A 141852-nucleotide genomic window follows, 5' to 3' on the forward strand; every position below is an offset into this window, starting at 1 on the left:
GTGACAACGGGCATCCTTACAAAGGACTGGGATTCCTCCCAGGGGCCTGCACTCTCCCACCTAGGAGGGGTTGCCCCTCCATCAACCCCTGCAAGGCGGTGGGCCACGCTGCATCTCTGCCCTCCTGCACACGGCTGCTTCCCCAGATGTCGGTGGTCCTTTGGACGCCTCTTCCTGGGAAACTCTGGCGGCTGCTTGATCACAGGGACTCCGCACTCAGCCTGAACAGCTTGCTCCTGCCATCCTGAATTCTGAATCATTTTCACACAGGGGTCCGCGTTCTGATTTCCCACAGTGGTCCTGAGACCACTCAACGAGGGGCCTGGTGACGAGGCCAGTATTCCGTGTGCAGAGAAGTTTCTTCACGAGGCCCTGCCCTCAGGAACAGAGCCCCAGGGAGAGGGGCGAGGAGCAGCAACGTCCACGGCCCAAAATGAACTTGAGAACATTGATTGCCAACTGCTTCCTGGAGAAGCGAGGCCTGAGCTGGGCCATCCACGTCTGCAAGTGTCTGGGAACGCAGGCCGGGCCGTCAGAGGTGGAGGAAGCACTTTCTCCCCTGAGCCCAGACGCCCGGTCCCTTAGTGAGACGTGCTGTTCCTCTTTCCGCAAGCTGATCCTTGCAGTCCTGCAGACCGAGGGCTTCTGGTCACATTTCCAACAGCTCTTCTATCCCAGGAACTGTGCTGAGCCCTTTCCTTTCCACCTATTCCCTCTTTTAATCCTAAGGCACATGAGGTCTGCCTCACCACCCTCCTCTTACAAGTGGGGAGACTGCCTGGGTAACATGGCCCAGTTGCCTGCGGAGACCCCAGGAGCACAGCAGACAGACACCCAGCAGCCCCAAGGAACCCAAGGCTCGTGTGTTCAGGGGTCTCGTTATGCATTAAATGGCCTCCCCACAAACCTGTATGTCTTTGTCTAACCTCCAGTACCTCGGAACATGATCTTATTGGAAAATAAGCAGTTTTTTGTTTTTCTCTCTTTTTTTTTTTTTTTTGGCTCACCAGCATGCAGGGTCATAGTCCCCCAACCTGGGATCGAACGCATGCCCCCTGCAATGAAAGCACAAAGTCCCAACCACTAGACCATCTGGGAACTTCCCAGGAGATAAGTGGCTCTGATGACGTAACTCTGTGATGAGGTCATGTTGGAGCAGGGCGGCCCTTCACCTGAGATGATTGGCATCCTTATAAACAGGGGGAAGGTGGGCCCCGACAGGCCCAGAGGGAGAAGGCCACCGAGACCAGGCATCCTGCTGCTCCCAGCCCAGCCCTGCCACACCGTGATCTTGGACCCTCGGCCTCCAGACGGTACGACAGTGCATCTCTGCTGCTTTTGGCGCCCCTGCGGCGGTCCTGCGTTAGCACAGCCCCGGGAAATGGATGCAGGTCTCCCCAGCTGTCTTCTGGGTTTCACTGTGTCATCACAAGACCCCAGAGAGTTGGGGACCTCATCATACCCACCCCCAGGGCCACCAGCGGCCCAGGGATGGGTGATGCTCGTGGGACCACAGAGCACAGCCGAGCACGGCAGGGACCAGCACTCTGGTGCAGCGGCTGCATCTGGGGGTCTTTTTGCCATCACCCAAGTCTTCTATGGGAAAATGCAGTTGGTGGTAGAAACACTTCAAAGGCTTCATTGCCTTAAAGTGATAGCAGCATGCAGAGCAGCATGGACTCCAGATTGGGCGGCCAGTGTGCGTGCTTTGAATGTAGACTGGACCATCCACACATTACTCATAATTTCACCTTCCCATTGAAAAACTAAACACACAACCTGACGGCCGTCAGACCGAACGTGACAGCCTGCCCCAGACCCACAGCCTGCAGCATGTGATATAAAATTCATATCTTATGGCAAGACAAGAACAATCTAAACATAAACATTCTTCTCTGCCCTTCGACCTCTTCCCTCCCCCCACCACCCAACTGCTGTGCACATGCATAAGCATTACGTATGGATCAAACCTCTCCCATTGGCAGAAACATGCTCAGCCTAAAAGAGCAACCCTGGGACTGCCCTGGTGGTCCAGTGGCTAAGACTCCGCACTCTTAATGCAGGGGCCTGGGTTCCATCCCTGAGCAGAAAACTCGATCCCACACGCCACAGGTGAAAAGATCCTGGGCACCGCAACTAAGACCTCATACAGCCAAAGCAACAACAATAACAAAAGCCCAGGACAAAAAGAGCAACATTCTCCCAGCATCAGCAAGACAACTCCTTAAAGGTAGCATTCCTCCTTGATCCTGTAAGGGATTCCCTGGTGGCTCAGATGGTAAAGAGTCTGCCCACAAAGTGGGAGACCCAAGTTCGACCCCTGGGTTGGGAAGATCCCCTGGGAAGGAAATGGCAACCCACTCCAGTATTCTTGCCTGGGAAATCCCATGGATGGAGGTGCCTGGTGGGCTACAGTCCATAGGATCGCAAAGAGTTAGACACAACTGAGAGACTTCATTTTCACATTTTTGATCTTGTAAAGTGCCCACATGACCCACCCTGATGGTGCTCAAGTCTGGATTATGTAAACTGTCAATAATACATCATTTCAGGTACATCCCTCTATCTCAAAAAACTGTGTCTTGACTTCTAAAGAGTGGAACAGTTCTCAGAGCTTTCTGAGATGTACTTCCCAGGTTATAATCTTCAAATATGGCTTGAATAAAATGTTCCAACTCTTCCTTAGATCAACGGATTCACTTTTCATCACGTGTTAGCCCAGGAGGCCAAACCTCAGGGGCAGCTTGTGGCTGTGTGGTTTAGACGCTAAGTCATGTCTGACTCTTCAACCCTGTGGACTGTAGCCCACCAGGCTCCTCTGTCCGTGGGATTTCCCAGGCAAGAATACTGGAGTGGGTTGCCATTTCCTTCTCCAGGGGATCTTCTCGGCCCAGAAATCAAACCCAGGTCTCCTGCGTTGCAGGCAGATTCTTTACCATCTGAGCCCCCTGGGAAGCTCAGCAACCCAGTCGATGGCTAGGACTCCATCAATAACAGCTTCTCTGATCTCTTCCCTCACTCCCAACTTAGGACCAACTGCGGAAAGCCTGATACACTCCCCTAACAAGTCACATAGGAAGTCAGCTGCCCCAGGTCCCCCGCACTCACAGCCTCCACCCCAGAGCCCCCTTCCCCACAACAGAGCTGCCCCACCAAGCACACAGAACGGTGGTGACCCCCAAGCTCCCACAGCTCTGAGTAATCAGCCTCTTACTTACTTGGGTCTTCATTTATTTCCACATAACAAAGTTTTGTCTTCTGTACTACCAATTATTTTTCCCCAAACTAAAAGGAAAGCAGTTTCCATCTTTATTTTTCCTTTTACTTTTTCCAGAAGTAAAACTACATTCTCACAAAGAAAAACAGCCAGAGCGCAGGGCTGGGGTACAATCAGAGACACACCCTCACCCCCCCACCCCTCCCCCGTCATATAACAGGAAGCGCCTATGTAATGGAGAACTGATCACGCTCTCCAAAGTCCTGAACCAAGAAAACATCCACAAGTAAATGACCTTTAGAAACTCCTTGCACTAACCACAAATGCGATGCCCACTACAACTGTTAAATTGAAAAAAAAAAAAGATTATTATCCTCTTTAAGAATATCCACCTCTCCCCACCCAAAAAAAAGAATATTCTCCAAAGCACACAACTGTGACTCGAGATTAAAATAAGGAAAATGGGACTCCCCTGGTGGTCCAGCAGTTAAGAATCCGCCCGCCAATGCAGGGAACATGGATTCGATCCCGGTCCGGGAACGAAGATCCCACGTGCCTTGGGGAAACTAAGCCCCACAGCTACTGGAGCCTGCACACCCTGGAGCCCACGCTCCCCCAAAAAAGAAGCACCCCAGTGAGAAGCCCCGGCAGTGCAGCTAGAGAGTCGCCCCTTCTCTGGGCAACTAGAGAAAGCCCATAAGCAGCAAGGAAGACCCAGGAGCCAAAAGTCAATTAAAATTTTTAAATAAACAAAAAATAAAACTGGTGATTCCTCATACGAGAGCAAAAGACGAGTGAGCACAGCATCACATCGCTCATATTTTTAATCATACTCTTAAAAGGAGTTTGTTTCCCTAAAAACCAGAAACTGATGTCACAGTGAGCACCATATTGTCGGTCCCCAGCATGTTAGCATGGCAGGAACCACTAACATCTCTAGGTCCTCTCCCTCCAGGAGTTTTGCTCATATTTGAAAGCAAATGCCAATAAATAGAAATCATGTCCTCACAGGAAAACCGCACAAACGCAGCCTGAAGCGGGTAACACCCTGAACATGTGCGTCCTCTCAGATAAGAGCATGAGAAATGAAAACCCACAGGAAGGAATGCCAAACAGCCCATTCTGTGAGTTACAGTCTTTCTGCAAAATACCCTCTGTGACTTCCATTTTCCTTAATTTTTTAAATCACCAATGACCATCAGAAGCACAATTTTCATTTCTCTTCAGTTCATAGTAAAAAAAAAAAAAAAAAACATAATGATTCCAAAGTAAAAAAAAAATCCTTTTCAGAAACCTCAATTTCTCTCACCAAGTCTACCAAGAGCAAGATGAGAGATGGCTCTCCATGGACAACGCCCTCTGAACACAGCTCTCCCCAGGGGATCCCAGTAGGAGGGCTCCCCTGACTCTGTCCTCTGGACAAGTGGTGCTCAGAGGCGTTCCTATTTCAGGGATAGACACTGAACAGGACGCAGCAAACAGTATCCTGCTTAGAAGGACACCATGCATCCCAGCATGTTAAATGCTCTCATCTGGGTCGGGAAGACCCCCTGGAGAAGGGAACAGCTACCCACTCCAGTATTCTGGCCTGGAGAATCCCATGGACTGTATAGTCCATGGGGTCACAAAGAGTCGGACATGACTGAGCGACTTTCACGCTTCTGTTGAGTAAAAACGCATGCTTGGGTTTTTTGGGTTTTGCTTTGTCTGCGCTGGGTCTTTGCTGCTGCACACGGGCTTTCTCTGGTTGCTGCAAGCGGGCGCGACTCTTCATGGTGGTGTATGGGCTTCTCACTGCAGTGGCCTCTCTTGCTGCAGAGCACAGCCTGGTGGTCGTGGTCTACTGGCTTAGTTTCCCCGCGGCATGTGGGATCTTCCCAGACCAGGGATCGAACCCACGGCCCCTGCACTGGCCAGCATGTTCTTAACCACTGGACCATGAGGGAAGTCCAAAATATGCTTTCTAGAAAGAAAGAAGGAAGGAAAGAAAAGAAAAAAGGAACATGCCTTCTCTAACACAATGATTCCTAAATATACTTGAGCTTGGAACTTGGTTTTCATCTCTCTGTTATAACAAGCACCTCCAGAAGCCACAGGTCACTTATGAAAAGTCCTGAGTAGCTTCTGTTGGTCTCCACGGGGTCTCTGGTTCGAGTCCTGTGCAATCCAGTAAGGCCGATGCTGTGCGGTGGACGCAGGCAGGAATTTTGATCACATCTATCTCTTCTCATCCTGTGTTAACAAGAGGATCTGTGGTGAGGAGGGTGGGGAGAGATGAGCTGGGTGGTCTACAGGTCTACAGTAAGGCTGATGCTGTGCGGTGGACGCAGGCAGGAATTTTGATCACATCTATCTCTTCTCATCCTGTGTTAACAAGAGGATCTTGTGGTGAGGAGGGTGGGGAGAGATGAGCTGGTTGGTCTACAGGTCTACAGTAAGGCCGATGCTGTGCGGTGGACGCAGGCAGGAATTTTGATCACATCTATCTCTTCTCATCCTGTGTTAACAAGAGGATCTTGTGGTGAGGAGGGTGGGGAGAGATGAGCTGGTTGGTCTACAGGTCTGTCACTCTGTCATCCCCACAAATCCATCTCTGATGCTGGGGACAGAACTCCAAGTCCACTGACCATTCTATTCATGCTGGCAACAAGCCTTCCCCGGGTAAGGAACTGAATAGGTATAATTCCAGTACGTACAGCCCAAAGCTTCCTACAGCAATGCACTGGAGTGGTAGAGCTTAAGATTTAAGAAAAAATACATATGCTCAAAAATGTACATCTCTTTGTGTGAGTGTGTCAATGATATTTTTGTTGGAGTATAATTGCTTTACAATGCTGTGTTCTTTTCTGCTGTACGATGACGCGAATCAGCCATATGCATACACGTGTATTCCCTCCCTCTGGGACCTCCCTCCCACCCACCACCCATCCAACACCTCGAGATCATCTCAGACCACCAAGCTGAGCTCCCTGTGCTTTATAGCAGCTTCCCACTCAGTTCAGTAGCTCAGTCGTGTCCGACTCTTTGCGACCCCATGGATTGCAGCACGCCAGGCTTCCCTGTCCATCACCAACTCCCAAAGCTTACTCAAACTCATGTCCATCGAGTTGGTGATGCCATCCAACCATCTCATCCTCTGTCATCCCCTTCTCCCACCAGCTATCTATAAACAAAACTCTGAAAAACTATCCCAGGGTGTGGTTATTAAGTCGTATGGACATCATGATTCCATTTACATGTAGATAACCTCCTAACGTGACACTGTGAAACAGGGCACCTACTTTCCTATGTCATGAATGTAACAACCTCTCAGGGCACTGATACAACTAACTTAGTAGATGTGTTACTATCGGAGGCTTAGGAATCACTGCCCAATCACAGAGGACACTCCCTCTTGGAAAGGTCACTGCTTATAACAGCTCAGCACAAGGGCCGTCAGCTCTTTAAAAGTTACTCAACTGTAAATCAACCCAGACGTGAAGGGCGTGTTCCCAGAAACCTCATAATACCATTCATCTTTGCAGCAGGGACATTTAGGTTACATATACTATTGCAATAGCATTCTTAAACGGTAATTCAGAGCTCTGTAATGATATCAGGCAATAATGTTCTGATTACCTATAAAGTTTAATTTATCATAGACATGAGAGCTAATGGATAAATGTTAAAACATACTGATTCAGCTCAAGAAAATGACTGCACAATCAAAATGCAAGTTCAGTACACTATCCTTATTAAGAGGAGACGTGTCAGTGGAAAACACCAGTCGTTTGTACCTTTATAGCTCACAAACTTACTTCTCTTGATAGTTTATGTTTGATGACTAGTTAGAGCACCTAATCTATACTGTGTTGTATCATAAATCCTTCTGTAAGAGCTCTCAAATACCACTGACTGTGGACAAATCATAGAAGCTCTTTTTCTGCAAAAGAAAGAAAGCACAGGGCTAAGAAGAGTGAAGAACACCTTAATTTTTTTTTTAATTGGAGGATAATTGCTCTACAATGCCGTGTTAGTTTCTGCTGTAGGACAACGTGAATCAGCTGTAGGAGTACACATATCCCCTCCCTCCTTGAGCCTCCCTCCACGCCCTCATCCCACCCTGGAGGTCCCCCCAGAGCGTGGAGCTGACTGTGCTGGACTGCAGCTTCCTGCTGTTTTCCACATGGTAGTCTGTACGCGTCAATGCTGCTCTCTCAATCCATCCTCCCCGCCCCCTCGAGGTCCACACATCTGTTCTCTACGTCTGTGTCTCTATCGCTGCCTTGGAAATAGGTTCATCTGCACCATTTTTCTATTAATAGAATAGAAAATACATCCCATATACGTGCGTTAATATACAATACCTGTGAAAAACATCTACCACGTTTTAATTCAGCAGAACATTTTTAAACGTTTTTAATTTTAAGTGTAAATTTTAAATTTTCAGTTTTAAAACTGAAAACTGGGCTTCCCCGGTGGCTAAGCGGCAAGGAATCGGCCTGCCAATGCAGGAGACGCGGGTTTGATCCCTGACCCGGGAAGATCCCACATGCTGCGGAGCAATTAAGCCCGCATGCCACAACCACTGAGCCTGAGCTACAGAGCCCAGGAGCTGCAACTGCTGGAGCCCAAGCGCCCTGGAGTCCATGCTCTGCAACAAGAGAAGCCACCGCAGTGAGAGGCCCCTGCACCTCGACTAGAGAGGAGACCCTGCTCTCCACTAGAGAAAAGCCTGCACAGCAATGAGGACCCTGCACGGCCAGAATAAAGAAATAGATAAGTATCTTTTAAAAGACTGAAAACTAACTGCATCCTCACAGCCGTGCGGCCTACTTCCCTAGATCACAAAGAGTCTGTCCCCCACCCTCATCTGACAGCTCTGATCCCCTCCACCCGCTGGTCTACAGGGTGGGGCACGAACATCCTGCAGCTCTTCGCAGGCGGCCTCTGACAGACTCTGGTCTCATGAGTCAGCTTTCCCAAGAGAAGACTCCTGAGCAGTCCTCAGGTCTGGCTGACCCCCTCTTTTCTTCCTCATCTGCTCAGTCTCCAGAGAAAAGCTACAGGCCTCGGCTAAAACTTCCAGGCATGCCTGGCCAATCTGATCACTGGGTCTTCTGTTTACAGTCTTGTGACGTGTAAACAGAGGGGTTTGTTCTGGAGAGAAAGACCAAACTCCTGCACCCAGCCCCACTTTGAGTGCCCTTACTCCATCCACACCAGGTTTGTATGCCTTGAAAGTGAAAACCGCTCAGTCATATCCAACTCTTTGTGACGCCATGGGCTATTCTCCAGGCCACAATACTGGAGTGGGTAGCCTTTCCCTTCTCCAGGGTATCTCCCCAACCCAGGGATCAAACCCTGGTCTCCCGCATTGCAGGCAGATTCTTTGTCAGCTGAGCCACCAGGGAAGCCCAAGAATACTGGAGTGGAAGATGGCGGAGGAATAGGACGGGGAGACCATTTTCTCTCCCACAAATTCATCAAAAGAACATTTAAACGCTGAGTAAATTCCACAAAACAACTTCTGAATGCCAGCAGAGGACATCAGGCACCCAGAAAAGCAGCCCATTGTCTTCGAAAGGAGGTAGGAAGAAACATAAAAGACAAAAAAGGAGACAAAAGAGGGAGGGATGGAGCTCCATCCAGGGAAGGGAGTCTTAAAAAGAGAGTTTCCAAATACCAGGAAACACTCTCACTGCTGAGTCTGTGCCGAGCCTTGGAAGCACAGAGGGCAACATAACAGGGAGGAAAAATAAATAAACAATTAAAACCCACAGATTACAAGCCCAACAGTAACTCCCCCAGCGGAGAAGCAGCACAGACGCCTGCACCCGCCACTAGCAAGCGGGGGCTGGGCAGGGAGGCGCGGCGCGGGCTGCGTCACTTAGAGCAAGGATCTGGCCTGAATGCCCCGAGCACTATCTGAGCGAAATAACTTGGGCTAGCAAACCAGACTGTGGGATAACTACCACGCGAAAAGCCAGCCCTAACCTAAGACACCGCCAGGCCCGCGCACGGAACAAAGGACTGAACAGAGACAGCCAGCTGCAGACCACCCCCCTCCGGTGACAGGCAGCCAGAGCCAGAAGGGGGCAATCGCAGCCCCAGAGAGACATTATCTATAAAACTGTAAGCAGGCTTCTTTGCTAACTAAGACTTCTTGGGGTTCTGGACAGTCAAAATCCGCCTGAGAAGGTGCGCCAGTTGTACACCCAGAAAACCGAGCAGCGGGGAGGTGATAAGTCGCAGCAACCGAGCTCGCCAAACACCTCATCACCTGAGAGGCTCGGACCTGGGAAGGGCACAAAACGCAGGCCCAACCGAGTCTGCGCCTCTGAGGACTACCCGAGTGCCTGAACCTGAGCGGCTTGGACCTGGGAGGTGCAGGCAGCCCAGGGCCGCCCTCAGATGGTTCACGGTGGAGCAACCTAGAGCCTGAGCAGTGTGGGCAGGGAGGGTACACGCGCAGTGAGCGGGGGCAGGCCCAGTGTGGCTGAGGCACTGCGAGCACACGCCAGTGTTATTTGTTTGCAGCGTCCCTCCCTCCCCACAGCGCGACTGAACAGGTGAGCCCCCCCCCCCAAAAAAAAAGTGTCCACCACCGCCCCCTTTGTGTCAGGGCGGAAATCAGACACTGAAGAGACCAGCAAACAGAAGAAGCTAAAACAGAGGGAACCGCCTTGGAAGCGACAGGTGCAATAGATTAAAACCCTGTCGTTAGTACCAACTACATAGGAAGGGGCCTATAGATCTTGAGAAATATAAGCCGGACCAAGGAACTAGCTGGAAATAAATTGACCCCACAATACCCACAACACCAGAGAAAGTCCTAGATATATTTTTACTATTTTTACGATCATTCTTTTTTTTTTTTTTTTAAATTTTAAGTCCTCTATTACTCCTTTAATTTTCACTTTTATAACCTACTATTACTTTGCAAAAAAAAAAAAAACCCTATTTTTTTAAAAGCAAACTTCATATATATTTTTTTAATAATTTTTGTGACTTTGTTTTTTTTTTCTTTTTTTTTCCTTCTTTTCTTTAACATTGTATTTCTGAAATTCCAAACTCTACTCTAGATTTTTAATTTTTGCTTTTTGGTATTTGTTATCAATTTTGTGCCTATATTTTCTTTATAATTTTTGTGACTTTGTTTTTCTTTTCTCTTTCTTTTTCTTCTTCTTTTCTTTAACATTGTATTCTTGAAATTCCAAACTCCACTCTAGATTTTTAATTTTTGCTTTTTGGTATTTGTTATCAATTTTGTACCTTTAAGAACCCAATCTTCAGTACCCACTTTTACTTGGGAGTGAGATTACTGGCTTGACTGCTCTCTCCCCCTTAGACTCTCCTTTTTCTCCACCAGGTCGCCTGTGTCTCCTCCCTAACCCCTCTCTGCTCTACCCAACTCTGTGAATTTTTGTGTGTTCCAGATGGTGGAGAACACTTAGGGAACTGATTATTGGCTGGATCTGTCTCTCTCCTTTTCATTCCCCCCTTTTATCCTCCTGGCCACCTCTGTCCCCTTCCTCCCTCTTCTTTTCTCTGTATAACTCCATGAACACCTCTGAGCAGTCCAGTTGTGGAGTGCACATAAGGAAGCGATTACTGGCTAGCCTGCTCTCTCCTCTATTGATTCCACCTCATCTCATTCGGGTCACCTCTACTCTCTTCTCCCTCTTCTCTTCTCCATGTAACTCTATGAACCTCTCTGGGTGTCACTCACTGTGGAGAAACTTTTCGTCTTTAACCTAGATGTTTTATCAATGGTGCTGTATAGAAGGAGAAGTTTTGAGACTACTGTAAAAATAAGACTGAAAACCAGAAGCAGGAGGCTTAAGTCCAAACCCTGATTCCAGGGAACTCCTGACTTCAGGGAACATTAATTGACAAGAGGTCACCAAATGCCTCCATTCCTACACTGAAACCAAGCACCACACAAGGGCCAACAAGTTCCAGAGCAAGGCATACCACACAAATTCTCCAGCAACACAGGAACACAGCCCTGAGCTCCAATATACAGGCTTCCCAAAGTTACTACAAAACCATAGACATCTCATAACTCATTACTGGACACTTCATTGCACCCCAGAGAGAAGAAATCCAGCTCCACCCACCAGAACACCGACACAAGCTTCCCTAATCAAGAAGCCTTGACAGCCACCTGTACAAACCCATACACAGTGAGGAAACTCCACAATAAAGAGAACTCCACAAACTACCAGAATACAGAAAGGACATCCCAAACTCAGCTATATAAACAAGATGAAGAGACAGAGGAATACCCAGCAGGTAAAGGAACAGGATAAATGCCCACCAAACCAAACAAAAGAGGAAGAGATAGGGAATCTACCTGATAAAGAATTCCGAATAATGATAGTGAAAATCATCCAAAATCTTGAAAGCAAAATAGAATCACAGATAAATAGCCTGGAGACAAGGATTGAGAAGATGCAAGAAAGGTTTAACAAGGACCTAGAAGAAATAAAAAAGAGTCAATATATAATGAATAATGCAATAAATAAGATCAAAAACACTCTGGAGGCAACAAATAGTAGAATAACAGAGGCAGAAGATAGGATTAATGAATTAGAAGATAGAATGGTAGAAATAAATGAATCAGAGAGGAAAAAAGAAAAACGAATTAAAAGAAATGAGGACAATCTCAGAGACCTCCAGGACAATATTAAATGCAGCAACACTCTAGTCATAGGAGTCCCAGAAGAAGAAGACAAAAAGAAAGACCGTGAGAAAATACTTGAGGAGGTAATAGTTGAAAACTTCCCTAAAATGGAGAAGGAAATAATCACCCAAGTCCAAGAAACCCAGAGAGTCCCAAACAGGATAAACCCAAGGCAAAACACCCCAAGACACATATTAATCAAATTAACAAAGATCAAACACAAAGAACAAATATTAAAAGCAGCAAGGGAAAAACAACAAATAACACACAAGGGAATTCCCATAAGGATAACAGCTGATCTTTCAATAGAAACTCTTCAAGCCAGGAGGGAATGGCAAGACATACTTAAAGTGATGAAAAAAAAAATGACCTACAGCCCAGATTACTGTACCCAGCAAGGATCTCATTCAAATATGAAGGAGAAATCAAAAGCTTTACAGACAAGCAAAAGCTGAGAGAATTCAGCACCACCAAACCAGCTCTCCAACAAATACTAAAGGATCTTCTCTAGACAGGAAACACAAAAAGGGTGTATAAACTCAAACCCAAAACAATAAAGTAAATGGCAACAGGATCATACTTATCAATAATTACCTTAAACGTAAATGGGTTGAATGCCCCAACCAAAAGACAAAGACTGGCTGAATGGATACAAAAACAAGACCCTATATATGTTGTCTACAAGAGACCCACCTCAAAACAGGGGACACATACAGACTGAAAGTGAAGGGCTGGAAAAAGATTTTCCATGCAAATAGAGACCAAAAGAAAGCAGGAGTAGCAATACTCATATCAGATAAAATAGACTTTAAAACAAAGGCTGTGAAAAGAGACAAAGAAAGTCACTACATAATGATCAAAGGATCAATCCAAGAAGAAGATATAACAATTATAAATATATATGCACCCAACATAGGAGCACCGCAATATGTAAGACAAATGCTAACAAGTATGAAAGGGGAAGTTAACAATAACACAATAATAGTGGGAGATTTTAATACCCCACTCACACCTATGGATAGATCAACTAAACAGAAAATTAACAAGGAAACACAAACTTTAAATGATACAATAGACCAGTTAGACCTAATTGATATCTATAGGACATTTCACCCCAAAACAATAAATTTCACTTTTTTCTCAAGTGCACATGGAACCTTCTCCAGGATAGATCACATCCTGGGCCATAAATCTAGCCTTGGTAAATTCAAAAAAATTGAAATCATTCCAAGCATCTTTTCTAACCACAATGCAGTAAGATTAGATCTCACTTACAGGAGAAAAACTATTAAAAATTCCAACATATAGAGGCTGAACAACATGCTGCTGAATAACCAACAAATCACAGAAGAAATCAAAAAATAAATCAAAATTTGCATAGAAACAAATGACAATGAAAACACAACAACCCAAAACCTGTGGGACACTATAAAAGCAGTCCTAAGGGGAAAGTTCATAGCAATACAGACATACCTCAAGAAACAAGAAAAAAGTCAAATAAATAACCTAACTCTACACCTAAAGCAACTAGAAAAGGAAGAAATGAAGAACCCCAGGGTTAGTAGAAGGAAAGAAATCTTAAAAAATAGGGCAGAAATAAATGCAAAAGAAACAAAAGAGACCATAGCAAAAATCAACAAAGCCAAAAGCTGGTTCTTTGAAAGGATAAATAAAATTGACCAACCATTAGCCAGACTCATCAAGAAACAAAGGGAGAAAAACCAAATCAATAAAATTAGAAATGAAAATGGAGAGATCACAACAGACAACACAGAAATACAAAGGATTATAAGAGACTACTATCAGCAATTATATGCCAATAAAATGGACAACGTGGAAGAAATGGACAAATTCTTAGAAAAGTACAACTTTCCAAAACTGGACCAGGAAGAAATAGAAAATCTTAACAGACCAATCACAAGCACGGAAATTGAAACTGTAATCAGAAATCTTCCAGCAAACAAAAGCCCAGGTCCAGACGGCTTCACAGCTGAATTCTACCAAAAATTTAGAGAAGAGCTAACATCTATCCTACTCAAACTCTTCCAGAAAATTGCAGAGGAAGGTAAACTTTCAAACTCATTCTATGAGGCCACCATCACCCTAATACCAAAACCTGACAAAGATGCCACAAAAAAAGAAAACTACAGGCCAATATCACTGATGAACATAGATGCAAAAATCCTGAACAAAATTCTAGCAATCAGAACCCAACAACACATTAAAAAGATCATACACCATGACCAAGTGGACTTTATCCCAGGGATGCAAGGATTCTTCAATATCCGCAAATCAATCAATGTAATACACCACATTAACAAATTGAAAAATAAAAACCATATGGTTATCTCAATAGATGCAGAGAAAGCCTTTGACAAAATTCAATATCCATTTATGATAAAAACTCTCCAGAAAGCAGGACTAGAAGGAACATACCTCAACATAATAAAAGCTATATATGACAAACCCACAGCAAACATTATCCTCAATGGTGAAAAATTGAAAGCATTTCCCCTAAAGTCAGGAACAAGTCAAGGGTGCCCACTCTCACCACTACTATTCAACATAGTTTTGGAAGTTTTGGCCACAGCAATCAGAGCAGAACAAGAAATAAAAGGAATCCAAATTGGAAAAGAAGAAGTAAAACTCTCACTGTTTGCAGATGACATGATCCTCTACATAGAAAATCCTAAAGACTCCACCAAAAAATTACTAGAAGTAATCAATGAATACAGTAAAGTTGCAGGATATAAAATCAACACACAGAAATCCCTTGCATTCCTATACACTAATAATGAGAAAACAGAAAGAGAAATTAAGGACACAATTCCATTCACCATTGCAACAAAAAGAATAAAATACTTAGGAATATATCTACCTAAAGAAACTAAAGACCTATATATAGAAAACTATAAAACACTGGTGAAAGAAATCAAAAAGGACACTAATAGATGGAGAAATATACCATGTTCATGGGTTGGAAGAATCAATATAATGAAAATGAGTATACTACCCAAAGCAATTTATAGATTCAATGCAATCCCTATCAAGCTACCAACAGAACTTTTCACAGAGCTAGAACAAAAAATTTCACAATTGTATGGAAATACAAAAAACCTCAAATAGCCAAAGCAATCTTGAGAAAGAAGAATGGAACTGGAGGAATCAACCTGCCTGACTTCAGGCTCTACTACAAAGCCACAGTCATCAAGACAGTATGGTACTGGCACAAAGACAGAAATATAGATCAATGGAACAAAATAGAAAGCCCAGAGATAAACCCATGCACCTATGGACACCTTATCTTTGACAAATCCATGCAATGGATTAAAGACAATCTCTTTAACAAGTGGTGCCGGGAAAACTGGTCAACTACTTGTAAAAGAATGAAACTAGAACACTTTCTAACACCATACACAAAAATAAACTCAAAATGGATTAAAGATCTAAACATAAGACCAGAAACTATAAAACTCCTAGAGGAGAACATAGGCAAAACACTCTCCGACATACATCACAGCAGGATCCTCTATGACCCACCTCCCAGAATATTGGAAATAAAAGCAAAAATAAACAAATGGGACCTAATTAAACTTAAAAGCTTCTGCACAACAAAGGAAACTATAAGCAAGGTGAAAAGACAGCCTTCAGAATGGGAGAAAATAATAGCAAATGAAGCAACTGACAAACAACTAATCTCAAAAATATACAAGCAACTCCTAAGCTCAATTCCAGAAAAATAAACGACCTAATCAAAAAATGGGCCAAAGAACTGAACAGACATTTCTCCAAAGAAGACATACAGATGGCTAACAAACACATGAAAAGATGTTCAACATCACTCATTATCAGAGAAATGCAAATCAAAACCACTATGAGGTACCATTTCATGCCAGTCAGAATGGCTGCGATCCAAAAGTCTACAAGCAGTAAATGCTGGAGAGGGTGTGGAGAAAAGGGAACCCTCTTACACTGTTGGTGGGAATGCAAACTAGTACAGCCACTATGGAGAACAGTGTGGAGATTCCTTAAAAAACTGGAAATAGAACTGCCTTATGACCCAGCAATCCCACTGCTGGGCGTACACACTGAGGAAACCAGAATTGAAAGAGACACGTGTACCCCAATGTTCATCACAGCACTGTTTATAATAGCCAGGACATGTAAGCAACCTAGATGTCCATCAGCAGATGAATGGATAAGAAAGCAGTGGTACATATACACAATGGAGTATTACTCAGCCATTAAAAAGAATACATTTGAATCAGTTCTAAAGAGGTGGATGAAACTGGAGCCTATTATACAGAGTGAAGTAAGCCAGAAAGAAAAACACCAATACAGTATACTAACGCATATATATGGAATTTAGAAAGATGGTAACAATAACCCTGTATGCGAGACAGCAAAAGAGACACTGATGTATAGAACAGTCTTGTGGACTCTGTGGGAGAGGGAGAGGGTGGGATGATTTGGGAGAATGGCATTGAAACATGTATAATATCATACATGAAATGAGTCACCAGTCTAGGTTCGATGCACGATACTGGATGCTTGGGGCTGGTGCACTGGGACGACTCAGAGGGATGGTACGGGGAGGGAGGAGGGAGGAGGGTTCAGGATGGGGAACACGTGTATACCTGTGGCGGACTCATGTTGATATATGGCAAAACCAATACAACATTGTAAAGTTAAAAAATAAAATTAAAAAAAAAATAGAATACTGGAGTGGGTAGCCTATCCCTTCTCCAGCAGATCTTACCAACCCAGGAATCGAACCAGGGTCTCCTGCATTGCAGGCGGATTCTTTACCAACTGAGCTATCATGGAAGCCTAGCTCATGGGCACTTAGCAAATGTAAGATGACAGAATGGGGGCTTAGCACAGTACCCAGAACCCAGCAAGCATGCAACAAACAATGGCTTTTCCTGGTTTAAAAAAAAAAAACAAAAACCTGAGGCAACCGCACAATCTGAGAGGTGCACGGAGAGCTGGACCACAGCCTGCTGTTGTTTCCTTGACAACGTCATCTCATTTTTCCAGAAACTCTCATCACTGGAGTCGTCCAGTGGGATCCTGGAGTCATTGACCCCTCTGGCCCACATCATCACTTCTCAGAAGGTGAGGAGGAGACAGAAATGAACTGATGTTAACAAGGACCAGCAGCAAGCCAACAGCGATGCCAGAGTCGAGAGTCAGGATTTCAGGCGGCCAGTTCTCTGCTCCGTCCCCACGTTCAGCCACACTGTCCTAAACAGGAACACCAAGAGCCTTCCCTCAGATCCCCTTCTCATCTGATCACTACGGCCAGATAAGCTAGAAGCACGAAGAAAGGCTACTCGAGGTCAAAGTGTGTCTGATGGGAAGCCATTAAAAATTTATCTGCAGTAAGTGCTAGTGTAGCCATGACTGAATTAAATGGAGATCTGATCAATTACTGCAGCTGATCTGACCCCTTAATATTGAAAATATAACCAATGGCATATCATTTAAATTTTATTGGACACCATAAACTCTTGGGTTGGTGATTATTGATTTGTTATAATTTATAACTGTATTTCCCTTTTATCAATTAAAATTTTTTGGAATTCTTTATGGTAAATACTATTAACATACACACACACACACATAATTGTTGTTGTTCAGTGGCCCAGTCGTGTCTGACTCTTTGTGACTCAGTGTCTGACTGCAGCACCCCAGGCCTCCCTGTCCCTCACCAGGAGGAATATATATATATGACTGGGTGTGTGTGTGCATGCGCATGTGTGTGTATGTGTGCTCGGTTGCTCAGTTGTGTCCGACTCTTTGGGACCCCATGGACTACCAGGCTCCTCTGTCCATGGGATTTTCCAGGCAAGAATACTGGAGTGGGCAGCCATTTCCTCCTCCAAAGGGTCTTCCAGACCCAGGGCTGCGTCTCCTGAGTTGGCAGGTGAATTCTTTACCAGTAGTGCCACCTGCATAGACCCTCATAAGCAGAAATAATCTGTAGCATCCCAGACTAAAAACAATGACTAGGCCTTCCCCCGTGGCTCAGCGGTAAAGAACGTATGGATGTGAGAGCTCGAGGGCTGAGCACCGAAGAATTGATGCTTTTGAACTGTGGTGTTGGAGAAGACTCTTGAGAGTCCCTTGGACTGCAAGGAGATCCAACCAGTCCATCCTAAAGGAGATCAGTCCTGAATGTTCATTGGAGGGACTGATGCTTAAGCTGAAGCTCCAATACTTTGGCCACCTGATGTGAAGAACTGACTCATTGGAAAAGACCCTGATGCTGGGAAAGATTGATGGTGGAAGGAGAAGGGGACGACAGAGGAGGAGATGGTTGGATGGCATCACCGACTCGATGGACATGAGTTTGAGCAAGCTCTGGGAGTGGTGATGGACGGGGGGCCTGGCGTGCTACAACCCATGGGATCGCAAAGAGTCAGACATGACTGAGCAACTGAACTGAACTGACTGAACTGAACAAATGCAGGAGACACAGGTTCGATCCCTGATCCAGGAAGATCCCACGTGCCTCAAAGCAACTAAACCTGTGAACCACAACCACTACATATGCTCTGGAGCCCGGAAGCCAAAACTACTGAAGCCCACGCACCCTTGAGCCCATGCTCCGCAACGAGAGAGACCCACACTCTGCAACCAGAGAGTAGCCCCTGCTCTCCACTAGAGAAAAGCCTCAGAAGCACAGCCAAAATAATTTTTTTTAATGGATAAAACCTGAGAAATCAATCTTCAAAGAATGAACAGCTGCTTACTTTTGAGACATAATACAGGGTAGAAGGAATTCATATTTTAACATTAAAAAAAAATCCTTCCATGATACCAATAGCAAACTACAGGACTTTTCCTCTTTTTAATTAACGAGATTTATTTCCCTCCAACCAAGTGAAATTGATGTAATTGCCAATCAGAACCCCACACAATTATTTTGCCATTTAAGAATCCTGACAGTTAGTTTTAAAAGAAACACATGAAATATATTTCAACTAAGTAAAGAATTATTTAACAGATAAATATTCTTAATGAGGCTCTCTTGTGGTTTTAAATAAGCGACACGCTCAATTAACCTCACAAGCTTGTTTGGCACAACGGTGCTTTTTACAAATGAGATACAATGGAGGGATCATAAACAATGAAATCACAAAACTCTGGGTGCATCCATCAGAGACGAGCTCGTGATTCATAGTAGTTACCTTGGAGAATGAACTGGTTATCACTTCCATAAAATCTGCTTATGTTTTCAAGATTCCTGGGGGGTCATTTCTTCTTCTGGGCTTGCTCACTGACCACACTGCAGACAGTGACACAGCGGAAAGAGGTCCACTCACACACGTGTTCCACAGCGCTGAACACCTACCTCTCAGGTTTACAGAACATTTACTGGAGTTACACTTTAAGAGCTGGATTTTTTTTTTCTGTTTTTTAACAGCTTTACTGAAATATAATTCCCATGCTATAGAATTCACCCACTTAACGCATATATTAATAATTCAACAGCTTTTAGTGTATTCACAGTTGTGGATCAATTTTGGACACTTTGTGTGCGTTTAGTCACTCAGTCATGTCCAGCTCTTTGCAACCCCACAGACTGGAGCCTGTCAGGCTCCTCCGTCCATGGGATTCTCCAGGCAAGAATACTGAAGTGGGCTGCCATCTCTAGGGAATCTTCCCAACCCAGGTATCATACCCGAGTCTCTTGTGTCTCCTGCATTGGCGGGCAGATTCTTTACCACTGAGCCACCTGGGAAGCTCCCTTGGAGAGTTTACTCACCCCAGAAAAAAACCCCGTTCCTACTGGTAGTTACATTTCCTCCCAACCTTCCCTACCCCTGCCCACAATCCTCTCCCAAGCAATCACTGATCTATTTGATAGAAGAGCTAGATTGGGTGGATGGAGTTATAGTAGACAATCTTATTTTCTCTTTAAAAAAAAAATTTATTGGAGTATAGTTGATTTATTCATACAACATCCAGTTAGTTTCAAGTATACAACAAAGTGAATCAGTTATACATATATCCACCCTTTTTTAGATTCTTTTCTCACACAGGCCATTGCAGACTTGCCTTGTGGCTCAGCTGGTAAAGAATCCGCCTGCAATGTGGGAGATCTGAGTTCGATCCCTGAGTTGGGAAGATCCCCTGGAGAAGGGAAAGGCTACCCACTCCAGTATTCTGGCCTGGAGAATTCCACGGACTGTACAGTCCATGGGATCGTAGAGTCTGACACACTGAGCGATTTTCACTTCGCATAGGTCATTGCAGAGCACTGAGCAGAGCTCCCTATGCTGTGCTTCCTAATTATCTGCACTGGTCCTTCTGTGCTGGTTATCTGCATTATACACAGTGGTGTGTACATGTCTTGTCAGTCCCAACCTCCCAACTTACCCCTCCCCCTTACCCCCTAGTAACCGGAATTCTGTTTTCTACATCAGTCACTCGAGCTCTGTGTTGTCAATAGGTTCATTTGTACCACTGCTTCAGATTCCACATGTAAAGGATGTCATAGAGTATTTGTCTCTGCTTTACCTCACTGAGTATGACAGTCTCTAGGTCCATCCATATTGCCGCAAATAGCAATACTCCATTCTTTTTTATGGCTGAGTAATATTTCATTGTACATGGACCACATCTCCTTTATCCATGCACAAGCTATATTTTATATTGTTAAAAAATCTTAAAATACCAATGGGAAACATCCCACACCTCCAAAACCCCTCTTTCATCTAAGGTTACCCAAACACACAATGCTTCTCACACCCAGCCTGGAAAATGGGATGGAGTCTTCACTTGAAAAGAACCTTCATTCAATATTTACTGGGTACCCACCATGTGCCAGACATAGCGAGGGTCCTGGCGGCACAAACATCAGTCCTGTTTTCAGGAACCTCAGTCCAGTGAGGGACAGCAGGCACAACTGGTGTCTGGGTAACTCGAGACTGACTCGGTGGGGAAGGTCCGAGAAGACTTCCCACACAGGTGATGCTGCAGCTGAGGGCAAGGGTACTCAGAAAGAAGCCGCTTCTGGGCGGACCCCTTCAGGATGCTGTGCACCAACCTGCTGCTGAAACCACGCCGTTAACACCAAAGAGTAACTGTCAAATCCAGGCACGATCAACTGAAGCATGTCTATGGTGCACATACAGCCAACACTGAGCATCCTCACGGTGTCAGAGAGAGACAGCTCCCAACACTGAGCATCCTCAGGGTGTCAGAGAGAGACAGCTCCCAGAACCAGGGGAGGAACAGCCGCTGTGAAGGAACAGGATAGCTTTATCACATGGATGATGAGAATGATTCAGCTATATCAGCATTGTGATTAAAAGAAAGTACCCTGTGATGTTTAGATTCTACAACTATATACCTTTTCTAAAAAAAATGACTTTTTAAAAAATACTTGGCTGTGTTGGATCTCACTTGCTGCACGCTGGCTTCCTTCTAATTGTGGCATGTGGCTCAGCAGTTGCACCAAGCAGGCTTATTAGCTGGTCTGAGGCATGTGGAGTTTTAGTTCTCTGACCAGGAATCGAATCCGTGTTTCCTGCATTGCAAGCTGGATTCTTAACCACTGGACCACCAGGGAAGTCCTGTAATATCTTTTTAAAAAGTACCTTCTTATTGAAAGTCCTTAAGGCCATTTAGTTCATGATCCTAAAATTTTATTTTCCCCTACTCAAACAATTTTATTACAATTTAAAATTTTTAATACAATTTTATTACAATTATGATGCAAAATGCAGAGACATCACTTTGCCCGCAAAGGTCCATACAGTCAAAGCTATGGTTTTTCCAGTAGTCATGTGTGGATGTGAGAGGTGGACCATAAAGAAGGTTCAGTGCCAAAGAACTGATGCTTTCAAATTGTGATGCTGGAGAAGACTCTTGAGAGTATCTTGGACAGCAAGGAGATCAAATTAGTCAATCCTAAAGGAAATCAACTCTGAATATTGACTGGAAGGACTGAAGCTGAAGCTTCAATACTTTGGTCACCTGATGTGAAGAACTGACTCATTGGAAAAGACCCTGATGCTGGGAGAGGCTGAAGCAAAAGGAGACAGGGGCAGAGGATAGATGGTTAGATAGCATCACTGACTCAATGGACACGAATTTGAGCAAACCTCAGGAGACAGTGGAGGACAGAGGAGCCTGGTGTGCTGCAGTCCATGGGGTTGAAAACAGACACGACTCAGCGACGGAACAACAATATGATGTCTCAAGACACAATAATTGCTTTATAACAGAATAACAAAGGCTAAAATTTACTGAACACTTATCATGGTCCCATTATTGCTCTCTTTTATCTTATTTGCCTTATACAATCCAGTCAATGCACACGACAAAACATACATTCACAAAGCCTTATGAACGAAAATGAAAATAATTTAACATCTAAGCATCCTCGATCAGCAGCTCCCTAGCACACATTACATACCAAGGGATTTGGATTAGAGGGGGAATGCTCACACATCAGTTACCAAATTTTAAGTAAAGCATCCCAATAATACGCTTATCATCGTAAAGTTGAGATTATGTCTACATCTGTCAAATAGGGTACCATGATTTCTTATGCTATCTAAAAGCTTAATAGTTGTTTTTAAAAAAAGAACTATTGACATTTTAGAATATGTTCTGTGAAAGTGTAAGTTCATTGAAATTTTTTTAATAGAAAACTGTTCATTGAGAGCTACAAGGCATTTTCATCATAGAAGGCTGATTTTACCCATCAACCAGTAATACCTAACTCACGATATTATGATCTTGTATTAATTCAATCTGAAAACTACCACCATAACTCTAAGCATTTACCCTCCTTATAGAATGACCAATGCACATTGCAGGTGGCTCACCTGGTAAAGAATCCACCTGCAATGCAGGAGACCTGAGTGATCCCTGGGTTGGGAACATCCCCTGGAGGAGGGAATGGCTACCCACTCCAGTATTCTGACCCGGAGAATTCCATGGACTGTATATAGTCCATGGGGTCACAAAGATTTGGACACGACTGAGCGACTTTCACTTTCACTTTGACATATGGCATCTGGCAGGTTGATTGAAGAAACAAAAAATGATAACTCCAATCTACTTGGCGCCTGGCCAAGTCAAGGCAAGGTGGGAATGAAGGAGGGAGGAGACATGGTGTGTTCACGGTGAGAAGCGCAGAGACCGGGAGGCTGGGGAGGCAAAGGGCCCACATGTGAAGACGCCAACTGATATGGAGATGGGACAGCAGAGGGGCCCCTGGGTCCAGTGGTTTCTGAGCAGAAGCAGAAGTGGTGTCAGGGCAGGTGATCCTGCCAGTATGCTGTTTGGTACACGGTGGGAGGGCTGCTGAAGGAGACACACCCACCTGGACTTGTGACAAAGTGGTGGCTGGAAGATTCAAACAGCAGCCCTGGGACTCTGAGCAGAGCCAACCCCAGAGAAAGTGGAGAAACTGTCTGGACAAAGGAAGAACCAGGTGGCCTGAGACCCTCCGCTGAAGGGCCTGGGTCACTGACCATCGGGAACAAGTGGCAGGGGCCACCTACAGCCCAGGAAACCCAGATTTTACCATACTGAGCACAAAGATTCCTTTATTATCCCCAATGTCATCTTAACCTTAAATAATAAAACCAAATGTTTCTTTACAAATTCAGATCTTTAGAGAAAAAACAAAACATACTTCGTGACCTAGAAGAAACGCCATAAAATAGCAGCTTAAACAGGAACATAAGTATTATATGAAGAATGGGCTAAAACTAAATCCCTTAATTTAGCAAATTACCTTTTAAGCCAGCAATCTACTCAGCAGATGTCAGAGTAGTTGCTCCAGTCTTAAAGCCATGAATTCTGAATTCCTGGGACGGGATGGTGGAAACCACCAGGATCACCCAAGCCCCAACACTCGCACAAGTTCATCCAGCACCATCCACACCACTTTGAATGACGGAGTGGTCCCTGCATCACAGGCATCCCACACCGTTTCAGGAAACTTCCTCCCCAAACTTCTGTTATCATCAAAGCCTCCGCGGATGTGAAACAAATTTCGATACTCTTTGAAAAAACCACAGGCACCAAGGTGAAAACCCAAAGACCACCACAGCACCACAGTAAATCTTTATAAAGAGTTTAAGTGCTTTTATTACAATAGTGCAAGGTAGTATTTCATCCAACGCTCACCAACAGCACACTGGCATCTTCTATAAAAGTTCCAGAAAGTTCACACAGGAAAAGGAAAAGATACATTGTCTGTTATGATTCTCATACAATACTGCTTAGTGGTTAAACTTCATGTCGCTCAATCAAGTGTAGTCGTTATCTAGCAAACATGTGGCAAAAACGTTTTGCTCTGCTTTATTTTGCTCGCCTACAAACACGTCAGAACATGCCTCATGATTAGAAACGCTTTATGACGACACTCCATGACACCGACATCTACGCGTGCTCGCGGTCAAGCCAGTTGTACCAAAGAACCATAAAATACAAAATGATAGGAAATATAAACATCAATTTTGTATTTCAAGTTTATAACATTTTATTTACAAAAATAGTCTGGGAGGAAGAGGCTTTACAGTCCCATACTCTGTCCTGGGCAGGGGGGGTGGGGGGGAGCTATTGTCACATTCTAGGGTTTTCCCTACCTATGACTCAAGAGTCGCAGCTGAACTCCAGAACCCAACTGTGGACTAGAAGCTTGGGTGGAGAGGAGGGCGAGGGGGCGGGCCGAGGGGCTGGTCGGGGGTGGGGCAGAGCTGTGTGAGAGGCGGGGCGGAGGCGAGGGCAGAGTGGAGCGGAGCAATGGGTGGGGGGAGCTAGGGGCGGAGTGAGGGGCGGGGAGCAAGGGCGGGACGGGGGCGAGAATGGGGCGGGGCGAGGGGCAGAGCTCTGTGAGGGGCGGGGGTGGGGGCAGGGAGCACGGGCAGGGGTAGGGGGCGCAGGGGCAAGGATGGGGCAGGGTGAGGGGCGAGGGCGGAGTGAAGTGAGGGGCAGGGTGGAGAGATGGGCGGGGGCAGGGCGAGGTGAGAGGCGGGGTGAGGGGCGGGGCGAGAGCATAGAGCCGGGTGGGGGCATAGAGGAGCGGGGCAGGGAGATTGGCAAGGTGAGAGGTGGGGCGGGGGTTGGAAATGGGGCGGGGTGAGGGGTGGGGCGAATCAGGTGGGCAGGGTGAGGGCGGTGAGATGGATGGGGTGAGGGCGGAGACATGGGCGGGGTGGGGATGAGTGGGCGGAGTGGGGCGGGGCAAGGCGAGGTAGGGTGAGGGTTAGGAATGGGGCAGGGCGAGTGAGGGGCGGGGCGGGGCGGGGCGGGGCGGGGCGGGGCGAGAGCAAGGGCGAGGGGCGGGACGGGCGCGCAGATGGCTTTTCGAGCTGTCCGGCGGGCGGCGCCGCATGCAATGGGACACCACGCTCGCGCTCTATGTACAGGGCCCGTCATCTCCGGGTCTGAAGGACACTTGCGCTCCGACACCACTGCGGGGGCGGTGCCCAAGCCGCCACTAAGACATGACCCCGAAGACAGGGTTGTGACGGCAGATGCTCGGGCCGCACTCCTCGTAGTCCTTCTTGGTGTGACAGACCTGCAAGAACTCCGGCTGCGAGAGGAGCACGCACACGCGCCGGCAAGGGAACAGCATCAGACAGACGACCAAGCAGAGCAGACAATCCCCCATCCGAACCGCCACCCTCTCCCCCACCTCGGCCGCGGACTGTGTGAGCCTGAACTGCCAAACGGGAGTTTTATTTCGTTTTTTAAAAAAGTTGCCCGCGTGCTCAGGCGCTCAATCGCATCTGCCTCTTGGCAACCCCATGGACTGTCGTCCGCCAGGCTCCTTTGTCCATGGGATTTTTCAGGCAAGAAAACTTATTTAGCTTCTATTTAGGAGCAACTATGTGCTTGCTCGCCCTAAGTTAGCAATTCGTTAGCTAGTCACAAATTTGAGGAGAAAAAGCAGTAATTACTCAGAAAATTTCTAGAATTAATGATTAATGCGACATTGTAGGTTATTTTCAGATTCACTTATCTACAATATCTGTAACCCCTAATTTGCAAGGGTATTTATGAATTAGTGGTACTAATTTGCACCACTAATGGTCATTAAAGTCTTTTTTCTATCTCAATTAAATGTGGGGCTGTTTAGAGCCACACACAATTAGAGCACACACCATTTCATCTCCGGTAAGAGAGAATTAATTCAAACTCAACAGAGAACAGAGATGAAAAGAGCACAATCCAGGAAAGGACTCACAGTTGAGGCCAGCATGGAGCCTCCGAACCACACGGCGTAGCGCTGCATGTGGTGCGTTATCACCTGGACCTCCACGGGCTTGGGCTGCAAGGGAAGTGGTGTGAGCTGACTGTCCTGTGCACAGGGCACCCTGACACCTTCCCACCTGGGACCCTCCTCCCACCCCGCTGGCCCCACCTTCAGGCTCAACACCTCCACCCTGAAAGGAAGGTGCTCAGCCCTCCCACTGCCAAGTCCACGGCCCCAGCCCCAATCCCAGCCCAGGTGGTGCAGAGAACAAAGTATACAACACAAGGGCAGGTTACCTCAATTTAAAGGCATTTTTAAGAAATAAACACTCCATGCAACTAACCCAGCTTATTTTTTTGAACTAAGCAAATTAGATGTTTTCACATCTAGAGATAATTCTAAGAAACACTTAAGAAAGATAGGGCTAAATGGTGTCCGACTCTTACAACCCCATGGACTGTTGCCCGCCAAGCTCCTCTGTCCATGGGATTCCCCAGGCAAGAATACTGGAGTGGGTTGCCATTTCCTTCTCCAGGACATCTTCCCAACCCAGGGATTGAACCAGGTCTCCAACATTGCACACAGATTCTTTACCAACTGAGCTACATGAGAAGCCCAAAGTCACTTAGTCATGTCCGACTCTTTGCGACCCCATGAACTATAGAATTCTCTAGGAATTCTCTAGGCCAGAACACTGGAGTGGATAGCCTTTCCCTTCTCCAGGGGATCTTCCCAACCCAGGAATGAAACCAGGGTCTCTGCATTGCAGGTGGACTCTTTACCAACTGAGCTATCAGGAAAACCGTGGGGCAGTAACACTTAGGTGTCCCAACAATACTCCAAGAAATGATACCACCTTGGGGTGATCCCAGGAGGTGAGGACACGGGGTTTGCTCCCATGGGCCCCACACCAAACCCAACACTGTAAATCCACCAGCTGGTTAAGGGTTATGATCTTGAGGAACACAGTGGAGTGCCATGCTCATTCCAGTGATGAGAGCTTAATCAGAACGTTCCAAAGGACATTAGAGTTCCTCACTGAAAAGTGATCCACTTCCTTGGGGTACTGGTCATCACAGGACATGCCTGATCTCTGACAAGAGGGAAGAAACTGCTGGCAGGCGTAGAGGGCGGGGGGAGGAGGGGGGGTGCTGGGGAAGAGTTGCGTTGGTGCATTGGGAGGTCCGCACCTGTCCTGACTGCACAGCTGGAGGGAGTCCGGACAACAGACCTCTGACTGTGACTTCACAGTGTGGCTAAGAAAGTGGCTCCAACTCGTGTTTACCCCTCATGGCCCAGACCAGCGCAGCGTCCAGCCCCGCCTGGCTGCCCAGAGGCCTCACCTTTATCCTGCCACCGCTGAGCTCCTCGCTGAGCTTCAGCCTGGCATCCACCACCCTCTTTAAGTCTCTCTGCAGACGACGTCCGAAATCCCTGAACATTGTCGAGCCTCCCGAAAGAACGACATTCTAAAAGACACAAAACAGAGGTTTCCTCACGTGAAATCACCTGCCCACAACACATTCCCCACTCACCCTTCAGTCATCTGAGTAATACACTTCAAGCTTTATGAGAAGCTAATCACTGAGGCAACGTCAGTGCTATCAAGGAAGAAGTATAAATTGGGGCTTCCCTGGTGGTCCAGTGGTTAAGAATCCACCTTGCAATGCAAGGGACACTGGTTCAATCCCTGGTGGGGGAAGGAAGAGCCCTCGTGCCTTGGGGCAACTAAGTCCGTGCCGCAACTAGTGAGTCGGTGGGCCAGAACCAAAGATCCCACGGGCTTGCAACGAAGACCCCACGTGTTGCAACTAAGACCCAACGCAGCCAAATAAATGCATAAATATATTTTTTTAAAGTACAAACTGAGCTTTTCTCCTGCGTCACAAATTGTCTCTTGGTGCTTTTCCTCCACCATAACCAAGTAAAATCACGCTGCCCGTTCTACCTCTCAAGGGGGCAACTTCTACCACACCCCTCCCCACACAGGCCTCCGTCTTCTCTTGACAAATCACAAATCTGCATCTTTCTAACAACATCCTGCCCCAACATCAATGTCACCGATAATCACTGCCGCACCCTGTCATCTGTGGCAAAATCACTCAGAAACAACAGGAGGGGGCTTGGTTCCCGCCAAGAGTCAGGGGGCCACCCACCAACGCTGCACCCAGCATTGCCTGCTGCCCCTGCCAGGTGCCCCCCCTCAACACGGCTAGGAGCTGAGAACACCAGGACCAAGTCTAGGACGGGTCAGACAGCAACCTTAATAGAGTAAAACAAGGGTCTTCTGAGCCTCATCTTTTTTTTTTAATTGGAAGATAATTGCTCTGCAATGTTGTGTTGGTTGCTGCTGTACGACACTGTGTATCACCTGTAAGTATACATATACTCCCTCCCTTGTGAGCTTCCCTCCCCATCCCACCCCACCGGGGCGTTGCAGAGCACCACGACCCTCATCTTCTTGAAGAGACTCCTGCTAACACCTTCACACAAAATGCGTACCTGTGAGCTACTAAGAATCACAGTTTAAAAGCATTCTTGGTTATTTTGGGCATTGGCTTGTAGAAGAAGACTCACAGTACAATTCTCAACCTCATAAATTTACACTAATACAATAACTTTCACCTATTACTGTTACTGCAATTCTGTCACCTGTTCTATTAGCACTTCCTAGCATTTTTAACTCCAGTCCAGGATACAGTCATGGGCCAGTTACTGCAATTACCGGTCATATCTCTGTAATGGATTTTTTTAATTTACAAATTAATTCATTAGAGTATGAAAAAACGAATGTTCATTATATTTCAGAAGCATTGCAAGATCTTCAGTTCAGTTCAATTCAGTCTCTCAGCCGTGTCCGACTGTTTGCGACCCCATGAATTGCAGCACGCCAGGCCTCCCTGTCCATTACCAACTCCCGGAGTTCACTTAAACTCATGTCCATCGAGTCGGTGATGCCATCCAGCCGTCTCATCCTCTGTCCTCCCCTTCTCCTCCTGCCCCAATCCCTCCGAGCATCAGGGTCTTTTCCAATGAGTCAACTCTTCGCAGAAGGTGGCCAAAGTACTGGAGTTTCAGCTTCAGCATCATTCCTTCCAAAGAAATCCCAGGGCTGATCTCTTTCAGAATGGACTGGTTGGATCTCCTTGCAGTCCAAGGGACTCTCAAGAGTCTTCTCCAACACCACAGTTCAAAAGCATCAATTCTTCGGTGCTCAGCTTTCTTCACAGTCCAACTCTCACATCCATACATGACTACTGGAAAAACCATAGCCTTGACTAGATGGACCTTTGTTAGCAAAGTAATATCTCTGCTTTTTAATACACCATCTAGGTTGGTCATAACTTTCCAAGGAGTAAGTGTCTTTTAATTTCATGCCTTAGGTCACCATCTGCAGTGATTTTGGAGCCCAAAAAAATAAAGTCTGACACTGTTTCCACTGTTTCCCCATCTATTTCCCATGAAGTGATGGGACCGGATGCCATGATCTTCTTTTTCTGAATGTTGAGCTTTAAGCCAACTTTTTCACTCTCCTCTTTCACTTTCATCAAGAGGCTTTTTAGTTCCTCTTCACTTTCTGCCGTAAGGGTGGTGTCATCTGCATATCTGAGGTTACTGATATTTCTCCCAGCAATCTTGATTCCAGCGTGTGCTTCTTCCAGCCCAGCGTTTCTCATGATGTACTCTGGAGTCACTTGCAAAGGCATAACGTGTAAGATTCATTCATCCATTTATACAAAACAGTGCTGTGTACACATGGTTAAATGATTTTGGACAAAGTTGCCAAGATGCTTCAATAGGAAAAGAATAGTCTTTTTCAACAAATGATGGTGAACGATTAATATCCATGCAGGGGAAATGAACATTTACTAACTATCTTACTTTACACACACAACTGAACTCAATATGGATCATAGATTTAAGGGCTAAAATGTACAGAATTTCTAGAAGAAAATATTTCCTTAAAGTCTTCGTAACTATGACATAGGCAGAGGAGATGACACACTCTGCTGTCCATGTTCTCAGCATACCTTCTCCAGCAGTAATTGGCTGGCTTCATGAAAATAAGGCTGGTTCGCTAACTAGTGTTTTATGAGCATCAGAATGTTACACAAACTTATTATTTTCAACCCAAGTGGCTATTCAGAGTTATCCTGAGAGTTTAAACTTAGCTAATAGGCAGTGTTGGCTTTGGTCTATTATCACCTATGCTTGTTCCACTTTCAGAATGGTGGGAAAAAAACAAAAATAGAGAAATAAGTGAAATTACCAATACATGAATTCTGTCCATCTCATTTCAAGGGAAGCAACAGTGCTTCTCTTAATGATTTTGCACCTTAGAAATAGGAACATTTAGCCTCACAGGATTCTTAACCAATTTCCACACAGAAAAGTACGCAAATATTCTTCTAAGGGAAGTCTTTCAATATGATATCACAAATAGTAAAACTTTAATACTGTAATTTAAGCCCCCCACTTACAGGAAGGAAACAGCCTCCTAAGCAGACACCACAAGACATGTACAGAGAGCTCTCAGCAGAAACCCCAGCTCAGAGAAAGCGTTTCTAATGCCCTCCTTAACTAATACCATCTTTGAAGTCATGAGAGAACACTGTAAGCCCCCCACCTTACTTCACTGTTTGTACAGCACAGGCCAACACAATCTCTTAAAATAAGATTTTTTAACTCAGCATTTAACAGCTGAGCAAATATGTACTGAGGCTCCCTTTGGAAATCCTCATTTCACTAAGGTTCTCGTCTTATGCTCTAATCCATACACACGCCCTTCGCATCTCACCCCAGCCCACGTTCCCACCTCCTCCCTGGTCTCGCCGGGTTCTTTCAGGCCCTGCTCTCCCCACGGGACGTCACTGTGTCTCAAAGGTCCTGCGCCCCGCCCTCCGATCTAAGGGCCCGTCCTTCCCTGAGTGTGAGCAGTCAAGGGTCAGGGACTCACGAGGCACTCCACACGCTCATCCATTCACGTGGCCCCACACAGCCTGAGAGCCGGCTGGTGCAGGCAAAGAACCTGACCTATCGCAAGAGGGGAGGTGCAGCTGTACGTCCAAATGAACGAGGGACAGTCGGCTCTCTCGGGCCAAGAGCTGAAGCCCTGCCATTAGCCCCTATGGCCCCAGGCTGCTGCACGGGCTGCTCGCAGCACAACTCCAGGCCTGCCAAGCACTCAAGTCAGGGGATGGCACCTCCCTCCAGGCACCAATCTGTGCCACTGACTCCTCTAGTACAACCTGGGGGATGAGGTAGGATTGGCCTTTCCATTTCTGAAAGGTTTTGGGGTGGTAGGGATATCAATGGAATTTACTGCACACTGAATAAATGAGTGGGTTTGCTAGACATCGCCATGCCCACTCAGATGCCATGCTTACCCTGCCCGTGTCTACTCACAGGTCTTCTTGGCCTCAGCCACCCTGTCCTCCACCCATGGAGGTGGCTCACCCGTCCACCTCTATCTGGACCTTCTGGCAATCAACTTCAGCTGAGGGGGACCCTCTCTCCTGTATTGCCATCATGCAGAGTCTTTATGAAGCTCTAATAAGAAGTAAAATCTCAAAATGCACTCACCTGCTGAAAGTCTTAGCAAGTCTGATTATTGATTTACCAAATTACAGAATTCCTCCCTTTTCCTTAACTGAGTCAATTCAAATAATAAAAAATGCATATTTCAACAACTACTTTATCGGAATAAAATGTTTTTAAAATGTAGCATTTTCTGAACTAAACCAAAACTCAGCAGTGGCCACAGGACTGGAAAAGATCAGTTTTCATTCCAATCCCAAAGAAAGGCAATGCCAAAGAATGTTCAAACTACCACACAATTGCACTCATTTCACATGAGAGCAAAGTAATGCACAAAATTTTCCAAGCCAGGCTTCAACAGTACGTGAACTTCCAGATGTTCAAGCTGGACTTAGAAAAGGCAGAGGAATCAGAGATCAAATTGCCAACATCCGTTGGATCATTGAAAAAGCAAGAGAATTCCAGGAAAACATCCACTTCTGCTTCACTGACTACGCCAAAGCCTTTGACTGTATGGATCACAACAAACTGTGGAAAATTCTCAAAGAGATGGGAATACCAGACCACCTGACCTGCCTCTTGAGAAACCTGTATGCAGGTCAAGAAGCAACAGTTAGAACTGGACATGGAACAACAGACTGGTTCCAAACTGGGAAAGGAGTAGGTCGAGGCTGTATATTGTCACCGTGGCTATTTAACTTACATGCAGAGTACATCATATGAAATGCCAGGCTGGACGAAGCACAAGCTGGAATCAAGACTGCCGGGAGAAATATCAATAACCTCAGATATGCAGATGACACCACCCTTATGGCAGAAAGCAACGAGGAACTAAAGAGCCTCTTAATGAAAGTGAAAGAGAAGAGTGAGAAAGCTGGCATAAAACTCAACATTCAAAAACTAAGATCATGGCATCCGGTCCCAACATCTCATGGCAAATAGATGGGGAAACAATGGAAACAGTGAGAGACTTCATTTTCTTGGGCTCCAAAATCACTGCAGATGGTGACTGCAGCCATGAAATTAAAAGATGCTTGCTCCTTGGAAGAAAAGCTATGACCCACCTAAACAGCATATTAAAAAGCCAAAACATTACTTTGCCAACAAAGATCCGTCTAGTCAAAGCTTTGGTTTTTAAAGTAGTCATGTATGGATGTGAGAGTTGGACGATAAAGTTGGGTGCCAAAGAATGAAAGCTTTTGAACTCTGGTATTGGAAAAGACTCTTGAGAGTCCCTTGGATTGCAAGGAGATCCAACCAGTTCATCCTAAAGGAAATCAGTCCTGAATATTTACTGCAAGGATTGATACTGAAGCTGAAGCTCCAATCCTTTGGCCACTTGATGCGAAAAACTGACTCACTGGAAAAAGACCCTGAGGCTGGGAAGGATTGAAGGCAGGAGAAGGGGACAACAGAGGATGAGATGGCTGGATAGCATCACCTACTTGACACACATAAGTTTGAGCAAGCTCTGGGAGATGGTGATGGACAGGGAAGTCTGGCCTACTGCAGTCCCTGGGGTCGCAAAGAGTTGGACACGACTGAGCGACTGATCTTAACTGAAGTAAAAACTCAAAATGCACTAACCTGCTGGAAGTCTTAGCAAGACTGATCACTGATTTACTAAATCAAAGAATTCCTGCCTTCCCTTAACTGAGTCAAATAACAAAACTGCATATTTCAACCCTTTATCGGGATAAAATTTTTTAAAATACCACAGCATTTTCTCTGAACTAAACCAGAACATTATGGTGTCATTTCAAATTCCTGGCCTATGAACAGTCCTAACGGTGACCACATGCTTATTTAGCAAGGTGCCGGGTGATGGTCGCTGTCCCACGTAAGTAAGCCTCACATGGCGTTATAAAACAGGCATTGCCACACCATTTCACAGATAAAAGAGCAGGGCCGGCAGTCAAATCACAGTCTGGAGCCACACAGCGAGTAAGCTGTAGGCCTGACCGCACAGCCCGAGCTTGTGGCCATGAGGTTTAGAGACGCTAATAAAATGGCAGTAGTTAACATTCACACAGTACTTGCTACATCCAGGCTCAAGCTCTACCCTGCGCATGCGTTCTCTAACCGAATCATCGCGAGAGTTCTGAGGGACCATTACGCTGATCGTACCCACCATGCTCCAGGGCAGGAAGAGGCTCAGAGAGCGCCAACCATCACTGCACTGAAGTGACGCCGCCTGACGCCTCAGGCAGCATGAAGAAACCCCGTGGTCTGGCTCCGGAGCCTACACTCTTACATGTTACGATACAAAAAATGACACTCCTCGAGAAACTTTCAACAAAAGCCGAAGTTCAATGTGATTCATTCTAAAGAAAATTTAAAAGACCAGGTGATCCTTTATCACACGGAACAAGAGTGGTGGGTAAGTTTCCAAGGTACGAGTTTCTAGCAGTCCGCCCTCCTCAGGAAAGACGTTCCCCCAACACCCAGTTACCCCCTCCCGCCAGCTCCTGTGGGATCCTGCCTGGAGATCCTGACGAGCTCAGAGCCCGCTGACCCACGCGAGCATCTCAGCATTTTGGAAGGCGTCCGCTCCATCAAGTCAGCAAACCTCAGACCGGAACCTGCCCATCAAGAAGCATCACTAGTCAACACACCACCAAGTGTGTCCTGGGAGAGAAGGAAAGCTTGACCTGAGCTAGAAAAATATCCAAAACTTAACACGCAGGAAAACCAGTTGGATACCGAAGCAGATGAAGTGTGGAGCATTAGATACCATAAAAAAATGCTTCTGAAAAACGTTAATTCCTTAAGACAATGTTCACAACACAATGCTAGGTTAATATACAAGATACAAAATGTAAATACAGCATGATATATTTACCTACCTACCTATATTTCAAGAAAAGGAGAAAGACAAAGTGATAACTGATAAGCAGTGGTTACTGTTTTATTAAAGATTTTGAGTGAGTGAAAGTCACTCAGTCGTGTTGGACTCTTTGCGACCCCATGGACTATACAGTCCCTGGAATTCTCCAGGCTAGAATACTGGAGTGGATAGCCTTTCCCTTCTCCAGGGGATCTTCCCAACCCAGAGATCGAACCCAGGTCTCTCACATTGCAGGCGGATTCTTTACCAGCTGAGCTGTCAGGCCAGGGCTACTTCTCAAATTTTCTAAATGCATTTTAATCTGGAAATAGTCATCTCTGCTCATCCGCAGAGTCTACGTTTTCCTGTGTTTTCATAGTGCTGTCCGCTGACTTGCTCAAAGGCCACGGACCCCAATCTGCACAACACACCTTTCACTCATCTGCTTGTTGAAACCCCTGTAGTGGACTGGCCTTTTCAACAGGTCCTTACTTTGCTACATAAATGTCTATTCCATGATGTTAAATAAAAAGTCTCAGTCATAATTATCTCTATAGGACAGGCCCTGTCTTTATGCCAGTAAGAAACATCCTGGCCAACATCATCATATACACTAGCCAGAGCCTGTCACCTTTTTAAGTAGAAACACAAAGTCTGTATTAATAGTAAAGTCCACTGAATATCTTATATGGGATTAAAAATAACAAAAGTTCCACTCCTGTAACATGAAGTGTATTTTGTGCTAGAGGCTCTATCCTTATTCTTCATCCAGCTTGACAGATTCACAGCGCCCCCTGCCCACCATCCTGTGTACCTTAGCCAGCTTCCTCTCTAAACTGTAGGCACAAAATAGCTGCATGTTTTGCTGGGATTGCAGTATTTGGGTTCCGCTCTTGGCTCAGCTGGTAAAGAATCCGCCTGCAATGCAGGAGATATGGGTTCGATCCCTGGGTTGGGAAGATCCCCTGGAGAAGGGAAAGGCTACCCACTCCAGTATTCTGGCCTGGAGAAGTCCATGGACTGTATAGTCCGTGGGGTCGCAGAGTCGGACATGACTGAGTGACTTTCACTTCACTTCTTCACTTGTCCCTGAAGAGATCTCCATGCCAACAGCTCCCTACAGGTTGAGAAAACCTCAGAGTGACTAGCTGCTAACAATGGTTCTCAGTTCAGCTGCACATCAAAATCTGGGAAGCTTTTAAAATCCAGATGCCCAGAAAATTATATCAGAATCTCAGGGTGAGACCCAGACATCTATGTACTTTACTGCTCCTGGGATGAAGCCCACAGACAGCCAGGGCCAAAAACATCTTGTTTCCAGCAGCATCTGCTGCCTGGAATGACTTGGCCTCGTGGGGAAGTCACAGGCCAAGAGTCAGCTCTCACATGCTAGTCCTCTCCAGACCCAACTTCCATCACACTTAGAGACTAAACAGAAAAAGGCGGCGTGTGAATACCCCTTTTAAAAAATTAATTTTTAAATTTTTCTTCTTTGCACAGGCTTTCTCTGGTTGCAGCCAGCAGAGGCTAGTCTTCATTGCAGTGTGTGGGCTTCTCACCGCGGTGGCTTCCCTTGCTGTGGAGCAAGGATTCAGTAGTTGAGGCTCGCAGGCTCAGTAGTTGTGGTGCATGGGCTTAGTTGCTCTGTGGCACGTGGAATCTTCTTGGACCAGGGATTGAACCCATGTCCCTTGCATTGGCAGGCAGATTCTTACCCACTGGACCATCAGGAAAGTACCATGAATAACCTTCTTATCTTCAGGCCAGACAAAAAAAAATTAAGATTACGACTCCTCCTTTTGTATAAAACAATTGTTTGGCTTTTTTTAAGATTCTCAGTTTTCAAAGGTACATCGTATTTTCCACCAACTTCTTTTTCTTGCCTACTAGCCTGAGGAACATGTTAACTCAAGGCTCGAGGAGGTCTCGGGTGTTTTCAGTAGGGCCTACAATAAGCCTTCTGCTCACTTCACCATAATACACTCCACCTAGTTTCTGCGACTGGGCCTGGGAAACACAAGAAATCCTGACCCTCCTGGTCCAGGCGGTGCCTTGAAGCAGATGAGGCAAAGGGGAGACACCCTGCTCTGAAGCTAAGGGCAGGCCTCAGGGCCCCAGGGAGCTGCCTCAGAGCCTTCCCTGCAGGTTCCCCTATAACCCTCTCTGCCACCAGAACTGCCCATCTCAGCTTGTGGGGACTGGAGGGACCAGGCACGAAAGCAGAAGTCAGGAGCCCAGCCTCCTGCAGGGCCTCGTGCCTGAGTGGGTAACCCATCAGGGCTCAGCAGACAGCAGTCATGAGCTTGTGTGGGTGTGAACCTGCTTCCTACTTCCTGGGTGGTTTACTGAGCATTTTGGAAGCCCCATGGCAGGTGCCTGAGACACTGACAAGAGTGGGCCCAGCAAGCAGGAAGAAGCATCAGAAACAAACAAGAGAATGACAGTAAGACTGGAGAGGAAAGACATGATCCCAAAGACATGCCCACTCAGCTCTCTAGAGCATGATATCCGTGTGTTCTGCAGAAGCACTTGTATGTAGCATGTCTCTAACCAGAAGAGGGCTTTAGAGTTACTCGTAAAATCCCACCAACCGTACATCCTTGCATTTCATGAACACAGACGTCATGGTTGAAGGTTCTGGCCACAGCATGCTCATGTCCACGCTCACAAGGAGGAGCTGACGACAGGAAGCGGGACCACAAGTACAGAGTGAATCCGAAGAACAAGGCTGCCTACCCGAGAGCCTGTAACCTGGGGTGACAGCCTCCAGAGGTGACGGGCAGAGCAGTGGCCAGTGGGGGCCATAGGTCTCAGGGATAGAGAAGCCTGACAACCGTACTAACTCAAAAGATACAAGCACACCTATGTTCATGGCAACTTTATTTACAATTGCCAAGACGTGGAAGCAATCTAAGTGTCCATCAACAGATGAATGGATAAAGATGTGGTACATATATACAATGAAATGTTACCGAGCCATAAAATGAATGAAATAATGCCATTTGCAGCAACATGGATGGACTTGGAGGGCAATAGGCTAGAGGGATAAGGCAGAAAAAAACAATACTGTATGAAATCACATAGATGGAATATAAAAAACTAATGAACATAACAAGAAATAAGACACAGTTATAGAAACAATCTGCTTCCCTGGTGGCTAAACTGATAAAAAATCTGCCTGCAATGCGGGACACCTGGGTTCAACCCCTGGGTTGGGAAGATCCCCTGGAGAAGGGAAAGGCTACCCACTCCAGTATTCGGCCTGGAGAAGTCCATGGACTGTGTAGTGCATGGGGTCCCAAAGAGTCGGACACAACTAAGCAACTTCCACTTTCACTCTTCATAGAGAACAATCAGTGGTTACCAGTTGGATCGGGAAGAGGCAAGACAGGGGCAGGGGATTGAGAGATACAAACTATTCTGCATAAAATAAATAAGCTACAAGACATGCTGTGCAACTCAGGAAATACAGCCAGGATTTTATAACTACAAGTCCAAGACCAATTTGCTCCATTTAACCTGGGTCCGTCTATTCTGGGGCCCAGGGCAGTCCTCTATTAAGTAAGGAAGGAGCTCAGGCTACCAGGCCATCTCTACTTCCTGTAATTTCACTGAAAGTGAACTCAACGGTCTAAAGAAAAAAATCTCACCCCATCCTGAACCTTCGTAGCCACTGGCACAAGTTTCATCTCCATTACAATGAAACGAAGACTGAAGAGAGCACACCTGTTCCGTGCTTTCATGGACATGAAGATACAGCCAATGTCAGCTGAGATTTAAGAAGTAAAGAGAACAAGGCATGAATTTTACTAAGCTTTAATACTCTCCTCTGTCTCTAGTTTCCCTTTCTTGCACATTTTATTGGAGGAGAGAGATGTTTAATTAAGCACATGTAACAGTAAAAATCAAATCCCACTGGCCTCTAAAGTCAAATTCCCTGGGGTTCTCAGTCCCTTTGCCAGATCTCCAGGTTGGAAAATCTTTTGTAGGTCTGAGACTTTCTTTGGTGTAATTGTTCTGCCTCCTGAGAAATCTGTATGCAGGTCAAGAAGCAACAGTTAGAACTAGACATGGAACAGTGGACTGGTTCCAAGTTGGGAAAGGAGTATGTCAAGACGGTATATTGTCACCTTGTACATCATGTGGAATGCTGGGCTGGATGAAGCACAAGCTGAAATCAAGATTGCCGGGAGAAATATCAATAACCTCAGATACGCGGATGACATCACCCTTATGGCAGAAAGTGAAGAGGAACTAAAGAGCCTCTTAATGAAAGTGAAAGAGGAGAGTGAAAAAGCTGGCGTAAAGCTCAACATTCAAAAAATGAACATCATGGTATCCGGTCCCATCACTTCATGGCAAATAGATGGGGAAACAATGGAAACAGTGAGAGACTTTGTTTTCTTGCAGACTTTATTTTCTTGCAAAATTACTGTAGATGGTGACTGCAGTCATGAAATTAAAAGATGCTTGCTCCTCGGAAGAAAAGCTATGACCAACCTAGATAGCATATTAAAAAGCAGAGATACTATCTTGCTGACAAAGGTCCATCTAGTCAAAGCTATGGTTTTTCCAATAGTCATGCATGGATGTGAGTTGGACCATAAAGAAAGCTGACCACTGAAGTATTGATGCTTTTGAACTGTGGTGTTGGAGAAGACTCTTGACAGTCCCTTAGACTGCAAGATCAAACCAGTCAATCCTAAAGGAAATCAGTCCTGAATATTCATTGGAAGGACTGATGCTGAAGCTGAAGCTCCAGTACTCTGGCCACCTGATGCGAAGAAATGACTCATTGGAAAAGACCCTAATGCTGGGAAAGACTGAAGGCAGGAGGAGAAGGGGACAACAGAGGATGAGATGGTTGGATGGTATCACCAACTCAATGGACATGAGTTTGAGCAAGCTCTGGGAGTTGGTGATGGACAGGGAAGCCTGGTATGCTGCAGTCCATGGGGTCAAAAACAGACATGCCTGAGCAACTGAACTGAACAATAAAAATAAAATTATAATTTGTTTTCACCCATAAAAAGCTGTCTACATAGGAGAATGTTCCTACATAGGAAATAATAAAAATAATATTTAACTATAAAATTTCAAACAATTTTAAAACACAAAAAGTAGAAAGTAAAAGTTATCCATCTCCCAACCCCAAAGATATTTTAAGTCTGGCATATATCATTCAAAACATTTTCAAATATATATGTATGTATGTATGTATATTGAATGGTTTGCCTTGGAAACGAACAGAGATCATTCTGTCATTTTTGAGATTGCATCCAAGTACTGCATTTCGGACTCTTTTGTTGACCATGGTGACCACTCCATTTCTTCTGAGGGATTCCTGCCCGCAGTAGTAGATATAATGGTCATCTGAGTTAAATTCACTCATTCCAGTCCATTTCAGTTCGCTGATTCCTAGAATGTTGACATTCACTCTTGCCATCTCTTGTTTAACCACTTCCAATTTGCCTTGATTCATGGACCTGACATTCCAGGTTCCTATGCAATATTGCTCTTTACAGCATCGGACCTTGCTTCTATCACCAGTCACATCCACAGCTTGGTATTGTTTTTGCTTTGGCTCCATCTCTTCATTCTTTCTGGAGTTATTTCTCCACTGATCTCCAGTAGCATACTGGGAAAGTGGAGAGTGAAAAAGTTGGCTTAAAGCTCAACATTCAGAAAAAGAAGATCATGGCATCTGGTCCCATCACTTCATGGGAAATAGATGGGGAAACAGTGGAAACAGTGTCAGACTTTATTTTTCTGGGCTCCAAAATCACTACAGATGGTGACTGCAGCCATGAAATTAAAAGATGCTTACTCCTTGGAAGGAAAGTTATGACCAACCTAGATAGCATATTCAAAAGCAGAGACATTACTTGGCCAACAAAGGTTCGTCTAGTCAAGGCTATGGTTTTTCCTGTGGTCATGTATAGATGTGAGAGTTGGACTGTGAAGAAGGCTGAGTGCTGAAGAATTGATGCTTTTGAACTATGGTGTTGGAGAAGACTCTTGAGAGTCCCTTGGACTGCAAGGAGATCCAACCAGTCCATTCTGAAGGAGATCAGTCCTGGGTGTTCATTGAAAGGACTGATGCTGAAGCTGAAAATCCAGTACTTTGGCCACCTCATGCGAAGAGTTGACTCATTGGAAAAGACTCTGATGCTGGGAGGGATTGGGGGCAGGAGGAGAAGGGGAGGACAGAGGATGAGATGGCTGGATGGCATCACTGACTCGATAGATGTGAGTCTGAGTGAACTCCGGGAGTTGGTGATGGACAGGGAGGCCTGGCGTGCTGCGATTCATGGGGTCGCAAAGAGTCGGACACGACTGAGTGACTCTGATCTGATCTGATCTGATGTATGTATATATACATACACAAACTACATTTTAAATTAAATAATAGTATATATAAATTTTACGATTTCCCTTTTCACTTAACATATACTATAACGTCTTTTCATCTGAATTTACACTGATTCACCTCATTCTTTTTGAAGACTACACAGTACTCTGCTGTGTACGCCCTCACTCCCGGGCCTGATGGTCTCCTCTAAGCTCAGCCCCCCGAGCTGAGAAGGTAAGACTCGGCAGAGGCTGCGGGCCTAGAGCATGAGGCAGAGGGCAACCACAGGTGAAGGAAGGCCAGCTGACCGCCACTTCCTGCTCTCAATATCCAGCTGTCAGCAACATCTCCTTTTATCCAGTAATTACACAGACTAGTCTTTTCTCATCTCAGGTTTCAAAGCTCCCTGGTCACACAGAATTCTGGAAAACATTATCACATGGGCATTCCCACCCGACGCTTCAGTTAGGATCTAACTTCTTTCTGGCAACAGCACATGTGGGACAAACCTAAACATGCGTGAAGCAAGACCAGCGAATTCAGGGAGAGCAGGCGGGGAAGTTATATAGTTATATAGTTATAGTTATATAAGGCTATCGGTCACTATGCAGGGTTAAAATTGTCCAATTTAAAATACAGCTGGCCAGATAAGAATAAAGATACAAGAAGACTTAAAAACTTCCGGTTAACTGAGTCCTATTTCCAAACATTTATGTCATCGCCACTCCAAGAAAAACATTTCACCAGTATGCTGGCCTTTAACAAATCCTACAAGACCACGGTGAGACAGGAACGTCTGCACACTGATGTTAAGAACCTGTTCTTCTAAGAATGCTGGGCCTTAGGCTGTGGGATGAAACCCGAGCACCTCCCCAGGCGGCTGATACCTTATACAGCGGACGACGAACGTCGATGGGGCAGTTCTGTATGACTTCATCAACAACCTCCGAGATGGACTCCATGAAATCTGGGTTGGCAAACTGAATTTTGTACAAACATAAAAGAAACATTACATACTTCTCTCAATAACTTTTTTTTAAAGTGACTGTAATAAATACAGTATGTACTGTAACTTTTAAAACCATCAGGCTAGAATGACCACGTCAAATATTGGTATGTCAAACGAACCCAAGTGAGTGTGCATGGGGTGACTGATGGTGACACGTCCCGGCGACACGTGTGGGCTCAGTGAGGGGAAAACATCACATAGGAGCCAAGAGCACGCAGGTGTCTCCTGCGTCAGGAGACACCAGGAGTCCTTCAGTCCAAGACTGTAAGTCACATGTGTGTGATGTTATGGAAACACCGTGAGTAAGAACAAGTGTATCACTTATGAGTATTAATGTCATGTAAAAATTAGCCCAGGATACAAGAGAAAACACAGCCAATGAACAATCACACTGGAAACCTGAGCCAGAAGCCTGGCGGAGGTGCAAGGGGGACGGCTGGAAGGGGTGGCTTTCCAATGAAACAATATGGTAACGGTCACGTCACTGAGTAAACAGTCTTCGATTCAGTTCTGTAAGTCAAATAAGGTAAAGTGTAAAAGAATTCAATTTTAAACATTTGAACTATGCTTTAAAAATCAAGGACACCTTTAATGAACTCAAGAAAGTAACATCCAGGTGCTCACCAGCTGTTCACTGGTCATGGTCAGTTTTGTGTCTGTTTTAAATCTATGATATCAAAGGGCACGAATGAGTGTTAAGACTGTGGTGAGGTGACACTGTGAGCCATCTGCCTGCACGAAAGGTGACACACAGTGGAAACAGGTGGCAGCGTGTAACCTACCTACCAAAAGCAAACTGAATTAGAAAAACAAACCAAAATACGAATACAACCCATTTTATTAAATCTTAAAATGTCGTCTCTTCATTACTGTATCTGTAAGAGTTAATAATAACTCTTTGTGACTATAGTTAACACAATGAGGCCTGTAATTCTTAAAGCCTGTCTGACGGAAAGGCTGCTGCTCAGACAGGAGCTCTAACTAATTTTAATTTGCAGCAGGAAACACGGGGTTCAAAACTGGAGTTGGGACAGACCGTCACAAAGAATGGAAAGGTCACGTGCCCTCCTACGCCCACACTGATGGTCTGCGGGGGTTAACTAGTTTTCTCGTTACTATGAGAGCAACACCATTCCATTATCTTCTGTTGCTCTTAAAGCATCTTCCTAATCACTTGTTACCTGTTTTTTCAACAGAGAGCCAGGTCTAAAAAGGGCAACAGTCAAGCAGGTGCTATAACACACGGCGCTGTAACAGCTGCAGAGGGTACAGCAGGCGCCCGGCGGTCCTTACGGGAAGGCGGCCCGAGGACTGCTGCCTACATACACCAGGGGGCAGCATCGCTCCACCACACACGACGGACTTTGCTCTCAGAAAGCCCGCCTCTTTACCTCCGGGTGAAAGAAAATCTCAGGGCCCAGGAACCTTTCGTAGCCAACATCTATGACGAACTTCTTCTGGTTGATGGCATTGATCCCCGTGTACTGTTTGATCCACTTCCGAGGATCCACGTCGTACTTGGCGAACTCCTTGACTATATCAGGGCAGATGTAGCAGTATTTCTCCTGCAGACACACACACACAGCGAAGTCACCAGAGTCTGCCTCTGACCGAGACCCAGTGACCCCCAGCCCTGGACACCCCGAAACCAGTCCTGCCCGCTCATCACAACTCCAGTGCGGACGCGGTCCGGCCTCACAGACTTTTCATGACTCTGCTCCAGACTATGAGTGAACCTGCTTGCTTTGCAGCTCGGCTATTCATCTCAGCCCTCCCCTGTCATATTCTGCTGCTTATCAGCTGAAGTACTGACAGCATGTACTAGGTATCTTGTCTCCATCTCCCGTCTCCTTATTCCTCGTGGGGCCCCACGCGGCGCCTGCCCAGGCACTCACAGCCGTCCACCCAGGCCAGCAGACCTGCACTGCAGCCCCACACTGAACACGGCCGACTTCACCCTGATACCGAACACGGCTGATCACGGGTCGTGAACCTGCTGTGCAGTCTGACACGGCACAGCCACCAGCTCTACAACGTGGACACACAGGACTCACAAGAAAACACACACCCCTGCCCGCTGGAGCACACACTCCAGCACGGAGTCAGGAGAGGAAGCAACGACGTGACGAAGAAGCAGACGACACGGCACGCTACAAGGTGCCAGGCGCCACGGACAAGAGGCCAATGGGCAGGACAGAGTGGCCACGCACCGCAGCCTGAGAACCTGCTCCTGGTTTTCACCCAGGCACCAGCACCAGCCTGAGACGTGCCCAGTGTCTCCTTGGCGTCTGGTGATGCTCCCCTGGGGATCTCTGGTCAACCACCTGTCCTGAGAGCTGACCTCAGCAGAGAAGCAGGTGGCTCTTGGTTACCAGATCCTGAAATAAGCTTCCTGTGGGCAACGTAGGCTGTGTTCAACACCAGGCACAGAACTCATGCTCACCGCACATCTTAGGGCCTCAGGAGTTGGTGATAGACAGGGAGGCCTGGCGTGCTGCAGTCCATGGAGTCGCAAAGAGTCAGACACGACTGAGAGACTGAACTGAACTGAAGGTGGTTTCACGATAATAAGTTTGAAGTGTCCTAGAATCCCTGAAACAGATCCTATTGCCATCCTTGATATACTCTGTCAAATTATAAGCTCCACAACACTGTGCTCGTTAACATCAGAGTGAGTCCATACGACTGCAAGTCTGCAGACTGCAGACAGAAGTGTGCCGCTGCCCTGGAGGCCTGCTGAGTTCTTAGGGCATCTCAACTGGTCTAAGTGACGGCATGAACACCTCAGTGACGCTGGATGGGGCGCAGCCGTGTCTGCACTAAGCTCTGAACCCCCGCTGCCAGGACCGTGAGTGCCAGGCCCACCAGCCTCAGGCCTGCGGAGACCACCCCTGTGGGGTGCAGGGGCTCCACCACCTTTCCAGGACGCCCCCGCCCCGGTCTCAGGAAGGAGTGAGTGGAGGACTAACCACAGGCCAGGCAGCTGGCTAGAGGGACAGGGGTCTCTCTCAGCCCCACTTCACAGCTGAGCCACACGCTGTGCGTCCTGAACGCACCAGATCCAGGGTCAGGGTCAGCACCGGGCCCCAGAGGGCCCGCGACAAGGAAAGGCCACCACGGGGACCCGGAAAGCAGCCCCCCAGTCACCGCTCAGGGCTCCGCTCCCCCACGTCCACCCCGAGGGCTGGTCACGTGCATGACAGAGGGGGCGGGGAAGGGACAAGAAGAAAGGCGAAGGGAGGGCAGATGGGGGAGGTTTCAGTCTAAAGGACGCTTCCGTGACCTTCCCAGGAGAGAGGGTGGATCTGGGGTCGGGCCGGGGCTGCAATTTCGGCTCTGAGGCGCCTCCTCCCTGGAAGCTCCTGTCCTGGACACCCAGGGTAGCGGGGGCCCCTCCTCGCAGAAGCCCCGGCCCCAGAACACCTGTGCTCACCGAGGGCGGGGGGAAAAAAGGGAGTGCCCCCTTGCTCCCTTCAAGCCCCTTACTGGGTGCTTAGTTGGGGACAGGCAGGGGAGGTTAAACTCCCTGAGGTTCAGATGCTGTGTGCTCTATGAGAAGGGGAGACGCCCAAGGCCCCGTGTCACCCCCACACTTAAATGCTTCTCCATAAACAAAACCCTTGCTCTTCATCTGTATAATAATCACCCTTGTATTATGAAGACTCTCTTGCATTTTGGCTCTAATAAAAAACGGTAATTTGTCCTGATTTCTAGTGATTTGTCCTGATTTTCAGTTATTTGTCCTGATTTTCAACCTGGAAAGAAAGCTTCTTTAAAAAGGGTCTGTCAGCTGCTAGATACAGAGAAACACAAAGACCAGACTGATGGGCCTGGTCAAGCAGGCACTTTTAGAAAGGCCCGGTAGGACGTTTTTCTTCTCATCTTACTGATTTGATCTTAAAGCCCCTGAAACCTTTCCAGCATGGTCATTACAGTCTAGAAACGACAGAGGGCGGGGTGGGGGGCGCCGATCAATGACCCCACCCTGGAACAGCATTACTCTGAGCTGTAATTCACAGGGCTCAGAACCACACTCTACAGGTGCTGGAAATGCGTCTGAACGCTGGCTGACTTCACCAGACCCCTGACATCACTGCTGCTGCTCCCTAAGCTAGAGATGAACTTGGAGGGAGGGGAGGCAGACACGCTCAGCTAACTGAAGTTCTAACCTAATTAGGCTTCTTGAAATGATGCTGGCCTGGGTCCGGTGCTCAACCCTGGCCACCAAGCTGCCCTCATTAACAGCAGGAACCCCCGCAAGCATAAACGGATAGAGACCCACGTTCTCTTGGGGAGGGAGGAGGAAGGAAGATGAAGCGGGGGGCGGGGGGGATGGCAGCAAGGGAACCCTCCAAACACCATTTCTCTCCGGGCAGACCAGCCTGCCCCCGCCTGTCTCTACCTTGATGGCTTTGGCGGTCTCCAGAGACTGCTCAGGGGGGATCCCCGCCTCCCGCTCCCGCAGCAGCTGCTGGATGAAATAGGTGATGTCCCGCCCTGCAATCGGGATGTGCTTGATGCAGCTTCCAATCACGTAGCCTTCTGCCTAGGGAAGGAGGGAAAAGACCAGGGGAGGCCTGTGAGCAAGTCCAGGAGGCACGGGCTCCCGGGCTGAGTCGGCCCTGCCCGCGCAGCACCACGGGGTTTCCCTCAGCCACACTGTCTGCGGAGGGCTCACTCAGGCCTGGAGCCAAGTACGGTTCCATCAGTAGAACCTGATGTTTTCAAGAATGTGAAGAGAAAACCCTGTAAGACAGTTCATTTCCAAAAAGTATGGCTGCCAGTCAGAACAACGGATGAATCCTCCTTTTGTTCCTCTAACGAAAAGGAAAAAGTTTTATTTATAAGTGTTACAGCAACGAGAAGTGGACCTGTCGTGAAAATTCAGCAATCTGGTTAGCAGGCAGGACGCAGATGCCAGCAACCTGGACTCGGTCTGGTTCCACAGGCATGGGCTGAGGGGCCGCGGACGCTGGTGACACGTTTCAGCCTCGGTGCCCTCATCCATAACGTGGGGCACATGGGGCGGATGTTGGTGACACAGCCTTCATGGGTAAGTCCAGCACCCAGCCAGTCCCGGGCAGGTAGTAAGCGCCCAGGAAGTGGTGCCCTCCACCATGCAGTGAGTGGCACTGCTCAGGGATGACTGGTCAGCCCCCCTGAGCGCTCCGCCGCGGGGGACCATGCTGGGAGGGGCTGGGCCGTCCTCCGCCGGTGCCAGCAAGGAGCTGCAGCCTGGCGCCCCCGCCCACTGCCCTGCGGGCACAGCCACCACAGAAGCCAGGCTGGGCGCCTCTAGCTCGCTCCAGGGAGCTGACGGTCAGCGAGGCCAGCTTCCTCGAGTGCAGAAGGGACCCTCAGTCTCCCGTGAAGCCCTGTCTCCTGGGCCACGAGCCCCTGGGACACAGCGGACAGAGGCGGCTCCGTGTCACAGCGTGTCAGTCCTAACAGCTGTAAGCACAGACGCCATCACCAGTTAAGTTGCAGGAACAAGTCCCTGAGTTCCTCTTGAGGTTTCTTCTGACGTAACTCCATCTAGCAGAGAAGCTGTGGCCTTCCCAAAGAGTCCAAGCCATTTATTAAATATTTTAAGATCGAGATAAAAGATATGAACAAATTATTAAAATAATAAAGAGAAACATAAACACTCATAAGAATATGAGCTCTCTCTGACACAAACCACTCACAATTTTTATATTCTATGTCTTGTGTTAGTCACTCCGTCTTTGTAACCCACCAGGCTCCTCTGTCCACAGAATTCTCCAGGCAAGAATACTGGAGTGGGTTGCCATTCCCTTCTCCAAGGGATCTTCCTGACACAGGGATCAAACCCAGGTCTCCCACACTGCAGGCAGATTCTTTACCATCTATGCTTTATATATAACACTTTCTAAAATGAATTCAACCAGTGTTCAATCAGCTTCATTGCAGCATTAAATATATTAAAACGGCCCACAAAACCAACAACAGGAAAATAAATGAGTGATGCTATACCCAGAGGATGGGCTATTATGTAGTAACTATTTTTTACACAGAATATTTAACCATACACTAGGGATAAACCAATATGCAAAATATAAATTTAGGATTACACTGTACAGTCAGAATACAAAATCAGACACAGAATATTCTAATTCTGCTTAAAATATATGCACGTGTGTTTAAGAGCTTAGAAAGATACATAACCAAAAGCATAATGCAGTCCTCTGAGTGGGTACTACAGGTCTTTTTTTTTTTTTCCCTTCTCTATCTGTCCAAATTTTGTTCAACAAATGTAATTTTTATAATCAGGAAAATACTGGAAATAAGAAACAGATAAAAAGCTGAACAACAGCTTTCTCTGTGGGCCTGAACACCATGTAGAAGTTTTCTTTTCTTCTCCTCAACCAGATGCCAGAGGGAGGCAAAAAGCAGGGCACCGTCCAGACCCAGGTCTGCCCTGTCTCTGAGGGCATGACCTCAACGCGGAGGCCAGCCCTCAGCAGTAACCTCGAGGGTCTCCAACACTGGTCATGGCCCTCAAGAGTGGGGAGGGCTCAGGGCCCAGCGGAGGGTGCTCTGCCAGCACGGAGAAGGCTCTGCCCCGTCTCTCCTCACCCCCCCGGGGCTCAGGGCACACTGGCAGGGGGGCAGGCGGGAGGAATGTGGCTGTATCCTCCTGACTGTGGACTGTGGACACAGGAACCTTGCCCTGCAGTGAACGCTGGCCTTCCAGGAATTAAAGCTTTAGCATATTAGTATATCACTTCTCAAATGCCTGAAATGAAATGGTGACTATTTTTTCAATTAAAGTAAATGAATTGCTTTTAAAAAAAAACCACCAGTTTGCACTTTTAAAAGACACACACACGCACCCATGTATGCAAAAAACACACTTGCAGTATCCATTGATAACTAGTAACAGGGTTGAATCTGAGTCTGCAGGAGGAAGATGAGGAATCAGAGCGGGTCTGACTGTCCATTGTGCGCCCCCTGCAGGCAGCTTCAATTCATCTTTAAAAGAGCAAACCAAATAATGTGCTTCCCTGGTGGCTGAGCTGGTAAAGAATCCACCTGCAATGCGGGAGACCTGGGCTCAATCCCTGGGTTGGGAAGATCCCCCTTGGAGAAGGGAACAGATAGCCACTCCAGTATTCTGGCCTAGAGAATCCTATGGACTGTGTAGTCCACGGGGTCAACAGTTGGACACGACTGAGTGACTTTCACTTTCAAATAATTAATTTAAATAATCCACTGGACTGAAAGAAAAAACAGATAGTGTTCTCTTGAAGCCTGAATTAAGAAATCACTTCTCTAACACTTTGAAATTTAAAACCAAAAACTGACATTGCAGAGTATTCTGCAGGCCAAAATAAACAATCATCCCTTGAAAGTGAAAATCAGTCATGTCCAACTCTGCAACTCTATGGACTATAGCTCCTCTGTCTGTGGGATTCTCCAAGCAAGAATACTGGAGCGTGGTGCCATTCTATTCTCCAGGGAATCTTTCCAACCTAGGGATCAAACCTCGGTCTCCTGCATTGCAGGCAGATTCTTTACCATCTGAGCCACCAGGGCATCTCCCTTTCTTGGCTCTTAAATAAGAAGCAAGACGTGATTCCTCTAAAGCAGGAGCTGGGTCAAGCTACCCACCTCTTGTGACACACCAAAGAGGTCATCCTGAGCTACTGATACCCAAGCGGACAGCTCAGAACGTGAGCCAGGAAAACCCCCTGGTGATGTACCGTGGGATCACGCGGAACCCAGGAGACCCCAAACCACTGCTGATACTCTGACTGCAGGAACCTCCCACTGCAGATCCCAAACTGCCAGCACCATGGACACGGGCCACTGTCTTCTTTCTCACACTCCTGGGTGTGAAACTCCTGCTACCTTGGCTGAGTACAGCCATGTCCTCTAAAGTGGTGTCTTAACTCCAGAAGGGTGTTTTCCCTTCGTCTCTTCCCTCACCTCTGATCAGGTGAGGCCCACAGAGTGAGGCCCTGAAGATGCCGCTTACCACTGGGATGGCGTGGGTGACCCCGTCCCCGCTGTCGATGACGATCCCCGTTAACGTGCGTTCGCCCACCTGGCGCGATGTCCACGAGGCGGCCAGAGCCAGCACTGCCTGCACGGGAGACACGGAGACCATGAGCCTTCGGGGAGACTCTTCCCAAGGCCTTCACCTGAGGGTTCTCAGGTTCAGTCAAGCCTTCTCTTACTCAACAAGTCTGAGTAACTTCTTCCCTTCCCCACCCTCCATCTTCCCCCAAGAATTCAAATCCCAGTCCCATGGGGGACTAACATGCAAATTCTGTAAGCTTCACCTAAGAAGTCAAGCTTTCCGCAAAATAAACCAGAGTCTTGCAAAGAAAAGCTGGTAAGAACCACCAGAGGTCATGGCATTTGCTATCTCCCAGATTAATTTTCTATGTAACTCCTCCTCCTCCTTTTTCTTAGAAGTGAAGGACCAGAGTATGCAGAAAATATTTTGGGAGATACTTTTTAAAAATTTATCCCCAAAAATCTCAGTTCCTTTATATAGAGTAGCAGATAAATAACAACAACCAAAACCAACAAAAACCCCACATTCAGAACAATTAGCTTCTACAAGCTCATGGAGCCCAAATCCCAAAGGGATTTTTGTTCTCTAGAGAGTTTTGTTCTGTTTTTCAACAGATTCTATAGCATCTTTTCTTTTTTATGATCAGAAGGGAAAGAAGCCAAAAAAGAACCATTGTCTCAAGCCTGTCACCCAAATACCTTAGATGCTCATGTATGTGAAAAGACAAAAGCTGGACAGCTCCATACCAGCAGTAAAAACACAGATCACAGAACATGTTCAGACAGCATTTGAGTTCAAACCCAAATAGAGTGTGTGTGTGTGTGTGTGTGTGGAGGGTGCAGAAAAGGAAGAACACACAGCAGTCTCACAACAGGAGCCTTTAGGATCACCTTCCACTATGAGACAGCCAAGGATATTTAAGAATCATAAAAATCACTCTGCTTTTACCTGAACTGCAATGTAGAGTCCTGGGACATTAAATGATTCAAACATAATTTCTGCGAGATACTCTCGATTTTCTGGTGTATTCAGTGGCGGTTCTGTCTGTAAGAAAACATTCACTGTATGTAGCGTTCACTCAAATTTCATGTCACTACAACAGAATCATAAAAGAGTTACCCTAAAAGCATGATAACTAGGCTGCTGTACCATTTCTTAATTTCACAGGTAGGGCACACTCAGGGAGTACTCTAAAGAAATCAGTACTTTAAGAAATGGTCTAAAAAAAAAAAAAAAAGAAAGAAATGGTCTTACAGCTCCTAATGTCTTAGGAGCTTTGACACAGTAGAGCAAGGACCTCTCTAAACACTTCTGCTCTTACTAGCCACCCCCAAAACAAGAACCAGACACAGAAAAGGAAACTCTACCTTCGATAATGCAACACCCACACACCCTGAAGCTGAGGAGACCTGCGGCGAGCTGCCAAGGGCAGTAACACCCCCCCGTCCCCCGGGACAAGAGAGGACACCAAGAAGGGGAAGGACCAGTGACTCCAGATGGCAGGCCAGCCACGCGGGTCTCCGAGAAGAGCTGAAGCAGGGCGCCCCGGCGTGGAACAAGACCAGTCTGAGCAGAGAAGAGCTGAGAAGCCTCCCTCCCCAAGCCCCAGCTGCTGTGAGAGCACAGGCCACAAGGTCAGATGAGGCAACTTTGCCATCAGCTGTGAGGCAGAAAGACCCACGCAGAAGCAGCTTCGCCCAGACCCTCTTCACCCGCGCCCGGCCCAAACTCACACGCAGAGCTGTCCAGAAGAACTCCCTTCATTCCAAGATGAGGAAAGAACTCAAAGAAACCAGCCAAAGGCCATATAAAAACACCGCACGAGAAAGGGAGGGAAGGCAGAAAAGTAACAGGAAAAACAAACGGCAGACCAAAAAACATTCACCCAGAAAAACAGAAAAAAACGAATCAGGTGAAAATCATGGTAAAGACATTTCAGAAAATTCAAATATCTGTTTTAAAATAACTACCATTATCAAAGAGGAGGAAGTAAACAGGATTACAGAAAAAGAATAAATAAACCTGCTTTTTGTCATTCAGCAGTATGTTGTGAACACTTTTCCATGTCAATAAATATGGATATACATCATATATTTAAGCTGCAAAAAAAAAGAAAGAAAAAATAAATAAATAAAAATTCTCTGGGCCTTTAGGCAAAAAATTCCACATTACCCTTTGTTATAGACTGAGCTGTGTCTCCCAGAATTCCTACATTGAAGCCCCAACCCTTGTGTGAAGCATCTGGAGAGGAAGCCTCTAGGGAGGGGAGAGGGGTACATGTGGTCATGGGGGAGCCCTTATTCCACAGGATTAATGTCTTTGCAAGAAAAGGAAGGCAGACCGGACAGCTCTCTTTCACACCCGCACAGAGGGAAGACTGTGGAGGACACGGAGAGGTCAGGAAGGACAGTCTCACCAGACACCAGCCCTGATGGCACCTGACTAGAGACCTGAAGCCTCCAGAACTCTGAGAGAACACTGTGGGATTTTAGCACGCTTAGTCTGAGCAGCCCCTTCATGGATCACACATCTGTCATGGCGAAGGGGCTTGCATAACTCAGTGAAGTGATGAGCCATGCCCGGCAGGGCAACCCAAGATGGATGGGTCATGGTGGAGAGTTCTGACAAAACGTGGTTCATTGGATAAGAAAATGGCAACCTACTCCAGTATTCCTGCCAGGAGAATCTCATGAATAGTACAAAAAGGCAAAAAGATATGGCATCAGAAGATGGACCCCCCCCCCAGGTCGAAAGGTGTCCAATATGCTACTGGAGAAGAGCGGAGAAATAGCTCCAGATACCTTGGCCACATGATGAGAAAAGCTGACTCGGTGGAAAAGACCCTGATGCTGGGAAAGCTTGAGGGCAAGAGGAGAAGGGGAAGACAGAGGATGAGATGGTTAGATGGCATCACCAACTCTGTGGACATGAGTTTAAGCAAACTCCAGGAGATAGTAAAGGACAGGGAAGCCTGGCGAGCTGCAATCCATGGGGTCGCAAAGAGTCAGACACGACTTAGCAACTGAACAACAGAAAATGTTCGAGCACACAGAACAACCCTTAAAGCACAGAAAGTACAGCCGGTCTCAGCCATCAACACTACACAGGTGTGTACCACTGGGTCACTTACAGGGTCCTCAGGGCAGGAGGGTGTGGCCACATTGCTAACCAGTTGTGTTGTAAAAACAAATCTTCCCTGGTGGCTCAGTTGGTAAAGAATCTGCCTGCAATGCGGGAGACCTGGGTTCGATCCCTGGGTTGGGAAGATCCCCTGGGGCAGGGAAAGGTTCCAATATTCTGGCCTGGAGAGTTACTGTATAGTCCACGGGGTCGCAAAGAGTCGGACACAACTGAGTGACTTTCCCTTTTCACTTTTAAACATATAAGAACCTGGGAGAATCTCATTCCTATGAAGCTTTCCTGAATTAACTATTAGGAGATAAGTTTTAGCCAGACAATCAAAATGCAGAAAGTACAACCAATGACTCACAGTGAGCAATTAATCCATATAAGATGTAGAAATAAAGATTTTTCTTTTCTGAGAATTATAGCCATAGAACAGAATGTAAACACCGTAAATTAAATCATCAGAACCAGTATTAAGTTGAGAGGTATACATGGAAAGGAGGAAAGAATAAAAAGACATTGATAACCTTGTATCATGGAATCAAAAAATAATTGTTTTATTGACAGAGTATCACATATATTAGTATACATAACGTTATAGATGTAAATATTAGAATGTTTAGTGAAAGTGTTAGTCGTGTCCAACTCTTTGCAACCCCATGGACTACAGCCAGGCTCCTCCATCTGTGGAATTCTCGAGGCAGCAATACTGGAGTGGGTAACCAATCCCTTCTCCAGGAGATCTTCCTGACCCAAGGATCGAACCCGGGTCTCCTGTACTGCAGGCAATTCTTTACCCTCTGAGCCACCAGGGAAGCCCAGTGTTTAGTAACAATCAGTCCAAAGCAGGTGACAGAGGAAAGGAAGAGAAGGTGAGAAAAAGTGGAAGTGTAACAACTTAGTCACTAAGCACAGGAGGAAAGAGTCACCCCTACAAATGCAAGTAAATACACAAACGTACAGCTACATTAAAAAAAAATTTTAAATACTGAGTCTTGGGACCAAAAAAGGGAAATACCAGAAAAATTCAAATCTGGATTGTGGATGAGTTAGCAGCATCACATCAATGTTGATTTTCTAGTTTTGATAATTACATTGCGGTTACGAAAGATGTTAACAGAGGGAGCTGGAGAAAGAGTATATGGAAGTAATCTGTAAAGATTTTTTTAAACTTTCAAGTCTAACATTCTTTCAAAATATTTTAAACTGTACAAATAAAAGTAACTAAAACAATTTTTAAAAATTACTGAATTCTCAGGAAGAACTCACCCAATAAAAATCAAAGAGAAAAATCAAACCTGAGTTTTCAAACATGAACACACAAACAAAACACATAAAAACCAGACACCATAGCGGGCAGCAAAACAGCTGAGCCGAGCCCACACCAGCCCGCCCAGGAGGAGAGCTCTGTGGTTCACGCCCCGCCTTCGATTTTCCTAAGTTTGGAAACTGACTTCCTCTCTCTGCACAATTAGTGCTGACCTCACAGGAGCCTAAACCCAGGCAGCACCTGGCATGTGGTGAGTTATTGTTACCAAAAGCATCAGCAAGGAGCAGTGAGAGACACGCCTACTAGCGACAGTCTCTCGGCTAAGACCAGGAAACAAAATCGCATCACCCTATCCCCGCAAAAAAACCAAAGTGCCTCAGAGAGGCGCTGTTTCTAAGATGGGAAAAAACCCAAATGCCCGTCTCTAAGAACTGATGCAACAAACGACCCCACATCCATAAACACAACCTTCTGCAGCGATTAAAAAGCATGGGCTCTATGGGTGCTGACACGGGACACTCCCTCGAACAAGCTGTCACATGAACACGCCTTCATGTTCTTCTGTGTCAACAACTTCAAAAAAACAAAACAAGGTGTGCAGTGGAGAGGAATGGGAGCTGCTTCAAGGGCAGAGTGTCAGATAATGAGATGGGAACGTTCCAGAGACCTGTCACAGCACAGGGTGAACACAGGCAGCACGCTGGACTAAACACGAACATACGGATAAAGGGGTACATTTCACACAACGCTTTTCATCACGATTGAGTCTAAAATAAAATGTAAACCCGAGATGTACAGCAGTGTGTGTATCTCGTCACCACGGCACACACAAGCTCGTGTGCAGTGCCCGTGCCTGCACACTAAGCCCTCTGCTTGAGACCCAGGAAAGGCGGGTCCTCTCAGGACGCACACCGGGCGGCAGCGCAGAGCCGAGAGGAGGCCCCGAGGACTGGAAGTCCTCTGCACCTTCTGACTCTGTGCTGTGCGCTGTCTCTTCAAACAAGTCAGCGGGCTGTCGACGGGGGGCTTTGGTTCAGACTCCTGTCTAGCAACTAAGGCAAAGCTCAAACACAGTGCCCCAAGCAAGTTGTAATTACTGTAATTAGAATCAATATATTCCCCGGATGGGAGAGAGAACGCAATCTTAAGGAAGAAATAATAGAGGCATCAAAAGCAGACTGTAAATAAGGGATCTAAAAGTCACCCAACATGTAACTTATTTTAACGTGCCAGCCTCAAGGTGTTGCGATTAAACCTGTTACTTCCTTAAAAAGAAACAAACCCACTGCGTGGTCAGCACAGCCTCATGCTGCTATCTAGACCTCTTTCATCTAAAGCACGTGAGTAACAGCTGCAGGTTTCAACAGTGCTGGCTACCAAGTATCTCCTTAAAGTGCTTCCTATCAACCTGAAACGGAGAAGGCAATGGCACCCCACTCCAGTACTCTTGCTTGGAAAATCCCATGGATGGAGGAGCTTGTTAGGCTGCAATCCATGGGGTCGCTAAGAGTCGGACACGACTGAGCGACTTCACTTTCACTTTTCACTTTCATGCATTGGAGAAGGAAATGGCAACCCACTCCAGTGTTCTTGCCTGGAGAATCCCCGGGACGGAGGAGCCTGGTGGGCTGCCGTCTGTGGGGTCGCACAGAGTCGGACACGACTGAAGTGACTTAGCATAGCATAGCATATCAACCTGAAAAACAAAGGCTGTTGGTGGGGTTAAATAACTGGGTAAATACATGCAAACGCTGAGTGGGGGAGGGGCAGGGCACACAGCAGGTGCTGGGCAAATGTCAGCTATACTGTCGATAACCTAACTCATGCCAGAAGAAATTATATAGATTAACCACAGAGAGCTACAAAATCTTTTCTCACCTTGAAGAGGAATGCAAGCACCTTAATAAGTACACTTGATAAACAAAGCATTTAAACTAAGTAGAGGGGAAAAAAGGATCAGGAGAAGACAAAAACAGCATGGAAAGTGTGCGTGCTAACAGGGAGTGTTTCTCGTCTCCCAGCCAAGAGCTGCCTGTTTGGTGTGAAGCAAAAACTGAGCCTACGGAAGACGTTCCCAGCAAGAAAACAGATGAAGCCAGGCTCCTGGATTCTTCCTGGGTTTGAGCTCAGTGTCAACTGGTGCTCCAAATAAATCCCAGACGGATGAAAATTATGTGTCAACATCAAAGCAAAATAGGCTTACTACATAAAAATTCACAGGTATATTAGCTCAAAACATAATGTGCAAAGGGCGGAAAATGATAAAAACAAGTATGTGCTCTTGACAAAAGGTTGCTACCTATTATACGTAAGAGTTCACAGTATAAACAAAATATGGTACATACCTACAACAAGAATATTTATTGGCCCTAAAAAGATGGAAATTGTGATACGCTACAATGTGGCTGAACCTTGAAGACATTATACTAAGTGAAGCATGCCAGTCACAAAAGGGCAAATACTGTTCAAGTCTGCTTGTATGAGGGCCTGGAAGAGCTGCAGTCACAGACATACAAAGGAGGATGGGGGAGCCGGGGGAGGGGAAAGGGGGGAGTTATTCTTTAACAGGGTCAGAGTGCCAGGCTGGAAGATAAACCAGTCCTGGAGGTGGATGGTGGTAACAGCTGCACAACAATGGGAATGTATTCCATTCACCAAACCGGACGTTCAAAAATGGTTAAAATGGTAAATTTTACGGTATGTACGTTTTACCACAAAAGAAACTTTTGTTGTTCAGTCTATCAGTCATATCCGAATCTTTGCGACTCCATGAACTGCAAGTCAGGCTTCCCTATCCTTCACTATCTCCTGGAGTTTGCTCAACCTCATGTCCACTGAGTCAGTGATGCCATCAACCATCTCATCCTCTGTCGTCCCCTTCTCCTCTTGCCTTCAAGCTTTCCCAGCATCAGTCTTTTCCAATGAGTTGCATCATGTGGCCAAAGTATTAGAGCTTCAGCTTCAGCATCAGTCCTTCCAATGAATAATCAGAGTTGATTTCCTTTAGGATGGACTGGTTGGATCTCCTTGCACTTCAAGAGACTCTCAAGAGTCTTCTCCAACACCACAGTTCAGAAGCATCAGTTCTTCAGTGTTCAGCCTTATGTCCACCCCCCCTCACATCTGTACATGACTACTGGAAAACCAGAGCTTTGATTACACGGACCTTTGTCAGCAAAATATGCTCTCTAGGTTTATCATAGCTTTTCTTCCAAGGAGCAAGCATCTTTTAATTTCATGGCTGCAGTCACCATCCACAGTGATTGTGGAACTCAAGAAATAAAATCTGTTACTGTTTCCACTTTTTCCCCATTTATTATTCGTCATGAAGTAATAGACCAGATGCCAAAATCTTTCTTCCCTGGTGGCTCAGACAGTAAAGAATCACCTGCAGTGCAGGAGACCCGGGTTCAATTCCTGGGTTGGGCAGATCCCCGAAGAAGGGAATGGCTACCCACTCCGGTACTCTCTTGCCTGGAGAATCGCACGGACGGAGGAGCCTGGTGGGTTGGTACAAGGGGATCACAAAGAGTTGGACGCGAGTGGGTGACTAACACATTAAAAAAATCTTCTAGGTTAAAAAAAAAGTTCATAGAAATCACAGCTATAGGAAAAGCAATATAACACTGATATGTAAAAACACAGCACAGGACATGAACAGGCAATTCACAAAACAGGACAGACAACTAACATACGAAAAAGGTTTAAGGTCCAAGTTATTAAAAATGCGAATTAATGTCAGATAATCAAAAATATTAATCCAATTCCGACAAGAGTTCAAATAATGTGGTCTCTTGTACACTGAAGATTTTAGTATGAAATAGTACACTAAAGATTCAAACTTATTAATACTTCTGGACCCCAAAATCATATTAATACATAACTTTTATATCTTTAACATAACAAGTATTCTAAATATAGACAAAACTATGCAAAGATTACTTCATATTACTTCTTATAAAACCAAGAAATTGGAAGTGAAAGTAAACATCTAAAAATAGTGGAAGTGCTAAACAGACAGGCAGTATTCACTGGATAGAGGATTATATAGCCACTAAAATGAGGATTATGAAAACCTCTCCCCTCATGGGGGGAGAGGGATGGAAAACATAATATTGATGCAAAAACATATAAAAACACAGTGAAAAGATTAAGTGAAGATATGCTAAATATTAAAATGTATGTTAATGGCACAGGGGTGTGAAAAGTCCCACAGATATCTTCCAAATTTTCTAATTCACACTTACAGTCCTATACTAAAAAATCTTTACAAATGTTGTGAAATCTGGGGTTACAGCTTGTGTGCAAAGTTCCACAGAATTGCCCAGTACAGCTGTCTGATGTATCTATCCAGACGGAGAGACTCACAGAGGCAGGGCGGCGAGCAGAGCTGGGGAAGTGGCCTGCTGGCTCCTAGCACAGGCGACCTCGCCACACCCGGCCAGAGTGTTAAGACGCTGAATGGGATCTTGTCTTGCCACTGTCTTCATGCCCACAGTCACGTCATTACGGCAGGCAATGCGAGCTCCCTACCCAGCACCCAGCCTCCCTTCTGCTTTAATGACCACTGATCTACCATGGGCCCACAGGAAAAGCATTTCCCAGACTTCCTTCTGGACAGGGACGGCTAAGTGATTAAGTTCTGGCCAACAAGAAGCTAAAGCTGGTGGATGTGGCTTCTAGGAGAGCTCCTTACAAGGCTGAAGGGATACTCAAATAGTAGACTCCCTTCTGCTGCTCTTAACACCTTCCTGGAATGCAGAGGTTATGACTGGAGCTGCAGCAGTCAATCTGTGGTCATAAGGTAACCTTTGAATGGAAGCCATGTGCTAAACAGATCTCCAGTAACATAAAGAAGCTGCCCTGCTTACTACAAATGTATTTAAGAAAAAGAGAACCCTTAACTTGCTTAAACCACTGCATTTTACATTTTAATTACTTGCTACCAAACAATTCACCATCTGGGAAGAATTTACCTTAAAATCTGTATACTTCCATTTAAGGGAATGTTTTCAATATAATTAGGTTCTCCTGGTTCCCAAATTAAATTCAGCATTATTAAGAGCCAATTCTCATGGGGTCTGAGAACCGTAATCATAAATCTGTTTTTTCTCAATCCTCCACTTCCTTTGTGTCCCACTCATAACTGTTCCTTTAGGACACCAATCTAAATGAAGCTTTCCCAAACCATTATTTAGTATGAGATTTAAACTAGAGATATCAAATTCTTATTTTTTTAATACTGAAACACGATTGAAACGTCACATGAACACAAGTTACACATTTTTATTCATTAATAATGGTGACACATCATCTGGCACTAACTCTAAATGAATGAATGAATCGGTGCCTCAAAACCAATCCACACGCCTGATGAAGACAGCAAACTGAACACATGGGCTAACACTGCTCCACCCCCAAGACTCTCGATAACTGCAGCGAAGTAACCTTTTCAAAAGTATAAATCCTCAAGGAGGGGAGAACAGGAGAGGAGATGACAAGGTGCTGGAAGGTGGAAAGCACGCAGTCAGGGGTGGGACCACGCGAACCCAGGGCCGTCCACCTCCGCTCCAGCCGGCGACCACCACGCTGGACAGAGTGGGTCCACATCACTCTCAAGAGTCAGGAAGGGAAGCAGCACAGAGGGTCAGGACACACGGCAGCGTGAGGGACGAGAAAGCGGGTGCGGCATCGCTTCTGGGTGTGTCTGTGAGGTGTCTCAGCGAGACATGAGCAGTCAGGACCAAGTAGAGAGAAAGGCCCTCACCCACACGGGCGGGCATCACCCAGGCCACTGAGGACCCCGTGGCAGAAACACACGAAGGAAGGGCGGTTCTCTCTGAGCTGGCACGTCCATCTTTCCTGCTGCTCCTGGTTCTCGGGCATGCATGCTGCTTGCTCCTCCTCCTTGACTCATATTCAAAAAGTCTGCAAATCTCTCCAACGAGACAACTCAATTCCCACTCAAGAGCACCCCAAGATTCTAACACAAGCGATTCTGTTTTGAGCTCTGGGCAAATCAGTGTTGGGAAAAGGGCAGGACTCCCATTTGCTATCTGCTCAATCCACATGACCGAGAGGAGCTGAGTCTCTGAAACGTCTTGAAATACATGAGCCACGATGAGATCATTCTCACGCTATCCAGGCATCTGGTCACCACAGCCATAAAGAACAATCTGCGGGATGACTGAGGACCTTTAATTTAACCCCATTGGCTTCTCTTATCCCAAGAAGCCTTCATCTGATGCCACAGTTTCATAAATGTCTTCAGCTAACTTTCAGACTCGACCATACATCTCTCTACACCAGCTTCACCCCCTGGAACTTCCCCATTAACAGAGGACTGCGGGGATGAACCTGAAAGACACGCCTCGGTCACACTGTGCGATGAACTGATCTGGAAAGTCCAAAGCACAATACGTGGAACACAGGATTTTCTGACCTTTAAAAAACTGGATTATTTCTGAGGGTTCATTGTAGGTACTCGTTTTTGGCCAATGAACCTTTCCATGTTCATATGAAGCACGCCACACTTCTTTCAAGACCGTGGTTTATCTTGTTCGAGTGTGTGCTCAGCTGTGCCCGACTCCTTGTGACCCCACGGACCACAGCCACCAGGCTCCTCTGTCCATGGCGTTTCCCAGGCAAGAACACTGGAGAGGGCTGCCAGGTTGCCATTTTCTTCTCCAGGGGATCCTGACTCTGGGATCGACCTCACGGGTCCTGTGTCTCCTCACTGGCGGGCAGGTTCTTTACCACTAGCGCTTCCCAGGCTAATGCAGGCTCAAGCAGAAAAAAATTTCTTGGAGGAAACGTTGCCTGTGAGCTGTGTCCTAGCGGTGTGCATCTGCCCCACAGGCTAAGAGCAGGCATCCCGAGTGGAGGGAGAAGAAAGCTCTGGCAGGGAAGCTGGGGCAGACAGAAGGAAGCTGCTGGGTGGCACCTCCCCTAAAGTCCTGTCCAGCAGGTAGGTAGTTACGTGATGTGCAAGAGAAGGGGAAACGCCAAATGTGACAGGTGGGAATCTGTGATTTGCTCTGGCTCTAAAGATAAAGCCACTCAGACACACCGTCAGCTTCCTGGCTCCAATTGTTTTACATAAACCACAGTAGATGCACAAGAGAGAAAATACACGTGGCCAGAAAAACACGGTACTCACCCTCGATAATTTCTAGTTGTGGTGACATAGCCAGAAAAAAAAGATCAGAGCACCTTCAAGGACTTGCTCTAATAGATTTAAATATACAGATTCCATGGGCCACTGTAACAGTCTTTGTAGTTAGCATATTTTAAGGCAGATAATTCTAAAGAACACTCCATATTTAACATTAGAGAGAACTATATAATTGGACCAGGGACCATTTGAGAATGTACTTAAATGGAAAAAATCCAAAGCTAAATTATGTAGGTTTTAATGTGCAATTTATGTTGTGTGCAAGTTCTCTCCATAACGCACGTGTTTTCTATGTGCAATTAATTTTAACTTAAAAAGAACATTTCATGGAAGGGAACATGTGATGTTGAAGAGAACAATTGGGAAAGATTCCATAATGAGAGATTTCTTTTCATTTCTCTGTCATGTTTTACCTTGTTTGAACAAGATCAATTAAGTACCACACTACCAGGGCCCATAATTCAGCTCAATTTTATTTCAGAGTAAGATTTAAATCCTGGCAAAGTAACATCTTGACTCAGTTTCCTCCGCTATAAGAAGCAAAATCAGAGTCATACGCTTACTTCAGGAGGACATCTGAGTACACAGCTGGGTTCCCACCCAAATCCATTCCTCCCCCATTTTCGGTGTCTCTGGAGGCCCATTTACGGACCTGCCCTCCTGGGGCCAGGTGTCTGACGTGGTCCCCTCATCAGCCCCAGGGAGAATCTTGGTTACCCACACCTGTGAAGGTCACTGCACTCCCCTTGCAAGGGACCAGGTTAGGCATGGAGGGATGGCGCAAATCTACCAGGAAGGTTTCTGGGAAGGGGTTCTTAATTCTTAGGAAGCACTTCTACGTCTGAAAGCCAACACACCAAGAGGTGGTACAGGAACTCGGGCCGCCATCCCGGCCGGGGGCAACCAACATGAGAGGCCGAACTAGTGCCTAGGCTGGCCATCGCCTCCCATCTCTGAGCTGCTGAAATAACCAGCCCTGGAGCAGCCTTCCCATTTTGTGAGACAATAAGCCCCTTTTGGTTCTAGACATTTTTGCTGAGCCTTCTGTCATTTACCCAAAAAGTACCCCGATTCATACAAACAGCTTCAGCAGGAATTTAAAGCTCCGCAGGGAAGAATGAAACTTGGACTTAAAATCTAAGCAACTTGGAATTTACGGGGATATATTCTTGTTAGTTCCAGTCACTCACCATTAAAAAATAATGATCCTCAGGTTCAGCTCGAAGATATTTAAAAATCACTTGTTCCATGAACCTTTCCATCAGATCCCAGTCTTCAATTATTCCATGCCTTATTGGCCACTAGAGCAAGAGAAACCAAACCACGTTCGTATCAGTAAGATCAACAGTTTAACAACCACACTGGCCCAGGAGAGATGGAAGAGACCCAGTTATTAGAGAAAATAGGGCCTTTGCATGGAGAGAATGTGAACTTACATAAAGAAGTAACAGGCATTTTGCCAGAAAGATTGTATTAGATTATTGCTTATATTCTACTCCAGCCATTTCTAAGCACAAAGAATTGTCTTAACAATGGGATAGGTAACAGATGGGAAAGTACAGCTAACCTACCACACCATTTGATCTGTGGAGTTTGTAGGGTTTTTAGAACAAATGTCTAGTTAAATAATTTTAGTGCTGCTTTTTCACCTGATCAATCTACAACTTTTCCGCATCTGGCGGGTATTTAGCCCACCTGCAATACCCCAGGGGAGCAGACCTTGCTTCCCACACGGTCCAGCATCCCAGGTCAGTCCTGCATCCCGAGGCTGTGTGAGTTCACCTGCTCTCCCACATCAAAACACCCGAGTCAAACCAACAACAACAAAAACCTCTTTTCCAACAGAAGAATTAAAATGCACTCTGCCGTTCACGGGCACCGTCTCCACACAAAGCACCCCTCTGCATCACCTGTCCTGCTGCCCTTCCTGGCTGTGCTCTTACAGGGGGGTTTACCCTGGCGGCATCTGTGCGCTCACAGAGGGGTTTACCTTGGTGGCATACGTGGGTTTATCTATGGCTTCGTCCCCTATGAAGAAGTCCAGGTCGTCAACTCCCCTCAGTACTCTCCTCTGAGCTTGGTCGACCACCTTCGCCGACTCTCTGATGGCGATACCTGAGGGAAAACAGCACAAAGCATCCATCACCACACACGCTCACTCCAACCATCAAGAAAGGATAACATAGTCCCTATAGAGGTATAAGCAAAATTTCAATGTTAGGGTTTTATTTGGGGTCAAGCGTGCTCACAGAAAAGACTATTATTGAGGAGTACATAAAGTAATACAGAAACAAGCTGTTAGGTCCCAGTATTATTTTCAGCAAGGCACAAAGAAACTTAGCTGGTCTACTTTCAAAGCTGACAAAAGCTGTATTACTAAATTTCTTAGTTTCATCTGAAAAAAAAAATCCCTCAAGACAGTAAATGAAATGCCCATGGAGTATCAAATAGGTGCCAAAATTTAAAATATAGAAAGAGACAAAATTTAAAATATTTTAAAGAGTAAACTGAAAAATGACTATATGCTCTCAAGTCATATTCATAAAGCTCTATGTCAGATTTAAAATACATTTTTAGTATTGTTACAAAAAAAACCTGACTTCTCATTAAAAGAAAAACCAAGATTTTGCTAATATCTGACAAAAGAAAAGTAAAATAATCAAACAACTGTATTATGTAAAAATATTAATGACTTTTTGGAAAAATTTTAATAAGAGCTTAACCTTGATATTTAGAAATATACTTAATAGTAAATAATCATATAAAACTTAACTCCAGAATTTAACATCTAATGTGGAAAGCCTTACAAAGATTCAATTTTCCATTTCAATTCCTAGCCCCTGGTTACATTCTGAATTCCTATAAACTCTTCTTCATCAACTTTATTCCAAAACAAATTAGTAAACACATACAGTTATTTTTAAAGGTAGACTATCTGAAATTCCCCATTTATTTACAAATGAAGAACAGCAACAAAGCTATGGGAGTGAATTTTAATCCTTTTCCTCAGAAAGGCATCTTCAAGTAACAGCCTCAAAAGCAGGAAAAAAAGGACAGAAGTCACTCTGCCCGCCTCCTTTTCTCACCCCAACCCACTGCACATTGAGCCTCGAAGCTTTCAAGTTATGAAGGGTGGCACGCATCTGAAGGACCAGAATTTCCTGCAGGACACGCTGGGGACTGAGCCAGAGAAGGCATTCGGCTGAGAAGCAGTGAGCCTGTCGGGGCCTCGAGGCTGAGAAAGGGGCCAGAAGAGTCCGGAGGGCCAAGGCGTACGAAGGCGCCTGCAGAAACAAGCACAGCCCACCTGTGGACACGGCGCGCACCACCACACGGCACACGGACACGCCGTCATCCGGCACCCTCGGCACCTCAGGGGGCCCCGCGAGCGCCCTGCCGGAGACCTCGGAGCTCCTGACCGCGCGGCGGCGCCGGACAAACTTAACCAGGCCTGAACCTAGAATCCCACCCCAAGTCAGCGTCAGAGACTGCAGACACACAAAGACTCTTCCATTCATGACGCCGTGGGCAATCGATCTAACGAAAGAAAAATCACCACCTTAAAGAAAAACATGCTAAATTTCATGAGAATGAAGCCACCGCACTCAAAAATTTACACAACAACAAAGTCAGTCTCTGTTGTAATCCCAAAAGCTACACGCAAGTACTCTGACCCCAAATTACAAAGGACCAATGTTTTAGTGGCCCTTAGCAACAACAAAACCATAAAGTGTGCTTCTTTTAACTGTTATACAGAAGTAACCGAAGTCATGAAAGAGAGGAAAGGTGGGTACACAGAGCTTATATTCAAAACCTTTTGTTTATCCCTACGAAAGCAAAATGTGGACCAAGCAGTCCTTGTGAACATGTTGGAGAAAAGCGTGGCTATCAGTGAGAACCTCTGAGTGTTCCTGGAGTATATATACGTGAGTCATCGCAAAACACATAAGTAACCCATAGCTTTCTCCAGCACACCAAACCTTACTACAGGACCCTGACTCAGGTGGAAACAGAGAGACAAGAAGTGTGCAGCCAACACTGAGATGTAGGACAATAAATATAACAGATAACAGGGTCAACACCTAGGCCTTCCAGCTGCTTACATCCATGTGGCATCTCCATGCAACGAAATACCATGAGGTTGTGAAGAAGAGCCAAACGGTTCTCCATGTGTTAATCCACAGGAGGGTCATGAGAAAAAAAAGAAAAAGCAAGGTCCAAAATGGTGTCTGTGGAATGCCACCACTTGGGTACAAACACGTCTGTGAATATTAATATTTGCTGGTGCATGTAGGGTTAGCTTGGGAAGGAAGCACAAGAAACCAGAATCATTAGCTGCCCATCTAAGAGGGCAGTGGGCAGGAGAAAGTGAATTTTCACTGGACATTTTTAATAACATTTAATGTGTATGTCACATGACTGTACTGCCTATCCAGTTCAGTTCAGTTCAGTTGCTCAGTCCTGTCTGACTCTTTGTGACCCCATGGACTGCAGCACGCCAGGCTTCCCTGTCCATCACCAACTCCCAGAGCTTGCTCAAACTCATGTCCATTGAGTCGGTGATGCCATCCAACCATCTCATCCTCTGTCGTCCCCTCTTTCTCCCACCCTCAATCTTTCCCAGCATCGGGGTCTCTTCAAATGAGTCAGTTCTTTGCATCAGGTGGCCAAAGTATTGGAGTTTCAGCTTCAGCATCAGTCCTTCCAATGAATATTCAGGACTGATCTCCTTTAGGATTGACTGGCTTGATCTCCTTGCAGTACAAGGGACTCTCAAGACTCTTCTCCAACACCACAGTTCAAAAGCATCCAAAATTCATTAAACTTCGAGTTCTGCTTCTGGAAAGATGGAATAAACATACTTTTCCCTACTCCTCTCTCTAAGCACTGCTGGAATAATTGGACTTTATGTTTGAAAGAAACATAAAAATGCTGAGGGGTGAAGCGGCAGACTGGCTGGGGACCCCAGGACCCGAGGACCAAGACAGGGGTGACTTCCTGGGTCTCCTTTGTCCCATAGACACCCTGGCTGCCAGGGAAGCCAACGACCCAGAAACATCAATGGGAGCAAACAAAGCTGGTCCCCAAAAGCCTGCTATCTCGAGCCAAAGATGAAAGGGGCAATAGAAACATGCCACTCTCCGACTCCAGTCAAACTCAACAGAAGAGCAAACCCCCACACACAGTGTAGACACCACCCGGGAGGCAGGGCTCACACGCGGCTCCATCAGAGAAGGCCCCGTGGAAGTCAGCACCGCCACCTGCCGCCCTCCCAGTGCACGGTACCTGCAGAGGCCTGGGGGGTGGTGCCAAACTCCTGCCCTCATTCAGCAGTAGCATGCAACCCCTCCCCAAATGACTCTCAACAAAGGCCAAGAGGAAAACCTGAACTTGAACCCCAAACCAGCATTAACAAGGGGTATCCCCCTTTTCCTGCTTGAAGCAACACCAGAAATGACTTGCTAAAAGCTAAGAGTTAAGTAAGACCTGGAATCTCATAATAACCAAAATGTCCAGGTTTTAAAAAAAAATTTCTCACCATAGCAGGAACCAGGAATATCTCAAGTGAAAAAGGAAAAGATGGCCCATAATGCCAACATTGAGATGACACAGATAATAGAATTAGCAAACAAGATTTTAGGAGCCATCACAGAACATTTCAAGGAGCAACTACAAACATATCTGAAACAAATGAAAAAGAAAAGAAGGTCACAGCAAAGACAGAAGATATAAAGACAAAACCACACACCAATTTAAGAGCCAAAAAACACAATACCTGAAATAAAACCTCAATATTGGCCCAGAAGAAGAAAAGGATAGGGAACAAATCAATGAACTTGAAGACGTAACAACAGAAATTGCCCAATCTGAACAACGGAGAGAAAACACACTGGAAAACAAATGAACAGTACCTTTGGGACGTGTGGGCTGGACCAAGGCAGACGAAACATTCATATGGGATTGGGGGCAGGAGGAGAAGGGCACGACAGAGGATGAGATGGCTGGATGGCACCGCCAACTCGATGGACATGAGTCTGAGTGAACTCCGGGAGTTGATGGACAGGGAGGCCTGGCATGCTGCGATTCATGGGGTTGCAAAGAGTCGGACACGACTGAGCGACGGGAACACGCTCTGAACGTTCAGTTCAGTTCAGAGTGACACGAACTTAACTGAACTGAACATTCATACACCCTGAGTCCCAGACAACAGGAGAAAGGGAGGAGGGCTGAAAAAGTATCCAAAGAAATGATCATTAAAAATTTGTCAAATCTGACCAAAAAAAAACACAAAAGGAACCAAAAGAAACCTACAGATTCAAGGCGGAGTAAACTCCAAAGAGGATAAACCCAAAGAAATCCACACCAAGAAACATTATAGTCAAACATCTAAAAACTAAGGACCAAACAGAAAATTCGGAAGACCTCCAGCAAATCTGCCATCAGAAATCAGGGAGCTCAAAAGGAGACTGCGCATTTCTAACTGCTGAGAGAAACGTCTGCTACGAATTCTATATTCAGCAAAAATCTCCTTCAAAGATGAAGAACAAATCAAGACATTCTCAGATGAACAAAAACTAACAGAATCTGTCACCAACATATCTACTCTAAAAGAATGGCTAAAGAAAGATCTCTACACAGAGGAGAAATGATACAAGATAAAAGAAGGAATCCTGGGACACCAAGAAGGAAGGAAACTGATGAAAAGAGCGAAAACACGGGCAATTACGATTACTTTCCTTCTCCTCTTTTGCTTGCTAGATAGTGTTTGGCAGTTGAAGCAAAGATTGTTAACGCTGAAGTGTTTCTCAATGTAAAATCTTAATATAACAGAAAGGAGGCTAAAGAGACCTATCCTTATAGCAGATAAGGTTTCTACATGTCACTAAAACTGGTAAATGTTAACACAATCAGACTAAGAAAACCCGTGTATACATAAGAGCTAGGTGACGGTTTCGTTGCTAAGTCGTATCCGACTCTTGTGATCCCGTGGACTGCAGCCTATCAGGCTCCTCTGTCCATTCTCCAGGCAAGAATACTGGAGTGGGTTGCCATTTCCTCCTCCAGGGGATCTTCCCAACCCAGAGATCGAACTTGGGTCTCCTGCATTGCAGGCAGATGATTTACCAACTGAGCTATGAGGGAAGCCCATATAAGAGGTAGAGCAACCACTTTAAAAAAAAAAAAAAACACACAAAGAGAAGCACTCGAAAACACCCCAGATAAGTCAAAATGAAATTCTAAAACACACTCAAAGTAATCCACACAAAGGTAAAACAAAACAAAGAAATGAAAAACAGAAAGAACGAACAGAAAAAGCACTAATCAATAATCACAGTAAACGTAAGTGGTCTTTTTTTGTTTTTGGTCGCACTGCACAGCTTGTGGGATCCTAGTTCCCTGACCAGAGATCAAACCCAGGCCCTTGGCGGTGAGAGCATGGAGTCCTAACCACTGGACCTCCAGGGAATTCATATAAATGTAAGTTGTTTAAACACACCAGCTAAAAGACAGACACAGGTCCAGTGGATTTAAATGAAAAAAACAAAAGACTTGAGCTCTACACCGTCCACAACGCTCTTCGACCATAACAATACACAGGCACGCCTGGTTTTATCGCACTCTGCTCTGTTTAGTTTTTCACCAGTTGAAGGTGTGGGGCAGCCCAGGGTCCAGCGAGTCTAGCAGCGCCACTTATCCAACCACACCTCCTCACTTCATGTCTCCGTGTCACATGTTGGCAATTCTCACAGCATTTCAAACTTTGCTACAGCAGTTAACAGACAACAGTAATTTTTAAAAAATAAAAATATTCAGTGTATTTCCCAAAAGAATGTCATTTATTTTACTAAACCCTCAAAGGATAATTCCTAACTTACATAAACTGTTCCGAAGGACAGAAAAGAAAGCTAACAAACTCATTTTATAAAGCCAGTATAATTTTGATACACAAACTAGACGAAACTAGTACAAAAAAGGAAAATTATAGCCTAATCTCACTTTCGAACACTGATACAAAAATCCCAAATAAACATTTGCAGATACAATTCATGTACTTGATATTTCTAACCATGTAGGGTTTATTTCAAGAATGATAAAACACTGTTCAACATTCAAAAATATATCAATGTAATACATCATATTAAAGTTTAAATGTCAAAACCACATAATTGTCTCAACAGATACACAAAAAGCCTTAAGATCAACATCCATTCATAATTTTTTTTTTTAATTTTAAAAACCTCTTTAGTAAACTAGGAATACAAGGACACTGTATTAACCTGAAAAGGAATCTCCTCAAAAGCCTACAGCAATCGCTCCTGAAAGACCAAAACCATTCTTTTTAAATTCAAAAAGACAAAAGTACCTGCCATCCCCAGTTCTGGTCACTGACAGGAGTCCTGGCCAGTGCAGCCAGGTCAAGAAAAAAAAAAAATGAAGAACTCAGACTGGAAGAGACAAAATAACCATTATTTGCAATTAACACAATAGCTTATGTAGAAAACTTAAAAAGAACCTGCAGGCAATCAGAACAAGTAAGACAGGACAGCAAGATTGTCGATTAAAAAAACTTCAAAGATCCAGCAGCATTCCTACCATGCTGGCAATTAGGAATTTTAATTTCAAAAAACATTCACAGTGAAAACATAAAGAAAGGTACCTAAAAATAAATGCAGCAAAAGCTATGTATGGGCTTTTTAATGAACACTGAAAAACACAGGAGATAGAAATAAATAATAAAATACATATACCATATTCATGGATAGGAAAATTCAATGCAGTGAGATACCAAGTTTTCCTCCAAATTACTCTACAAATTTAATGTGTCTCTAATCAAAATCCCATCATAATTTTTCATGGACTTAAACTGATTCTAAAATTTATTGATAAAGAGTAAAGTGAAAGTCACTCAGTTGTGTCCGACCGACTCTTCACGACCCCTTGGACTACACAGTCCGTGGAATTCTCCAGGCCAGAATACTGGAGCGGGTAGCCTTTCCCTTCTCCAGGGGATCTTCCCAAACCAGAAACTGAACCCAGGTCTCCCGCATTGCAGGTGGATTCTTTACCAGCTGAGCCACAAGGGAAGCCGGATAAAGAGTAAGGGTCTAAGAACAGCCGAGGGTATTTAAGAAAGAAAAAGGAGGAGGAACCAGACCTACCAGATATAAAGAGACAAGCCAAACTAACAGTATTTACAACAATTTGTAAATGAATTTGGAACAGAGAGAAACAAATGCACGAGCGAAACAAAATACCACCAGAAGCGCTCCCACCACACAAGGCGCCTCACAGGCCTGGAGAGGCGCTCTGCGACGAACGGCGGCGGGGCAACTGGCCTTCCACTTGGAAAACCGCGCTTCTCTCCCACACCATGCTTTTTAAAAACTTAAAATTTCCTTAGAAGAAAACACAAAATCTTTATGACATTGGAATACAAATGCATTTTTAATAGAAACAGATTATAAAAAGACTGGAAAACTGTACTACGTGAAATTTTTTAAAGTGCTAGCTGTGCACGTGAATACATCAAGTCACACGTTGTTCAGTTGCTAAGTCCTGCCCAGCTCTTTGCGACCCTAGGGACCGTAGCCCACCAGGCTCTGTCCACGGGGCTCTCCAGACAAGGGTGCTGCAATGGGGTGCCACTTCCTTCTCCAGAGGATCTTCCCGACCTGGGGACCCAATGTCTCCCACCACTGGCAGGTGTTTTCCTTACCGCTGAGCCACCGTGTGCAAAATTCTTATTTAAATCAAATTTGATTTGACTGTATGTGTTTAAATCACATGCGCTGCATTATAAATTCCCTTTGTTGGAATAAATGTTATAGTAAAAACATATGGTAATCCCATGGGAAAATACTTTGAGGTAATCAATTTTGCAAAAACATGATACATAGGAAATTACCATGCTTAAAAGAGTGTCTCAAATTTCTCAATAAAGGCTTTAAAATTGTATCTTAAAGAAAATAAAAAAAAAAATTTTAAAAAGATGTCATAAAATAGGAGAAGGTATTTGCAAGAAATTGGCATTCAAAAGGTTAGGATGTGCAGAACCAGAAACTGCCGTCCGCTGCTGATATGCGCGGAGGTCAGTACAGGCTTCCAGTCAGTACAGAAGAGCCACCCTCCTGGCAGTAAGTGACAAGGCTAAGGAGGTGCGCACCTGAGTGGTGACATGACCCCATTTCTCATTATGACTCCTGGGAAACCGGCACGAGCAGATAAGAGACACACTGCAGCATTTTGTATACCAGGGAAAACTGGAAAATGCCCAGATGCTATAGATTCACGGATTAAGAATTCTCATCTAGATCTGCATAGAGCAACACTGATACATCTTAAAAAACATAGTACTGAGGGGTATATTTTCCCCCAAAAAAAACCACATGAAGTTATCTTCCCCATGATATCATTTTGGAAATGTTTAAACTCACAAAACAATACGAGAAACTGTCATTGCATCCTGCATCTGAGACATGAGGATGAAGCCTGGACTGGATACAACACCCAGCGGAGGAGGGGCAGTGGGGAGGCCTGGAGGAGGAGGAGGGGCTGGCACTCGCTCTGAGGGCGTCTGTGTTTATGTATTTACAGGACGCAACGGTGCTCACATCTGTTCTTTCTGGGTGGTGGGTAAATGGGTCTTTGTTATATAATCTTTTTTTTTTTTGACCAAAATAAAGGTTTTAAAGACATTCAAAACACAAACACATCTCTTGGCTCTGTCTCCAGTCTAGACCTTCCCCCACAGCACCACGCCTTTTCCCAGCTGCTGACGGGACCTGTACACCTGACCTTCCACACATGGGACTGTCTGAAGTGTGCTCCATGTCTCCTGACCCCTCCCGCCCTCCCATGCCCTCCTTCTACGGGTGGGATCAGCACGCACACACTCGTCTGCCTAAAACTTTTCCATCACGCTCCCCATTTCCCAACAACGTGGGGAAAAAAAAAAAAAAATTCAAACAATCAAGTGAATTCTGCACAGAAGCTCAAATACTGATAAATGAGACTCAAGCAGGCCACCCTGGTGAAACAGGACAGGGCACTGTTCCTCTCTCTCTAGGCCAGGACAAGGCCCCTGGAAAGTGAAGATTCCTGGGATGCAAAACAAAATCACAGCTCCATTCTCCACGTTCCCGGCCAGCTCTCCGGCCACCCTCTGCCTGGGGTGATGACCACACATCAGGGCTTGCCTCCCCTCTGTGCCCACAGAACCAGGAAGCCCTGCTCCGGCATCTCTACACAGCCATACACGTATACGAGCTCCATCTTCTCTCCCTGGAAGGCACCCTGCACCTTGAACTTCCACCGTGGGAGCAAAGCCTCTGTGACCAAGAACACAGTTCAGCTCCCCGGGCTGGAAGGAGCAGCCCGCCAGCTGCCCAAGGCACCTGAGGCCCGCTCTCCACTTGTCTCACCACACTCCCTACAACCCAAACACCTCGCGCTGCCTCCCAGCTTCTCTACTCTTGCAACAAATTCAGCCGGTGATGTAACTCTTCCTTGATGTCCATCTCCTTGACATTTTTCTCTCTAGCTCCTGCCACTGCTGTTCTGACAGCAAGGACCTGACAGCTTCTGGACTGAAATCCTGCTAATAGCTGACTTCAATTGCCCTCTCTATTGGTGATGACAGGTCAGTGGGGCGGCCAACTGCATGCTGCTGACAGCCTTATTAAAGCAAAAGCTGCAAGGTCAGCCTCTTAGAGCTGCAGCACTGAAGGTAAAAACTACGCTGCTCGGAAAAATCAGACAGCCCAATTCCAAGGTAGCAATTCAGCATGGAATGATCCAATTCTGTTGTTGTTTAGTCACTTGGTCCTGTCCGGCTCTTTACGACCCCATAGACTGTAACTTTCCAGGCTCCTCTGTCCATGGGATTCTCCAGACAAGAATACTGGAGTGGGTTGCCATTTCCTCCTCCAGGGGATCTTCCCAACCCAGGGATCAAACCCGTGACTCCTGCATTGGCAAAGCGGATTCTTTAGCACTGAGCCACCAGGGAAGCCCTTAACTGAACTGTGTCCCCTCAAAATTCCTATGTTGAAGCCCTAACCCCAGTGTGACTGTATCTGGAGACAGGATGTCTCAGGAAGTAACACAGGGTAAATGAGGTCACAAGGGTGGGGCCTCAACTCCACAGGACCGGTGTCCTTATGTGAAAAGGAGGAGACGCCAGAGGTCTCCCTCTCAGCCATTTGCAGAAAAAAATGGCCATGTGAGGCCACAGTCAGAGCCACCACCTGCAAACGGAGAAGAGAGGCCTCACGGGAGACCAACCCAGACCGCGCCCAGATCTGGGACTGCAGAGCCTCCGCTGTGCCATCCGTTTAATTTCTGTTGTCAAGACATCCGGTCTGTGGTGCTCCGTTACGGCAGCCCTAGCAAACGAATACACCAAATCATGAATTTAAGATGAAGATGCAGCAGACAATGATGCCAACTGTCAGGGATGCCCCATCACGGAAATCAGGTACTGAGACCTAGAAAACCAAACTCGTGATCGGTGACCCAGCAAGGACGGACCTGGAATGAGGTGAGTTAGGCCTTCTCAAGGAATCTGGGTGCACTTTCTGGTGGCGTGAATACTCATCTCTGCCAAAAAGGCCTTAGTCTCCCTCGAACGATACTCGTGACGAAGCCCCTTCCCCCCCGGCTCTGCAGGGCTGCCCACCACGCTCCACGCTGGCACCAGAGCCTGCGACTCCAACGTCCTGAGCCCGCAACCGCTGACCATTTCTAAGAGCACAACTTACCTGACGAGGGGCTACATTTAGGAGGCAGAACCTCACTCCTGCCTGACATAACCTCTTCGGTCAACAGTCTCCAAACAATAACCCAGCAGTTACACAGTTTCAGAGAAGAATTCTGCCCTGGAGACGACGACTGTGCGTAAAGAGTGGGCAGGGGCACGCTGGCCAAAAGGGAGGGCGTTTCTTCCCCTAACATGCTCGACCGACTAAAACAGAACAGGACGCTTCCGAACACAGTACAACAATCACTGGGCCTCTCAGTTTAAAAAAAAATCCTTCAATAAAGGGAACAGTGTAACACAACAGATAATCCACCAAAGTGCTAAATTAATAAAACTATACTTACTTAAAATTACAAATTAACCTTAAGCAACAGGCACACCTCTTGCAAGCAGCTCAGACATGTATGCCTGAACGAACTGTGTGACTCATTTGGAGACAGGCTGTCTCAGGAAGTAACACAGGCCAAATGAGGGCAACAAGGTCGTAAGGGCTACATTTAGGAGGCAACCACCCAAGCTGAAAAGTGAAAAGAAAGTGAAGTCGCTCAGGCATGACCGACTCTTTGTGACCCTATGGACTGTGTAGCCCACTAGGCTCCTCCATCCATGGGATTCTCCAGGCAAGAATACTGGAGTGGGTGGCCACTCCCTTCTCCAGGGGATCTTCCTGACCCAGGGATCGAACCTGGGTCTCCCGCACTGCAGGCAGGCTCTTTACTGTCTGAGCCACCAGGGAAGCCCACCCAAGCTGAAACGCCACTGACTGTGACAAAGGACTGTATCACAAGAAAATCAGAGGACTGGGGTGTATGTTGAGGGTGGGTGGGTGGCATGAGAATTAGGTGACAGCCGTAGCCAATAGCAACTCTCGGCAGCCAGATGAGTAACTCCCCAGGAACCAGGACAATCTTCTAAAAGGAGATGGCAAATAAATTAACATACCTTGAAAACCAGAATCAGAATGCTTAGAACAGTTATGAAAAACACAACCCTTTATAAACCAAGGGCGGAGCTTTACTTACATGAAGGGATAATGAACTGTGGCTCTGTGTTGCCTGCGTAGCCAAGCTTGGTATACCTAAAAGCACAAAGTCATCAACACAGGTTTAGATAATAATACTCTCCTCTGTGTTCCATTAACGTCTTTTATTATGAGCTCTCCAAGTCCTAAAATATCAAGACTCAAAATACCCCCATGAACTTAAAAATAAAAACCTTGTGGTGACTAAGAATCAAGCACTAAGTTCAGATCAGCAAGCAGTTAACAAAAATGTTAAAAACATGCTTGTCTCTACTGGAAAAACTGTTGCACACATACATTCATACATACAGCACATCTGTGTATCCCTAATGATTTTTAAGGTGCTTTCATACTCTTTTAACCTTTACAGGAATCCCACAAAGGAAGTAAATATTGTCCCCGTTTGGCCGGTGAGAAAACACAAGGCACTGGGAAGTTAACTGAGCTGCCCAAAGCCAAAGAGCCAGTGAACGGGAGAGAGAGCCCACATCCCAACACGCGGGCTCTAATTCTAGAGCTGCCTCTCAGCAAAGTGTACTTACTTCGCAAACTTCGTGAACTTTTAGGGGGCTCAGGAAATTATATAATTTTCTTAAAATGTCATGGCATATGTCTAGAAAAGCTACTGCCACCTCCCGAGAATATCTGACAGAAGCGTCTCTTTATCATCTCGTTGCAGAGAGAGCCCACTTTCTGTCAAGATGCTCTGTATGATGGATTCCAAAAGTCTTAACGAAAATGAATGCCAAAATACTACTATCTGTTCCAAAAGCACTTGCTAATCTCCTAAATATATTAAAAAAAAGAAAAAAACAAAGTGGGGAGGGGGACCACCACTCGGAACCATCTGCTGGAAATGCAACCCTGGAAACACTCCTGAGCACCCCCTTCTCAGCAGGCCCGCAGTCCTGAGGGGTCAGGCCCGGAAAGGAGGCTTCGTTCTGCAGTAACGCTTACAATGAACAGAAACACTTCCTAGCCGCGCTGAAAGTCATTTTATTAATTCATCTTATTTTATGAATTAGTTCAAGATGCTTGATACTCAATTTTTTAAATGTACTTTTATTCATTTATTTACTTGAAAAGTGTCAGTCACTCAGTCATGTCTGACTCTGTGCAACCCCATGGACTGCATAGCCCACCAGGCTCCTCTGTCCATGGGATTCTCCAGGCAAGAATACTGGAGTGGGTGGCCATCCCCTCCTCCAGAGGATCTTCCTGACCCAGGGACCGAACCTGAGTCTCCTGCATTGCAGACAGATTCTTGACCGTCCGAGCCACCAGGGAGGTATGCAGTTAGTTAACTGGTTGTTTTGGGCTGTGCTGGGTCTTTGGTGCTACGGGAGGGCCCTCTCGCGTTGAAGTGAGCAGAGGAGACCCTCTGTGACAGCGCACAGGCTTCTGCTGCAGTGGCTTCTCGCTGCAGAGCACAGGCTTCAGCAGTTGCAGCTCACACGCTTAGCTGCCCTGCAGCATGTGGGATCTTCCCGGAACAGGGATCAAACCTGTGTCCTCTGCATTGGCAGGCAGATTCCCATCCACTATCCCACCAGGGAAGTCCTAAATTTTCTATGTGATTAAATCATTCCACATCTTAATAAATTAATTTTGTGGTTTTTAAATATACATTAACCATCTGCTAATTTTACTTTTTTTGAGCATACAGTAAATGAACAAAGTTTATGAAGAAAAAAAACAAAAAAAAAGCAAGTCAACCCCACTTAAATCATGCCTGACTGCTCAGTCTCCAAGGATCTAGGGTCCTGGTATCATTAGAAGGTGGGGCAAGGCCTGGCCCTGAGACCCATCCAGTCAGTTCATAAAAGGCAAGACCCATCTGAGGGCACTCCCAGGTTCTACTCAGGACACAAAACAAGTGGGCACGCAAGACCTCCACTCCAGGGCTTGCCAGACCCACAAGAGACGTCCAGAGCCAACCCAGGGGGCAGGGACTTACTGAAAGGAAAGAAATATATACTGAGCTTCAAAAATCCCAGGCCATCCTCAATCGAACCATTTTTCTAGAAGTATATTCCAACTAACAAATATAAAAACTGAATGACTGACCCAAGGCTAAAGAAGCCTCAAGAAGCTAACAAGCAGGCCGGGAATCACTGAAATCACTACACCCAAGTCTGTGCTTTTAACAGGTCACATGGCCCACTGCCCCCAGGCCTTTCCAAAATTACACACCTTGTATATAAATAAGTCTGCCTTTCCACGTGGATTAGAGTGTGAGTTTCAGGATGACCAGGACAGGGTCCTTTTTCTGGACTGTCTCCCACCCCTGGTATAGCCCTGACAAGTAGCAGACATTCCATAAACATCTGCTGAATGACTTCTCACGGGGTGTAAGAAGAGGCAGTCACTGTCAAACTGCTGGGCAAGGAACCAGCATTTGAAATGGCAGGGCGGGGGGTGGTGCTGACAGTCAGAAAAACATTCTGATGGAACCAGAGAAGACCAAGTTCAGTGCAGTCGCTCAGTCATGTCCAATCCTTTGCAACCCCATGGACTGCAGCACACGAGGGCTCCCTGTCCATCACCAACTCCCGGAGCTTATTCAAACTCATGTCCATGGAGTTGGTGATGCCTCCTCTGTCGTCCCCTTCTCCTCCCACCTTCAATCTTCCCCAGCATCAGGGTCTTTTCCAATGAGTCAACTCTTCACATCAGGTGGCCAAAGTAGTGGAGTTTCAGCTTCAGCACCAGTCCTTCCAATGAATATTCAGGACTGATTTCCTATAGAATGGACTGGTTGGATCCCCTTGCAGTCCAAGGGACTCTCAAGAGTCTTCTCCAACACCACAGTTCAAAAGCATCAATTCTTCAGCAATCAGTTTTCTTTATGGTCCAACTCTCACATCCATACATGATGGTATATAAGAGATAACCTGGAGTAACAGGCAAATTTGGCCTTGGAGTACAATATTAAGCAGGGCAAAGGCTAACAGAGTTTTGCCAAGAAAATACACTGGTCATAGCAAACACCCTCTTCCAACAACACAAGAGACAACTCTACATATGGACATCACCAGATGGTCAATATCGAAATCAGACTCATTTTATTCTTTGCAACCAAAGATGGAGAAGCTCTGTACAGTCAGCAAAAACAAGACTGGGAGGTGACTGGGGCTCAGATCATGAACTCCTTATTGCCAAATTCAGACTTAAATTGAAGAAAGTAGGGAAGACCACTAGGCCATTCAGGTATGACTGAAATCAAATCCCTTACAATTATACAGTAGAAGTGACAAATAGATTCAAGGGATTAGATCTGATAGACAGAGTGCCTGAAAAACTATGGACAGAGGTGCATAACACTGTATAGGAGGCAGTGATCAAAACCGTCCCCAAGAAAAAGAAAAGCCAAAAAGCAAAATGGCTGTCTGAGGAGGCCTTAAAATAGCTGAGAAAAGAAGAGAAGCGAAAGGCAAAGGAGAAAAGGAAAGATATACCTATTTTAATGCAGAGTTCCAAAGAATATCAAGGAGAGATAAGAAAGCCTTCCTCAGTGATTAATGCAAAGAAATAGAGGAAAACAATAGAATGGAAAGTCTAGAGATCTCTTCAAGAAAATTAGATACCAAGGGAACATTTCATGCAAAGATGGGCTCAATAAAGGACAGAAACGCTATGGACCTAACAGAAGCAGAAGATATTAAGAAGAGGTGGCAAGAATACACAGAAGAAATATACAGAAAAGATCTTCATGACCCAGATAACCATGATAGTGTGATCACTCACCTAGAGCCAGACATCCTGGAATTCAAAGTCAAGTGGGCCTTAGGAAGCATCACTGCAAACAAAGCTAGTGGAGGTGACCGAATTCCAGCTGAGCTATTTCAAACCCTAAAAGATGATGCTATGAAAGTGCTGCACTCAGTATGCCAGTAAATTTGAAAAACTCAGCAGTGGCCACGGGATTGAAAAAGGTTAGTTTTCATTCCAGTCCCAAAGGATGTTCAAACTACCGCACAGCTGCACTCATCTCACACGCTAGCAAAGAAATGCTCAAAATTCTCCAAGCAAGGCTTTAACAGTACATGAACCGAGAACTTCCAGATGTGGAAGCTGGATTTAGAAAAGGGAGAGGAACCAGAGATCTAATTGCCAACATCTGTTGGATCATAGAAAAAGCAAGAGAATTACAGAAAAACATCTACTTCTGCTTTACGGACTACACCAATGTCTTTGACTATGTGGATCACAACAAACTGTGGGAAATTCTTAAAGAGATGGGAATATCAGACCACCTTCCCTGCCTCCTGAGAAATCTGTCTGCAGGTCAAGAAGCGACAGTTAGAACCGGACATGGAACAACAGACTGGTTCCAAATTGGGAAAGGAGTATGTCAAGGCCGTATATTGTCACTCTGTTTAACTTATATGCAAAGAAGACCAAAGACTTTGCTTAATACTTTAGACATTGTTTTAATGAACACAAAGAAGACAAAGACACTGTTGAATCTCTCCTTTACACTGTGTGTGTGTAACAGGGTCATTTCAGAAACAAACCAACCTTGAAACAAATACAGCTGACTCTCATAAACACAGGTTTGAACTGGGCAGGTCCACTTACAGGTGGATTTATTTTCAATAAATATACACAGAAGATCGTGTGCAAGACCTGCATTCAAGTGGAGAGCCTATCCTTACACAAGCGTAAGATGACTGAAATTTAATATAAACTTAATAATGTGTTAATTTTCTTACTCCTTGCGTTACTTTCAAGGAGTCACATTATTGTAGAGCATGACTGCCCCTCCACCCCCAGTAACTGGAGACCCTGCAGATCCGCTATCACTACAGGCCAGTGGTGGTGGTTAAAATGCAACAGTGTTTCCAACTCTACAGGAATAGGGCTGTAATACTGCCTGCCATAAGAACTCTGTAACCATTCATTCCCCAGTGTAGAGGCTGGGCTACCAAGAAACTGTAACAGCAGTTACACCTGCTTCCATCACTCTCTGCCTCAGTGTTATCAATGCATGAAGGACACTGTAAATAGATCTGAATTTCTTTACATTTCATTACCTTTTCATTTTTGATGTCTACTGTTAATAACAGTGTTTTATGTAATATAATATTGATGTAGGGACTGACAGGTGACTCGTCTTACATACAGACGATGTACACTTAGCAGTATCGATAAATACAGCACACAACCGACTATAAAGCAAGCTGAGCGCCAAAGAGTCGATGCTTTCGAACTGTGGTGCTGGAGAAGACTCTTGAGAGTCCCTTGGGCTGGAAGGAGATCCAACCAGTCCATCATAAAGGAAATCCATCCTGAAAATTCATTGGAAGGACTGAAGCTGAAACTTCAATACTTTGGCCACCTGATGTGAAGAACTGACTCACTGGAAAAGACCCTGATGCTGGGAAAGATTGAAGGCAGGAGGAGAAGGGGACAACAGAGGATGAGATGGTTGGATGGCATCACCGACTCGATGGACATGAGTTTGAGCAAACTCCGGAAGCTGGCGATGGACAGGGAAGCCTGGCACGCTGCAGTCCATGGGGTCACAGAGAGTCAGACATGACTGGACTGAACTGAACTGAGGGCTTCTGGTCAACGGAAGACTATTAGTAGTAGTTAAGTTTTGGGAGAGTAAAAAGTTATACGTAAATTTACAACTGTGCTGGGGTCGGTGCCCCTAACTGCAGTGTTGTCCAAGGGTCAGCTGTACAGAAAAATGCTAACATTTATTAAAATTAGGTGCTAAGTATCACTCATGTCTGTTATATTACTTTTTATATTTCTGAAAGGCAACAGAGTATACTGCACTGGTTGAGGCCATGCGCTCTGGCACCAGACTGCCAGAGCTCAAACCCCAGCTCTCTCCTTTGCCCAACAGGTCTCTCTGTGCCTCAGTTTCTCCATCTGTAAAAGCAGGGTCATAACACAGCCCACTTCCTAGGGGTGGCGAGCTAATGCATTCAAAGTGTAATCAGAAAGAGAACAAGCATGACAGCAGTGCTCTCTATATTTTTCATCTGCCTACTACTATTTTTATGTGTGATTCAGTTCAGTTCAGTCACTCAGTCGTGTCCGACTCCTTGCGACCCCATGGACTGCAGCACGCCAGGCCTCCCTGTCCATCACCAACTCCCGGACTTTACTCAAACTCATGTCCATCAAGTTGGTGATGCCATCCAACCATCTCATCCTCTGTCGTCCCCTTCTCCCACCTTCAATCTTTCCCAGGATCAGAGTCTTTTCAAATGAGTCAGTTCTTCGCATCAGGTGGCCAAAGTATTGGAGTTTCTGCTTCAGCATCAGTCCTTCCAATGAATATTCAGGATTGATTTCCTTTAGGATGGACTAAAATACTTCCTAATTTAAATTAAAAAAAAAAAAAAATGTTTCCAAAGCTGTGCGTTCATGTGTCCCAAACCGCACCGCTCAGTCTTTCTGCTGTGCCCACTCTGAACACCACAGACACACTCATGCGTGAAGTGGAGGAGATAAAATGCGCCGACGGTGACACTGAAGATACCAGGTGTCCCTCAACAGCTGTGTCTCATCCCCATCTCCAAGCTGTGTGCCCTGAAATCACGAACAGCGGCCCACCGTGGCCAAAGGTCGGGCTGGACAAATGGACACGGCCCTTCCGGGTCCCACAGCTCTAACATTCCACCCTCTGCGGATGATGCCGCCACCGCATGCCGCCCGGCAACAGTTGCCAGGGTGTTCGGGTTCTGAAGTCACCGCGCTGAGATGGCACAGCCCTCACAGGAGGCCTCTGTCACAGAGTCACATGGGTACCGGGCGGCAGTAATATGCTGCAAGCAATGATCCCCACAACCAACACGAAGAGACCATTAACAGGTGTAGGTGCTAACCACTATGAGGCCTTCCCTCCTCACCTTCCTGGAAAACCAAAATCTTTATTAAAAAAAACACTGGCAAGAGCACCAATGACTCAGACCCCTTTATGGTGATTCAACGTCTTTATGAACTCTCCTGTGCTAATTCTGACACAGCATCAAGCACAGTTGAGGCTTTCTTACTTTGAATACTCACAATGTAAGGAACATCTTTTAAGATTTTTTAAGAGACATGCAAATTTTAAATTTCAACAAAATCTTCATCAACGCAGGTCCATATGGAACCTCAACGAAACCCTATTAAATAGAACGTTTGTACATGTAACTAACAAGTGGTCCTCCTACAGTTCTCTCTAGAAGGACTGGCACGCCCCGTTAGAGGTGACCTGACAACAGCTCAGCTTTACAAAAATCATCGAGCAAAACACAGCTCTTAAAATAGGGAAGGTGTTCTAGACACCATTTATGCAAAGATACATTCCAACCAGCCTGCTAGCCAGAAACCACATAGCAGGCACATATGAGGATACAGAGAGGGGAGGGGAGGGAAGCATAGTCCTAGTGCTCCAAACGCTCCCCAAATGCTCACCTGTTAGACGCAGACACGGAAAACACACTTACGACAATCAAAGGGGCAAGGGGCAGGAGGACAAATCAGGAGCCTGGGATTCGCAGGTACACACGACTATACACAAAACAATAACAACAAGGTCCTGCTGTACAGCATAGGGAACTATACTCAGCATCTTGTAATAATCTACAAGAGGAAAGAATCTGAAAAACCATTGGAAATTGCCATTTCCTCCTCCAATGCATGAAAGTGAAAAGTGAAAGTGAAGTCGCTCAGTCGTGTCCGACTCTTAGCGACCCCATGGCCTGCAGCCTACCAGGCTCCTCCGTCCATGGGATTTTCCAGGCAAGAGTACTGGAGTGGGGTGCCATTGCCTTCTCCAAATAAATGATGAGAATTAGGTTTTTTAAAAAAAGGTCACCTGTCAGAAACATGATTTCAGGTTGTGCTTCTCACAGTAGCATGGCCTACATTATCTGGCAGGTGAGTTTCAGATTATCTGGGAAGGTGTCTGGAAAGAAAGTACCAACCCTGACTGACCGGATCACCTGGGAAGCTTCTGAAAAATGCAGATTCCTAGGGCCTGTCCCAGAGTCACAGAGAAGTCACCTGGATTTTTGTATTTTAAACATCCCCTTCCTTCCTCCCCACCACCGTCAGCCACAGTTCTGAAGACCAACCAGTGTAGGAATCGCTGACTCAAGTATATATCACATGCAGTCATCTCTGAATTTTTATAAAATGCGAGCTCCCCATCCTCGTGCTCACGTCCTAACAAAAAAAGAGACAAGAATCAGCAACTTTCCTACCAGTAACAAGTAAGAATCCACACTGGATGGAAAGATGCTATTTAGAACGGCAACATTACCCCTGAGAATGAGACATATGATGGGAGGAACACTCCATACACACGGAGACAGAGACACGCCTCACTCATATAGGAAGCATCAATGGGTGTAAAAGCAGCAGCACATATCACCACTAAACTCACCTACGAATTTAATGCGAAACCATTCAAAATCTGGGCCAATACTGAAAAAGGTGGTAGTACATTTTACACTGAAAATTACACTTAACTTTACAATTAAAAAGTTGAAGTCTCATTATAAGGAGAAGTTTCATCTTATTTTTCAATACTGTAAATGCATACACCATTTTATTCAAATAGTTTTAAATGCATATACCCCACTGTCCAAATAGCACATTTCTAGGAATTCACCCCACTGAATCATTTTACATGTATAAAAAGAAATGCACAAAAAATGTCCTCTACAGCAGTATAACAGGAAAACAACAACAACAAAAACTGGAAACACGCAAATGCCATCAATAGGATAAATTAAATAGATTGCAATCGTTCAATAAAATGCTACACAATCATCAAAAATGAAGCAGACATGTTACTGGTCATATATAAGTATACTTTGAAAATAGTTGACCCAAAAAACGAATCAGTCAACAGAGAAATCGAAGAGGAAATTAAAAAATACCTTGAGACAAATGACAAGGAAAACACAATCACACACAATCTATGGCATGCAGCAAAAGCAGTTCTTAGGGGGAAGGTTCACAGTGAAAACAGCTGCCAGACAGCACGTATTCACACTGCAGGGAGTTAAACAGGGCCCTCAGTGCCGGGTTCAAAGCGCAGCCCTAGCTCTGGGACTTCAGGAAGTAAAGGAATCCCTCCAGCTTCCATTTCTTCATTAGTACAAGGTAATAACAATGCCTCTGTTGTTGCCGTTTAGTTGCTCAGTCGTGTCTGACTCTTCGTGACTCCACTGTAGCCCACCAGGCTCTCTGTCCATGGGATTTCCCAGGCAGGAATACTGGAGCGGGTAGCCATTCCCTTCTCCACGGATCATCCTGACTCAGAGATTGAACCAGCATCTCCTGCATTGCAGGTGGATTCTTTACTACTGAGCCACCAGGGAAGCCCAATATCAATCCCTACCTCAATGCTAAATGTGACTCACCGTTTCTAGAAAATATCTCCTAATCCAAAAAGTAAAAGGATCTCATAGTCAATAATTTCATTCAACTGCTGAATTATTTGATATATAGTCACCAACTGTATTTCTTCCATGAACTGCCCGTAGATCATTTTTCCACTGGACTTTCGGTATCATCAATTTGTATAAACTTTTGCACACTGAGGGCTCCCTGGTGGCTCAGATGGTAAAGTGTCTGCCTGCAACGTGGAAGACCTAGGTTCAATCCCTGGGTGGGAAGATCCTCTGGAGAAGGAAAGGCAACCCACTCCAGTATTCTTGCCTGGAGAATCCCATGGACAGAGGTGCCTGGTGGGTTATAGGCCAAAGGGTCGCAAAAAGTTGGACACAACTGAGCGACTTCACTTTAGACACTGAGGATGTAATGTTTGCTCACATATATTACTAATTTTTCTGAATTTGTGGTTTACCTGCAATTATACATTTTCTGAAGGATTATCGTTGAAACAATTTAGATGATCAAATCTATCAATTATTTTCCTGAACAATTTCCTTTGCAGTTTCTACTTTGAAAGTCTCTCCCTACACTCATTTCCCTTCCAGTTCTGTGAACATCCGATATACCTATATATGAAGAGATACAGCAGTCAAGATTTTCCCAGGCACGTGTACATGAAGAATTAAGATTGACAACGTTCACATTAAAAGGCTTTGTTTAATGTTTATCTGAAAACTATCTTCCCAAAGGACAGCTAGCATGGCACAGCCAAGCATCATTCTCAAAACACAGAAACCCTGCTTACAGACAGCAGTCTTCCCAAACACAGTGCCACCTCTGAGCATCCCGGACCCGAAGCCTCTTCTCATTCGGAAGCCAGGACAGACCGAGGTTACAGAAACAGAACCGAGGGCTGCATAAGGCAGGCCCAAGAGTGACAAGTCTGCCACTAACCAGAACGTTCCTGCACGTCGAACTTCCAAACCCGCTCACGAGGTCCTGGAGAAGCCTCGCTCCCACTCCGACACCCACCACCCACTTCGCCTTCCACTGTATTCTCGTGTAGCCTCCAACATCTCTGTCTGCAAACACAACACGTCCTTATTCATCTTGAACATTTTAAAAGGTCCCTGAATTGAAAGAGACACGTGTACCCCAATGTTCTCTGTCTGCAAACACAACACATCCTTATTCATCTCGAACATTTTAAAAGGTCCTTGTGCGAAGCTTCTTCTGCTCCCCGTGTTAAAGGCCCCTCTCCACACAGCAGTAACTGCCTGCAGTGAGGAGGGCTGATCTGACTAGTGTCAACTCTACGCACTTACATATCTCCCTCCTACAGCCCTGTGTCTAGAGCAGAAGGTGACAGTGTCAGCTCAACCAATTTATGTTTGAAAGCAGAGATGTCACATCTTAAAACAGCGTTCTTAAAGCTGCATCCAGGGCGCAGGTTCTTTTGTGTGAGGCCCCTTATGTGAGACCCCTTATGTGAGACCCCTTATGTGAGACCCCGTATGAGGTCCAGTCTCAAACCCCAAATTCAACCAGGACAGCCCTACCCACTCCTAAGATGTTCTGTTTAAAAAAAAAAAAGTGACTACATTGCTTCAGAGCATGACTTTGATAAAACTAAAACTGTTCCCAGACCTTAATGTAGTATTCTAGATAACACACACTCCACACACTGTATACGGCAAAAATTAATATATGATCATAACCAAGTTCTTGAAACATTCCTTAGGTTGTCATAGAGAACATGGTAGTTTCCGTTTACAGGACACAGTTAAATATGTAAGTTCAAATTGATTTATTTTCTCTAAATCCAACAGTCTGTGTTTTTCTTTTTCTCTATTTCGTCTGTAAGTTTTACATTACCCAATATACATGTCCACTTCTACATGCTAAGTCGCTTCAGTCGTGTCCGACTCTTTGTGACCCCAGGGACTGTAACCGCCAGGCTCCTCCGTCCATGGGACTCTCCAGGACTGCAGTGGGTTGCTGTGCCCTCCTCCAGGGGATCTTCCCGACCCAGGGATGGAACCCACATCTCTTATGTCTCCCGCGTCGGCAGGTGGGTTCTTTACCACTAGCACACCTTTGCTCCATGTCTGGTAAATACAATATCGTGACCTGTGGCTTCCTTATGGGTTTGGGGTATTATCAAGTGATTTTTGACTTCCAGGGTAAAACAGTAGACTAAACACGTGATCTAATTTCACTCTGTCCTGAAGCCACACTAAAACCAAAACAAAATGATTCTTTCTAAGACGCAGAAACCACAACAACAGGGAGAAAAGAAGAGGTGGCAACTGCAGTAATTGGGCCCCGGACAGCTGAGGATCAGCGCTAACTGTCCTGGGAACGTCCGAAAACCAGCCGTGGGCAAAGCTGAGAACCGGCCCCACACCCCCGGGACCCTGAAGAAAGGCCCCGCGATGGGCGGCTGCACAGGGCCCTGTGGATCCAGGACTGAAGGGCCCAAAACACAGGCCAAGATGAGCGCGGCCCCCACCCCGCACCAGGGCGGCGGCTGCTCTTCCCTGACCCCCGAGTCCCCACAAGCTGACTCGGGGAGTGCAAAGCGAGACTTGGAGCGTGAAGCAAGGTCACCGGCCTGGGAGAGTCCGGGAACCACTCTGAGAACTACCCGACTGAACACAGAAAACCCTGATAGCTGAGACGTGCTCCCTGCCCCCAACCCGGCTCTCAGAACACAGACCCGGCCCTCCACGCAGAGGGTCAAAAGTGCACTCTCTGGGGAAAGTGACCAGCTCAAGAAGAAAGACCCAAAGACCGTTAAGACAGAAGCTATTCCAACAACAATCCACCTGGGGTGGTGGTGGTGGCGGCGGCTTAGTCGCCAAGTCGTGTCCAACTCTTGTGACCCCAAGGACTGTAGCCCACCAGGCTCCTCTGTCCATAGGATTCTCCAGGCAAGAAGACTGGAGTGTGGTGCCCCTTCCTTCTCCAGGGGATCTTCCCGACCCAGGGATCGAACCCAGGTCTCCTGAATTGGCAAGGCAGATGATTTACCAACTGAGCTATGAGGGAAGCCGCCTGTATCACCCGCCAAATCTACAGACATGATCTACTGCATAAGGCAGGGCTTCCCTGGTGGTGCAGTGGATAAGAACCTGCCTGCCAATGCAGGGGACACAGGTTCGATACTTGGTCTGGGAAGATTCCACAAGGTATGGAGCAACTAAAACCTGTGTGCTGAGAGCCTGTGCTCTGCAACAAGAGAAGCCACTGCAGTGAGAAGCCCTCGCACCGCCACCAGAGAGCAGCCCCCACAGCAATGAAGACCCAGCGCAACCAAAACTAAATAAACAAATTTTTAATTAATTAAAAAATAAGGCAGCAGTAACTTTCATAGAACAAGAAGAAATAAGAAACACACTAAAGACAGGAACATCTAACACATCATTCTCAGTTAAAGATGAGTCAGTGGACCCTGATTCTGGGAAAGATTGAAGGCGGGAGGAGAAGGGGACGACAGAGTATGAGATGGTTGGATGGCATCACCGACTCAATGGACTTGAGTTTGAGCAAGCTCCAGGATTGGTGATGGACAGGGAGACCTGGCGTGCTGCAGCCATGGGGTCGCAAAGACACGACTGGGCGACTGAACTGAGGTGGACAAAAATAAGCAGAAGGCCTCAAAAATGTCATTAATAAGATAGCTCATACAGATATACTCAGAACACACCAACAGGGAATATACCTCTTCTGAAGCACACAGAGAACATTCACAGAACTGCCCATACCGTAGACTCAGTGAAATCTAAAGAACAGAATATAAACAGCACTCTGAGCATAATGTAATTAAATTAGAATCAAAAACAAAATTTGAAAAGGCCCTTCTACTTGAAAATTTTCAAACATACTAGTATAGAAATACTGAGTTAAGAGGGGAATTCAAAAGAAAAACACAGAAATTTCTTGAAAATGGTATCAATAAACTATATCCAAATCCCAGTGAGGGATACATACAGTTAAAGACATCAGAGCTGGGGACTCTCCTGGCGGTCCAGTGTTAACAGCTCGCCTTCCAGGTCAGGGGGTGTGGGTTCCATGCCTGGTCAGGAGCTAAGATCCTACAAACCTCCCAGCCAAAACTCCAAAACGAGAAACAGACACAACACTGTAACAAATGCAACAGTTTAAAAAATGGCTCACATCCAAAATAAATCTTAAAGACTTAACAGCCAAAGTTTCACAGCATCAAATGCCTTCTCAATACAAAGGGAAAATTAAAATGAATTTAATATCCAACTCAAAAAAAAGAAAAGGAAAGCAGAGGAGATAAAAGTAGAAATAAATTAATCAAAAAAACAGAAAAATAATAGAATAAGTGAACCCCAAAGCTTATCCTTTAAAAAAAAAAAAGATCCACAGCACAGCCATATTATTAGCTAAGCCCTGAAGAAGAAAGGATGAAGACAAGACAGATAAATTCAAGTGACGAAAGGAAAACAACCATAAAAACAGAGATTTTTGAAAATCATGGCTACTCTATACATAAATTTGAAAAATTTAGATAAAACAGAATTGTTTTTAGACAAATACAACATAACCAAAATTGATTCAATTCGAGAGGGGGCATCTAACCAGCCTCAGAAGAACTACACAGAGGAGCACTGAAATTCTACCCAGACCTTAAACCTCAGATAATTCCAAAATTACTTAAACTACCCTAGAGCACAGAATAAGAAAGAAAACTCCTTCCTTTGTTTCACGAAGACAGTGTAACACTGATCCCACACGCTGACAAAGAACTCACCAGAAAACTAAACTATAATGCATACCAAGTTCCAACGGGAAAACCTAAATAAAGTACTAACAGAATCTACCTACACATCAAAAAATGAGGCATCATGATCAAGGGGGGATTATTACGAAATGCTGGAGTGCTTCAACGTCAGGAAATCCACCATGTGAACTAAGAAAGAAAACCGCACGTCCCATTTATGATAAATCATGTAACATGCAACACGCATTCATGCTTTAACATCCCAAAACACAGCAGTTGACAGATACTTCTAGACATATCTGGGTAGCTTTCTTAACATGTATGTGTACGGGTGTACATATACACACAAACAGCAGCCCAAAAGCCTGCATCTTACTTATTTTACAAACACCAGAAACTATTCCACTAAGATAAGAACAAAGGATAATGCCCACTAACTCCACTCCTGTTAACACCATTTGGAGGCAACGGCCACTGCAGTGTGTCAGGGAAAAAAGTAAGCAGACTCCTAAAAATGGAAAGGAAAAACAATCTCTATTTGCCCGTGACAAAATTCTCTATCTAGAAAGCCTGAAAGATGAAGGGAAAAAATTCATTCAAACAATAAAAATCATTTAGTAATTCAGTAAAGAAGCAGACAAAATAAATGGCTTTAATATAGTGAAGAAAAACAGAAAATGCAACGGAGAGAAAACGTCATTTACAATAACCAAAAAGAAAATCACATAACTGAGTGATTAACAAGAAAGCTACCTGAGGTAAACACAATATTCCTACAAGGCACAAAACAGACTTGAACTGATGGAAAGAATACACCATATTCTCTGATAGGAAGACTGTATCATAAATATAATAGTCCTCATTAACATATGAGTTTAATGCAATCCAAGTCAAAATACCATCAGCAGTTTTCCCTGGGGACTAAAAGAAGAACCTGCATGTGAAGTCCATTTGGAGAAATAATAAGGAGAATAGACTGGAAAACACGTTTTACAAGAGGGGGTGGAGAAACTTCCCTGGCGCTCCAGTGGTTACGGCTGCGCGCTCCCGAAGCAGGGGCCTGGGTTTGATTCCTGTTCAGGGAGCATCCCACACGCTCCAACTGACCCCAGGTGAAGCAACTAAGACCCAGCACGGCCAAATAAATCATTTTTTTTTTTTTAACAAGGTGTACGGTTGAGTCCCTTCGCTGTTGACCTGAAACTATAGCAACACTGTTAACCGGCTATACCTCAGTACAAAATAAAAAGTTCAAAAAAAAAGACTAAAAAGTCCAAACAATATTACCTGACAATAATAATTTTTTACAGTGAACACAGGGATTTATTTTTCTGGATGATTTACTATCAAATAAAGTAAGAGTCATTTATACTCTTAAAAATGAGGTGGCTGGGACACCAACCTCATCACATATGAAGTCATAAAGCCTCAGGAGTTAAACTCAGTGATGCTGCCATAGAAGCAGACAGGTTCAGGCACCCAAAACGAATCCAGAAATAAACCACTGCATAGACAGATGCAGTACACAATGAAAGCGGTATCTTCAAGCAGTGTTTTGTTACGCTTTTTTCATAAATGAGGCTGAGATAAACGGGGCAACCAGAAGGAAAGAAGATAGAATTGGCTCCAATGAGGTCCATTCTTCATACCCCATCCCAGGATAAATTTCAAGTGGAACAGAGATTCATATAAAATCCGGCAATGGGGAGGGGGAACACCCATCTTAACTATGATTCAAAATCTAACAACAATAAGGAAAAGACAAATAAACCTACTGCTTAAAAAAAAAAAAAAAAAAACTCTTTGCATGGCAAAAGACAAATGATACATAGGGAAAATGTATTTGCAAGTTGTATCACAAAAGGCTGATGCCTCAGTATGCAGGAAGGAGGCCTCAGACTGCTCTCCCTACCAAGGTGAAGGTGAAAGTTTGCTTGTAACTTTGGCCTCTAAAAAGCCTCTTGATGAAAGTGAAAGAGGAGAGTGAAAAAGTTGGCTTAAAGCTCAACATTCAGGAAACGAAGATCATGGCATCTGGTCCCATCACTTCATGGGAAATAGATGGGGAAACAGTGGAAACAGTGTCAGACTTTATTTTTTGGGCTCCAAAATCACTGCAGATGGTGATTGCAGCCATGAAATTAAAAGATGCTTACTCCTTGGAAGGAAAGTTATGACCAACCTAAATAGCATATTCAAAAGTTGAGACATTACTTTGCCAACGAAGGTCTGTCTAGTCAAGGCTATGGTTTTTCCAGTAGTCATGTATGGATGTGAGAGTTGGACTGTGAAGAAAGCTGAGCGCCAAAGAATTGATGCTTTTGAACTGTGGTGTTGGAGAAGACTCTTTCGAGTCCCTTGGACTGCAGGGAGATCTAACCAGTCCATCCTAAAGGAGACCAGTCCTGGGTGTTCACTGGAAGGACTGATGCTAAAGCTGAAACTCCATCTCGTGCGAAGAGTTGAATCATTGGAAAAGACCCTGATGCTGGGAGGGATTGGGGGCAGGAGGAGAAGGGGTTGACAGAGGATGAGATGGCTAGATGGCATCACCAACTCGATGGACATGAGTTTGAGAGAACTCCAGGAGTGGGTGATGGACAGGGAGGCCTGGCGTACTGCGATTCATGGGGTCGCAAAGAGTCGGACACGACTGAGCGACTGAACTGAACTTGGCCCCGGGCTGGCATCTGGGAACTTAAGATTTCAGGAGGGTTCCCATCATGCCCCAAATACAGTGGATGCTGAACACCTCCTTTCCTTCTGGGGCTGGAATTTTGGTTTGTGCCAGGCGGAAGGTGCCACAACCAGCCCCACAAGAGATACTCTGGGCACTGAGCGTCTAAGGAGCTTCCCCAGTGAACAGGGTCTCACACACAGCACACTGGATGTCAGTGACTCCACTGAGAAAGGACTTGGGATGCCCACGGCTGGCTCCCCCAGACTCCGCCCCACACGCCTTTCTCCTTGGCTGTTTCTGCGTTTACCTTTTCACTGTCATCCTGGGATTATTCCTAGCAAATCTCTGAACCTGGTGGTGGCCTGTGGGACCCTCAATAGACCCTAATCCACAAGGAGCTTCCAAAACTAAAGCAGCAAAAGGCCGAAGGCCTGCAGAAAAACGGGCTAGAGAAATGAAGACAGAAAACGGAAACGCAGATGCCACTTCATCAGGTGGAAGGACGCTCATCTTCCCACATAATAAGAAATTCAAATTAAAACGATATCATTTCCCACCTTCCAGATTGGTAAAAAAAAAAAAAAACTTCTTTAACTCAGCAATTACAGAGATGAGTCTGTAAGAAGACGTAAGCACTGATACACATCGCTGGGGAAGACACACACTCCAGGGTGGGATCTGACACAATCCGGCAAAAGGACCTTATGACTCAGAAGTCCCACTTCTAGAAACCTGTCTCAGAGATGCTCCAGAAAAAAAATGCAAAAAAAGACAAATGCACAGCACTGACTTCACTGCAGTCTTTTGATAAAAACAAAATGCTCAAAAATTGATGGGGACATGTCTCAAGATGACCAGAAACACCCTGAATGGGGCTTCTACTACTGGACAGCTGAAGCATGAAAACAAGGAACAGCAGTAAGAAATCATGAACCATTGAATGTAGTAAGAATCACCATAAGTAACTCTTTGAAAACCGTAACCCATACAGATGATAAGTAAAAGGGAGTTACTGGAAAGTGCACCCTTTTTGTAAAATGTTAACTAAAAAATGTAGATAATACTCGAGTTTAAAATACACACACAATTTTGCAACCATTGCTGTAATCATCAATTAGAACAAGAATACCACCAATGGATACTAAAACTGATGGGTGAAAAGTTTTAAGGCAGAACAGGGTATTTACACAATCTCCTAACCTCTCTCCACAAAAGACATGAATTACAAAGGGGAAAACGGTGACCACACAGCGAGAAATCTAGTGGGGGGCCCTATATCCAATGATCCAAGTGAACTTCATCAACTGCCTTAAGCCTCCTGATAAGAGGAGTTAAGTTCTAGGGAGATGGCGGACAGCACAGAGATGATATTAGCAACACTGTGTTGTTATATACTTGAAAGTTGCCAAGACAAGTGGATCTTAGATCACAAGAAAAGGGTGTTTACAATGACAGGATGGAGGTGTCAGTAATGCAATATGATAATCATTCCACAATGTACAAACACACCAAATCAACATGCTGTAACCTTAGATTTATGCAATGTAATATGTCAACTACTTCTCAATAAAGCTGATTTGATGCACTGAGAAGCTCTGACATGACTTCTCTGGTACCTGACAAAAACGCACACCCTGTGTCTACTGTAAGGAAACACCAGACAAGTGTAAACTGAGGAGCATTATCCGTAACAACTGGCTGCCAAAAATACCAACGTCCTGAAAGAAAAAAAGCCTAAGGAGCCGGTCCAGGGAAACGAGACTAAAAAGACATGATGACAAGCAAACACGGTGTACGGTGCTGATGAGGGCGGAGAGCTGAGCGTCCAGAGACACAGCGAGACCATTCATGGGATCCAGACTGCAGAGCAGATAACACTCGGCATAAATGTCACATTTTCTGGTTCTGATCACTGGTCTGTGCTTGTATGTTCTCATAAAGGATATACTGAAGTACCCTGGTGTAAAAAGCAGGATGGCTGCAACTCACAAACAGTTCAAAAAGATAATGATGTATAAAGTATACAGAGAACAGTAAAGCAAATGTTAGTAGTTAGAATGCTGGATGGAGACTATATAGCATTTTTTTGGTACTCTTCTTGCAGCTTTTTAGTAGATTTGAAGTTTCTCAAAATAAGTTTAAAGAATACAAAAATCTCCAGAACTACAAGTTCAGTTAGGAAAAGTGAGGCTATTCTCCGAACACTCTGCAGCCCAGTAACTCACTTAAGTGGGGCAGGCAGAGCCGTGGTCCATGTCATCCCAGCCCCCAGAACATCTGAGCTCACCAAGCTGGTCTCAGGGTTTATTAGATGAGGCCAGGCTCCCAGGATGAAATTTATTTGCTATTTTAAAAAAGCACCATTTAGTATACTGTCTACTCAATCATAAATGCCCACTATCAGTATGAATTTTCCTTTTAGAATTTAGTACGAGAAAAAGATTTTTCACCTGAAAAACAGGTATTTCTCTTCTTCCCTGATGACAGGAATTACGTAACTGACAATGACTCTCTCATAATCCTATCCCATACAGGAAGGCCAAGCTTGAGACCAAAGCAGCTGCACGACGGACCTACAGTTTAAGGTGACTTTCCAGGCCCGTTCTTGTCTTCGGTCCTAGTTATATTTATCTGCATTTTATCCCTTTTTATCCTATTTTGAGTTAAAGGTCAATCCAAAATCACTTGGCTCTGCAGGAAATACAAGCAGCAGTAATATGCTTAAATAAACCTGGGCTCTTCCAGGCTCCTCCTCCTGGCCACACACTGGACACTGGAAATTCCTGACTGACCATCACCATTTCCACAACAGACTATGTCCGTGTGAAACCCACTGGGAGGATTCCCGGCCACTATTTCTAAGTCCTGACACAAAGCCTACAACAGCGTGAAGACGATAACATAACTTGGAGCCAGAAAACAAAGATATCCTGAAGTTATACCGCCACGTGAGATACCACCTACCTCCAACGGTCATAACTGAGCACCACACTTTTGATATTTATAGCAAGAACGATGAGTAAGGCTCCCAGCTTACTATTATTAAAGGTATGACAAATCCTGTGGGCACATTTTACTGCTTGTACCAAGAAATGCTTTGTATTTCAATAGTTTTATGAGACCAAAACCACAAAAACCTCGTGCAAATGTGGGGATGAAAGATTCTTTGACCAGCTGCCTTCTCTCCTGACACAACCAGACCTCAGGTGGGTGTGGGGTGAACACTAGATGGCTGGAGAAGGGGACACGTAAGGAAGCCAGTACCTGGGGGGTGTTCTTATCAACACCGCTATTGGCTCAGGTTCTGGGTAGCCAAACAACTACTGAAATAAAAAGCCCCAAAACTTCTGGTACAGTGTGTATCTCTGAAAGGAAATTTAATACATGCAAAGAGGCAGTTTTTTCCAGCTTGTAACCACTCCTTTTTCTGCAGCAAAAGGAAAGAACAATCCGTAGGAGATGGACTGTAGCAAATTAAGGAAGACACCCCCACAAGGTTGTCAAGGAAACTAAACCGAGTGCGTTTCTCTACAAAGAATCGAGGCTAAGGTGAACGTGCCATGGAATATTCATTCTGTGGCAAAAAATGACTAAAATCCCATCTTGAAAAATCTTTTTAAGAGGCTAAACTTACTTCCAGGCTATTTTATTAAGCACTTCACCTACAGTGCAAGCAGGGAAGCTTGAATTTCTAAACCAAAACCTAAATGGATTCAGCGAGCACCTTCCTAAAAATGAGCGGAGCCTGGGCCACTGGAATGGACCGGGAGATTTCCGAAGGGTATCTCTGGCATATCTCAACATCAAAAGAAGCAATCATGGCCCACAAGTAATGCGCTGGGGGGTCCGGCGGGGGTGCGGGGGGCGGGGGGGGCGCGGGGGAGAGATAGAAACTATACTACCACCAACAGCCTTTCCCACATTTTACATGTTTCTGTTTTTCAAAATGGAGCCTTTTTAACATTTTTAAATGCAAAGGCAACTCTAGGCAAACTAAAGCAAGACCTTAGCCTGACTGAGCCATTCAATATTGGAAGAGGACAGAGTGGGCTGCAAAAACAAACAAACATTTTTTTTTTTAAGATGTCAACTTGGGAGACGGTTGTAAAAACCTCCCACAAGTAAGTGATAAAGAAGCCCTATCAGCGAGGAGAAATGGCATGCGCTTGGGGACCCAGGACGAGGGCCACTTCTGAAGAGAAGGCAGGGGCGCCGTGAGGCAGGCGGAAGGCGAGGGAACGGCAGCGGGGTGCGCAGCCGGCACCCCCGGGAGGCGGAGGGGTCACGAGGAGCCCCGGCCGAGCGCGGGGAGTAGGCGAGGAGGCCACGTCTCCCTTCGGCTCCCTCCCCAGCAAGGTGAGTGAGTCAGGGGGCCCCTGGGCAGGTGAGGGCCGCGACCCGGGCCCGGGGCACCCCAGGTGAGACCGGGGGGCCGGGCCGCGGGGCAGGCAGGCGCCAGGCGCGCCGGGGCCGGAGCAGGCGCCCGCGGCTCTTACCCGGTGCCGCAGTCCACCACGCAGGGAGGCAGGGAGCCCGCCATGCTCGGCCCACGCGGCCGGCCCGGGAGGCTCCCCCGATCGCCGGCCCGCTCGCCGCCCCGCGCAGCCGCCGGGCTCCCGGGAGCCTCCGCAGCGCCGCCGCCGGGAGCCCGGATGCTCGCCGCCGGCCCACGTGACGCCCCGCCCACCGCCGTCTGACCAATCACTACGAGGACACGCCCTGTCCCCGCCCCCGGCCGCCCGCCATCTTTAGTGCTGGCAGCGGGGCCTCGTTGCCCGTACGTCCCACCTTGCTGCGGGAGAGGCTGTGAGCTCGTCTAACTGACTTACCGTGGACTTGACCCCGAAGCCTGACTCCTCATCCTTTTAAGTCTCCGCTCAGATGTCACCTTCTCAGCGAAGCTGTCCCTGCTCATCTGCTAGATGCCCCCTCCCCCCCGCACCTTACTCACTATCTCAACAATCTATTGCTTTGCTTCACAACATTTGGAGTAAATTTATTCCGTGTATATATATTTATTTGTACTCCTATAGCAGGCTATAGGCTCCGCTAGATACGGCTCCTGAATGTCTTCCCACTGATGACAAGGATGCGCAGCACAGTATTTGGTGCATTCATGCTGCTGCAACTGCTGCTAAGTCGCGTCAGTCGTGTCCGACTCTGTGCGACCCCATAGACAGCAGCCCACCAGGCTCCCCGGTCCCTGGGATTCTCCTGGCAAGAACATTGGAGTGGATTGCCATTTCCTTCTCCAATGCATGAAAGTGAAAAGTGAAAGTGAAGTCGCTCAGTCGTGTCCGACTCTTAGCGACCCCGTGGACTGCTGCCCACCAGGCTCCTCCGTCCATGGGATTTTCCAGGCAAGAGTACTGGAGCGGGGTGCCATTGCCTTCTCCGGGAAACACTCAAATGTTTTCTTAATAAAGAAAAAAAAAACAAAACTTGACCTTAGAATTCTTACACCTGTCAAACACTGCGTGCTTTCCTCTATAGAAGAAAAACCGGTGCAACAAATGCACCGACAGCTTTAAGGGGTGATTGACCTTCAATCAGGTTAACACTACACCAGGATCATTATGGAACATATTCTCAAGTATCAAAGGTGAAGTGATGTCCAAAAGATCTTCCTGGAACCCGGACCGAAGTACGCACCACTTACCAACTATGTTATGAAGGTCGGGAAGGTCCCACGTGCTTCCTCCTCCCTCCCTATCATGTATTCCTGACCTTACTTTTTAGGACTCTTCTGGAGACGTAGTTCCATGCAGTTTAACTGGTATTAAAAGCATTTTTAAACTTTTTCCATATGAGAAGTAGTGGTAGATTACTTGATCACGTTAGATAACCCATGATGATTCCCTTTTTTTTCCCTTAACCTATTCAGGTCAAATAAGACACAGATCTAGAAAATTTTTGAGGAACCTAGAAAGAGAAGTAGAAGGTGGGAAGAAAAGAAAGGTGAGGAGTGTGGAGGAAAGCCTGTATAGGACCCTGAAGTAAGTAAGTGAAGTCGCTCAGTCGTGTCCGACTCTTTGCGACCCTGTGGACTGTAGTCCACCAGGCTCCTGCGTCCATGGGATTCTCCAGGCAAGAATACTGGAGTGGGTTGCCATTTCCTTCTCCAGGGGATCTTCCCGACCCAGGGATCGAACCCAGGTCTCCCGCATTGCAGGCTTTAACCTCTGAGCCACCGGGGATGCTTAGCACCCCAAGGCTGGGGGCAAAGGCTCACTTGCCTCCCTTGTGTTTTGCCAAAGCCCTGGCCAACCCCACTGTTCCATGGCCCTCATCAGAATTCTGTGGATAAACTCTAGGTTGCAGACAGTCAGCACTACAACCTCTTTCACTCCCTTAACACATATTTATCAACTGCCTACTATGGGACAGGCCTTGCATTAGACAGGGCATGAAACAGTAAGTGGGACATTTGCAGTCCTTGCCCCTAAGACATTTTTTTTTAATATTTATTTATTTATTTACTTGGCTGCACTGGGTCTTCACTGTAGCATGCAGGATCTTTAGTTGCACAGAGTTTTAGACCCTGGACCACCAGGGTCAGGGTTACCCTCTGCCCATAAGACTTTAGAGTCTTGTGAGAGATAGCAGAAGTCTGAGCACCACAACTAAAGCGTAACCCTTGCCCTCCACGACTAGAGAAAAGCCCTCACAGCAAAGAAAACACAGCATGCCAAAAAAAAAAAAAAGCCAAACAGGGCATCTACACCTGTCTTAGGAGTCAGTGAAGCCTTCTCAGAGCAACGGTGCCTAAGCTGAAACCCAGAGGGTGGATGGAGAAATACTCGATGGTGGAGAGGGTGGGGCAGGAGAGGATTTCTGGGACGAGGAGGCCAGAGGACCTCAAGACTCATAGACGGCCCTGTCACCTTCACCAGGGAAGAACCCTTAGTGGGATTTGGAACTGCCTAGTAATAAAGGCTGCAGTCCATGGGGTCGTGAAGAGTCGGATGCGACTGAGCGACTGCACTTTCACTTTTCACTTTCGTGCATTGGAGAAGGAAATGGCAACCCACTCCAGTGTTCTTGCCTGGAGAATCCCTGGGACGGAGGAGCCTGGTGGGCTGCCGTCTAGGGGGTCACACAGAATCGGACACAACTTAAGCGACTTAGCTGCAGCAGCAGTAATAAAGGCGGTTCCTTTTCAGGGAGTGTCCCTTCTGCAAAGGACTTACTGGAAATGGCGACCAAGGCCAGCAGCTGGTAGCAAGCAAAAGACTTCCTGACTTCAAATGGGTCCTCTCGACCCCACTAACCCTTGATGTTTGAGTAAAGGCGTTTTCACATGCGGGGAACAGAGATTTCTTCAGGGGGCACAGGAGCAAATTTTATTATTCCATATAAAGAAAATCCAGAAATTCCAGGGTAATTCAACCGTTGGATGACATCAGTGTGGAAGTACTAGAAACTTGATGGCCTAAAACAACGGATATTTATCATCTCATGATAGGGCAGAAGGTCAAAATCGAGATGTCAGCAGGACCAGTCCTCGCCGAAGCCTCGAGGAGGAGCCCCGGTGTTCCCAGAAATCCCTGGTGTTCTCAGCTTATAGATGCATCACTCCAGTCTCTGCCTCCGTCTCAACGCCATGCTCTCCCTCTGTTTCTGCACCATCACCTGGCGTTCTCTTCCTTTTTAATATTTATTTATGTGGCTGCGCCAGGCTTCCCGGGTGGCTCAGCGGTAAAGAATCCACCTGCCAATGCAGGAGATGCGAGTTCGGTTCCTAGGTCAGGAAAATCCCCCAGAGGAGGCAATGGCAACCCACTCCAACATTCTTGCCTGGGTAATTCTGTGGCAGAGGAGGCTTGTGGGCTCTAGTCCGCAGGGTGGCAGAGAGTCAGAGGCGACAGCACGCACGCGTTTGGCTGCACAGAGTCTTAGTCACTGCGCGTGAAATCTAGCTCCCTGATGAGGAATCGAACCAGGGCCCCCTGCATTGGGAGCGTGGAATCTTAACCAGTGCATCACCAGGAAAGTCCCTGGTGTTCTCTTCTTATAAGGACCAGTCACACTGGATTAAGACCTGCCCTAATGACCTCATCTTACCTTGATCTCATCTGTAAAGGCCTTGTTTCCAAATAAGATCCCTTTTACAGGTGCTGGGGTGACTACTCCAGCATGGCTTTGGGGGAGACAGTTTAGCTCGTAATAACACCAGCTTATACCAAAAGCAGCCACTGGTGAGGGGGATTGATGCATTTGATTAGCTTAGACTATTAAAACCACACCCCTGGGCTGGTGAGGAGCCTTGTCATGTCTTCAGAAGCATATGGCACCCATACCTGCGGCTAATGGGATCTGATGAGCATAAGGGGAATGACTTTCCAGGTGGCGCTAGTGGTAAAAAACCCACCCGCCAATGCAGGAGACAAAAGAGGCGCAGGTTCTATCCGTGGGTCGGGAAGATCCCCTGGAGGGGGCATGGCAACCCACTTCATTATTCTTGCCTGAAGCATCCCGTGAACAGAGGAGCCTGGTGGGCTACAGTCTGTAGTAGTGAGAGTGTTAGTCGCTCAGTCGTGTCCGACTCTCTGCGACCCCTCAGACTATAGCCCACCAGGCTCTTCTGTCCACGGCATTCTCCAGGCAAGAGTACTGGAGTGGGCTGCAGTTTCCTTCTCCAGGTCTACAGTAGAGTGGTCCACAGAGGGTCGGACGCAGCTGAAGCAACTTAGCCCGCATGTGGAGAAGGACAACAGTTTCCGCCTCACTCGTCATTCTCCTGATGAAACCACATACGGTCGCTCATTCCGTGTCTTTTCACTCCTCTAGCCTCTTCCTTGCTGACCCAGGTGGAGCTCTGCCCCTTCTCTGAAGCTCTCCCTCAGCTTCCAGAAAGAGTCGTCTCGCTCTCCTTTGGACTCGGAGAGCCTCCTACATCGTCCACGTGTTCGCTTATCTGATGGCATCACAACGGTTGCGCTTCCATCGCCCCTGGTACAGCAGCCTGAGAGTAGAAGTATGTCTCCGATAATTTTATGTCTTTGGGTTATCGGGCACTTCTGACATTTTGTGGCCACTCAGTGAAAGGTTCTTAAATAAATGGAAGTCATCAGCAGTTGTTAAGCCTCTCAGTTACACATAACATTTGTTTTTACTTGCTTTCTTGTCATCATCAAAAGCAAATAAAGGCGAACCTTCCGTGTGATTTCTGTGTTAGTGTTTTCACTGTTTTTTTCTATATATCAAAGCATGTTCTCTGTTATTCTTCTGAGGTCATAAACTCCTATGGATCGGAGACTGATGGCATCCCTTTTGACAAAGGCCAAAACACCCACAGAGAAACAAACCTCCCATTCTGTAAGAGGCACTTCAAGTACAATCTCTGTTAATTGTATTGCTAAGGTTTGCTCCTTCCAATATACTTTGCAAAATTCTACTCTCTCCTTATAGTGAGAGGACTTTTTAGTTGACTTCCCGTGACAGAAAGAGGCTTCTCTTTACTATGTTTCTACCCAACAATGACTTCCTACTCCTCCATCCCCCAACTCCTAAAGGGACAGAAACGTGGGAACAGGAAGTCTTCCTGTATAGAATTCAGCATCTCTTCCATGGCAGACGACAGGACTGTCTCATAACTACTCTCCTGAGGTCTGGATAAGCCAGCATCACTCTCCAATGAACCTTTAATAAACATGTTTGATGCTGGTTACAATTTTTATGCATACGAAGACAACTTAAAATAATCAGGACTTACAGAGCTTGTCAATCTAATGGAATTTAGTCAGGGCACACTCAGACAATGTGATCTTCATTTCCTGCATTTAACTAGTCTTGCTGGGCCAAGAAGGAAAAAGAACACAAAAACGAAAGGCTATCCTGAAAAGCTGCCCAGCCAGTGGCTCTATGAATCTTAAGTTGCAAAGCTGTGGGCAGAAGCGATCAGTGTGTTCTCTGTTGCCATGAGGATGCAAATAGAGAAAAGAGTGCCCCAAAAGTAGGGCCCATTCCTTTGAAAGTAGCTGGCACCCTCCTTCAAGAGGAAGGGTCTGTCATTGCAGTCAATGGACCTCCCAGAGGGCTTGGCAATAGTGGGACAAAATGGTCCAAGCTAGAGCTGATTGGCCGGAGTGCGCTGAGTTGATAACCGACCTAAAACCACAAGCCTGGGAAGGAAATCACCAGGGGCTTCTCTGGAGGCTCAGATGATAAAGAATCTGCCTGCAACGCAGGAGACTCTAGTTTGATCCCTGGGTTGGGAAGAGTCCCTGGAGCAGGGCATGGCAACCCACTCCAGTATTTTTGCCTGGAGAATTCCATGGACAGAGGAGCCTGGTGGGTTATAGCCCATGGCGTCACAAAGAGTCGGACAAATTGAGCAACTAACACTGACTTTATTCAGATCGATTCTGCTGCTTCTGCCTGCACCCACGGCAGTGACTTCGACCGGAAAACTGGTCCTCGACCGCCTCCCCTCTTGCACTGTCCATTCAGTCTCTTCACATCCCTGATACCTACCCCTCTGCTTTTTTCCTCTGTCACTCTTGCTAAACTACTCCGTAGCTACCCACTGGCCAGCCTATCTCCATGTTTTCCTCACCCAAGACATCTCTGAGGTGAGTTGCGCTGCTAGGAGAAGCAACCTGGCGAGACCCAGGACCTCTGTCCCTCACGTCTGTCTCCTTTCCCCACAGTCTTCAGCGACTCCCTCTTGGAGAAGCTGACCCCAGCCCTCAGGTGGCATTCAAGGTCCTCCATGATCTGTTCCCGAGTCACCAGCTTGGTTTTTTTCAGTTTGGCTGCACAGTCTTAGCTGTGGCACTGGGGATCTTGGTGACGTCAGGCAGGATCTTTGAGTTGTGGCATTCGAACTCTTAGCTGCAGGGTGTGGGATCTAGTTTCGTGACCAGGGATTGAACCCAGGCCACCTGCACTGCGGGTCTTAGCCAATGGGCCAGCAGAGAAGTCCCCCAAGTCACCTTTCTAATCTCATCTCACTAGACATCCTTGACACATCTGGGCACGACGGACGACCGACCAAACCCTCTCTATCGTCTGGTCTTCAGGCAGGCTCTGCAGTCTAGAACATTCTTCTTTGCCTACCTCATGCTCTCCACCCTTCCTGATTCAGTTCAGAGCTCACTCATCCTTCCAGTTTCAGTGCAAATCCACTTCATCTTTTCATTCAGGACAGGTGCATCTTTATGACTCTCATCAGAATAAAGCACCTATGCTGTCAGCGTCTATAGCTGAGGTCTGGAGAGATGCACTCTAATGAGGTCTTCTGTTCTGCCAAACAGTATTATGGTTTTATCTGGAACTATTTCCCAGCCACTTCTTAAGGAGAAGGCTGGATGACAGCAAAAGCTCACAAAAGCACTTTCAGTCCATCACACATTCAATCATCATAATCCCAAGAGGGAGGTATTATGAAAACCTCTCTTAATCAAATAAGGAAACCAAGGCTTGTACTTTTCAATTAAGATATGTGCTTAGTCACTCAGTCCTGTCCAACTCTTTGCAACCCCATAGACTGTAGCCCACCGGGCTCCTCTGTCCATGGGATTCTCCAGGCAAGAATACTGGAGTGGGTTGCCATGCCCTCCTCCAGGGCATCTTCCCGACTCAGGGATCAAATCCAGGTCTCCTGCATTGCAGGCGGATTCTTTACCGGCTGAGCCACCAGGGAAGCCGGTAAAACTTTAATTTTGTTCTGGGCACTTTCTTTAGGCCCTCTCGACAAAATAGGGAGATGCTAAATTGTTCAAAGCCAGCATTTGGTAAGCAGAGGTTCAGTGTATATTAGAGCCAGAAGGAATCTCAACATTCAGTCCTTCAGAACAATCGTGTCCTTTGAGAATTTCAAATACACTTTGAAATTTTTTGAGCTCTTCACCTTGAATGTCTTCTATTTCCAGTAACAAATGCCCAAGGACTCCCATTAGGCAATCACTATATGTTCTCGAGACTGAGTAGCATCCAATAAAAATCTAATTCTTCTGCCAATGGGAATGAAACTGCTGAGTAGTAGAACTGGACGCCAGGCAATCTGGACAGGACGTTCTGCCAAGAGCTTGGCCCAAATGCTTCTTGCCATTGTGCAATCTCACAAGCAACAGGTTTTGGAGGAGCTGCCTTCCCAGGGCCTCCCCTTTCCTTATTGATGTTCATTCTAGAACATTTTTTAGAAGCATCACAGCACACACTTATTAATATAAGAGAATAAAGGAAGCAAGACTGTACCATTTCAACTTATCTTCACTGGATATTGACTTGGTCCCTTTGGGCAGGAGAAGATGTGCAGGGAAACTTGTAGAATTTCCACCCGAGGGGCTTCCCTGGCAGCCCAGTCCAGTCCAGTTCAGTCGCTCGGTCGTGTCCAACTCTTTGCGACCCCATGGACTGCAGCACGCCAGGCTTCTGTGTCCATCACCAACTCCCAGAGCTCACTCAAACCCATGTCCATCGAGTCGGTGATGCCATCCAACCATCTCATCCTCTGTCATCCCCTTCTCCTCCTGCCTTCAATCTTTCCCAGCATCAGGGTCTTTTCCAATGAGTCAGCTCTTCACATCAGGTGGCCAAAGTATTGGTGTTTCAGCTTCAGCGTCAGTTCTTCCAACAAATATTCAGGACTGATCTCCTTTAGGATGGACTGGTTGGATCTCCTTGCAGTCCAAGGGACTCTCAAGAGTCCTTCTCCAACTCCACAGTTCAAAAGCATCGATTCTTTGGCACTCAGCCGGCAGTCCAGTGGTTAAGAATCCATGCTTCCTGGGTTCGATCCCTGGTCCGGGATGATTCCACATGCCATGGAGCAACCAAGCCCGTGCACCACCACTGCTGAGCCCATTCTCCTAGAGCCTGTGCTCGGCAAGGGAAGCCACTGCAAAGAGAAGCCCAAACACCAAAGTTGGAGAATAGATCCTGCTTGGTGCGACTAGAGAAAGTCTACACAAAGCAACAATGACTCAGTGCAGCCAAAAATAAACTAAAAAAAAAAAAAAAGAATCCATGCTTCCATTGCAGGAGGCACGGGTTCAATCCCTGGTCAGGGAGCTAAGATCCCACATGCAGGGAAGCCTAAAAATAAATATTAAAAAAAAAAAAAAAAGGAGTTTCAACTGAACAGTAACAGGTAAGAAGGTGCAAAGTGAGAGCCCATGCCTGCTGAATTTCTTTTCATCTGGCTGAAACTCTGGTTGCAACAATGTGTCCCTGAAAACCAGATGCACCGTCACAATGTTTCCAGTCTTATCTTACTGGTTTTTGTGCTTCTTACTTATCAAGGTGCAAGATGAATTCAGAGCAGGAGTAGTTTGCAGAAAAGCATTTGCTCTCTGTGTTCCCAGTAATTATAACTGATAACAAATAGCTTATCAGTTAAAATAAAAATTACATCATATTCTTAATCCAGATATTTTTGGTTGTAATAGTTTGTACCAACAGAAAATGTATAAAATTAATTTTGCTTGTTTATTGACGTATGTAAAGAGTCTAAATTTTGAGGTCTTTCAGAACTGTGTCCAAATCTCATCTCAGGAACTTAAATATGTTTCTGCACGGGTTACTTAATGTCTCTAAGCTTTCATTGCCTAATCTATAAGGAGGGATTTTTCTGAGTTTTCAAGTTAGCTTATAAAAATACCAGGCATTATAACATGGAAAGTGTTCAGTATCATTACTCTCCTGATTCTCAGAGGCTTCTTTCCCTTGATTAGTAATTTTCTTAAACTTAGACTTTTGTGGCCACATCACACAGCTCCAGTCCAGCTATTTGGGTTGTAACTAAGGGATAAAAAGGACTGACCTGCCCTCAGTAATGCTTAAGATTTGAGACATTTTGCATTAGTGGAGATGAGCTTTGTTGAATCATTCATGTCTCCTAACAGCTCTCCCTTATGACCAAGGACACTTCATTGTCATGGTGCTAAAGATTTTGTGATTCAAAGCTAAATAGTCTTTAATGGTGAGAAGTACAGACTTTGAAGCCAAACTCCCTCAGTTTGGATTTCAGCTCTGACTTTATGCATTTATTAGCAAGTCCCTGGTGGTTCAGTTGGTAAAGAACCCGCCCGCGGTGTAGTAGACCTGGGTTCGATCCCTGAGTCGGGAAGATCCCCTGGAGGAGGGCGTGGCAACTCACTCCAGTATTCTTGCCTGGAGAATCCCATGGACAGAGGAGCCTAGTGGGTTACAGTCCATGGGGTTGAAAAGAGTCGGACATGACTGAGCAACACTTGCACTTGTATCTTTCGGATGCTGACAGTGGGCTAAGTGATTGGGGTCTAAAGACAACACCTGTGAGGGCGAGTCAAGGAGGGGGTGTAGACATGTTAGTCTTTGAACATGCTAGAATCGAGTGGGGACAATGTAGGGAGCGCCCAGGAGAGAACAATGCATTCTGATCAGGAGAGCCAGGACAAGCTCCACAGAGAAAGAGACATTTAAAAATAAAACAGAGAAAAGTGGGAAAGGAAGAACAGCATTTGCAAAGGCACAGAGGCTTACTTTAGGAAATGACTAGTCCAGTGTAAGTCAATGCAGGATGCAGGGACTGAGATGAAGTTAGAAGAGTTTGAAATTAAACTAAGGAAAACTTTCAGCACTATGGTGGGGCGTTGTAGTTTATTCTAGACAATAAATATGCAAAGTGTTTTGGGAGGACAGTGTGTGTGTGTGTGTGTGTGTGTGTCTGGAGTGTGTGTCTGGGAAAAATAGGGAGGAGGAGATGGAATGCAAGGATATCAACTAGGGAACCAATGAAGCAGTTAAAACAGAGGATCATGATGGCCAATAGGGATAGAAAAGACATTGCAGTGATAGAAATGTAGAAAAAAAGTTCTCAGGGGCCAGCTGGATTTTTAAGTGAGGAAGAGGAAGACAAAAAAATCAATATATTTAGTTTGGATGGTTCTGTTCATCATGAAGCCGTGAACTGAGACCAAAGATCAGCGTTCCCTCTGAGGCACTTCCTGCACATCCAGGAAAGGATGCTTGAGAAGCAGTTAGAAGTGCTGGTCAGGAGCGGAGCGGGTGCACAGTGTTTTTTGCTCCAGTGCTGTAGAAAGGGCATCACTAATTCCCTGTTCTGTTTGGAAGGGGCGCCGTGGGTCGTTGCCCTATTCATCTTGGTCTTTGCCCATGACACAGGAATATAGAAATGTCAAGACTCTTCCTGCTGCCCCGCAAGCCTCCTCTCTCCGGTTATCTTTCTGGCTCTTTCAGCTGTCATGTCTCTGGCATGCATTCCAGTTTCAATTCTTTGGTTCCATTGTCTCATAAATTTATTTGTACTTGTCAGATCATGTGTCCGGAATTTTGGCTTGGACAAGATGAGAACTTTAGTCATCAGTGATCCGTCACCCACACGCTCTGTCACTGGCCTGCATGTATTGCTTGTGTCTCACACAAATACATCAACAATCCCTGACTTGGTCACTGAACGAGCACATACCCTATCAGAGGTCCCAGTTTTTACCAGTCAGTCTACCTTACAACTTTTTTTTTTTTAATCCAGAGGCTTTTAGGGAAAAAAAAAAAAAACTGGCTTAAGGAATGGAAGAAGGGAAGAGGTGATGAAGACAACAAGATCAGCTTAAGAGAGATGTTGTTGTTCAGCCCCTCATTGCGTCCAACTCTGCAACCGCATGGACTGCGGCACGCCAGGCTTCCTCCACTATCCCATAGAGTTTGCTCGAACTCATGTCCATCGCGTTGGTGATGCCATCCAACCATCTCGTCCTCTGTCGTCCCCTTCTCCTCCTGCCTTCAGTCTTTCCCAGCACCAGGGTCTTTTCCAATCCATTGGCTCTTTGCATCAGGTGGCCACAGTATTGGAGCTTCAGCTTCAGCATCAGCACGATCCCAGGTCAAACTTCCAAGTGAAGTTGGCCTGCCTCAAAGTATCTTCCGTCATAAAAGTATTAGGTAAGGAATCAGATGGGGCACCAATCAGCCCCATCATTCTCAAAATGGCATTGTAAGAAGGGCATCGTTAATATCCCAGTGCTTGCGATGCTGGGATTGCTCTCTGACTCACTGCCTGAAACTCTAGATTCCATTTCTTCAAAACTGTAAATTGCTCTGGGAAGGTGAAGGGCTCACAGATCGTCATAAATTAGCGGCTGTTTTCCTGAGCCAGCTATTGAGGAAATATTCGACACAGAGCAAAGGCAGGGCTGCAGGGGGAAGAGGACTGTCGTTTTTTTTAAGGTTTGAACAGCTGCCAGAGGTGCTGACTAGCTCATGCCTACTGCAGGAAGAGAGTAATACTGAAGCAGAAAACCTAATCGAACCGTGGAGCAAGGGCTTAAGGCAGCTTGGGAGCTCTTGGATTTGTCCCCCTACCTTCCCTGCCCCCCGACCCAGGGAGAACAACCCCGCGGTAGAGTAGATTGTGCCAGGCTCCATCCTCATCCTGCAAAGCCTCCGCTCTGGGATGCAAATCTAAGAGCACACATTGCCAGCGACACAATAATAGCACTTTACGGGGGACTCAAATAGAACCTCTGGGTTTCCCAGATGGGGCAGTGGTAAAGAATCCACCTGCCAACGCAAGAGATGCGAGTTCGATCCCTGGGTCAGGAAGATCCCCTGGAAGCTTTCATTCCGAAAAGGAGAAAAGCTTGTCCATCACCACGGCAGTTCTGGGCATTATCTTCACAGGAGGCTGTGTGAGGAGCGATTAAAGATGGAGATCTTGAGCCAAGTGGACATGGGATCAAGTTCAGATTCTGCCACTTACAATCTGAGTTACACTGGACAAGTTTCTCATTCTCTCTGAAACTTAATGCCTCCATCTATAAAACAGGGGGGAACAAGTCAGCCATGAACAGTGTGAAGGTTTAATCAGTTGGTGAAACAGAGCCTGGAACTTCGTAAGCACTCAGGAAATGGTAACAGCACCCCTGCTTTGGCGGCAGGTGTGTAAGCTCGGCAGTACCTGCAAACACGCAGCTTCTGCAAAGAAATGGCAAGGGTTTCACTGAAACCGGAGTCAGCTCATGCCTCCTGGGTCTTAGAACCCCCTCCTCACCAAGTAATATGCAAGCAGACAAAAGATGAGAAGCATTTTTACACAGTCTTTACTAACTTCTCTGGTTTCTCACTGGTTCAAAAAAAGAAAAATCCACCTGCAATACAGGAGATGTGGGATCAGGAAGATCCCCTGGGTCAGGAAGATCCCCTGGAAGAGGAAATGGAAACCCACTCCAGTATTCTTGCCTGGGAAATCCCATGGACAGTGGGGCCTGGTAGGCTACAGTCCATGGGGGTCACAAAACGACGAACACAACTGAGTGTGATCACATAGCAGTAGCCAACCTCATAGCGATGCAGTTTTATTCCTAACCCTACAGCTGACAAGAGAGAAAACTGATGTAAATTCTCAAGCTCAATTGGTTGGGCTGAGATCAACCAGTAGGTTAAAAAAAAAACCACCATGTCTTGTAGTTGCCTTTGCTATTTTGACCACCAGGGGGCATGCAAGATCTTAGTTCCCCGACCAGGGATTGAACCCATTCCCTGCTGCAGTGGAAGCAGAGTCTTAACCCCTGAACTGCCAGGAAAGTCTCATGCTTTTGCTATTTTGTCCATGGGATAGAAGGCACTGGAAAATAAGGGAGGAAACACAAAAGATAACAAGATATTCCAGAAACCTTTCCATGGATTTTTATGGTTACATACATGGTTTACTTGCTAAGTCGTGTCTGACTCTTGCCAGGCTCCTCTGTCCATGGCATATATCAGGCAAGAATACTGGAGTGGGCTGCCATTTCCTTCTCCAGGGGATCTTCCCGACCCAGGGGTTGAACCTGGGTCTCCTGTATTGCAGGTGGTCTCCTACACTGTAGCCAGACTCTTTCCCAGCTGAGCCACCAGGGAAGCCCATGGTTATATGTGCCAGTCCTAAATCGCTCAGTTAACAAGCCCTGCTCCACCACAGACCAGCTCTGCTGTCTTGGACAAATTACTTAACCTCTGGTTTCAGTTTCCTCGTCTGCAACTTTGGAACATAGAAATGCCCTCTTTACACAGATGGAAAAGTTAAATGGTCAGCCAGCATTTAATAGCTCCTTCCACTGTTCCTCTGCACAGACTCACTGGGCTCCAGGGTCGGGGCGATGAACGGAAATCAACAGGACCCTTCAGCAGAGAGTTTATCGCCTCTTTAGGTGAGACTGTTGCCCGCGTGTAGAAGAAAACTGGAGAAGGACGTTTCTCAGGAGTGGGATCAATGGAGAGATGTGAGAGTGTTAACAATGCCGGAGACGCTTCAAGTCTACCTTGCTTGAACCTAAACTTCAAGAACCCTCTGAAGATGCATTGTCATCACTTTACAGATGAGGGAGCCAAATTCCAGAGAGGTAAAGAAGCTGTCCAAGAGCCGTTTAATTTTCAAATACATGAGGTTTCTGAAGGACCTTTGATGCTAATTTCTCATTTTGATATTAGTCTCTCATTTAAATGCTTTCTTCTCTGCAATCACCCTCTGTGTTTTTTTCAGTCTTCTAACTTTATTGAAGCTTTCAGTGGCTAGGTCAAGGTCTCTCTTGGTAAATGTTACATTGCAATTGAAAGTATATGGATTATTTTCAAGTCACTTTCAAATTTCTAATGTAATTCCGCAGTGATAAGAGAACAGATTCGGTATGGTTTCAAAACCTTTAGACCATGACATTTTTGGACTTGCTTTATGTCCCTGGATATGTTCTAGTGTCTCCTAGTCTATAGTCTATGGGAACTTGAATAGAATTTCTATCCTACTATTGTGTGAAAACTGTATAAATCTTAATTGTGTTGAATTGGTTCATAGTGCTTTTCAGTTCTACTTTATCGTTCTACAACTCTGTATATTCATTCTATTGATTTTTGAGGCTTTGATACTGAAACTCCAATTAAAAATCTTTATCTACTTAAAATGGAATTGTAATATATAGTGGAACTATATGTAACTTTGTTCTGTATTTTCCTGGTTTCCTGTCAATGTGTTATCATACTTCCATAATTTAAAAAAGAAAAAGAATTTGTCCAAGAGCACAAGGCTGGCGAACAACAGAGTAGGAATTTGAAGAGGTCCCTCCCACACACACTGCACAAGCCTGGTACATCTTAGCAAATGTATTTTTGCATTTTTTCCAGATTGGTATTTGGCATTAATAAGGAAAGGTTAAATCCAGCTATAGAGACTCAGAGTCAGCTGAGGGTACAGAGCAGAAGCCAGTCCAGGGGAACTGGTCTCCAAACGCTCAGTCATGCGCTGCTCCAGGGAAACTGGGCTTTCCCTGTGTGTATGTGTTTCTGTGTGTGCCTGTGTGTACACACACATACACATAGTTCTGTGTATATGCTACTGCATTAATATTATTCTCAAACATAAATGAATAAAATGAATCATCTTTTTAAAGAATTCTCGTTCACCTATTAACAGAACAAAACACACTTTACTTTGTGACTGTGCTTTGTGATCGTGAATTTCACAAGATCTTGATCTAACACTGATGCAGTCATTCAAAGTCTATTATCAAATTTGGTTTCCTTCTGTGTTCATTTCACTACTAAACCCTGCCTATCTTGCTGAAAAAGATCCTTCACGAAAGCTGAGAAATGAATAGCTCCTCTTTATTTGGTGGTGTGGGCGAAGAGGGGCAGTGATTTCCAAGCCGCATGGCTTGCAGGATCTTAGTTCCCCCAGCAGGGGTCGCTGGACCCTTGTGAAAAGCCAAGTCCTCGCCCCTGGGCCACCAGGGAACTCCCCTGAACAGCCAGCTGCTCTTTAAACTCAAGGATTCTTTGAAGTACTCTGGGACGAAATAACCAATGAAATGAAGTGTGGTACAATACACGTTAAGGGTCATTCCCCATCTCATTACAAAACTTCTGTGAAGATTGTACAACTTAAGATAATACATGGTGTATGTGTGTGTGTGTGTATGTATATGTGCATATTATATATATATATATATGTAATGAAATATTACTCAGTTATAAAAAAACAGACAAAAATAATGTCATTTGCAGCAACCTGGATGGACCTAGAGATTTTCATACTAAGTGAAAAAAGCCAAACAGATAAAGACAAATATTATATGATATCACTTATTTGTGAAAAAAAATTTTTTTAATGATACAACTAAACTTATTTACAAAAGAGAAATAGACTCGCAGACATAGAAAATAAACATGGCTACCAGAGGGGAAAGGAAGGGGTAGAGAGAGATAAACTGAGAGTTTAGGATTAACATATACACGCGACGGGACAGAGAGCAGATTAACAACAAAGGCCTGCCGTGTAGCATAGGGACGAATAGTCAACATCTTGTAATAAACTGTAATGTAAAAGACGGTGAAGAAGAATATTTATGTGTGTTTAGTTCAGTTCAGGTCAGTCGCTCAGTCGTGTCCAACTCTTGGCGACCCCATGAATCGCAGCACGCCAGGCCTCCCTGTCCATCACCAACTCCTGGAGTTCACTCAGACTCACGTCCATCGAGTTGGTGATGTCACCCAGCCCTCTCATCCTCTGTGTGGGTGTGTAAAACTGAGCCACTTTGCTGTACACTTGAAACTAACACAACATTGAACATTAACCATACCTCAATAAAAAATAATAAAAATGTTAATAAATTGTAAAACAATAATACAATGTGTAAAGCCACTTCACCCCGTGCAGGTAATCTGCCATCCTCACCAAGTGCTGAGAGCAAGGAGCCATGGAGAGGCTGTGTCAGCCCCTGGGCGTGGCCATGAGCAGCTGTAGTACTGACCTGTGTCCACCAGGCTCTCAGATATGAGCAAAGCTTTGCTTGCGTCTTTTTGTATAGAACATATAACAGATCCAATCAGAATTCTGCTTCCCCTGCAGCCTCATGAATTTTCTTACATATACCCAGCTTGGCTGTCCGAGCTCCAGGGAGGTGACAAGCCCTCGGTGCACTGTGAAGGGCCCCTGCACCAAGCCTCTGGCTTGTCACCCAGCAGGTGCCCTGAGCACGTGCCAAACCCCAAGCCCTGACCGCAGTGCTCCAGGTTGCAGGTGTGATGGCAACTAAGCCAAGCCCTCGCCCCACCCACTGGGGAAGAGGGGGTCCCAGTGATTTATTTTGCTTTGTGTTGTTTTCTCATTAACTCAGGGGTTGCACAGAACCAAACTAAAAGTCTACAGATGTTTGATTCTGCAGTTGGACCTGGCCATTTTATAGGGAGTGCCTTGCAGCAATAGGGCTTCTCTGATGGCTCAGCTGGTAAAGAATCTGCCTGCAATGCTGGAGACCTGGGTTTGATCCCTGGGTTGGGAAGATCCCCTGGAGAAGGGAATGGCTAACCACTACAGTATTCTGGCCTGGAGAATTCCATGGACTGTATAGTCCATGGGGTCACAAAGAGTCAGACACAACTGAGCAACTTTCACTTTCACTTTGCAGTAATAAGTGACTGAGAAAATCATTTTCAATGTCCTCTATGGTTTTTGAAATATGGGACCTTAAGCAAAGCACATAGCCTCCGGAGATCGCTACCTCATTAGTGAGATGAAGGGGTTAGACCAGGTGATCTTCTCAAAAAAATCTTAATTGTATGAAATAAAAAAGGAGGCCAAGGACTTCCCTGGTGGTCCAGTGGCTAAGACTCCAGGGTCCCAGGGTTCGATCCCTGGTCAGGAAACTAGATCCCACATGCAGGCAACTAAGAGTTCACACGCTGTAACTAAAAGAGACCCCGCATGCCACAACTTTAAAAAAAAAAAAAAAAACAGACCCTGCATGCAACAGATAAGATCAAATGAATTTTTAAAAAAGTTTTTCAAAAGTCCATGCAAACTATCTCTGGGGATTTAGTATCTTTCATACATTTCATTTGCACCTTCTTCATCCTTTTAAAAAAAGCTAAGAGAAACTATTTAATACTTTTCTACAATCTTTCATCCACTGCCTTTAGTTCCAGCTGCCTTTCAGAACTTAGGATTTGGGGTTTTAGAAAGGAAACGGTGCGGGTGTAGCCCATCGGGTAACAGCAGCAGGGGCCCGAGCAGCGCTGTAATCAATCGCGGTAGCGTTTCTGCAGTGAAACACAGGCGTTCTCACACTAAGTAGGATACAGACTAAAAATAGTCTCACATTGGTTCAGGTGGGGTTTTACGGCCCAAAAGTTTGCCACATACCAAACAAAAGCCCTTCTGTTTTCAGAGCCCTTTTGAACTTCAGAACTGCCCCCGGGGATCCAGCCCTGTGGCGTGTCCTGACTCTTACAAACCCCTGTGTAATCATTGTGTGTGTGGGTATGATGTAAATCAACCTATTAGTAAAACCCAAATGTTTCGCAAGCTACCAGGACCTACTTGCATTATTCAGAATTTAAAGGCCAAAAACTCACTAAAATTGAAATGCCCCATACTCGTTCTAAGCTCTTCTCATAGTTAACCTCTATCGTCGAAGAAAATTCAAGTTGGCCTGACAAAGAGTGTCCTTTACAAAATCAGCGTTTGAGATCTTTGCCTCTGGCTTTCTGAACATTTTCAGAATTAGAACTAAGTAGACTGGGGCTTCCCAGGTGGCATAATGGCCAAGAATCCGCCTGCTAATGCAGGAGACGCAAGAGACACGGGTTCAATTCCTGGATCGGGAAGATCCCCTGGAGAAGGGTGTGGCAACCCACTCCAGTATTCTTGCCTGGAGAATCCCCATGGACAGAGGGGCCAGGTGGGCTACACCCATGGGGGTCGAAAAGAGTGGGACCCGACCGAGCAACCTTCCACGCACACACGCCCCCCATCTCTTTTTCACAATGAAAGCGAGCATTAAGGTTGTACATGTCTGAACACAATCCTGGTAGAAGGGAACGTTTGAGCCAAGACCTGCTATTCCTGGGCTCACTATTTGCAGGCAGTAATGAAAGCAGAAATTATGGGGCAGCTTTGTCCAGAAGAAGAGGGTGAGATACTTCTTGTTTATCTCTGTCCACATTTTCTTCAGGTTGCTTTTGCTCCATCTGAGTGAGATTGCTGTTGACATACTGAATTCCCAAAGGCAGTTTGCATTAATGTCATGCTAGAAACTTGGAGAATGTAAGATGCTGACATTAGTTATTAGGAATCAAAAGTGGGCAGAGCTGGAGCTGATAAATATACTACCTGTGTATGGAAAATGAGGGCAAAGTATGTCTAGAGATTATAGACCAGTCTACTTGATTTTTTTATCTTAAGGCGGATATAAAGTATATAAAGCTAGATTTGTCATTTTTTAGTCACTAAGTCACGTCCTACTCTTAGCAAGCCCGTGGACTGTAGCCTTTCAGGCTCCTCTGTCCATGGGATTCTCCAGGCAAGAATTCTGGAGTGGGTTGCCACACCCTTCTCCAGGGGATGTTCCTGACCCAGGAAGAGGGAGACACATGTATTTTAACTGACCATTTGTTATAACAATCTGGTCTCACAAATATTAGAAGGCAGCAGAATGAACTAGGTTAATTTTCCATTATTTTCACTGTATTTTCTCAGGTCCCCTTCAAATGAAAATCCTAATGATTTTAAACTCTCACCCCACTGGCTCTTCAGATGAAGAGAAAGGAAAAGCCTTAATCAAGATGTGTAACCATGTAGGGGTCATTTATCCACCCCCCCCCCTTACCTTATGTTGCTGTGACATCTAGAACAAAGATACGTACTCAGAGGCATTACATGTGTGTGTATATATATATATATATATACTATATCTATTAGAATTTTATATATTTTAATTCATATCTGGTGATGACTATGTTACTCAAAATATAAAACTTAAATGCTTCATGAAAATCAAAATATTGCATGTCTTTTGCTTCACTACATCTAGCAATTAAAACAGTCACTCCATTGGAGAAGAAAATTAAAAGGGACTGACAAGTCTTGCTCTCATGATCGTGCTTTATGACTGATTGATTGATTGCTGTCAGCCATTGATATCACTCTCCTGTCGGTCAATGTCTTAGGTGGATATGTGGAAAATTAGAAGATTTGATTCGTTAATATGACTCCTTTACTTACAAGGGTATAAGTAAAATTCAACTAAAATAGTACAGTGTTTCCTTAATTGAAGAGGCACCATCAACTTCTGCTTTAAATTAAGTGTTTAGGAAATTTAATGAGTAAAAAAATGATACCTGGGGACTTCCCTGGTGGTCCAGTGGTTAGGACTCTGCCCTCTCAATGCAGGGGAACCAGGTTCAATTTCTGCTCAGGGAACTAGATCCCCCATGCTACAACTAAGACCCGACCAGCCAAATAAATAAAACTTGTAAATGATACCTTCTAATTGAATAGAAAACTTAAGTGCGTGTAGTGTGTGATAAATCACTTCAGTCATGTCTGATTCTTTATATATAATATATATTCTATAATATATATATATAAAATATGGTGTATATATTAATCCCAAACTCCTAATTTATCTCCCCCTCCCTCTCGGCAGCCATGAACATGCTTTAGAAACCAGTGACGCACTTGTCAAATGTTAAGCTTTTGTAACTTGTGCCTATCACTGTGCAGAAAACAAAATAAGTGGTCAATAAACAGTTGAATAATGGATTGGTCATTACTGGCCAGCCAGGCAAACTGCTTCAGGAAACCCTAGCAAGACACAAATTCAGCACAACTTACTTTTAAACATTTCACTGTCAACACCAATACCAAGCTGCCGATTTTGTTTAAATTTCCAAGTCAACCTTGCAACGAGTCTTCACAGGAGAGTCAAACACAAGTCAAACACAGGAGAGTCAAAAACAAGTCCATCTATTCAACTGGGTCATGGGCCAAAATGGGCAGGATTAAGTCAGAGAGAAACAAGCTGCAGCTCAAGTGTGGGTGGAAGGCTATTCTTTCCACCGATAGCAGCTAACACCAGTAGAGAAGAGACAGGAGCAACTGGCAGTCACATAGGGGCGATGGGAGGGACCTCGTTTAGCAGTGGAATCTTTTTCCATAAAGGTCAGCTTGACTCTAGCTGTTGACTAGAGAGATTCTTTTCTTATATCAAGTCTTTTGCTTCTTTGATTTCCCAGTTCTTAACTTTTAAAAATCAATCACCATTAAAATTCTAGCTCTCCTCTATGGTAATATTTAAATCAAAAGTTTTCCGTAAAAAGAAGCCGTAAATTCGAAACTGCTCGAGATTCGGTGTCCATTCAAAGAAAATTTCTTCCTCTTCCTTTGTCATCTTTCCTCTTCACCTCATTCTTCCTATTCTTAGCTCCTATTACCTCTATTTCTTAGGATCGGCCATCCAATGTAAAAAAGAATTTTCTTAAGCAATTGCTTATGATAATTAAGAGAGACTATTAGCATCAGCCTCTACCGGAAGCAGACAGAAGGCTGGGGCTCTTCTGCTACTTACTTGACCTTGCAGGATTTCAGCCACCTGGATCAACTCACACGTCCTTGCTGTCGGCAGATGGGGCTAACTGTCTCCCTGTCTACCGGAAGGGATGATTGGGAGGGCAAGCGAGATAATACCTTCACGTTGTGATGAAATGAGAAGACTGACACAAACGTCAGGTGCTCTGATGAATAATTCATGAGCCGAAACACTAATATTCCCCAACCAGAGAAAACTGGTCTTGGATTTTTTCTTTTTTAGTCTTATTAGAACATGGCCTTCACTAAAACCTGGAAATGTAAGGGTGGCTCATTCTCGACAAGTTGTTTGCATGCAAAGCACTCAAAAGTAAAGACTTAATATGTCAACAGAGACAATTAACTCACGGGTAAAGCTTATTGTACAACATCCAAAAAAAAAGTTAGTACAAAAGGCTTTCAGTAATCGTCCCTGTGGAAGCCTTTGGGAAGGTGCTGATGGCCGTGGGGAATCAACAATCGTTTAACAGGATTTGATGACATCAGTGTGAGTCACGCTAGTGTGTAAAACTAGCATGAGGTCATTTTAAGCTAATCAGATGGGTGGCTGGAGAAAGGTGCCATTCACTATTTATTACCTCCACCGGCAACAAAAGGACTGGTTTAGCTAATGGAAACCAAGGGCTTAATGAATCAGGCTAAATGAGGAGGGAGGTGGTAATTGTGTCATTAGGGCACTAATACTGGGAACCTGTCTACCTCTTCTATTGGCCCTAAGGCAACTCTTCCAAAGGTGATTCTATGGTCATTTAAAAAGCTTTCTGCTTTCGGCGGTAGAGCTTTTCTTATTGCAGTCCCTGAAAATTCTGGGTTATTGGGAGTTTGTTCTGGGTCACTGGGAATGTTCGTTATGGGTCTGTAAAAATGTTGGTGATGTCCACGAAATTCTCGTCCAATGGCAGGTGTCTAATCAGCCAGTTGACGTGATGACATTAAAAAAAAAAAAACTAAAGCTGATTATATTGAATGGTTTCTGGAAACCTGTCTCATTTTCTTACTGTGCCATCACGTCAGACAAGCACACACATTATTGCAATTCAAGTGAGGTGCCCTAAAAGACATATAAAGGGCTGTGGGGGAGGGGAGACCTGAGAATCGAGACTCTTTGTCTCTGAATGGTGGGTCAGGACCTGCTCTTCAGAATAGCTCTCACAGACACTCATAAGACAGGCTGAAATAGGGACAAGGGGAAGAGTTAAAAGGCTAGATGACATAAGACTCTGAGAAAACTGGTATGAGGGCTGGAAGAGATTTTATAAGATGATATAGATAGGCTGTGGTGGTTTAGTCATTTAGTCGTGTCCAACTCTTTGCAACCGCATGGGCTGTAGCCCGCCAGACTCCTCTGTCCACGGGATTCTCCAGGCAAGAAGAGTGGGGTGGGTAACCATTCCCTTCTCCAGGGTATCTTCCTGACCTGAAGATCAAACCTGAGTCTCCTGCACTGCACGAGGATTCTTCACCTACTAAGTCACTGGGGAAGCCCCCATAGATAGAGTAGCAAAAGCAATACAAAATTAAGAACTTCAAATTTCAGTTTGAGTATATGGGAAAGAAGTGAAATAAGAAACCAAAATGGAGCGAGGGAGGAGGCATTCTGAGGAGGGGAAAAGAGGGCTTGGGTTTCTGGAAATGCTGTCTGAAAAGGTGCAGATACCCAGGAAGAGAGAAGACGGAAAGGCAGGGGCCTAGACCCAGAACGCAACCTGCCCGCTGCTGCGACGCTCAGACTCTGAGGGAGCAGGAGTGGGGAGGGCCCCAAACCTGGGCTACCAATTCCAGGATGCAGAGAAGGCAGACAGCAACGGGGTAAAACGTGGCGGGAAGCAGTGGCTCAAACTTGAGCATCCGTCAGAATCACCCCGAGGGTGTGTTCTGAGGGACTGCTGGGCCCACCTCCCAGAGTTTCATATTCAACAGGTCTGGGGTGGTGGGTCTAAAAATTGCATCTCTAACCAGTTTCCGGGTGCTGATCTGGGGACCACACTTTGAAAACCACTAGTGTAGAGGAAGAAGCAGGAGCTTTACGTTTAGAAGGATTTGAGATCAGTTTCCAACCCCATCAAGTTATCTAACCTGTCTAAGCTTCAGTGTTCTCAAGAGGAAAGTGAAGGGAAAAAACTACTGATCTTGAATATGAAGAGTATGTGCGTAACCTATTAATAGTGTCTGGCATATAGGTGGTGTTCAGTGTGTGATCTACAGGCAGGTAGGTAGGAGGAAGATAGAAGTGGTTGATAGGTAAGTGGACGGTCATGTAGGGGAGCAGAAACCTGCCAGACATGGGCAGGGAGAGAGGAGATGACAAGTTGTACAAGGAAGTCTGTGATCAAAAGGAGATGTGGGGGATAAAGACGATATGTCCGTGGAAAACAGACAGGTGGTTCCCAAGGGGTCAAGGCAGGGGGAAGGGAGGGACTATCATTTTGGGACCCACAGATGCAACTATTACATACAGGATGGATAAACAAGGTCCTATTGTATAGCACAAGGAATTATGTCCTGTGATAAACTGTAATAGAAAAGAATATGAGAAAGAATATGTATGATGAAGTCAACTTTGCTGTACAGCAGAACTTAACACAACATTGAAAATCAACTATACTTCAATCAGTTCAATTCAGTTCAGTCACTCTGTCGTGTCTGCCTCTTTGTGATCCCATGAGTCGCAGCACGCCAGGCCTCCCTGTCCATCACCAACTCCCGGAGTTCACTCAGACTCACTTCCATCGAGTTGGTGATGCCATCCAGCCATCTGATCCTCTGTTGTCCCCTTCTCCTCCTGCCCCCAATCCCTCCCAGCATCAGAGTTTTTTCCAATGAGTCAACTCTTCGCATGAGGTGGCCAAAGTACTGGAGTTTCAGCTTCAGCATCATTCCTTCCAAAGAACACCCAGGAGTGATCTCCTTTAGAATGGACCGGTTGGATCTCCTTGCAGTCCAAGGGACTCTCAAGAGTCTTCTCCAACACCACAGTTCAAAAGCATCAATTCTTCGGCACTATATTTCAATAAAATACAATTTTAAAAAAAGCAGATATGTCAGAATAGTGGCCTGAGCCGAAGAGTGTTCAGCCCCATATGCTTCTTTACCTGAACCTAGGTTTGCCAGCAGGGTCACTGACTGTTTAAAGATACAGTTGGAGAGCAAGAATAAACATGGTAGCCAGACGAGGTCCAGTAAGAGACGATGGGTCCAAAGCGTGACGATGCCTGGGCTTCCCTGTCCGTGTCGTCACGTGACCGTGGCAGGTGCACTTCAGAGGAAGACACACACTCCTAGTCTTAGAGGTTGGGGTTGGGGAGTAATAGATGGGTCTAGACTACCATCACCGAGACTCTTCTCTTTTTCCGGGCAAGGCTTAGGGCACAGCAGGGTGCTGAGAACAGAGAGTCAAGGCAGGAAGTGGGGAGAAAAGAGAAAGGTAGCAAATTCTATCAAAAGCAGAACCGAGTACATGATTTGCAGGTCTCAGTGCAAAAGAAAAAGGTGGGGACCATGGTTCAGAAAGTGTTAAGAAGCTCAAGCTAGCATCAGCACGTTGAACCCAGCGTGGGACCATCCTCAGCGTGGAGCCCTGTGGGTACCAGCCGTCGTCCTCTTTACAAGACCCCAGTATCCCTACCCTGCCGTATGTCTGCGGTACCCGGGGACTGGGCAAACAAGTAGCCTGTTTTTGCAAACTCTGGAGCTCGGTTCACTAGCTCCAGGAAACTCTTAAAGAAAGAAACTCCAAAAGAAAGCAAATCTCTTTTCTCCCATGGATGGGTTGGCAAAAAAATTCTTTTGGGTTTTTCCATCGCATCTTATAGAATCCTTCAAGTGCAAACAGGTGGCTTAGGGTCTGAGGTGGGCCTCTGAAGTGTTTGGGGGCGGGGAAGGGGGCGTGGAGGGTCCCCTGAATCTTCAAGGGCTTCTCAGGTGGCTCATCGGTAAAGAATCTGCCTGCAACACAGGAGACGCAGGTTCCATTTCTGGGTTATCCCCTGGAGGAGGAAATGGCAACCCGCTCCGTATTCTTGCCTGGGAAATACCATGGACAGAGGAGCCTGGTGGGCTACGCTCCATAGGGTCCAAAACAGTTAGACAGGGCTGAGCACACATGCACACACACACATACACATGAATGATACTATAAATGCTGAGAAAAGTGAATGCCTTTACCGCAGCTCTGTGAACCCTACCTGCCAGCCTCAGGAAGGGATGTGAATTTGAAGACCTGGTTTGAATCTTGGTTGTGAAAATTCAAAAGTTCCTTGTGTGGGATCCAGTTTGTGATTAAACTACGTGTAAATACACACTCAACCAACCCCGAAACCTCCGTCTCCAGGCACCACGGTTCTGTCCTCGGATGTGAAGCAGTACCTATATTAGACACTAGGGGGCAGTGTTGTCTAGTTGTCTTGTGAGGCCACATTTCAAGGGATTTTTTTTTTCCCCCCTCTGTCTCAGGTTCCACTTGCTAAAGGATTTTGAACCCTTATTGTAAAGAGGTGAAGGGACAGACATTCACTTATCTACTTCACAGCAATTTAAATATATTAGCTTCATGAGGGACTCTGCCAAAAAGCAAAAATGCAAAGACGCCTTTGAGGGCCGGGTGCTGTTACCAACTCCACTAGGTAAACCGTTCAACCAAAAACCACAGGGTCAACTGCCGATTCAAGACGGGCTGAGAGGGATTCTGGGACTGGAGAGTGAAAGTTAGCTGCGCAGTCGCGTCCGACTCTTTGCGGCTCCATGGACTGTAGCCTGCCCTGCTCCCCTGTCCATGGGATTCTCCAGGCAAGAGTACTGGAGTGGGCTGCCATTTCCTTCTCCAGGGATCTGCCCGACCCAGAGATCGAACCCAGGTCTCCTGCATTGCAGGCAGACTCTTTACCATCTGAGCCACCGACTGAAGGGCACAGGCTTTCTACCCCACCCCGATGCCCTACAAGTAAACTTGGAAGGCGGTGTAGCCCATGTAGCCATGTAGCCATGACTGGCTTCATGATTCTCATGGCCTGAGGCTAAACATCTTTGTTGGCAAAATTAAATAGAAATGATGGGAGATGGAAGAGAGGCCCCAAAAGGAGGGGATATATGTATACCTAAGGCTGATTCATGTTGAGGTTTAACAGAAAACAACAAAATTCTGTAAAGCAATTATCCTTCAATAAAAAAATGAATTAAAAAGAAAAAAAAAACTAAAAGTGAAACTTCCAAGGCTGTTCATTCGCCCTCACTGGGACCACAGATCCCTCCTGGTTCCACTTCCCGAAAAAGCCGGCAAGACCTGTCTTGTGGAAACACTCATCGAGTTCCCAGGTGGGGATATAGAAAGAGCCGTGCACTGCTTTTGTCCATCTCCCAGGATATTTTCCTATCAGGCAATAATTCCTGTACACAAATAACTGTACATAATAGTGTATTTAAGGAAATAATATAAATTAAGCAGTCCCTACCACCCAATTTCCAGACGGAATAGCAAGAAATCCCTCCAGACAGGAGTCATCCAGTTTCACAAAAGCTTGGCCCTTGAGGAAGAAAGGCCTTTGGGTCAGAGGAAACAGCAGCAGATGAAGCACAGCTCAGGTCCGAGGACAGCGCACGGGTGCGTCTCATAGAGAGTCTAGAGAGATGTGCGTGCGTGCGGGTTCAGTGGCTCAGTCCTGACTGACTTTGCGACCCCGTGGACTGTAGCCCACCAGGCTCCTGTGTCCATGGGATTCTCCAGGCAAGAACACTGGAGTGGGTTGCCATTTCCTTCTCCAAGGGATCTTCCCGACCCAAGGATGGAAACTGAGTCTCCTGCATCTCCTATATTGGCAGGCAAGTTCTTTACCACTGAGCCACCTGGGAAGCCCCTAGAGAGATGGGCGGGAGCGTTATCATGAAGATGCTGAATGCCAGGTTAGAAATGCAGAGTTTAATGGTGCGAATCAAGGGCCAGCTGAGATTTTCAGAAAAGAACAATTTGAGGGACTTCTCTGATGATCCAGTGGCTGAGACTCCATGCTCCCAATGCAGAGGATCCAGGTTTCTTCCCTGGTCAGGGAACCAGATACCGCATGCCATAATTAAGGCCCAGCATAGCCTGATTTTTTTTTTAAATAATGGTTTAATAAGTGTCTTATAGGAGGATGCGTAGAATAGAATGAAGGAAATACAAGCAAGAAAGCACTTTAAAAAATTACCTCCCAAATACCGCTCAGACTATTTGCCCATGAATTCCCGTTTCCTCACTTCGGGCTGTGACCTTGGCAAGCTAATTATCCCCCCTGAGCCTGTTGCTCATTTGTAGCACAGGTTAATCAGATATGATCCTCACAATGTTGATGTGTAGATTACCTAGATCTTCTGTGTAAGGAACTTAGTGCGTGGCTGCATATCCTAAGCGCTCACTAAATACTAGCTATGATGATGCGATACAGATCATTGTATTGTGAGGAAACTGCAGCTCAAATAGATTGAAAAAAAAAAACTAACAAGAGGTAAACCTGGGACACAAACCAAAGTCTTCTGACTCAGATCCAGTGTTTCTCTTCCCTGCTCACACATTTTAAGAATTTGGGAAAGTCCTAAAATATCTCCTGCAATCTTGTGTTTTGATCTTTATGTCAAAGCACACATTCTTTCATAAATATAGATCCTGTTGAAGCTCGTTTTTCAAAATTGCGAGGAAGAAAGTTGAATTAGTTCCTGCAGTTAAATGATTTCCAGTTCATAGAGATTTTATATAGCTGGGGATTTAAATTGTTTTTCAATCGAATCCATTTATTTGCATTTCAATAAGAAAACTTGATAGTATCTATAAAGAGGCCTAGTGGTAAAGAACCCACCCGCCAATGTAGGAAACATAAGAGACTCCAGTTCCATCCCTGGGTCGGGAAGATCCCTCGGAGGAGGGCGTGGCAACCCAATCCAGTATTCTCGCCTGGATAATCCTATGGGCAGGGGAGCCTGGTGGGCTACGGTCCATGAGGTCGCAGAGTCAGACACGACTGAGCAGCTGAGCGCACATTATATTATAATACATGCAATGCAGTGGCATAATAAAGTTATGATAGAAAACACAAATCTTCCACAGAAGTGATTAACTCATTTTATGTAACTTCGAGCGAGCTTACTTCTCTGAAAGTTTTTCTTTGGCACGAAATGTATATAGTTATTTTAGTTCTACGATGCCCCATGAGGAATAAAGAAACTCAAAATACCGTGATCTGAGATGAATCAGGCGGTAAAGGGGCGGTTGAGGGGAAAGTCAGAGTTGTAACCAAACACAGGTTCTTCAGCTCGCCACTCCACAACCAAGAAATCGAGAGGCAAGCTTCGTTAGAGAAGAAAGGTGTTTTATTCGGAAAAGCCAGTGATCTGGGGAGCAGGCGGACTTGTGTCAAGAGACCAGCTCCTAAGATTCTGCTCAGCTGTGCCAATTTTCAAGAAGTTATTTTTGTTGTGTTGTTTTCTGGCCACACCACACGGCTTGTGAGATCTTAGTTCCCTGACCAGGGGTCGATCCTGCATTGGAAGTGCGGAATCTTAACCACTGGCCTGCCAGGGAAGTCCCAGCCGTGATAAAGAATCTCAGTTAGTCATTAAGGCTGGAGGCCAGATTCTTCATCATTTTTCCACTGCGTGCAGGCTTGCTGATCTTGATCTTCCTTGGGAATCTCTCTGGCCTGCCAGGCCCACCTGTGACTGGCTGTTCTTTTCCCATCTGGTCCATCTGTGTCCACGTGGTCTGCCTGCAAATTTCCTAAGGGAAATCTAGGGCTTGAGAGTCAGTCATTCTTTAACTACTTAATTCTTTATTCTTATTCCTTCTAATCCAGGAGAGGAATCAACAGGTTAGGTAAGGTGCTATGTACGTGTGGTGGTATTAGTGGTAAAGAACCCGCCTGCCAATGCAGGAGCCATAGGAAACTCGAGTTTGACCCCTGGGTCGGGAAAATCCCCTGGAGAAGGAAATGGAAACCCACTCTAGTGTTCTTGCCTGGGGAATCCTATGGACAGAGGAGCCTGGTGGGCTATGACCCATAGGTTTGCGAAGAGCTGGACTTGACTGAAGCGACTCAGCACAGCACGCAATGCGGAAAAGCTGAAATCAGGAGCTAAGTTAAATGTTGCCTAATGATCTCATCTTTATGATGAAGGCCTAAGGAAAACAGCAGAGGTAAACAAACAGAAAAGGGGCAAAGGAGCTGCTTACAGAGGGTTTGAGAAGATAAAAGAATTTCGCTGTCTTGAAATTCTTGCAGAACCATCCTTCGTGCAAGAGTTCAGCTCATCCTTTAAAGTCCTAGAAATCCAGGCAAGGACTCGACCCTTGGAAATCTGCAGAAATTCCTCTTCAATTTTAGGTACAACTTGCTGTCAATTAGAGTGCTTAAAAACGCAACTTAATATGGAATTACGTTGTCATTTGTATAAAAAAATAAAGGCGTGCGTGGTGCTGGTTGAAGGAAATGTGCTACGTGCTTGTGAACACACGTACAAAGCCCTCCTGGGACAAAGCAACAGTGGTTCTGCAGGGAGGAGATGAGGCAGGGTGGAGAATTACCTGCTCTGCACACGCTTTTGTTTTGCACGTGTTTCTGTTGCTGTTTGTTTTGGCTGCGCTGCGTGGCTCGCAGGATCTTAGTTCCAGACCAGGGATTGGAGCTGCCTCCTCGGCAGTGAAAAGCAGACTCCTAACCACTGGACAGCCAGGGAATCCTGGAATGCGTTTTAGCACAGTTTAATGGTGTTTCTGACATTCACACAGTAGTTTTTCTACCATTGATGGTGCTTAGGCTAAGTCCTGTCAATGAGATGAGGAGAGCGCTTTAAAAGGAACTCCTGCTTAGGGTAAGGCCCGGCTCGTGTCAGCATCAGTACCCGGTCTTTGAATTTATGGATACTATGAATGAGGTCGATGAGGCAGGGAGCGGGAACCAGGGAAAGTGGGGAGCCCTTGAGCGACCCCATTTCCTCCCAGGTTCCAGGAGGGAAGGGGTGTGAGGCTCTCGGATGCCCGACAGCCCAGACTCAGCGGTGGTTACAAGAGGCAGACAGGAGCCTGCAAGCTCGTGTTGATTTTTTCCTTATGGCTTTTTGCTTGAACATTTAATCCCTCTTTTAGTTTCAAATCAGCACAGTGGCAGATATTATCAACAACCATTATCCCTGTCCTGAGGTAGTTGTCAACCCAGGGAGAGAAATAGGATCAACTCTGGGGAGAGGCCGCCTGGGCTTTGCCTCTGGAGGCTGTAATTGCCTCTGTCAGGAGAGGGATACAATTCCACTTCCCTCTCTGCCTGCAGACACCAGTGTGAAATTCTCTTCCCCTGCCGTCCTCTGGGGGCTGGTCCTGTTGAGAACGAGGCTGGGTCTGGACAAGGAGGAAATGAAACCCGCTGCCCCAGTTAAAAGGTCTCAGCGGATCCTTCCAGCTGCCATGGCCCGCTCCAGGTCTGCTGGCTTCCCCCGGGCCCTGCTGACTGCCAAGGCCACCGAGCATCCTTAGCTCATGTCCACTGTGATGGGCTGGCCCTGGCCCTGTAGGTCTGATGGATTTCGCGCTGATCCCTGACTTGGCCACAATCTTTCTGATGAGGTCACCTGCCTGGCTTGCACCTTCAGCCTGATGCCGTGTCCCCCTCACCCCTCCCCCACGTGAGACATATGGTGTTGCACAACCTCAGGTCATCAAAGAAGTGAGAAACAAGTTCGGTCCCTCTTGATGAAATACCTGATTCCTTTATGCTTTGCCTAAACAGAAATTTGCTTCAAGGGAAAAAATTACACATAAACGCTGAAAATGAGCTTGCTTTTGAAAAAGGAAGATGTCTGTTCAGCCTTATGGGGGGAACCATTCTTTCTATCTCCATTGTTCAGGCGAACTCTACAGTCTGTGATGAACCAGATCTTAACCTTTATCTTGTTTGGCCATCTGCCTTCTGCTTCTCAGTTATTTAGAAAGTGCTTTAATAGCATTTCTACCCATGAGTAAAGAGACAGAAAATGGGGACTTCCTTGGTGGTCCAGTGGTTAAGAATCTACCTTGAGATGCAAGGGGTGACGAGGGTTCCATCCCTCGTGTGGGAATTAAAATCCCACATGCTGCAGAGCAACTAAGCCTGAGCACCGCAACTCCTGAGCCCGCAAGCCACAAGCAAAGTGTCCACGCACCGAAACGAAATAGCCTGCGCGGTACACGGAGGTCCTGTGTGCTACAGCTAAGGCCTGACACAGCCAAAGGGATGAAGAAGCACTGGAAAGTAACAGAAGACGACACTCAAAAAAAAGAAAAGGCCTGCTTGTTTTTTACTATTAGGTTATCTGGGAAGAATAAAATTTTACTCAGGAGTGATTTGGATATCTTCTGCAAAGGGCAGACTAGATCATGGGAAACAATTCTTTCACTGAGAACATTTTAAAAAGCTGCACCAAATATACGAATGCTTGGCTTAAAGTCATGGGAGGCGGCGGCTACCTCACAGCATGGACTTAGGGGCTGAGATCTAGACAAGACTTGAACCCGGGGTGGAGCATCCACCTTCGGGCCTACTGCTCTCCCAGGGCATTGGCTAACTCCTGAGGAAGGAACAGGAAGACTGAGGAGATAAACAGACCTGTGAAAGCCTTGTGCAGGGATCTCCCCACTTCATACCCATCCCTGTGCCTGCAGTGAAATCCTGCATATGGTGGGCTCAGCACAGACTCAGTGACTGGTGAGTGTAGGTCACTGATATGAGCTAATCTAGCCTGCCTTCCTGCAGCAGAAATAGAAAGTAAGACTTGTTTTAGGAATACATGGCAGGTCCCAGCTAAGCTCAAACTAGAGCTCAGAGTATGGAAGTAGTCATCTGGGAATTCCTGCAAGTGCCATATTGGCTTGAATTGGTATGAACAGAGGCCTTGGTCCTGGGCTAGTGGGAGATGAAGGCTGGGGAGAATGGGCAGAAGGAGGATAAATAGTAAGGATGGCTAGGCACAAGTCCCATCAACATCTGTTTATTTTTATTGGCGTATAATTGATTTACAATGTCGTGATACTGTCAGGTGTACAGCAAAGTGAATCAGTTATACGTATATGTACGTATGCTCTTTTTTTACATTCTTTTGCCATAGGTCATTGCAGAGTATTGAGTAGAGTTCCCCGTGTTACTGATCAGTCGCTAAGTTGTGTCCAACTCTCTGTGACCCCATGGCCTACAGCACGCCAGACTCCCCTGTCCTTCTCTGTCTCCCAGAGTTTGCTCAAATTCGTGTCCATTGAGTCAGTGATGCTATCTAACCGTCTCATCCTCTGCTGCCCCCTCCTTCTTTTGCTTTTAGTCTTTTCCAGCATCAGGGTCTTTTCCAATGAGTTGGCTCTTCACGTGAGGTGGCCAAAGTATTGGAGCTTCAGCTTCAGCATCAGTCCTTACAATGAATATTCAGGGCTGATTTCCTTTAGGATGGACTGGTTGGATCTCCATGCAGTCCAGGGGACTCTAAAGTCTTCTCCAACACCACAATTGAAAAGCATCAATCCCTCAGCACTCAGCATTCTTTATGGTCCAACTCTCAAATCCATACATGACTACTGGAAAAATCGTAACTTTGACTAATGGGCCTTTGTCAGCAAAGTAATGTCTCTGCTTTTCAATACACTGTCTAGGTTTGTCATAGTTTTCCTTCCAAGGAGTAAGCATCTTTTAATTTCATGGCTTCAGTGGGTTCCTACTAGTAATCTATTTTATATATAGTAATGTGTCTATGTTAATCCTGATGTCCTGATTTATACCTCTGCATCACTATTGACTAAGGGGTTAGACCCCAAAGAGGAAGAGATGTGCTCCCCAAAAGGCTCTGACCGAGAGCTGTGGTGCTCTGGGGACCAGCTGACAGACTGAGCCAGGTGGAGGCCCATCCTCTATGGTCTGCACGTTTGGTTCTCCGAGGACTCGGTGTGGCCACCGCAGAGGACTGCAGAACTCAGTCAAACTCTACGCTCAAAAACAAGGGTACTAGGGTTTCCTTGCTGTTCCAGTGGCTAAGACTCCACGCTCCCAGTGCACGGGGGCCCAGGTTCCGTCCTGGGTTTGATTTATATTATTTTTAAATAAACATACAAAGCACATAACAATAAAAAACACAAGAGCACCAATAGCAAAGGCCAGGGCAAGATCCCTCAGAAGAAAGTCGAGCAGAAGGACATAACCCAACCCTGTTGGGTCCTAGATTCCCTGGGGAGCGAGTGGGGCTGGGGAGATACAGGTGCTGAATTATCTCAGAAGCGTGTGGGAACTGAGGCTCTTCCTGTCTGTGGCGTGGCTTCAGTTGCACCCTGAGTGGGGCCTGAGACCTTTCGCACTGGATAAAAAATAGGAATTTTATGAATGAAAAATTTTCAGATAGAGATTACTCTTTCATAAGGGTATAGAAATTCAAGTGTTAAAGATTATCCTTTTTAATTAGGTTATTCGTTTTCATGCTCTTGAGTTGTAGGAGTTCCTTACATATTTTGGAAATGTATCCCTTATCTGACATATGGCTTGCAAATATTTTCTCCCTTCCCGTAGATTGACTTATCCTTTTATTGATTATTTTCTTTGCTGTGAAGAAGTTTTCTCATTTGATGCAATCCCACTGGTCTATTTTCAGTTTGTTGCCTGTGCTCTGGTGTCACATCAAGAAATCATTGCCAAGGCTAATGTTGTGGGGCTTTTTTAAAAAAATGAAGCTAATGAGTTGAGTAGACAATTTCTAAAGACAAACAAGTGGCCAATAAGTGTATGAAAAGATGCTCAATATCACTCATCATCAGGAAAATGCAAATTGAAACCAAAATGAGGTATTACCTCACATCTGTCAGAGTGGCCTTTATCAAAAATAAAAAGAAGAAAAAGAGATAAGTGTTGGAGGAAGGGAATTCTTGTACACTGTCAGTGGGGATGCAAACAGTGCCGTCACTCTGGAAAACACTGTGGAGGAGCGGCAAGAAATTAAAAATAGATCTACGGTCTGATCCAGTAAATCTACTTCTGGGTATTTATCCAAAAGAACTGAAACCAGGACCTTGAAGAGAGACCAGCGCTCCAATACCTGATTAGTACAGGTGTTCTGAAGACTCAGAATCGAGGCATTCTCAACAGCCAAGATGTGCAAACAACCCGAATGCCCATGATGAACAAAATAAATGATATAATGGAATATTATTCAGCCTTCAAAGAGATGGAAATTCTGAAAGTGTGACAAGGAGGGTAAAGCTTCAGGATGTTCCGCTAAGTGTAAGAAGCCAGTCACAGGGCCAACGGTGCAGGATTCCACTCACATTGCACCATCCAAAATAGTCAGACTCATAGACTCAGAGAATAGAATGGTGGGTGCCGGAGGCTATAGGAAGGGGGAAAAGAGTGTGTGGTTATATACGATGTGAGTTTGCAAAATGAATACATTCTAGAGACCTGTGGCGCAGCATTGTCCCTGTAGCTAACAGTACGGCCTTGTACGCAACATTTTTTTTGTTCTTTGATCTCATTGTTAAGCGCTACCAGAAGAAAATTTTTAAAAAAATTTTAATCCTACTTTTTCTTCAATTCATTTTTAAGTTTCTGTTCTCAGCCAGATTATTTTGAAATTAGAAGAGAAGATTCTATTCTCAAAGAGGCTTTAGTCTTAACCAGAGAGACAGCTAAGGAGAAAAAAAAAAAAGCTAGGTACACTGACTGTTTAACTAGCAGTGAAACTGACAACTGCTGTTCCTCTTGTTGCATTTCACGTTTCATAATTCTAATCCACAATGTCACTTCGCTTCCCAATTCCAATTGACATCATTTTGATGTACATTTTGGGTTGATGCCTAAGGACATTTGAAAACAGTTTAGTGCTGAGCATAAGCTGAATATATTCCCAGAATTCCTGTGCTGATCAATTATTTATCCCTTACAAATGCTAAGATCAAAACTGAAAAAAATGTTCTGTATTTCAGCTTAACAGGAGCTTTTGGGAGATTAGCAGGAACAAAATATTTTTGAGTGTTAAGTTGGTAAAAATGAGCTTCCCAATCCACTTATTCTTTATCTACACAAGGCAATTCCTTTGCCCCCAATAGTTAAAAATAAATTTTTACATTATGAAGAACTTATCATTTATATCAAATGTTTTAGTCTTTTAACATGAGAGTTATTGGGGATTTTTTAATACAACTACTAAACATTGTGATTCTTTTTGTTTTAATTCAAAAGGTAGTAAAAATGCCTAATTGCCACGTTAATGGCATCTTTTGATCCATGATCTTCTCATTTTTGTATATATTCATTTTTTAATAGATTATTTTTTTTAAGAAAGTTCACATTCACAGAAAAATTGGGAAGACAGTACAGAGTCCCTGTGTATCTGGCCCCATCTTTAACCAATCATTATTATTACTTTTTAGTCTTTGAGGACATCGTGTTATATATATTTTAACATTTACTTATTTGGCCGCACCACGTCTTAGTCGTGGTCTGTGAACTCAGCTGTGGCATGTGGGATCCAGTTCCCTGAGCAGGAATGGGTCGCAGGCCCCCTGCGTTTGAATCACAGTCTGCCCCTGCACTGGACCACCAGGGAAATCCCTCCCCCTGATATTCTAGCTCTTTCACAGGTCTGGGAGAAGTTACCAATTTTCAATTTACTCAGCTTTTTTCTTGTTGTCAGGATAGAGTGGCGACTTACAAGAACTTGAGAAATAGGACCCGTAACAGGAAGTCACACACGCATTTTTAAATTTTAATCTAGGTTTTCATGGATGCAATAAATGAAGAGTAGTGCATCATGTGTGATTAAAACAGGAGGGTGCTGATTTCCAACTGTGTCCCTGGCTATGGCTTTCAAAGAGATCACTGTTTCAGGCCTTCCCTGGTGGTCCAGTGGTTAGGATTCCATGCTCCTGCTGCTGGGGGTACAGGTTCAATCCCTGGTCTGGAAACTAAGATCCCACATGCCCGGTGGTGTGGCCAAAAACTTAAAAAAAAAAAAAATCACTGTTGCTAAGGCCTAACTTCACATAGCTGAACATGAAAATCAAAGACCTGAAGCCCCTTGAGGACTCATATCCTTTCTCTTCCTTTCAGTCATACTAAAACATTTCAAATAAAAGTTTACATTGTCACTCAGTCGTGTCCAGCTCTTTGTGACCCCGTGGACTATGCAGTCCATGGAATTCTCCAGGCCAGAATACTGGAGTGGGTAGCCTTTCCCATCTCCAGGGGATCTTCCCAACCCAGGGATTGAACCCAGGTCTCCTGCACTGTAGGGAAATTCTTTACCAGCGGAGCCACAAGGGAAGCCCTCAAATAAAAGGGGCATGGTCAATGGAGTGTGTGCATGTGTATGTGTGTTAATTTTTTTTTTGAGGGGGGGTGTTCAGTCACTCAGTCGTGTCTGACTTTTTACGGACCCGTGGACTGTAGCAAGCCAGGCTTCCCCGTCCTTCACTATCTCCTGGAATTTGCTCAAATTCACGTCCATAGAGTCAATGATGCCGTCCAACCATCTACAAGTAAAAGAAAAGCAAACTTAAATTGGTTTGGTTTATATCACAGAACGTTGAGGTCTAGATTCAGGTGAGCTGATTGCTGTGGTTCAAATAATACCACCCAGGATCCCCCTTCTTCTGTTTCTCTCTACTTTAGCAGGTCTGGGGTCTGCCCCAGGCTCCACCTCCACCTCCCTGCTAGGCTTTCCCTTTGCAGTTACAGCTGCTGCCCTTGCAGAGTTCAGCCCCTCTGACCACATCATGCTTGGCCTCTTGTTTTTCTCCTGGACAATATGGTGTTCATATCTTTTTCATAACGATACATAGGGCCACCACTGTGAGCGAAATAGCCATAATTTATTAAACTAACCACCTGTTTTCAGACATTTGTATTATTTTACTTTCCCCTATCACAAGCAAAGCTCTAGGATTTATTTTTGCAAATATTTATGCACCTTAGCTGGGTTTTTTATTTTTAAAAGGTTTTTAGGACTTCCTTCATGGTACAGTGGATAGGAATACGCCTGCCAATGCAGGGGACATGGGTTCAGTCCCTGGTCCAGGAAGATTCCGTGTGTTTTGGAGCAACTAAGCCCACGGGCCACAACTGCTGAGGCCTGTGCCCCTGGAGCCTGGGCTCCGAAACGAGAGGCCACGGCAGTGAGAAATCATGCACCCCAACAAAGAGTAGCCCCGGATTGCTGCAAGTAAAGAAAAGCTCAGCAACAAAGACCTAACACAACGAAAAATAAATAAATAATATATAAAAAAGGAAAACTCAAAAGAGTTGTTGTTTAAAAAAATCTATTTATTTGGCAGCAACTACTGTCTATTAATAGTTGCAGAATATGAAAAAAATAAAAATTAAAATTAAAAAAAAAAAAAAAAAAGAATATGAGATCTAGCTCCCTGACCAGGGGTCAAACCCCGGTCCCCAGCAATGAGAACGCACAGTCTTAGCCACTGGACCACTAGTCCTTTAGCTGGTATTTTCAAGGACAGATTCTTACAGGGGAATTAATAAGTCTAGGGGTATTGTTCACACTCCTCTCAACCTTCCAGAAATAAAGATTTCACAGGAGAGAACCTGTTTCATCACTCAACTGTCATTTCTCTATTTCATTCACAAATCACTAAATGCTTGGTTTAATCAAAATGTATTATGTCTATGATGATTCTGTGATATAATTTCATTATAAAGGACTCATTTTTGGAGACATCTTCCTTTGGTCTTATTTTCTTTTAAATTGTCTACCCACAGGGTTATAGCTTTTTGTCTCCTTGAAAATTGTACTCTTCTTAGGTTTAGGACATCTCTGGCTGGGCCCAATATTCCCTCTGAGATAATGTGGTCATTTTCCACTACTGTCTTCCCGCACGGTCAGAACGAAGATCTATAAGGCAGTTCCTCTCATTTAACATTTAAATCTGAACCGTTTAATTTCCAACCAAGACAGTTAAGGACATATCTGATATTCAGCTTCGAACAGAGTGAGATTTTCATCAGTGAAGAGACAATTCAATCCTGTTTCTCGCACTGGTTTTACATCCATTTTGGAAAACATGACTCATTTTCTCTATGTGGTCTGGTGGTCTCCCGACAACAAGCCTCCTGCACCCTCTTCCTCAATTCTGGTTTCCCAAATGCTTTCCACCATTTCTCTACTAGAATGTTTATTTCCTCAACAAGTGCGTAAGTTTTGAGCAAAGAGTACAGAGTCACACCTCTCTTTTAATATATGTGATTTTTAGAACACAGCGTACTCCCTGATTTCCTCATTTGTGTCGTGAATTTTATACGCTTCATTCCCAGTGACGTCATAAGACCCATTTCTTATCCATGTATTAGTCCACTTTGTTTAGCACCCAGGGTCTAGACGCGGCATATCACATGCTACGGCAATATGGACTCATTCAGACCCTGCCATCTTGTCCCCTGAAACACTGGAATGAATGTTGCTGCTGTGCCTGCTCCTATATTACTAACATCTGAACTAGCCTGGACTGAAATCTGCTTCTTCCCTGCTGTATTTTCAACCTGTTACCCAAGGCCTGGTTACACAAAACCACTGCTTCTAGCCTCATTCTGGGCTTTTCCCAGAAGGCATACCCAAAGTGGAGTAGAAATGCAGCAAACTTTGCGTTTGGAGCTGTTGACTGCAAACCATCAGGTCACTGAGAGTGGTTTTCTTTTCCTGCCAGCCATCCCTCCTCCACAATTAAAATGGTTTCCATGTTTTCATAGAGCGAAAGTAAATGTTTAGTTTTGAAGCACAAGCTTTATTACCTAATCTTTGTACATATACCTGGGCATCTGTGCACATATTTTGAAAGGTAATTATTAAGTAATGAACCTATTAAAATGAAATATGAAACCTAGTCAGAGGAGCTGCTATCAGGAATTTAGTGAGGACTAAAACCCCGGTTCTCACAGTATGATCTAAGTGCCCTGGGGAGCCCCAAAATCTTTCAGAGGTTCATGAGATCAAAACTAGTTCATAAAAGGGATAAAACGACATTTTCCTTTTTCCGCGGTGTCAGTACTGGTACTGTACTCACATCACAACAGATTGGATCCAGAAGCAGGCATGCGGGACGCCCTGGTGGTCCAGTGGTTGAGAATCTGTCTTTCAATGCAGGGGACGTGGGTTTGATCCCTGGTTAGGAAACTAAGATCCTATGTGCTGTGTAGAAACTGAGCCCGAGCACAGCAGCTAGAGAGTCTGCATGCCACGATGAAAGATCCCGCATGGGAAAATAAGACCCGACGCCACCAGATAAATCAATGTTTTTAAAAAGAAGCAAGTATGAGATTCTACCTCTCATTTGATTAAGCCAACCGTTATAGAGATTTGCAAAAATGTGGACCAATGCTATTCTCCTCTCTAATTTTTTATTTTAGAAAATAGTTTTTTTTTTTTAATAAAACACGTTGACATGTAACACGTTGAATAAACACACATTCAAAACTTTCTTCAATTTAATTTGTAATACAGTAAATATCAACATATATAATTCACATAATCAAGAACTCTTTGGGATCCTTAATTTTTAAGAAGGTAAAGAGTTCCTCAGCCCCAAAATTCTGAGAGCTATTATACTCAAATGATTATTCAAATTCAGTCTAGTTATCTTAGCTTCGAATAATTTTTTAGCTCACAAAGATGGGAAAATTCTATCCACTATTTCCATCTTCATATATTATAGGTTTTTATTATAACAACTCATTTGTATATACCTATAAATATAAATGAAAAGGAAATTGTAAAAGGGGATTGGAAGCCCCATCCCATACAACCCAGAAAAGACACACACATGAGTAAAAATCTGTCCCTGAGAAATAAAAATTTCTTCTGGTATCAGTTGAAGTGTACAGAATTCTGTGTCAAAGTAATTAAAATGTTACTTAAAAAAAAAGAGGTTAATAAGGGCGTTCCCTAGTGGTCCAGTGGTTAAGACTCTGCACTTTAGAGTGCAGGGGGGCCCAGGTTTGACCCCTAGTCAGAGAACTAGATCCTGCAGGCCACAGCTAAGAGCGGTGCAGCCCAACAGATTCAAAAAAGAAGAGAGAAGATAGCATCCTCTTCACTTCACTTCAGTCACTCAGTCGTGTCCGACTCTTTGTGACCCCATGAACTGCAGCATACCAGGCCTCCCTGTCCATCACCAACTCCTAGAGTTCACTCAGACTCACATCCATCGAGTCGGTGATGCCATCCAGCCATCTCATCCTCTGTCGTCCCCTTCTCCTCCTGCCCCCAATCCCTCCCAGCATCAGGGTCTTTTCCAATGAGTCAACTCTTCGCATGAGGTGGCCAAAGTATTGGAGTTTCAGCTTTAGCATCATTCCTTCCAAAGAAATCCCAGGGCTGATCTCCTTCAGAATGAACTGGGTGGATCTCCTTGCAGTCCAAGGGACTCTCAAGAGTCTTGTCCACTATCCTCTTAGTTCATTCATAACTCCTGTTTCTCTAAAGTCACGATCTCACAGCATTTTTTTAAACGGCTTTCTTGAAATATAACTCCTATGTCATATATAGTGTATAGCTAAATGGCTTTTAGCATATTTAAGAATTGTGCATCCATCACATAATCAACCTTAGAATATCTCCATTACCCCAAAAGGGAATGTGGTACCCATTAGCCATCATCACTCAGCTCTCTTCATCCTTGGCAATCGCTAACCTACTTCCTGTCTCTATAGGCAACTATCCTGGACATTTCACATAAATGGGATCATGCTGTAGGTGATCCTTTGGGACTGACTTCTTTCACTGAACATGTTTTCAAGGCTCACACAGGTGTAACATGAATCAGTATATTGTTTCTTTTTATTGCCAAATAATATTCTTTTGTATGCCTATCCCACATTTTATGTATTCATTCATCAGCTGGTGGATATTTGTGTAATTTCCACTTTATGGCTATTTTGAAAAATGCTGCTATGAACATGAATGTACAGGTGTTTGCGTGAGCATGGGTTTTCATTTCTCTTTGGTATGGACCTGGGAGTGGCAGTGCTGGGGCAGATGGTAACTTAATGTTTGAGATTTTGAGAAACTGCCAGACGGTTTTGCAATGGGGCTTATCCACTCCACATTCTCGCTAACAACACACCAAGATTCTAACTTCTCCAGACCCTCACCAAAAAAAAAAAAGTTCTAGCCATTCTGGTGGGTGTGAAGAAGCATCTCATTGTGACTTTAGTTTGAAATGGCCTTTTCATTGTGAAATGAAGATTGTCAACTGGAAAATTCTAGAATCTCAGGCTTTAAACACCCAACTTCATCAAAACTCCTCTTCTCATGGGGATGCTAACCTCAACAGCTTTCCCTCCTAAATAGTAACATTAAGTTTAGGGCAATTTTCTTTCTGTAGGGTGTCTCAATAACCCTATCAGTTGAAAGCAAGACCTAGAGAGTTCAGTAGCCCCACACACAGTCACAAACTCAATGACTTGGTTCTCTCTTCTGTGTCTCAGACAGTAAATAACCTGCCGGCAAAGTGGGAGACCTGGGTTGGATCCCTGGGTCAGGAAGATCCTCTGGAGGAGGGTATGGCAACCCACCCCAGTATTCTTGCCTGGAGAATCCCATGGACAGAGGAGCCTGGCAGGCTACAGTCCATGGGGTCACAAGGAGTCAGACACAACTTAGCGACTAACACACACACAACCTTCTTTATGGTCCAACTCCCTCCTGAGAACACAGCAAGAAGTCTGCACTCTGCAACCCGGAAGAAGACTCTCACCACCGCTCCACCAGACTGGCACCCTGATCTCAGGCTTCCAGCCCCTGGAACTATGAGAAATGTGTGTGTGTGTGTATAAGCCGCATAGTTAACAGTATTTTCTTATGATAGTTTGGTTGGACTAAGATACTTTCCCTTAAAGGACCCGGATGGAAATTAAGCAAAGGTTAACAAAGGAAATTGACCTACAAAACAGGAGTAAAACAAGGCCCCAGGAAGATTCCCTTTGGAGACAGGAATACAGAGCTGATGTTTACTGAAGACAGGTTTCTGAAGCATTGTGGATATTGAGAAGCCATTCTATAATTGAAGCAATGTGGGGCTTCCCTGGTGGCTCAGATGGTAAAGAATCTGCCTGCAATGCAAGAGACCTAGGTTTGATCCTGGGTTCAAAAGATCCCCTGGAGAAAGAAATGGCAACCCACTGCAGTATTCTTGTCTGGAGAATTCCATGGCCAGAGGAGCCTGGTGGGCTACAGTCCATGGGGTCACAAAGAATTTCACATGACTGGATCAACTGACACTTTCACTTTCATTCTTCTGGACATAGAATCTATTAGGCAGTATTGTGTGAAGTCAAGAGCACTGGTTTTGGGTAAATCCCAAGGTCAAAATAATCTCTAACTCTTCCCAGCTATGTGAACTTCATCCTGTAATTTGTTTCCCCCCTCCAGTCTCTTTGTCTATAAAAGAGGACATCACCATCTATCTAAGAGAAGTATGTTATTACAGTCAGAGTCACAAGCTCTGGACCTGATCTACCTAGATTTGTAATCCAGCTCTGCAACTTCTCGGCTGTATGACCTCGGGCAAGTTGCTTAACCTCTCTGATCCTTTGTTCATTCATCTGATGCCTACCCACAGAAGCGAGATAAAGACCAAAGGATGAAATGATGTAAAGTGGCTGGTGTATAGTAAAGCACTCAACAATAGTTAGTGCTGTTACCTAATACTACTATTACTATGAAATTAAATAAAGCAAAAATGGGAAAGTTGGATGATGCCAAGAGCTGGGGATATGAAGAAAGAATATCTTTTGTTGACCAACTGGGGGAACTTAGTCAAGTTAAACATATGTTTACTTTATGACCCAGCCATCCCATTCCAGTGTATATATTGCAGAACAATTCTCAGACAAGATTCACAAGGGAACAAGTGCATGAGAATGTTCATCAAAATGCTGTGTGTGGGAGTAGGACTTGGAAACACATGTTATCCAGGACACGGATGAGTAAAGTGTGGTGGATACAGTGTAGCTCAGTAATGAGCAGTCAGAGAGCTACATATACAAATAAGAACAGAGACAGACCTTGAAATACAGTGTCACACACATAAAAAGGGGGAAACCAAGTGTATTTATTAGCTGGGGATTAGCAGGAATGCATAAAACATTGTAAGCATTTTAAAACAGAGAGGAAATTTAATATGGGGAATTGGTTACACAGGTGAAGAAAACTTGAGACACTGACGTGAGACAGGTGAGGCAGCCTAGGTGTTCACAGCAGCAGGAAGTAATCACCACCACCCCAGGCTGGAGGGACAAGGGACTCAGGTGCGACCTGAGTCCAGGGACTGAGGTCACTGGGAGAAGCTGGATTTGTGGCAGGGTTTCCTTTTCAGTTCAGTCACTCAGTCGTGTCCGACTCTCTGCGACCCCATGGACTGCAGCATGCCAGGCTTCCCTGTCCATCACCAACTCCCAGAACTTATTCAAACTCATGTCCACTGAGTCAGTGATGCCATCCAACCATCTCATCCTCTGTCATCCCCTTCTCCTCCTGCCTTCAATCTTTCCCAGCATCAGGATCTTTTCCATGAGTCAGTTCTTCCCATCAGGTGGCCAAAGTATTGGAGTTTCAGCTTCAGCATCAGTCCTTCCAATGAATAGTCAGAACTGATTTCCTTTAGGACTGACTGGTTTGATCTCCTTGATGTCCAAGGGACTCTCAAGAGTCTTCTCCAATACCACAGTTCAAAAGCATCAATTCTTTGGCGCTCAACTTTCTTTATAGTTCAACTCTCACATGCATACATGACTCCTGGAAAAACCACAGCTTTGACTAGATGGACCTTAGTTGGCAATGTCTTTGCTTTTTTATATCTAGGTTGTCTAGGTTTCTCATAGCTTTTTAATAGCTTTTTGATATGTAGGCTGTCTAGGTTGGTCATAGTTTTTCTTCCAAGGAGCAAGTGTCTTTTAATTTCATGGCTACAGTCACCATCTGAAGTGATTTTGGAGCCCCCCAAAATAAAGTCTCTCACTATTTCCATTGTTTCCCCATCTATTTGCCATGAACTGATGGGATTGGATGCCATGATCTTAGTTTTCTGAATGTTGAGCTTTAAGCCAACTTTTTCACTTTCATCTTTCACTTTCATCAAGAGGCTCTTTAGTTCTTCACTTTCTGCCATAAGGCAGGGTTGTCCAGGGGGAATTGGAGCCATGGGGAAACACAGCTGCTGCAGGATATCCTAAGAGAGAGAGACTGAGGAGCAAACACTGGACTCCCCCTTCCTCCATCCTCGTCTCCCACCGTGTCTCCCACTGGCTCACTTCAGGCAGAAGCTGACTAGGGAACCCAGCAATGCAGCTTGCCCAGATGAGTCCACCCCCATGCCCCCCATCTCACTTCACTCCACTCCACCCTACAGTGCATGGTGATACAAACCAGAGCAGGGAAAGAACAAGAAACAGGTATGAGAGTCAGAGATACCAGTCGGCACACAATTAGTCATGTAAACAGCAAACACCTATACATTCAGGGAAATGGCAACCCACTCCAGTACTCTTGCCAGGAAAATCCCATGGACAGCGCATGGGGTCGCTAAGAGTCAGACACGACTGAGCAACTTCACTTTCACTTTTCACTTTCATGCATTGGAGGAGGAAATGGCAACCCACTCCAGTGTTCTTGCCTGGAGAATCCCAGGGACAGGGGAGCCTGGTGGGTTGCCGTCTATGGGGTCGTGCAGAGTCGGACAAGACTGCAGTGACTTAGCAGAAGCATACATTCAGGGATTTCTCTGGTGGTCCAGTGGCTAAGACTCCGTACTCCCAGTGCAGGAGCCCTGGGTTGGATCCTTGGTCAGGGAACTAGATCCCACTTGCTGCGTCTAAAGCTCCTGTGCACCACAACGAAGACCCAGTGCAGCCAAATAAATATCACAAACACACACAGAAAACAAGTACCTACACATTCAAAACATAGCTACTTATTTTGCAAGGAACCTACAAACTCAAGGACACATAGAAAACACACGAGAATAGCTGTCCATGCGTGAAACTTTCCTGTCAATCCAGAGGTTGGAATTTTGCCTTCCAATGCAGGGGTGAGTGGAGAAGGCAATGGCACCCCACTCCAGTACTCTTGCCTGGAAAATCCCATGGATGGAGGAGCCTGGTGGGCTGAAGTCCATGGGGTCGCTAAGAGTCAGATACGACTGAGTGACTTCACTTTCACTTTTCACTTTCATGCATTGGAGAAGGAAATGGCAACCCACTCCAGTGTTCTTGCCTGGAGAATCCCAGGGATGGGGGAGCCAGGTGGGCTGCCGTCTATGGGGTCACACAGAGTCGGACACGACTGAAGTGACTTAGCAGCAGCAGCAGCAGGGGTGAGGATTTGATCCCTGGTCTGGGAGGATTCCACACGCCACAGAGCAACAAAGCCCATGCACCACAACTACTGAACCTGTGCTCTGGAGCCCGGAAGCCTCAACAGAAGAAGCCATTGCAATGACAAGCCCACTGAAAACTAGAGA

The 141852-nt window shown here is 45.4% G+C and overlaps 1 protein-coding gene across 7 annotated transcripts; it reads right to left on the reverse strand.

Annotated features, from left to right (window-relative positions):
• Positions 1-20527: 20527 nt before the first annotated feature.
• ACTR3B (ARP3 actin related protein 3 homolog B) lies at positions 20528-96633 on the reverse strand. Of its 7 annotated transcripts, XM_027538506.1 has the most exons (12): positions 96523-96633; positions 75241-75296; positions 63449-63573; positions 62649-62759; positions 50837-50932; positions 49844-49951; positions 46247-46390; positions 43236-43409; positions 41723-41815; positions 27462-27587; positions 26110-26193; positions 24823-25455 (listed from the first exon to the last, which is right to left on the reverse strand). In XM_027538506.1, exons 1-12 carry the CDS (start codon positions 96564-96566, stop codon positions 25360-25362), a joined length of 1257 nt encoding a protein of 418 aa, XP_027394307.1. In that variant the 5' UTR covers positions 96567-96633; the 3' UTR covers positions 24823-25359. The 7 variants fall into 7 exon arrangements, with proteins under 7 accessions (XP_027394309.1, XP_027394308.1, XP_027394307.1 ...); XM_027538507.1 differs by lacking the exon at positions 27462-27587 and having other exon boundaries at positions 24816-25455; XM_027538509.1 differs by lacking the exons at positions 75241-75296; positions 96523-96633 and adding an exon at positions 51622-51987 and having other exon boundaries at positions 63449-63538.
• Positions 96634-141852: the final 45219 nt, after the last annotated feature.

The sequence above is a fragment of the Bos indicus x Bos taurus genome, chromosome 4 (genome assembly GCF_003369695.1).
Source record: "Bos indicus x Bos taurus breed Angus x Brahman F1 hybrid chromosome 4, Bos_hybrid_MaternalHap_v2.0, whole genome shotgun sequence".
Taxonomy (NCBI): domain Eukaryota; kingdom Metazoa; phylum Chordata; class Mammalia; order Artiodactyla; family Bovidae; genus Bos; species Bos indicus x Bos taurus.

Excerpts from the sequence above, each read along its gene's own strand:
- ACTR3B (XM_027538506.1), bottom strand. The coding sequence starts at position 96,566 with ATGGCGGGCTCCCTGCCTCCCTGCGTGGTGGACTGCGGCACCGG. Across the intron at positions 63,574-75,240 it reads ACAGTTCATTATCCCTTCAT|GTATCGCCATCAGAGAGTCG; the intron begins GTAAGTAAAGCT and ends GTTTTCCCTCAG. Across the intron at positions 50,933-62,648 it reads AGGATCATTATTTTTTAATG|ACAGAACCGCCACTGAATAC; the intron begins GTGAGTGACTGG and ends GTTTTCTTACAG.